A 144,179-nucleotide genomic window follows, 5' to 3' on the forward strand; every position below is an offset into this window, starting at 1 on the left:
ACCACAGCACTTGCCAGCCTCTGTGATTTGGAAAGATTTTCAACACTTCCCCCACCATTTGGCAGGGTTTTAGGGCTTGATCCTTTATATCTCATTGTTCCTTTAAGCCATAACTTTTTTCTGTGCCCCAGGGCAAGTGAATATCCTCACATACTCTCACTATCACTCCCCAGGGCAGTTTTCAACATCAGGGGTGGAGGTTCACTTTGTTATTGTATCTCTATCTCTTTTGCTCTTCCCTATGAGACCTCTCTGGTTGAACAGAAGCTGTTCAGTCAATTCTCAGTTCTTTTAAGGAGAATTTGCTCTATCAATTGCTGTAGATTTGGTGCATCTATGAAGGATATGTTTAGGGTCTTCCTTCCTTATCATCTTACATCAGGCCTTCTCCCAGTAAGTCCTTCTGTTTTGCAGTTATAATGAAAATAAAAATTACTATATGTATTTTAGAATCTGAATATTCACATTTAACTGAGAAAATATCAATAAAAAGAGTGTGAAAACTGCCATTTTTTGGATGTTCTATTTACAAACAATGTCAAGAAAAATGTCACCTAGTGATAAGGCACAGCTTCTTATTTCTGAAATGAAATCTAGCCTGGAAATGGGAATAAGGTATTATCTTTTTGGGTAAAACAAAAAAGAAAAATAATATGCTTAGCATATTTTGTTTCTCTTAGTATTTCTTGGTAGTTGTTTTTAAATGAAAATATGGAAAAGAACAGTTATTATGATATCCTTGTTTTTAATAAATTGATAGTATGAGAATATGTTTTTCTGACTTGGTATGGGAAGTACATATATAAAGTGCTTATTTTCCAACATGAAGCTTTAATGAAGAGACATTATAAAGTAAATTTAAGTGTTAAAACACTAAATAATTCATCAAAATGAAAACAACAACAAAAAGTAAATTGCAACCCAGACAATTGGCAAATATGTAATTATTTACTTTTATTGACTCCCTGAGAATAAATGTCAGAAATAAAATATAAACTTTGTGGTGAGGGCTACAATCTATATAAAGCTCTCTTCCCCATGGCTCAAGCTCTGAATTTAAATAAGCATATATTTTGTTTAGTTACCTGTATAAGAGGAAAATCTCCCTTGTTGGATTAAGTGAGTGTAAGTTTAACTGGGATGAAATTGGGAAATATGGTAATGTTGTTTGACTAAATAGAAGCTGGGTGACTGACTACATGTCTTGGAAACACTTCCTTGAACATCATGTTTGTAGGGAGCACATTTTTTTTTTTTTTTGACAGAAGTGTTTTCAGAGCTACTTTCATGTCCTTGTTCCTTAAAGTGTAGATAATAGGATTTAAGGTTGGGGTCACCATGGTATAGAAGAGGGAGATAAACTTGCCTTGGTCCTGAGTATAGCTGTTACTTGGTTGAAGGTACATGTAGATTATGGTGCCATAGAAAATAATTACCACTGTAAGGTGGGAGGAGCAAGTGCTAAAGGCTTTGTGCCTTGCTTCCACTGACTTTATCTTCAGCACAGCTTGACTAATGAAGCCATAGGAGATAAGAATGAGTGCTGGGGGAACTAGAAGAAACAGGACACTAACCACAAAAAGTACCAACTCATTGACAGTGGTGTCCACACAAGCCAATTTGAGAAGAGCTGGTACTTCACAAATAAAATGATCAAGTCTATGGTTGCCACAAAGAGGCAATTGTAAGGTAAAAGTAGCATGGATCAGGGAATTAGCCAAACCACTGAGCCAGGAGATGGATGCTAGCTGTTGGCATAGCCGTGGGTTCATGATAGACACATAGTGAAGAGGCTTGCAGATAGCAATGTAGCGATCCAAAGCCATTATAGCCAGAAGGATACACTCAGTGGAGCCCAGTGCTAAAGAAATATAGAGTTGCACCACACAACCACCATAAGTGATAGTCTTCTCTGGACCTCGCAGGTTAACTAGGGTCTGAGGTGCGAGGCTAGTGGTGAAGCAGAGGTCCAGCAGTGAGAGGTTGCTGAGGAAAAAGTACATAGGGGTGTGGAGAAGAGGATCCAGGTATGAGATAATGATGATGGCGAAGTTCCCCACAAGCGTCAGGAGGTAGAAAAAAAGGACAAATACAAAGAGTGCAGCCTCCAGGTGAGGGTGGTCTGAGAAGCCTAGAAGGATGAAACCCATCAGGGAACTGTCATTGGCCCTTTCCATTTCTACAGAGGGAACTGTTTCTGCTAAGAGGGAAATGAGAACAGGTACATGTGAAACAATTTATCATAGAATCACAATGTACAAGTTGAAGGGGTGAAGGAAACAAACTTGTGCAACTTAATTTTTTACCCTCAATATGTAGTTGATTCAGAATATCAATCAAGTCCAATGACTCTCCAAGATTTTTGAGACTTTTGAGTGTTTTCAATTTTGGAGTTGTCTGGACACTAATTGCTAAAACCAATCAAGTGTAAATGTGTACATATATCAAAAAAAATGAGATCATTTCTACTGAAATTAACTATCTCTCAAAATAAAGAAGCAAGTGTCATCTCCCTGGTTTTAACTGTCAATAAAAATATGCATGCAAAACACAATATTCAGTTCTTAACATAGGGAGAAAAGGGGATGGGAAATTTCTCCTCATCTTTCCTCTTTATAACACATTCTTACACAGTCTTCTGTGTACACTATATCAACGGAGAAAAGTAAGGTGTTCATGGTTTTAAAACTTTATCTAGAGATTATAAAACAAAGTTGAATAATTAAATATTTAATAATTTTTATTTTAAACTAAATTTTTGGTTTTGTGGCTGCCACCATGTGCCATGCCCAGCTACCAGGTGCACAGCTGTCACTATGCATTCCATGCAGCTGCCACACCACACTCAGCTGGTACATCATTTCCAACCTCCATGCTGCCACCAGGATGTGGCAAGCCAGGTGCTCCCAGCCAACATTGCACACCAGACCCAGCTATGGCCAGCCATTCTGACATGCACACCCAGCCTCACATCACCAGCCAGCCTAGCAGGCTGTCACTGCAGTGCTTCAGGGGACCTGGGATATGACTAGAGGTCCATCATGAACCACTGCACTTCCAAGATTCCCAGTGAGCACAACCCTTCAAGCTAGCTTGCCTGTGTCCTACTAACACCACAGAGAGCAAGTATAGCCCACAAAAGGCATAGAGGAAGTGCAAACAATTGCACTGTAAGGGAAAGTGACTCAGACAGAACAGCAGGGGATAAGCAACACACAAAGAAGACTCTCCTGAAATGTCAGGTTCTAGGGAACAGCAGACACTGTGCTGCAGGGCACTCCAGAACCTCTTCTGCATAGTCACTACTTTGAAGAAGAGAAGACAGAGATGACTTTCTTAACACAGAGAAACAGACACACAGAGACAGAAAAATGAGGAGACATGGGAACTTATCCAAAATGAAAGAACAGAACAAGGCCACAGCCAGTGATCTAAGTGAAATAGATACAGGTAACATATCTGACAGAGAATTTTAAGCAGTGATCATAAAAACACTGGACTTGAGAAAAGTGGAAGACATGAGGAGATAAGGAATAATGTCACAGAGATAAAGGGTTCAATAAACAAAATGAAAACATACTTGATAGAATGAAGAGTAAGCTGGAAGAAGCAGAGGAATGTAGCAATCTAGAAAACAGAGTAATGGAAAGTAATTAAGCTGAACAAAAGAGAGGAGAATACGAAATGAGAATAGATTTAGGGAACTCAGTGAGTCTATCAAACATAATGTTCATACCAAAGGAGTGCCAGGAGAAGAAGAGAGAAAAAGAGCAGAAAATTTATTTAAAGACATAATAGCTGAAAACTTTCCATGTCTTGGGAAGGACACAGATACTGAGATTCAGGGGGAGCAGAGAAACCCATCCTATGCAACAAAACCAGAGACATACAAAGATATGCTGTAATTAAATTGGCAAAATACAGACAAAAGAAAAATTTAAAGCAGCAGGAAAAAAGGAATCATTAACTTACAATGGAAACCCACTGGCTAACATGAGATTTTCAACATAAATTTGGCAAACCAGAAGGGAGTAGTATGCTACATTCAAAGAGTGGGATGGGAAAATCTGTAGCCAAAAACACTCTATCTAGTGAAGTTATCATTTAGAATAGAAGGAAAGATAGTTTTCCAGACAAACAAAAACTAAAGAAGTTTGTGACCACTCAACCAAACTCGCAAGAAATATTAAAGTGGATTATTTGAGTGAAAGGGACTGATCAAAAGTGACAATGTAAAAGTAGGAAGCACAAAAGCAGTAAAAATGAATATTTCTGTAAAAAATCAGTCATTGAACTCACAAAAAATAGAATATGAAATGAATTAACATATACCTAAGATGTTAAAGGAGAGAGGAAAAAATGTTCAACTTTAAATGACCATGAACTTAATATAGACTGCTCCTATGAAGAAGTTTTATATACAAACCTTATAGTAACCATAAATCAATAACTACTAATCAATACACAAGGAATAAAGAAAATTAATTTCAAAAATATCACTGAAGAAAATCAGCAAACCATGAAAGACAAGACAACATCAGAGAAGGTCTTCGGAATAAACCACAAAACAAGTAATAAGATGGTAATAAATACATATCTATCAATTACTTTGAATGTAAATGGAATAAATGTTCCAATCAAAAGACATACCATAACAAAATGGATTAAAAAAAAAAAACAATCTGTATGCTGCCTAACAGTGACCCATTTTAGATATAAAGAAACCTGCAGATTAAAAGTGAGAAGATGGAGAATCATCTATCATTCAAATAGATGTCAAGAAAAAAAAAAAGGCTGGGATAGCAATATTTATATTCGACAAAATAGACTTTAAAACAAAGACTGTAACAAGAGACAAAGAAGGACACTACATAATCACAAGGGAGACAGTTCAACAAGAATATATACCAATTACAAATATATATGCACCCTATACGAAAGCAGCCAAATACATAAAATGTTTAATAACAAACATTAAGGAAATAATTGAAAAATACAATAAAACTATGGGACTTCAACACATCACTTTAATCAATGGACAAATATCTAAATAGAAAATAAACAAGAAAATAATGGCTTTGAATGAAACACTGGGCCAGATGGATTTAATTGAGATATTCAAAATATCCCATCCTTCAACATCAGGATACACATATTTTTCAAGTACACACTCAAAATTCTTCAGAATGGATCACATAGTAGCCCACAAAACAAACCTCAGGAAATTCAAGAAAATCAAAGGCACACGATGCAACCTTTATGACCACAATTCTGTAAAACTGCAAGTCAAACACACACACACACACACACACCTGTAAAGAAAACAAACTCATGCAGGTTAAATAACATTCTTCTAACAATGAATGGGTTAACCAGGGAAATAAAAGAAGAACCAAACACTGTGTAGAAAAAAATAAATACACAATGATCCAAAGCTTTAGGGATGCAACAAAAATTGTTCTAATAGGGAAGTTTATAGTAATCAGGCCTACTTCAATAAGCAAGAAAAAATTTCTGATGGAAAAACAAGCATCACACTAAAGAAATTATAAAAAGAACAACCAAAGCCCGAAACCAAAAGAAGGAGATAAATAAAGATTATAACAGAAATAAATTTTATGGAAACTAAAAAGGCAAAAAAAAAAAAATTAATGAACCCCGAAGCTGATTCTTTGGGAAAAAAAAAATCAATAAAACTGATAAACATTTAGCCAGACATATTAAGGAACAAAGGAAGGAAGGAAGGAAGGGAGGAAGGAAGGAAGGAAAAAGAAAAAGAGAAAAAGAAGTGAAATAGATAAAACGATAAAGGAGAAAGGAGAAATAACTATGCACACCACAGAAATGCAATTATAAAAGAATACTATGAAAAATTAGATGACAACAAACCAGACAACCTAGAAGATGGATAAATTCTCAGAAACATAAAGCTTGTCAAAATTGAAACAAGAAGAAATAGAAAACTTGAGTACATCAAAAACTGGCAAATAAATTGAATCAGTAATCTAAAATCTCCAAACAAAAGTCCAGGGCCAGAAGGCTTCATAGGTGAATTCTACCAAACATTTAAAGACTTAATACCAAATTCTTCTCAAACTATTCCAAAATATAGAAAAGGAAAAAAAAAAGTTTCCAAATATATTCTATGACACCAGCATTACCCTGATACCAAAATTAGTTAAGTACTTCATTAAAAAGGAGAACTATAGACCAACACCCTGATGAACATGGATGTAAAAGTTCTCAATAAAATATTTAGCAAACATGGTGAGTGCTGTGAAGTGTGTAAACCTGGCGATTCACAGACCTGTACCCCTGGGGATAAAAACACATGTTTATAATAAATAAATAAATAAATAAATAAACAAATAAGTAAATAAATAAAATATTTAGCAAACACCACTTAAAAATATATTAAAAACATATTCACCACAACTACATGAGATTTATTCCTGGGTCATAAGAGTGGTTCAATATTCCCAAATCAATTAACCTGATATATCACATCAATAAGAGAAAAGATAAGAACCATATAAGCATTTTAATAAATGCAAGAAAACCATTTGTCAAAGTACAACATCCATTTTTTTTATAATTTTTTTAAAGATTTTATTTATTTGGGGCACCTGGGTGGCTCAGTGGTTTAAGCCTCTGCCTTCGGCTCAGGTCATGATCTCAGGGTCCTGGGATCGAGCCCCACATCGGGCTCTCTGCTCAGCGGGGAGCCTGCTTCTCCCTCTCTCTCTCTCTGCCTGCTTCTCTGCCTACTTGTGATCTCTCTCTATCAAATAAATAAATAAAAATCTTTAAAAAAAAAAAGATTTTATTTATTTATTTGACACTCAGAGGTCACAAGTAGGCAGAGAGGCAGGCAGAGAGAGAGGAGGAAGCAGGCTCCCTGCTGAGTAGAGTGTGCGATGCAGGGCTCAATCTCAGGACCCTGGGATCATGACCCAAGCTGAAGGCAGAGGCTTTAATCCACTCAGCCACTCAGGCACCCCACAATATCCATTTTTTTTTTAAAGATTTTATTTGTTTATTTGACAGAGAGAGTGAGAGAACACAAGCAGAGCAGAGAGTGGGGAGAGAGAGGGTGAAGCAGACTCCCTGATGAGCAGGGAGACTGATGTGGGGCTCAATTCCAGGACCCTGGGATCATGACCTGAGCCGAAGGCAGATGCCTAACCATCTGAGCCACCCAGGTGTCCCACAACATCCATTCTTTTTTTTTTTCTTTAAGATTTTATTTATTTATTTGATAGAGATCACAAGTAGACAGAGAGGCAGGCAGAGAGAGAGAGGAAGAAGCAGGCTCCCCACTGAGCTTAAAGCCTGATGCAAGGCTCAATCTCAGGACCCTAAGACCATGACCTGAGCTGAAGGCAGAGGCTTTAACCCACTGAGCCACGCAGGTGCCCCCACAACATACATTCTTGATAAAAACCCTCAACAAAGTAAAATTAGAGGGGAACATACCTCAACATAATAAAGGCCATACATGAAATTCCCACAGCTGATGTTATCCCTAATTAGAAAAAACTAAGAGCTTCTCCTCTATGGTCATGAACAAGACATGGACATCCACTACAGAACTGTTATTTAACATAGTAATGGAAGTCCTAGCCTCAGCAATTGAATAAATGAATAGATGAATGAATGACATTGAAATCAGCAAGGAAGAAGTAAAGCTAACACAATTTTCAAATGATATGATACTCTATATAGAAAACCTGAAAGTCTCCACCCAAAAACTGCTAGAACTGATACATGAATTCAGTGAAGTCACAGGATACAAAGTCAATGTGCAGAAATCTGTTGCAATTCTGGTACACCAATTATGAACCAGCAGAAAGAGAAATTAAGAAAATAATCCCATTTACAATTGCACTGAAAACATCAAATTATATTATAAAGCGGTAGTAATCATGACAACATGGTACTGGCACAAAAATGGACACATGGATCAATGGAACAAAATGGAAAACCCCAAAATGAATCCACAACTATATGGTCAACTGATCTTTGACAAAGCAGGAAAGAATACTCAATGAGAAAAAGGCAGTCCCTTCAAGAAATGGTGTTGGGAAAACTGGGCAGCCAAATGCAGAAGAATGAAATTAGACTACTTGCTTACATTATACACAAAAATAAATTCAAAATGAATGAAAGACCTCAGTGTGAGACTTGAAACCATCAAAATCCTAGAGAAGAACACAGGCAATAACTTCTTTAACATCTGCTATAGTAACTTCCCTTCTGACTTATCTAGGCAATATATTAAATATAATATATTTATATTTATATTTATTTAAATAAAATATATTTAAATATATTAAATATGTATATTATATATATACTTTTATATATATATATATACACATACACACATGGAATACTATTTAGTGATTAAAAAAGAGTGGAATCTTGCCATTTACTCCTGAGGCAAGGGAAATAAATGCAAAATAAACTAATGGGACTTCATCAAAATAAAAAGCTTCTGCGCAGTGAAGAAAGCAGTCAACAAAACTGAAAGATAACCTACTGAATGGAAGATGTTTGCAAAGGATGTATCTGTAAAGAGCTAGTACCCAAAATATATAAAGATTTATAAAACTCAAGTCCCAATAATAATTCAATTAAATGAGCAGAACACATGGGCATTTCTTCAAGAGACATCCAGATGGTTAACATACACATGCAACGCTGTTCAACAGCACTCATCATCAGGGAAGTACAAATCAAATCCATAATGAGATACCACCTCACACCTGTCAGAATGGCTAAAATTAACAAACCAAGAAACAACAGGCATTGGTGAGGATGCGGGTAAAAAGAAACACTCATGCACTGTTGGGGGGAAAGTAAACTGGTACAGCCACTCTGGAAACATTATGGAGGTTCCTCAAAAAGTTAGCAATAGAATCACCTTGTGATCCAACCACCACAGTCTTGGATATTTACCCAAAGTATACAAAAACACTAATCCACATGGATACATGCACCCCTATATTTATAACAGCATTATTTATAATAACCAAGACATGGAAGCAGGCCAAGTGACTATCAATTGATGAAAAGATAAAAAGGATGTGATGAGATTTTATATATATATTATATATGGGTATTATATATTGATATATATTATATATGTTATATAAATATTTAACATATTTAACTATTTATGACATATATATGTGTCATATATCTTGCCACTTGCAATTATATGGATGGAACTGGAGAATATTATGCTAAGTGAAATAAATCAGTCAGAGAAAAGAAAGGCAAATACCAAATGATTTCACTATATATGGAATTTAAGAAACAAAACAAATGAGCAAATGGGGGGGAATGAAAGCAAGAGTGAGAGAATGAGAGAGACAAACCAAGATACAGAATATCTATAGAGAATAAATCGATGGTTATAAGAAGGGAGGTAGGTGAGGGAATGGGTGAAATAAGTAAAGGCAATTAAGGAGTGTCCCTGTAATGGGTACTGGGTATTGTATTAAAGTGTTAAATCAGTGTATTGTACACTTTAAATTAATATTTCATTGTGTGTTAACTAACTATAATTTAATTAAAATATTTAAAATATTTTAAAAAGAAAATAGTGTATATATTATATTATATTATATTATATATATTGTTATATATATATACACTATGTATGTTATATATATATACTAGTTTCTTTTTTAAATGTGTATATGTATACATGGAATACTATTCAGTGATTAAAAAAGGTGGAATCTTGCCATTTACAGTGACATGAATGGAAATAAAGAGTATAACACTAGGCGAACTAAGTTAGTCAGAGAAAAACAAATACCACATGATTTCACTCACATGTGGATTTAATAAATAAAATAATGAATAAAGAAAAGGAGGGGACAAAACAGAAACAGACTATCTATAAGAACACACTGATGTTTACCAGAGGGGAGTTGGTGAGGGATGGGTTAAATGGCTGATGGAGATTAAAGGGTGCACTTCTATGATGAGTACTGGGTGTTGTATTAAGTTTTGAATCACTATATTGAAACTAATATAGCACTGTATGTTAACTAACCCAAATTAATATAAAAACAACAAAAATGATAAAAAGATGTTTCCATTCTCCTCACAAAGTAGGATTATATAATGTGAGTAGACAGCATTACTGAAAATGATAATATTACCTAAATAAAAATTAATTCGAGGAAAATATATTAAATTAAAAAGACAAAATTGAACACTAAGTTTTTAATTAAAAGAGGGATAAAATGAGTACTATAAGACAATCACATGTATTCCTTTCAGAATGAGAAAACTATGAAATGTAAAATGTCAAAATATATTTCCCATTCTCAAACAGTTTGCCTGATTTACCAAGAGTCCAATTCAAAATATGTTCCACTTCCTCACTGGATAAAGTTATTCTTTCTGATTGTGAAATAATAGTAATAGAATTAAAATAAGGTGATTATATCTAGTGGACATATTTTATACACAGAGCAAGATATGAGTCAAATGTAATCTTTCCCTTTCTATAGGTAGTAAGGAGAATGTCTGTCCATGCTGATATCAAATGACTTTTCTATGTTTAGAAAATTCTGTTAAATTTGCCCCTATAATTGAGAATTAGTACACTAAATATTACAAAAGGAATAAAAATGAATAAAATATAAATATTAATATCAGTTAAATGAAAGGAAATATTACAACCACATTTTAAAAAGCAGGCAGACAGCAAGCTGACTTTCAATACAGATATAAATAAGTAAGTAACAAGTAGTAAAGATGTTTGAAATAAGGCTAAATTGTGTGAGAAATCTTAAAATGAGGATTCTCTTGGGCGCCTAGGTGGCTCAGTGGGTTAAGCCACTGCCTTCAGCTCAGGTCATGATCTCAGGGTCCTGGGATCGAGTCCCGCATTGGACTCTCTGCTCAGCAGGGAGCCTGCTTCCCTCTCTCTCTCTCTGCCTGCCTCTCTGCCTACTTGTGATTTCTCTCTGCCAAGTAAATAAATAAAATCTTTAAAAAAATGAGGATTTTCTTTGTGTTTTCCTAAAATAACAAGTACTAAGTTACTGTGTGTGTATAATGGGAGAAATAATAAATGATTACAAAGAACTCTGTATGTTAGTTTGTTAAGGACTTTGAAATGGTTTTGAATAATACTGTTTTAAAATATCTGTAGAACTGATTGGGTAAGCAATAAGGAAGAAAGATATAGCAAATGATGTGTTTCAGTTGAAAGAAGCAATAGTGAATATTATCTTTTCATCTCTAATTCTAATTCAAACTAAGCCCCAACCACTGGGCAGAGTGACAGGCACTATGAACAAGTTCTAAAGGCCCTACTTGTGCTGACCCATGCCCCCTCATCATCTGTCTCCACCCTTTCATACCTAATTTATCACCCCGCCATACTGAGCAATTTGCAATATCCTAACTTTTGTCACTCAGCTGTACCTCTTTCCGTGCTGTTCCTGTGGCAAAAATATTTTCTCCTCCAGTCCCTACCACTCTGAAAATTATCTAAACACTTTTTAAGACTCTGCACTAGTCACTTATGTACAAATCTTTTTTGGACTCTGAAAGACATTGGCCTTTTATACCCTATGTCACTTTGTGCTGCAATATTAAGTGTCCATCCCACATCCTGAACCTCCTTCTATTATAGAAACTATAAGATACTACTGACCTAATTTTTACATCTGTATATTCTACCAAGCTATAAGCTACTTCTTAAACTGAAGCCATGTTTTACTGATATTATATGTAATTTTTATGGTGCCTGGTGCATTGATCAATAACTGCCTTATGAAAGAAAGGATGCATTTTTGAGGTGTCCTTTTCCCACAGTCAGTCTCTGTTTTGGTTGTCCCTGGATAGCAGTTAATGAGGAAACAAAAGTGGTTATGGTGAGGTCAGCTGAGCTTGCATGGAGAACTGAACTGCCTCTGTTGGAGCAGACAATTAAGCAAGCAGCCAACACAAAAGTTAGAATAAAACATTTGGCCATGTACTCTGAAGGCATGGGAAAAGTCTAAAACTGTAGAAAGCATCAACAATCTCTGTTCATTTATCCTCCATGGAATGTGCACTGGGGAAGGTGAAGTAAATTAGAATGGGTGGGGAAATCGTATCTCTGTTGAGGCTACCTTAAAAAAATAGCTTCTGGTCCTGGAACGAAGGGGAGGGAGAGAAATGGACAACTAAATGTGGGGATATACTGCATACTGTATCAGAGTGGGGAAACTTGCCTTTAAGATTTTCATCTCCTCCCCTCTACAAGGGGCACTGGGCAGAAACATCTGAGGAAAAGAACTGGGAATGATGATGCCTAGGATAGAAATACCAAAATATATAAGAACATGAGGAAGGACTGGTATTTGAATCCTTGACCTCAACACCCTTCACAGACTTCAATGCCCTGGCTGTAGGACAAGTCCATTGCAGGGAAGCCAGCTCTCAAGGTAAAGCTTTGTGCAATTCCTTGTCATCAAGACTGAAGAAACACGCACATAGGTTTTCAAGCAGCCAACTCCTCAGTTACTTATGCTTTTGTGTCACACAACCCTGTTCATTATACCAATGACCTGACTGTACAAATCTTTGGAACAGGTGGAAACATCATTATTTTGTCCTCTCTCAATTAAAAAAGAAATGTAAGACAGATGTTTTTATGTTCTAGTATATTACCCATATGCTTTGGTCCTCCATAACTTCTGTGTCTATTGGTGAAAATATAAGACCAATGATTATAGATTACCCATTATCTGTTCAACTGTTTTAAGTCTAGATTAGAAGTTGCCCACCTGAGTCATGAAGTGCCTAATGTGACTTGTAAGCAAGTGTTCTCCACCCATACATATTATGATTCTTGCTAATCCTCAAATTTTCGGTAAAATACAATCATGTCCTTAAAAAAAAAAATGAGACCATAATATCAGTTCAGTCAAGAAAAAAAAATGGTCTTCTAGAGAACATTTTATTCCTTCTGAACAAAATCTAACCCCCAAATTCAAATATTTAATCATTTCAGTTAAATTGTACTACTCCTCTGTTTGAACTTCAGAGTTCAAGGGCTTGCAATTATACACGAGTTAATTAAGATTCATTTATGGCATTTCTCAAGTATTTTTTATAGTAAGTTGAAATCACCTTGAACTGAAGTGCTCTAGATGAGTTGTAGAATTGTGTCAATGTGGAAACGAGTGTGTGTATAGCTATCTATTTATCTATCTTTCTATCATCTATCTGTCTATATATCATCTATCATCTATCTATCTGTCATCTATCTATTTACCTATCATCTATCTACCATCTATCATTTATCTATCATCTTCATCATCATCATCACAATCATCTATGGTGTTCTTTTTTTTTTTAAATATGAATTTTTTTCAGTGTTCCAAGAGTCATTGTTTATGCACCTCACCCAGTGTTCCATGCAATACGTGACCTCCTTAATACCCACCACCAGGCTCACCCAACCTCCCACCCCCTCTCCTTCAAAACCCTCAGTTCGTTTCTCAGTGTTCACAGTCTATGGTGTTCTTATAAAAAATTAATTCAAAAAGTTAGTTATCCTAAACATTTGCATAGCACCAACTTGGACTTATGAAGAATAACAAAATTTCTCTATGCTCTTATTTAATAGGCAGAATCTGAAGTTTAGATAGTTTATCTGTCTCATCAAATGTCATTATTTTAATGATAGAACAAGCCCAACTGTGATAGAAATTGTAAAGTTGCTACCTCATTAATTTGTGAAAAACCCTTCAAAGTACAAATGCACTCAATTAACACCAACAGACTAAATTTTTACTTACTATCAGAGCTATATAAATGTGTCAAGTTTCTCACATCTTCAAGGAAGCACTTTATATAACATTTTCTTAAATTGTGTTTACAGGTCTAACCAACGTCTGACACATACGATGACTGATTTCTAAATTATGTCTTATTAAATATTCTCATTTCTAAAACAAGCAAATCCTGAAGAAATTATTTTAGCAATAATGAGAATTGTGATATAGGGAGATCTTAGAATGGGGAAGTTGGCAATGTCTTGAAAAGGCCATGGCTTGTTTACAGTTACTAAGTCATCTGGGGAAAACATGTGTCCCCAGCAGGCAATTAGCCAGGGGACTAACTTCTGGAGATCATCCAAGAAAAATGGATACACATATTTCCCTAGTGTGAAGTATTCCATTATTTCCTGAATATTGCTTTGGGGCCATCTACGTCATAAAGGAAATAGAAGCCATTAGACTTGCACAAAATAAAAACAAGTTATTTCATTAATTGATTTTACTAATTGATTAAAATTATTTGTATTGGATTCTTTCAACTCCACTCCAGTTATAAGAAAGAAAATTAGTCTTATCTTTTTGAAGTTAATCCTTCCTTCTGTATTTTGAATTTCCTGCATCATATTACTCTCTGTAACTTCAAGCATCTTTCCCTATTAGACAAAGTAACATAATAAAAGTTTGTTCCCTATTAGAACAAAGTAACATTATAAAAAAGGGATCTGGAAAATGTATAGATTTACTAACTTATTGCAATCTCAGCTTTCTCAAAGTTTTAATGTTGGATTTCTCAAACCCAGTCCAATGTCCTCTTCTCTTATCACATTTAATGTCTCCCTAATTGAGCCCATCTGCTAATGACTATATTAATTATTCATATATACCTCTATGAAGACCAGATCCATTTACACAAATTACTTCTTATTTTTCAATTTTTATTTAAATTCCAGTTAGTTAACATACAGTAAATATTAATTTCAGGTGTACGATTTAATGACTTAACACTTACACAAATACCTGGTGTTCATCAAACAAGTACCTTCCTTAATCCCCATCCAAATTAACCCATCCCCCCAACCTACATCCCCTCTGTTAGACTTCACTTTTTTTTCTGTTAAAAATCTGTTTCTTGGTTTCTCTCTCTCTTTTTCCCACTATGATCTCTTTCTTTGTTACTTAAATTCCATATATGAGTGAAATCGTATGGCATTTATCTTTCTCTGACTGAATGACTTCTCAACATAATACCCTCCAGCTCTGCACACTTCATTGTGAATGGAAAGATTTCATTCTTTTTTGATGCTGAGCATTAGTCCAATATATATATATATATATATATATATATATATATATATATATATATATATATCACATCTTTATTTTTTTTTTAATTTCTGGTTTTTATTTAAATTCCAGTTAGTTCTTATATGGAATTTAAAATACAAACCAGATGAATATATAGGAAGGGAAAAAAGAGAGAGAAACAAACCATAAAAAACTCTTTACTATAGAGAAAAAAGTGAGGGTTATGGAGGGGCATAGGTAAGGGATGGGCTAGGTGGGTGATGGATATTAAGGAGGGCATTTGTTGTGATGAGCACTGGGTTTTGTATGGAAGTGCTGAATCACTGAATGTTGAATACTAGAATTAAAATAAGATTTGAAAAAAAAATTAATATTAATTTCAGGAGTAGAGTTTAGTGGTTCATTTCCATACAATACCCATTGATCATCACAACTATACTCCTTAATCTCTAATACTTATTTAACCCATCCTCTACCCACTTCCCCTCTGGTAGCCATTTGTTCATTCTCTATAGTTAAGAGTCTCTCTTATGGATTGCCTCCCTCTCTTTTTTTCCCCCCATTCCCTAGGTTCATCTGTTTTGTTCTTTAAATTCCACAGATGAGTGAAATCATATATATTTGTTTTTCTCTGATGGACTTATTTCACTTAGGGTTCTACTCTCTAGTTACATCCACACCATAGTAAATGGCAAGATTTCATTCTTTCTCGTGGCTGAGCAATATTCCACATATATAATCTCACACCTGTCAGAATGGCTAAAATTAACAAAACAGGAAACAAAAGGTGTTGGTGAGGATGTGGAGAAAGGGGAATCCTCTTACACTACTAGTAGGAAAACATATATTCATACTGAATGACTGATTCAATATCTTTGCTGGTTATCAGTCTGTTCAAGTTTTCTACTTCTTATTGTATCTGACTTGGTAATTTATGTTTCTCGGAATTTATCCATTTCTTTCAGGTTGTCCAATTTTTTGCATACAGGTTTTCTTAATATTCTCTTAAAATTGTTTGTATTTCTGTGGTGGTGGTTGTTATTTCTCCTTTCTCATTTGTGATTTTCTTTATTTAGGTCTTTTCTTTTTTTGATAAGTCTGGTTAAGGGTTTGTCAATTTTATTGATTTTTTTTTCAAAGTACCAGCTCCTGGTTTTACTGTTTTGTATCAATGTCATTTATTTCTGCTCTAATCTTCATTAAAACCCTCTTTATGTTGGCTTTAGGATTTGTTTATTATTCCTTTTCTAGTTCATTTAGGTATAAGATTAAGCTGTCCATTTGAGATTTTTCTTCCTTCTAGAGGTAGGTTCAAATTGCTACATACTTCTCTCTTAGAATGACTTTTGCTCCATCCCACAGGTTTTGAACCATTTTTTTTAATTTTCATTTTTTTACATGTATTTTTTTAATTTTTTCTTTAATTTCCTATTTGACCCATTCATTGTTTAGTAGCATGTGATTTAACCTTCATATATTTGTGGTCTTTTCTTTTTTTTTTTTCTTCTGGTTGATTTCAAGTTTCACAGTATTATGGTCTGAAAATGTGCATAGTATGTTCTCAATCTTTTTATAATTTTGAGGCCTGGGTTATAAAATATTATGTGATGTGTTCTGGAGAATATCCCATGTGCACTTGAAAAGAATGTGTATTCTGCTGTTTCAGGATGAAATTGTCCTGAATATATTGTTTATCTGGTCCAACATGTCATTCAAAAGTATTGTTTCCTTGTTGATTTTCTGCTTAAATGATCTGTACATTTCTGTTAGTGTTAACACTAACACTTAACTATTATTATAATACAATAACACAACATATAATGCAATAAAAACACAATACAATAATGCAATATTATTACTGTATTATTATCAGTGAGTACTTTTAAGTTTGTTATTAATTGTTTTATATATTTGGGTGTTCCCAAGTTAGGTGCATAAATATTTATTACCATTAGATCTTCTCTTTGGATTGTCCCATTTATTATGATATAGTGTTTTTCTTCATCTCTTGTTAAAGTCTTTGTTTTAAAGTCTAGTTTGTCCAATATAAATATTGCTATGCTGACTTTCCTCTGACAACAATGTGCATAATAAATATTTCTTCCCCTCACTTTCAGTCTACAGATGCCTTTTCATCTAAAATGAGTCTCACGTAGGTAACACAAAAGTTTTTGTTTGTTTGTTTTTATCCATTCTGACACCCTATAATTTTTTTTTAAAGATTATTTATTTATTTATTTGACAAACAGAGATCACAAGTAGACAGAGAGGCTGAGAGATAGAGAGAGAAGGAAGCTAGCTCCCTGCTAAGCAGAGATCCTAATGTGGGGCTTGATCCCACGACCCTGCAGTCATGACATGAGCCGGAGGCAGAGGTTTTAAACCACTGAGCCAACCAGGCATCCCAATCCCATGTATTTTGATTGGAATATTTAGTACATTTACATTCAGGGTAATTACAGATGGATAGGTATTTAATGCCATACATTTTTATCATTGTTTCTGGAGATTTTCCTCTGTTCTTTCCTCGTCCTTGCCACCGTGCCCTTTCATTTACATTCAGAGAATATTAAAATATTTCTAGCAGGGCTGGTTTAGTGGCCATGAACTCCTTTGGTTTTTGTGTCCGGGAAACTCTTTTTTATCTTTCCTGTTTTGAATGACACTCTTATTGGATGTAGTATTCTTGGTTGCAGATATTTCCCAGGTAGCAATTTGAATATATCATTCCTCTCACTTCTTTTCAAGTTTCTGTTAAGAGATCTGCAGCTAGCTTTATGGGTCTTCACTTATAAGGTATGGACTTCCTTTCTGCTTTTAAGACATTTTTTACTTTATCATTATTTTACATCCCAACTGGAAGAACAAGAAAATGTCCCAGAAGGATCTAGTCAAAACAGATATAAGTAATATGCCTGGTCCAGAATTTAAAGCAACAATCACGAGTATGCTATCTGGGCTTGAGAAAAGCATAAAAAACATCAGAGAGACTCTTACTACAGGGATAAAAGTGTTTACAACCAATCAGGCCAAAATGAAAAATGCAATAACCAAAATTCAAAACCAACTGGATGTAATGACTACAAGAATGGAAGAAGAAGAGGAATGACTAAGTGATATAGAAGATAGAATTATGGAAAATAATGAAGTTACACAAAAGAGGGAAAGAAAAATCTTGGATCATGGAAGTAGAATTATGGAACTCAATGACTCCATGAGACATTATGGCATTTATATCACAGGAGTTCCAGAAGAAGAGAGTGAAAAGGGGCAGGAGTTTTATTTGAGGAAATTGTAACTGAAAGCTTCCTTAACCTGGGCAAGGAAACAGACATCCTATTGCAAATTTATTAACAATATGTCTTGTTGGTCTGCTTTTGTTGATTTCAATGGAAGTACTCTGTGTCTTCTGGATCTGGAAGTCTCTTTTTTTCCCTCATATTAGGGAAGTTTTCATCTATTCTTCCATCAAATAATTTTTCTGCCTGCTTTCAGTCTTTATCTTCTGGGACTTCTATAATGTATATATTACATTTGATAGCATCTCTGAGTTCCCTAAGACTATTTTCATGTTCCATAATTCTTTCTTGCTTTTGTTAAGTTTCATTGTATTTCATTATTTTTATACCACTTATTTGTTCCTCGACTTCTTCCAGCCTACACTTTATTGCATCAAGCCTGTTTCCAATCTCAGTTATTGCATTCTCTATTTCTGAGTGACTCACTTATAATTACTTTATCTCTGCAGTAATGGTTTTCTTGAAGCCTTCCATTCTGTTTTTCAAACCCAGCAAGTATTAATTATTTCTTTAAATTCTCCATAAGTCATATTACTTATATATATATATGTCCTGCAGATCTCTAGTCATGTCCGTTCCTTGCTTTTTTATTTTGAATGAATTCCTCCAAATTGACATTTCATCTAAGTCTCTACCTTCTTCTTTGTGTTAGAAAAGTCCATTATGTTTTCTGCTCCTGAGAGAAACGGTTTTTTGAAGAATTCATGCAGTGTCCAGGGCCTGACACTTCAGGGAGTATCAGGGAGTGGTGTGTGCTGCAAGCACTCTGCTGTTGTGTTTTGACTGTTCTATCATTTAAGCCTGTCATGTGCAGAGGCTCTCCTTGACTGTTGTGGACAGTGTTTGATCTTGGTCAGACTGTTTCAAGTTTTAACAAGGTGTGCTCTTGTTTGCTTTTTAAATGAGAACTGACTCTACTTACACTAGACCTGAAGCCTTGCAGAACTCTATGATTAGTAAACATGGTATGCACAGGTGTTTCTGATGGCCTTCTGGGGGAGGAGGCTCCAGCACTGGGACTGAAGCAAGCTTGACTGAGAATGGTAGGTCTACCAGAGCACAGTGCTTTGGGACTTACTGTAAAACAATGAGGCAGTGAGTGTTTCCACTGCTTTATACAGTTTTTGTTTAAAGTCTACTTTGCCTAATATGTATATTAGTACTCCAGTTCTTTTTTGACATCGATTTTTGTGAAAAATATTTTCTCTTACTTTTGAACTGCAGGTGTAAAATCTTTAGGTCTAAAATAGGTCTCTTGTAGACAGCATATATTGATGGGTCTTGTTTTTTAATACATTCTGTTATTCTATATCTTGATTGGAGAATTAGTTTATATTTAAAATAATAATGATGGGGGCACCTGGGTGGCTCAGTGGGTTAAAGCCTCTGCCTTCGGCTCAGATCATGATCCCAGCATCCTAGGATCAAGCCCCACATTGGGCCCTCTGCTCAGTGGAAAGCCTGCTTCCCCCTCTCTCTCTGTCTGCCTACTTGTGATCTCTGTCTGTCAAATAAATATATGAAATATTTTTTAAAAAATAAAATGAAGGGGACAAGATGATGGGGGATTAGGAGGAGGCGCCTTTTTCAGCCTGTACCCCAAAATGAGCTGATTACCTACCAAAGAACTCCATTAACCCATAAAATCAGCGTGAGATCAGAATTATACATGTCTGGATCTCTACAGGGGCAGAAGACGCCAGAGGGCAGGTAAAGCAGAGTGGGAAGGTGGACTGATATCAGAAGATAAACAAAACGGGGAGGGATCCACCAGAGGCCACCAGTTGGAAAGTAATACCCCAATAGGAGGGAGAGTGCCCTTCGTCTGGGGACCAGCATTAACTTGGAGACTGGTTGAAAGCACTCCAAAAGAGCAAAGTATCGCAGGGGGAAATTGTGGGAATCAGGGTGGCTAGGGACAGGGGCTTAAGTCCCTGGTCCCAGAGAGCCTCCCCGGCACTGAGGCAGAGAGAGTGCGGCAGAGAAACCAGCTCTTGGTCCCTAAGCCACCAGCGCGCCTGAGAATGTGTGGGTTCTAGCTCCTGTGAGGGGATGGGAGCCACACCAGTAGCAAAACGCGGGAACCCTACTACAAAGCCTGAGATACCCAAACACATCCCTCATGCTCCCCTGAGAGAGTCACAAAGGCCTGGCCTGTGCTCTTTGACCCGCGCCATTGTTTCAGAGCCTAAGCCATGCGCTCCAAACTCCCTCCCCTGACAGAGGTACAAAAAAGCCCAGCCTGGTGCTTTCAGACCTGCGCCTGGTTCTCAGTGCCTGAGACGCACCCACGACCCATAGCAGCCCCTGAAAGAGGTGCGCGCAAGCCAGGCACTCTTAGACCCAGGAAGACCAGGCACGCCCAGACCGGCCAGCATCAAAATTTCAGTGTGCAATTGCTGCTTGGAACCTCCCTGGCGGTCGGGAGCTCCCAGAGAGCCGCCACGCCTTGGCATTGGGTATAAGCAAAAGATCATGCGTTCCCAGGGTCTACAACTTGGAACCTGTTCTGCCAGCGGCCAAAGGGGAAATTATTTAGGCTCTGCACCCAGACTGAGGCTTCTCTCTGAGAGGGAGATCAGGGTGTGGTTTGTTTAACTCTAAAACTACAAAAACCATCAAAAGCGGTCAAGGTGAGAGGAAAAAAAAGTGAACAAACATAAAAACCGCCAGAGAACAAAAGCCTGAAAAAAACAGTTTCCTCAGAGCCAACCCCCTTGAGGGGTGTAGGAGGACTTAACTAAGAAAACATCATTGACTGACAACCCACGTGGCAGGCCCCTCCCCCAGAAAACAAACCAAGAAAGAAAAAAAAAATAAAAAAGGACTACAAGAGAACAACCACTACTTCATAGGAAAACTTTTATGGTTCACTTATTCCCACTATTCTGTTTTTTTTTTCTTTTTTTTTTACACATAGGTAATTTTTTTTAACCAATTTACCATCACAGTGAGCTGTAGAGTACATCAAATTCCATAATAACCTCCTAACCTGAACTTTTTGATACATACACCTATGTTTTTCTTTTGCATTTTTATTTACTTAATTCTTTTTTTAATTTTAGTTTAGTTTAGTCTAGTTTATTCCTTTTTATTTTTATTCTCTAATATTCATATAGCGTTAAACTTCAAAGTAATCCCCTTTCCCCAATCAATACTACCCATATAGGTAAAACAATTTTTAATCCCTTGATCTTAGGAAAGTTGAGTCCTTTAAAAAAGATATCAAGATACATCCAGGAAGAATCAAAATAAACTTCCTCGTACACACTGAGAATTTATAAGAACTCTCCCATCTTCTTCTTTCACCAGTGTTTCTGTGTTTTAGTATTTGTCCTGATAGCATATAAATCTGGCACTTGAGGATCTTTTTGACGAGATTCTTCCTTTATTTGCATATATATATATTTTTTTCTCTTGTCAAATACTTGAAACAGTCTTTTTGTTTATCTCTTTTTGTTTGTCTACTTTATAAATCTTACCTTGGGGCCCATCTGGGCTGAACCTTCTCTTTCATCTTCCCTTTCTTTCCTATCTCTCTCTCTGTCTCTATCTCTCTCTCTCTTTTTTTTTTTTTTTTTCATTTCTTTTTCTTTTCTTTTGTCTCTCATTTGGGTGCGGAATCTTGATTGCTCAGAAGTGTTCCAGGGTGCACCTTGACTGCACCACAGTTGATACATCCAGCTACATCTCCCACCAAATGACTAGGAGGAGCTAATGGCTATCAACATAGACAATATGTCAGAAAGAGAATTCAGGCTAACAATTATCCAGGCAATAGCTAGGTTGGAGAAAGCCATGGATGACCAAATGGAATTGATTAGGGCCAAACTGAAAGTGACCAGACAGGATGTTCACAGTGTTAGGGCAGAGCTTAAAGCTACCAGGGAGGAGGTTCACAATGCTCTCAATGAGTTCCAATCTAATCTAAACTCTCTCAAAGCTAAGGTAACTGAGACAGAAGATAGAATTAGTGATCTAGAAGACAAACAGATAAGAGAGAAAGGATCAGGAGGAAGCCTGGAACAAACAGCTTAGAAACCAGGAAAACAGAATCAGGGAAATAAATGATGCCATGAAGCATTCCAACGTCAGAATTATTGGAATCCCTGAAGGGAAGGAGAAAGAAAGAAGTCTAGAAGATATAGTGGAACAAGTCCTTCATGAAAATTTTCCCAATCTCGTGAATGGAAAAAGCGTTCATGTACTAGAGTTTGAACGGTCTCCACCCAAGATTATACATTCCAAAAAAAAAAAAAAAATCACGACACCTGATAGTCAAATTGAGGAATTATAATTGTAGATGTAATCTCTTCAAAACCACCAGGGCAAGAGGCTCCTTACTTAGAGGGAAGCCCATCAGAATAATGTCAGACCTGTCCACAAACACCTGGCAACCCAGAAAGGGCTGGCAAGATATATTCAGGGCACTAAATGAGAAGTATGTGTAGCCAAGAATACTTTATCCAGCAAGACTGTCATTCAAAAGGGATGGGGAGATAAAGAGTTTCCAAGACCAGCAAGGCTTAAAAGACTATGCGACCACCAAGCTGACACTGCAGGAAATATTAAGGGGGGTTCTATAAAAGAGGAAAAATCCTAAGAATAGCATTGATCAGATATATAGAGACAGTCAACACAAAGAAAGACTTCAAAGGTAACTCGATATCAATAAAAACGTATCTATCAATAATCACCCTCAATGTGAATGGCCTAAATGCACCCATAAAATGGTACAGGGTTGCAGATTGGATAAAATGACAGGACCCATTCATATGTTGTCTACAAGAGACCCATTTTGAACCTAAAGATACACCCTGACTGAAAGTGAAGAGATGGAGAAGCATCTTTCATGCCAATGGGCCTCAAAAGAAGGCTGGGGTAGCAATTCTTATATCAGATAAATTAGACTTTAAACTAAAGACTGTAGTCATAGATACAGAAAGACACTACATAATCCTTAAAGGGACTATCCACCAAGATGATCTAACAATTGTAAATATCTATGCTCCCAATATAGGAGCAGCCAATTACTTAAGAAAACTGTTAATCAAGATAAAGAGTCACATTGATATGAATTCACTAATCATAGGAGTTCTTAACATGCCTCTCTCAGGAATAGACAGATCATAGAAGCAGAAAATCAATAAAGAAACAAGAGCATTGAATGACACATTGAAACAGACAGACCTCATAGATATATATAGAACATTCCACCCTAAAACAACAGAATACTCATTCTTCTCAAGTGCACATGGAACATTCTCCAGAATAGACCACATACTGGGTCACAAATCAGGACTCAACCAATACCAAAAGACTGCGATTATTCCCTGCATATTCTCAGATCACAATGCTTTGAAACTGGAGCTCAATCACAAGGAAAAGTTCAGAAGGAACTCAAACACCTGGAAGCTAAAGACCACCTTGCTTAAGAATGCTTCGATCAACCAGGAGATCAAAGAATAATTGAAACAATTCATGGAAACCAGTGAGAATGAAGACACTTCTGTCCAAAACCTAAGGGATACAGCAAAGGCAGTCCTAAGAGGGAAATATATAGCCATCCAAGCCTCCCTCAAAAACATGGAAAAATCCAGAATACACGAGCTTCTCTACACCTTAAAGAACTGGAGAATCAACAACAAATCAAACCAACTCCACACATAAAAAAAGAAATCATCAAGATTAGAGCTCAGATCAATGATGTAGAAACCAGTGTTACAGTAGAACGTATCAATGAAACTAGAAGCTGTTTTTTTGAAAGAATCAATAAGATCTATAAACCATTGGCCACACTAATCCAAAAGAAAAGAGCAAAAGCCCAAGTTCATAAAATTATGAATGAAAAGGGAGAGATCGCAATGAACACCAAGGAAGTAGAAACAATCATCTGAAGTTGTTATCAACAGTTATATGCCAATAAGCTTAGCAACCTGGATGAAATGGATGCATTCCTGCAATACTATAAACTTCCAAAATTGAACCAGGAGGAAATCGACAACCTGAATAGACCAATATCTAGTAATGAGATTGAGGTGGTGATTAAAAACCTCCCAAAAACAAGAGGCCAGGACCGGACGGATTCCCTGGGGAATTCTTCCAAACTTTCAAAGAAGAAATAACACCTCTTCTCCTGAAGCTGTTTCAAAAAAAAAATGAAGCAGAAGGAAAACTTTCTGACTCTTTCTATGAAGCCAGCATTATCCTGATCCCCATACCAGTCAAAGACCCTACCAAAAAAGAGAATTTCAGACCAATATCACTGAAGAATATGGATGCTAAGATTCTTAACAAGATCCTAGCCAACAGGATCCAACAACACATTAAAAAGATTATCCACCATGATCAGGTGGGATTCATCCCTGGGCTACAAGTATGGTTCAACATTCACAAATCAATCAATGTGATAGAACAAATTAATATGAGAAGAGAGAAGAACCACATGGTCCTCTCAATTGATGCAGAAAAAGCATTTGACAAAATCCAGCATCCGTTCCTGATTAAAATGCTTCAAAGTATAGGGATAGAGGGAACATTCCTGAACCTCATGAAATCTATCTATGAAAGACCCACAGCAAATATCATCCTCAATGGGAAAAAGCTTGCAGCCTCCCATTGAGATCAGGAACAAGACAAGGATGCCCACTGTCACTGCTCTTGTTCAACTAGCAATAGCAATCAGACAACAAAGAGAAATAAAACATATCCAAATTGGCAATGAAGAAGTCAATCTCTCTCTCTTCGCAGATGGCATGATTCTTTATATGGAAAACCCAAAAGACTCCACCCCCAAACTACTAGAACTCATAGAGCAATTCAGCAATGTGGCAGATTACAAAGTCAATATGCAGTAATCAGTGGCTTTCTTATACACTAACAATGAAAATAAAGATAGTGAAATTAGAGAATCGATTCCATTTACTATAGCACCAAGAACCATAAGATACCTGGGAATAAACCTAACCAAAGAGGTAAAGGATCTGTACTTGAGGAACTACAGAACAGTCATGAAGGAAATTGAAGAAGACACAAAAAGATGGAAGACCATTTCATGCTCTTGGATAAGAAGAATAAACATTGTTAAAATATCTATACTGCCTACAGCAATCTATATTTTTAATGACATTCTGATCAAAATTCCACCGGTATTCTTCAAAGAGCTGGAGCAAATAATCCAAAAATTTGTATGGAATCAGAAGAGACCTCAAATCCCTAAGGAAATGTTGAAAAACAAAAATAAAGCTGGGGGCATCACGTTACCTGATTTCAAGCTTTATTACAAAGCTGTGATCACCAAGACATCATGGTACTGGCATCAAAACAGACACATAGACTAGTGGAAGAGAGTAGAGAGCCCAGATATGGACCCTCAACTCAATGGTCAATTAATCTTCGACAAAACAGGAAAAAAATATGCAGTGGAAAAAAGACAGTCTCTTCAATAAATGGTGCTGGGAAAACTGGACAGCTGTAGAAGAATGAATCTCAACCATTCTCTTACACCGTACAGAAAGATAAACTCAACATGGATAAAAGACCTCAACATGAGACAGGAATCCATCAGAATCCTAGAGGAGAACATAGGCAGTAATCTCTTCGATATCAGCCACAGCAACCTCTTTTAAGATATGTCTCCAAAGGCAAAGGAAACAAAAGCAAAAATAAACTTTTGGGACTTCATCAAAATCAAAAGCTTCTGCACAGCAAAGGGAACAGTCAACAAAACAAAGAGGCAACCCACGGAATGGGAGAAGATATTTGCAAATGACAGTACAGACAAAAGGTTGATATCCAGGATCTATAAAGAACTCCTCAAACTCAACACACATGAAACAGGCAAACATATCAAACAATGGGCAGAAGATGTGAACAGACACTTCTCCAATCAAGACATACAAATGGCTATCAGATACATGAAAAAATGTTCATCATCACTAGCCCTCAGGGAGATTAAAATTAAAACCACGTTGAGATATCACCTTACACCAGTTAGAATGGCCAAAATTAACAAAAAAGTAAACAACATGTGTGGGGAGGATGTGGAGAAAGGGGAACCCTCTTACACTGTTGGTGGGAATGCAAGTTGGTGCAGCCTCTTTGGAGTACAGTGTGGAGATTCCTCAAGAAATTAAAAATAGAATGTCGGAGGCAGGCCCCTGGCCAGGGCAGCCTCCGCCATTAAAAGATGGCACCTGGCTAGTTGCCAGGTTAAGATTGCCTCATGAGACTAAGTGGAATGCCCAAAAAGGAGGTAAACAGCCTTGGTTGCTAGCAAAGGTGTTCGTATAGGTGTGTAGCCTGATTCGCTCCCTCCTGTACCCTGCTCGCTGATTGGCCATGTAAGCATATATAAGTGTGCAGTCTTGCAGAAATAAAGAGAGAGAAGATACATCTGAACTGGGGCTTCTTGTCGTCCTTGTGGGTCGAGGGCGATAATAGAACTTCCCTATGATCCTGCCATTGCACTCCTGGGTATTTACCCCAAAGATACAGATGTCATGAAAAGAAGGGCCATCTGTACCCCAATGTTTATAGCAGCAAAGGCCACAGTCTCCAAACTATGGAAAGAACCAAGATGCCCTTCAACGGACAAATAGATAAGGAAGATGTGGTCCATATACACTATGGAGTATATGCCTCCCTCAGAAAGGATGAATACCCAACTTTTGTAGCAACATGGACCGGACTGGAAGAGATTATGCTGAGTGAAATAAGTGGAGCAGAGAGAGTCAATTATCATATGGTTTCAGTTATTTGTGAGGCATAACAAATATCATGGAGGACAAGGGGTCTTAGAGAGGAGAAGGGAGTTGGGGCAAGTTGGAAGGGGAGGTGAATCATGAGAGACTATGGACTCTGAAAAACAATCTGAGGGATTTGAAATGGCGGGGGTTGGGAGGTTGGGGTAGCAGGTGTTGGGTACTATAGAGGGCACGGATTGCATGGAGCACTGCGTGTGGTGAAAAAATAATGAGTGCTGTTTTTCTGAAAATAAATTAATTAATAATAAAAAATAAATATAATAAAATAAAATCATAATGATAGCTATGCATTTATTGTCAAATTGTTATTTATTTTGGGGTTTTTTTGAAGTTTCCCCTGATTTTCTTGTTTTCCTGTTATGATTTGATGAATTTCTTTAGTAATATATTTGGATTTTTTTCTTCTTTTCATATTAATTAGTGGGGTTTTATTGATATGTAGATACCATTAGGTTTGTATATAACCTCTTCTTCATATAGTTATCTATATTAACTTAATGGTCATTAAGTTTGGACCCATTCTTTCCTCTCCTCCCCCACGTTTTAAATATATGCTATTATATTTTATATTATTTGCTTGTGAGTTTCCTTTTTTTAAAGTTTTTTTTGTTTTTTTTGTTTTTTTTTTTTTTTTAGAGAGAGAATGTATGTGCACACACAAAAAAAGAGCAGGATCTGGGAGGATAGGCAGAGGGAGCGGGAGAAACAGACTCCCAAATGAGCAGGGAGCTCTATTTGGGGCTCAATCACAAGACCCTGGGACCATGACCTGAGCTGAAGGCAGACACTTAACCGACTGAATCATTCAGGCAGTCCATTTTCATGTGAGTTTCTTGACTCATATTTATAGAAATATTCATTTTTACTACTTTTATGATTCCTACCCACACAATATCATTTTTGTTCTCTCCTTTCCACTTGAAGTGTCCCTTTTGATATTTCTGACAAAGCTGGTTTAGTGTTCATGAATTTTTTCAGTTTTATTTGTCTGAGAAATTCTTTATCTCTTTTGCATTCTGAATGATAGCCTTGTTGGATAAAGTATTCTTGTCTGTAGATTTTCCCATTTAGTGCTTTGAATATATTCTGTCACTCCCTCTCGTTTGTTTTCTTTGAAAAATATTCTGTTAGCCTTATCAGTTTTCCCTTATAAATTCCTTTATGTCTTGGTTCCCCTTAAAATTTTTTTCTTGAGCACCGTATTTTGCCAATTTAATTATGTCTCAGTGTGGGTCTGTATTTGTTGAATTTGATGGGTTTCTCTGTGCCCCCTGGATCTAGATATCTGTTTCCTTCCCCAGACAGAGGAAGTTTTCAGCTATTATTTTTCCAAATGAAGTTTATGTCCCCCTTTCTCGCTTCTTCTTCTTTTCAAGGACTTCTATAATTTGAATTTTATTATGTTTGATGGTGTTGCTGAGTTCCCTAAGTCTGTGATCATAATTATTTTTCTGTCTTTTGTTCAGCTTAATTTATTTCCATTACTCTGTCTTCTAGGTCATTAATCATTTCCTCTGTTTCTTCCATCCTGCTATTCATTCCATCAAATGTGTGTGGAGCATAACAAATATCATGGAGGACAAGGGGTATTAGAGAGGAGAAGGGAGTTGGGGTAAATTGGAAGGGGAGGTGAATCACGAGAGACTATGGACTCTGAAAAACAATCTGAGGGGTTTGAAGTGGCGGGGGGGTGAGAGGTTGGGGTACCAGGTAGTGGGTACTATAGAGGGCACGAATTGCATGAAGCACTGCATGTGGTGAAAAAATAATGAATACTGTTTTTCTGAAAATAAATGAATTGAAAAAATTTTTTAAAATGTGTTTCATTTTGTCCAGTGTACCTTTTATATATGCTATGATATTCCTTATATCTGTGTTAAGGATCTCATGTCCCCCATTCTTTCCTCAAGTCCTGGTGGGTAATCTTACAATAATTGCAAATTCTCCAACATGCATGTTACTCATATCTATTTCACTTAGTTATCTGGCTGTAGCCTTGTCCTAATCTTTCATTTGGGATAAATTTCTCTGTCTCCTTATCTGCTTCCCTTTCTATGTCTGTTTTTCTGTGTTAAGAAAGTCACCTGTGTCTTCTGCTGTTGAAAATAATCACTTCATGAAGAAGAGTTCCTGGAGTGTCCTGCAGTGCAATATCTCCTGCTCACCAGGACCTGTCACTTCAGGAGAGTATCTTATGTGTTGCTTATGCACTGTTGTTTTGTCTGAGTCACTTTTCCTTTCAGCGCAGTTGTCTGCACTGACTTTCTGCCCTTTGTGGGCTATCCTTGTTCTCTGTAGTGTTAATGGGATTAAAGCAGAGGTGGCATCCCACCAGGGACTTGGGAGTGGAGTGCTTTATTAGCAAAATAAGTGCTGAGACAGTAGTCTTATGCCTTATCCCTCAAAGTACTGCAGTGGCTGGGGGTTGTGTGCAGGGTGCAGGGTGTGAGAGGCATGTGCAGCTGGGCCCTGTGCAATGGTGGCTGGGGGCACATGACTGGACATGGTGTGGTATGACTGCTGGGGTTCATGAATGGGCAAAGCATGCAATAGCTCCTGGAGGTGTGTGGCTGTATTATGCATCTTTTCCAACCACAATACTATAAAACTAGAAATCAATCACAAGAAAAAAGTCTGGGAAAAAACACAGATACAAAAGGCTAAGTAAATGCTGCTAAACAATGAATAGGTCAACCAAGAAATTAAGCAGAAAATCAAAAATGCATGATAATGAGTGAAAATAATACAAAAAACAATGAATTTGGAACACTACATCAAAAACTAATGATGTGTAGTGACTGACATAACACAAGAAAAATTTTTAAAAAGAAGACATAACAGGACATTGGGGAGGGTATGTGATTTGGTGAGTGCTGTGAAGTGTGTAAACCTGGTGATTCACAGACCTGTACCCCTGGGGATAAAAATATATGTTTATAAAAAATAAAAAATTTAAAAAAAAATCATTGTGATGCAGCAAAACCTGTTCTCAGAGAGAAGATTATAGTAATATAGGTCTACCTCAAGTAATAAGGAAAATCTCTAAAAAACTACCTAAAGTTACATCTAAAGGTGGTATGAACAAGCCCAAAATTAGTGGAAAGAAGAAAATAATAAAGTTTAGAGCAGAAATAAATGAAATAGAAACCAAAATCACAAATAAGACAGACCAATGAAACCAACATCATATTTATTTAAACAAAAATGAAATTCATAAACATTTTGATAAGCCAAACTCATCAAAAAAATGATAGTGACAAGTCAAGTAAATAAAATCATAAATGGAGGGAAAATAACACCTAGCATTACAGAAAACAATGGATTATAAAATACTACTAAGAAAAATTATATGCCAACAAATTGGACAAGCTAGAAGAAATTGATAAATTCTTAGAACCATATAACTTTCCAAAACTGAATCAAGAAGAAATAAAAAATTTGAACAGACTGGTTATTAGTAATAAAGTTGAATCAGTATCAAAAAGCTCCAAACAAACACAAGTCCAGAACCAGATGGCTTCAAATGTGAATTCTAATAAACATTTTAAAAAGAGATAATATTTTTTCTGCATGTGGCTGTCCAATTTTTCCAGCACCATTTATTGAAAAGGCTGTCTTTTTTTCCATTGGACATTCTTTCCTGCTTTGTCGAAGATTAGTTGACCATAGAGTTAAGGGTCTATTTCTGGGATCTCTATTCTGTTCCATTGATATATGTGTCTGTTTTTGTGCCAGTACCATGCTGTCTTGATGACAACAGCTTTGTAATAGAGCTTGAAATCTGGAATTTTGATGCCACCAACTTTGGCTTTATTTTTCAATATCCCTTTGGCTATTCGAGGCCTTTCCTGGTTCCATATAAATTTTAGGATTATTTGTTCAATTTCTTTGAAAAAAAATGAATGGTATTTTGATAGGAATTGCATTAAATGTGTTGATTGCTTTAGGTAGCATAGACATTTTCACAATATTTGTTCTTCCAATCCAGGGGCATGGGACATTTTTCCATTTCTTTGTGTCTTCCTCAGTTTCTTTCATGAGTACTTCATAGTTTTCTGAGTATAGATTCTTAGCCTCTTTGGTTAGGTTTATTCCTAGGTATCTTACTCTTCTCAAACTATTCCAAGAAATTATCCTAAAACCAAAATGAAATAAAGACTAATGAACATAGATGCAAAATTCCTCAACAAAATGTTACCAAACCAAATCCAACAATGGATTACAAAAAATAATTCACTACTGTTATGTTGAAAAGAAAAAAAAAAAAAGTGTGGAATGAGAACTAAACCAGAGCATTTTAACCATCAGTGGGAGACTACCTCCTAACACAAAGGGGGAATTTTCCTTGTAAGTTGTGTAGCGAATTATCCTTGATTCATGTTCTCCAGATGAGTGAAAAAAGAGACATATTTTGAGGCCCCAGAAGCTGGACCATATGGCCTATGTCTCTGTTATGTATAATGTTTTCATTAAGATGATATGACGGTAATGAAATAATTTTGATAATCCTTTAGAAATTATCACATATCTGAATATATTAAGAAAGCTAAATAAAAAGAGGTGAAATAACAACAACAACAACAAAAATTCACCATAATCAAGTAGATTTTTTTCCAAGGATACAAGTGTAGTTCAATATTCACAAATTCACAAATCAAAGAGAGAAGATAAAAACCACATGACCATTTCAATAGATGCAGAAAAAAGCATTTGTCAAAGTGCAACATCTTTTCATGATAACAACTCTTCACAAAGTAGGATTAGCGGGAACATAACTCAACATAATAAAGGGCATATATGAAAACCCCACAGCAACTTCATATTTAATGGTACAAAACTGAGAGCTTTGCCTCTAAGATTAAGAATAATACACAACTACCATATGTTTTCACAGATATGTGGAATTTAAGAAACAAAACATAAACATAGGGGAAAGGAGAAAAAAAGAGAGAGAAAGTCAAGCCATAAGAGATTCTTTTTTTTTTTTTTTTAAGATTATGTTTACTTATTTGTCAGAGCGATACCACAAGCAGGGGGAGCATCAAGCAGAGGAATAAGCAGTCTCCCCACTGAGCAAGGAGACTCACACAGGACTCAATACCAGGACTCTGGCTTCATGACCTGAGCCAAAGGTAGTGATGGGTATTAAGGAGGGCATGTATTGCACGGAGGGCCAGATGTTATACATAAACAATGAATTCTGGAAGACTACATCAAAAACTAATGATGTATTGTATGATGACTAACATAACAGAATAATAAATAAATACATAAATAAAAAAAAAAGATGGACCCTGAACCAACTGAGCTACCCAGGTTTCCAATATTCTTAACTATAGAGAACAAACTGAGGGTTGATGGAGGGAGATGGTGGGGGGAGGGTGGGCTAAATGGATGATAGAGACTTGTTGGAATGAGCACTAGGTGTTATATGCAACTGATGAATCTCTAAATTCTACCCCTGAAACTAATAATGCAGTATATGTTAACTAAATTGGATTTAAATAAAGACAATTTTAAAAAAAACATAGCTTGAAATTAAAAAAAAAAACACAAATATCCGTTCTCATCACTTATTTATTTATTTATTTATTTATTTATTTTATTATGTTCAGTTAGCCAGTACGTAATACATCATTAGGGCACAAACTAAGGGCTTTTTACTACTTGCATATGACATGACACTACATGTAGAAAACCCTAAAGACCACCAATAAATTTCTAGAACTAAAAAAGAAATTCAGTAAAATCACAGGATACAAAATTAATATAAAACAATGTGTTGCATTTATATACATTAATAATGAAGTAGCAGAAAAAGAAATTAAGAAAGAAATTCCATTACAACTGCATTAAGAAGAATAAAATACCCAGGAATAAACTTAATCAAACAGATGAAAAACCTGTACTCAGAAAACTATAAAATATAAAATATTGGTGAAATTGAAGATGAAACAAACAAATGGAAAGATATTCCATGCTTATGTACAGAAAGAATCATTATTTTTAAAATGTTCATACTATCTAAAGCAATCTATAGATTGAATACAATGGCTATGAAAATATCAAAAACAATTATTATAGAGCTATAAATAAACCAAAATTTATATGAAACCATAAAAGACCTCATTTAGCCAAAGCATTCTTGAAAAAATAAATAAATGATAAGAAAACTGGAGATATTATCATCCCAGATTTCAAGTATAGCAATAAAAACAGTATGATACTGGTACAAAATAGACACACAGATAAGTAGAACAGAATAGAGGGCCCAGAAATAAACCCACACTTAAGTGGCCAATTAACCACAAGGGATGCAAGAATGTATAATGGTGAGAAAACAGTCTTTTCAACAAGTCATGTTGGGGAAAATGGACAGCTACATGCAGAAGAATGAAACTGGACCACTTTCTTACATCATACACAAAAATAAACTCAAAATGTATTAGAGACTTAGATATGACACCTGAAATCAAAAACTCCTAGAAGAATACATTAGGCAATAGTTCCTTTGACATCAGCTATAGAAACAGTTTTCTAGATAGGTCTCCTGAGGCAAGGGAAATAAAACCAAAAGCTACTCAGACTTCATCAAAATTAAAGCTTTTGCACAGTGAAGGAAACTATAAATGAAACAAAATGACATTGCACACCTGGGTGGCTCAGCAGGTCGAGTCCTGACTTCAGCTCAGGTCTTGATCCCAGGGTCTTGTCATCAAGTCTGGCATCAGGCTCCTTGCTCAGCAGGGAGACTGCTTCTCACTCTGTCTGGCACTTCCTTTGCTTGTGTTCTCTCTTTATAGATAGATAATAGATAGATCAAAATAAAATCATACTTATGAGAAGGATATAAAAGGATTAAAAAAAATGGCAACCTACCAAATGGGAGAAGATATTTGCAAATGATATATACAATAAAGGGTTAGTATCCAAAAATATATAAAGAACTTACACAAGTCAACATCAACAATAATAATCAATAATAATAATCTGAATAGGAAATTGGCAGGAGACATGAATATACATTTTTGAGGAAGACATACAAATGACCAAAAGACATGAAAAGATGGCCAACATCAGCAATCATCAAGAAATGCAAATGAAAACTACAGTGAGATATCACCTTACACTTGTCAGAATGCCTAAAATCAAAAGAAAGAACATTTTGATGAATATGAGAAGACATAGGAACACTCCTGCACTGCTGGTGGAGATTCAAATTGGTGCAGTGGAAGACTGTAAAGAGGTTTTTCAAAATGTTAAAAGTAGAAGGGCGCCTGGGTGGCTCAGTCACTTAAGTGTCTGATTCTTGATTTTTGCCTCAGATCATTATCTCAGGGTCCTGAGATGAAGCCCCCTGTTGAGCCCTGGAATGAGTCAGGCTCTGGGCTCAGTGGGACATCTGCTTGAGATTCTCTCTCTCCCTCTCCTTCTGCATCTCACCCCACTTGTGTTATAATAAAGAAATAATCAATCAATCAATCAACAAAATCTTCAAAAAAATAGAGTTTTCATATGACCCAGTAATGTCATTGTTGGATATTCACCCAAAGAAAACAAAAACACTAATTTGAAAAGATACATCTATTCCTATGTTTATTGCAACATTGTTAACAATAGCCCCAATATAGAAGCAGCTCCTGTTTCCATTGACAGGTGAATGGAGAAAGACATGGTGTATGTGTGTGTGTGTGTGTGTGTGTGTGTGTGTGTGTGTGTGTGTTTTCCTGTGTGTGTGATGGAATATTATACAGTCATACATAATAGTGAGATTTTGCCATTTATGACATGAATGGACATTGAGGGTATCATTTGAGTGAAATAAATCACTCAGAGAAAGATAAATACCATGCAATTGTGCACATATGTGGAATTTAAGAAATAAAACAAATGAAGAAGCAGAAAGAAAGGAGTTAAAGACCGAGACTCTTAAATATAGTGAAGAAACTGGTGATTGCCAGAGGGAAGATGGATGGGATGATGGGTGAGATAGACAAAGAAGATTAAGAGTATAATTGTCTTAAAGAGCTTTGAATAATCTATAGAATGTTTGAATATTGTACACCCAAAATAATATAATACTGTATGTTAATTGTATTTAAATTAAACACACACACACACACAGAATCTAAGAAGAGCATTATCATTCTAATTATACCTCTGTATTAGAACAGTTAGGAGTGATAATTCATTCCATGACTTCTTATTCTTTATTTGAAATTATTATCACATCTGGACCTGCATGATACTATCACAAAATTCTTCCTCATTTCATTGAATTTATATATTTATTTTGATGCATGTTTAAACACACAGCATTTTTGGAAGCTAAACACCATACAATCAATGTCTGCTACAATTCAGTGAAATAGCGTCTACAAAAAACTCAGTGAAATGGAATGTTTACAAACAAATCCCCAAGAATCAAGATGCAAAAGTCACTCATTTCCAGAAAGGAATTTTTTTTTTAAATTCAAATCGATTAGCCAACATACAGTACATCACTAGCTTTACATGTAGTGTTTAATGATTCATTAGTTGTGTATAACACCCAGAAAATAAGTGTTCTAAGCAAAGGCCATTTAGAGTGAAGTCCTGGGAAACAAATCATCAGTGCTATAGCATAAACAAAAAGACTAGTTTGACTAAACTCTCATCTGGAATATAAATCTCCAAGTTAAGAAAATGTGTTTAAATATAGAAATGTCGAGTTACCTAACAATAGTGAATGTTTTTTTATTTATATTTATTTGCAAGCCCTAGAATATTATATAGATAAGCTTTTTCTTATGAATCAGATGTCACTGTTAGTCATTTCCAGAAACGAAATGTGGTTTGTCATAGTGATTCAAAGGGGCACGTGCACCCGAATGTTTATAACAGCAATGTCAACAATAGCCAAACTATGGAAAGAACCTAGATGTCCATCAACAGATGAATGGATAAAGAAGATGTGGTATATATATACAACGGAATACTATGCAGCCATTAAAAGAAATGAAATCCTGCCATTTGTGATGACGTGGATGGAACTCGAGGGTATTATGCTTAGTGAAATAAGTCAACTGGAGAAATACAACTATATTATGATCTCCCTGATATGAGGAAGAGGAGATACAATGTGGGGGGGAGTGGCTTGGGGGTAGCAAAAGAATAAATGAAACAAGATGGTATTGGGAGGGAGACAAACCACAAGAGACTCTTAATCTCACAAAACAAACTGAGGGTTGCTGGGGGGAGGGGGGTCAGGAGAGAGGGGTGAGTTTATGGACATTGGTGAGGGTATGTGCTATGGTGAGTTCTGTGAAGTGTGTAAACCTGGTGATTCATAGACCTGTACTCCTGGGGCTAATGATACATTATATGTTTATAAAAAATTAAAACATTAAAAAAGCAAAGAAATGTGGTTTGTCAATCACTTAGTCAGTCATTTAGTCAGAACTGGTTTATTGGCTCAACTACTTTTGTCAGTCACCTAGAACTGCTTTTATTGGCTCAATTACAAAATAAGAGAACCAGGTTGATTCTTTCTACTTTATCCTCTACCTGAATGTATGGCTTTTGTTCCATATGGATTATGCTCTTCTACACATTGATATCACATTCTAAGAGGATAGAGTGTTGGAGGAAATAAAATTTCTGCCTCATAATAGTTTGCCTCAATTTCTTCCATCTTTGGTGCAACTTTGGAAAAAGGGAAGACACGGGTCCAACTAGAAATACAGGAAAGCTGAGAGACTAAATATGTTTTTCACAAATAAAGAAAAAAGAAATGACTAGTTTAAAATATTTCTCATTTTTTTTTCTCAACATGGGAAAACAACAATTTCAGAGGGGTTTAATAGATGATATATTTCAGGAGAAAAGATACTTAAGAATAGATTGAAGTATTGACTTTTTTTTTTGCTATTTTTTGTTGCTATTGGTAAAAGGCAAAGTTGGTACTAGACACATATATTCCACAGTATATTGTAGAATGTTGTATAAATAATTAACCAAAAGAAAATGGGAGAAAATGACATGAATAGGCTTTTATTAAAAAGTTTAATGTTTTGGGCACCTGGGTGGCTCAGTGGGTTAAGCCGCTGCCTTCGGCTCAGGTCATGATCCCAGGGTCCTGGGATGGAGTCCCGCATCAGGCTCTCTGCTCAGCAGGGAGCCTGCTTCCCTCTCTCTCTCTCTCTGCCTGCCTCTCTGTCTACTTGTAATCTCTGTCTGTCAAATAAACAAATAAAATCTTAAAAAAAAAAAGTTTAATGTTTAAAAAAAGTTTAATTTTTTTTTTTTACCACACAAAAAGAGATGTTCATCACAGTAGTGCTTTTTAAAAAACCTTTTTTTTTTTAATAATCATGTAAACGTTATTCCCAGAATCTTTCCTAGAACTTTCCTTAGTGCCCACTTAACCTCTTTATTTCTCAAAGTATAGATAAGTGGGTTGAGCATGGGGGTCACCACGGTGTAAAAGAGGGAAACAAACTTTCCCTGGCCCTTGGATCTACTCTTGGCTGGCTGCAGATACATGAAGATTATATCATAATCTTCATGTTCCATAGAAGATTATGACAACCATCAGATGGGAGGAACAGGTCCCAAATGCTTTCTTTCTTCCAGAACTTGACTTAATCTTCAAAACTGCTTGGGCAACATAGCCATAGGAAACCAGGATGATGGAAACAGGTACTGTAGGGAAGATAATGCTAGCTACAAAGAGCTCAACCTCATTGAAAGTGGTGTCCACACAAGCCAACTTGATGAGTACAGGGACCTCACAGATGAAATGATCCACTTGATGATGCCCACAGAAAGGTAGCTTCAAGGTGAGAGTGGACTGTACTAGAGTAGTGACCACCCCACTGAGCAATGCCAAAGATGCTGAAGTCATACAAAGATGAGGATGCATTATGACAGTGTAGTGGAGGGGACGGCAGGTGGCAATGTAGCGATCATAGGACATCACAGCTAGGAGGACACATTCTGTAGATGCCAGGGCAAAAGAGACATATGGATGAACCACACAGCCACCATAGGTGATGTTTTTCATAGGATCCCACAAGTTTACCAAGAGCTGAGGAATAACACTGCTGGTAAAGCATATATCCAAAAAGGAGGGATGACAAAGGAAAAAATACATTGACGTATGACGCTTGGATTCAAGACGAGATAACAGAATGATGGTGGTATTCCCCAAAATGGTTAATAAATACAAGATCAAAATGATCACAAATAGAACCTTTTGTAACTGAGGATAATCAGAAAACCCCAAGAGGACGAAACCTATCAGTCTGGTCTCATTGGTACTCCTCATCATACCCATATGCAAAGTGTGTTCCCAAAGACTGTTACAGTTGAGAAAAATGACATATTATATAAGGACAAATGAGACAGTACACTTCCCCCAAAAGTATTCTATATTAAGTTCTTAGAACCTATGTCCATACATCTAGTAGCTTAGATCTTTTTTCCTACTATGTGCATTGTAAATAAATACACATCTGCTCCTCTGATGCTCTCTAAAATAGAGAAGAGCAGACATATATAAAAACATCATAATCGAGCTACAATAATTAGAACCTATGGTACTGGCATAAATGTAGATGTATATATTGGTGGAGTAAAATGAAGGGCTCAGATAGAACCCATTTATATACAACCACTGGATCGTCAACAAAGTTACCAGGGATACATAATGGGAAAAAAAAAGATAGTCTTTTCAATAAATTGTGCTGGGAAAGCTAAATATTCACATGCAAAAGAATGAAGTTAGACATCTAGCTTACACTATATGCACCATTAATCAACTCCAAATGTGTTGAAAACTTAAATGTAAGATCTAAAACATAAACTTTTAGGAGAAACATAAAGGAAAAGCTTCATGATATTGGTCTGGACAATATTTTTATATATGACACCAAAACCACAGACAATAAAAGGAAAATCTAGGAAATGAAAGAAAATATTTGCAAAACAAATATCCAATAAGAAGTTAATATCCAGGGCGCCTGGGTGGCTCAGTGGGTTAAGCTGCTGCCTTCAGCTCAGGTCATGATCTCAGGGTCCTGGGATCGAGTCCCGCATCGGGTTCTCTGCTCAGCAGGGAGCCTGTTTCCTCCTCCCTCTCTCTCTGCCTGCCTCTCTGCCTACTTGTGATCTCTCTCTGTCAAATAAATAAATAAAATCTTAAAAAAAAAGTTAATATGCAAAATATATAAGAATCACAAATGAAACAATAGCAAAATAAATAAATAGATAGAGAGATAGATAGATAAATAAAACATTAATTAAAAATTAGGCAAAGTCTTGAATGGACATTTCTCCAAATGAGACCTACAGTTGTTGAATAGGTATAGGAAAAAGTGTTTGGCATTGTCATCATCAAGATAATGCAATGAAAAATACAATATCACATCATACCTGTAAATATGGATGTTATCAAAAAATATACGGAATGTTGACAAGGTTGTGGAGAAATTAGAATCTTTATATGATGTTGGTGGGGTATAAAATGGTACAGTCAAAGCTGTGATCACCAAGACATCATGGTACTGGCATCAAAACAGACACATAGACTAGTGGAAGAGAGTAGAGAGCCTAGATATGGACCCTCAACTCGATGGTCAATTAATCTTCGACAAAACAGGAAAAAAATATGCAGTGGAAAAAAGACAGTCTCTTCAATAAATGGTGCTGGGAAAACTGGACAGCTGTAGAAGAATGAATCTCAACCATTCTCTTACACCGTACAGAAAGATAAACTCAACATGGATAAAAGACCTCAACATGAGACAGGAATCCATCAGAATCCTAGAGGAGAACATAGGCAGTAATCTCTTCGATATCAGCCACAGCAACCTCTTTTAAGATATGTCTCCAAAGGCAAAGGAAACAAAAGCAAAAATAAACTTTTGGGACTTCATCAAAATCAAAAGCTTCTGCACAGCAAAGGGAACAGTCAACAAAACAAAGAGGCAACCCACGGAATGGGAGAAGATATTTGCAAATGACAGTACAGACAAAAGGTTGATATCCAGGATCTATAAAGAACTCCTCAAACTCAACACACATGAAACAGGCAAACATATCAAACAATGGGCAGAAGATGTGAACAGACACTTCTCCAATCAAGACATACAAATGGCTATCAGATACATGAAAAAATGTTCATCATCACTAGCCCTCAGGGAGATTAAAATTAAAACCACGTTGAGATATCACCTTACACCAGTTAGAATGGCCAAAATTAACAAAAAAGTAAACAACATGTGTGGAGAGGATGTGGAGAAAGGGGAACCCTCTTACACTGTTGGTGGGAATGCAAGTTGGTGCAGCCACTTTGGAGAACAGTATGGAGATTGCTCAAAAAATTAAAAATAGAGCTTCCCTATGACCCTGCCATTGCACTACTGGGTATTTACCCCACAGATACAGATGTAGTGAAAAGAAGTGCCATCTGTACCCCAATGTTTATAGCAGCAATGGCCACGGTTGTCAAACTGTGGAAAGAACCAAGATGCCCTTCAACGGACAAATGGATAAGGAAGATGTGGTCCATATACACTATGGATTATTATGCCTCCATCAGAAAGGACGAATACCCAACTTTTGTAGCAACATGGACTGGACTGGAAGAGTTTATGCTGAGTGAAATAAGTCAAGCAGAGAGATTCAATTATCATATGGTTTCATGTATTTGTGGAACATAACAAATAGCATGGAGGACAAGGGGAGTTAGAGAGGAGAAGGAAGTTGAGGGAAATTGGAAGGGGAGGTGAACCATGAGAGACTATGGACTCTGAAAAATAATCTGGGGGTTTTGAAGGGGTGGGGGATGGGAGGTTGGGGGAACCAGGTGGTGGGTATTGGAGAAGGCATGAATTGCATGAAGCACTGTGTGTGGTGCAAAAAGTATGAATATTTTTACACTGAAAATAAATTTTGAAAAAATGGTACAGTCATTATGAAAAACAGAATCAACATTCCTCAAAAATTAAAAACAAAACTTTCATATGACCTAACAATCCCATTTCTGGTATATATCCAAAAGAACTGAGATCAGGATCTCAATGAAATGTCTTTATTTTTGTGTTCATTACAGCATTATTTACAACAGCCAACTTAAGTGTCCATCTATGGGTGAATAGATATGGTATTTATTACTCACTCTTAATGAATATTATATCATTTGATATTAATGTAATGTTATTCAGTTTTAAAAAAGAAATCCTGCAATGCACAACATGGATAAACTTTGAGGGCATTATGCTAAGTCAAATAAGCCAGACACAGAAGGAAAAATACTCCTCTTACATGAGGTATATAAAACAGAAATAAAACCTACAGAAAATAAAAAATTAAACCTACAGAAATAAAAAATAAAATGGTGTGCTGGCCAGAGGATGGAAGGAGAGAAAAATAAGAAGTTGTTTAATGGTTATAAAATTACAGTCATACAAATGAATAAATTCTAGAAAACTACTGTCCAACATATTGCTTGAATTTAACAATACAATTATGCAATTAAATTTAATTATGCAATTAAAATGTGTTAAGTGGGCTAATTATGTTAAGTATTTTTACCACACCACACACACACACACTCACACACACACACACACGAGGACACAAGTAAACTAGAAAACTTTTGCAGGTAATTTATTACCTTGATTGTGGGAATAGTTCATATATATTTACAGATTCATCAACTCTATACTTCAAATATGTGAAGATTTTTGTGTATCAGTTATATGTCAATAAAACTGTGTGTGTGTTGAGGGAAGTAATATTATCTACTGCAGGAAATAAATTAGACCATCATTTCCATCCAATCAAATTTACCTCTTTATATTAACATCTTTCTAGTTACAGAAAGATGGGAAATACAACTAATTTCAATAGAAGGAAAGAAACAGGTTTGTTTTAAGCAATTTTCAATCAAGAGGAAATAAAACCATTTTCATTACCCAAAATAGTGGAAGCCATTTATAAATTTATATTTTTAAAAATATAGCAGATGTAATGGTCATTACATTTTTTTAAATGGCATTTCTTTAAAAATCAAGTCCTGAGAGCTCATGTGACCCAGTCAAAAGCATACATATACTTAACAAATGTATTATATACACTATATAGTGTATATAATATATAGTATATTATGTATTATATATGTATATATTATGTATTATATATGTATTATATAATGTATTAATATGTTATATAGTGTACATAATATAGTATTATATAATACTATAGTGTATTTTATATATAGTGTATTATATATAGTGTATTATATATATATAGAGAGAGAGAGAGAGCGAGCATTATATACATTTAACAAGTCTATTTCTTCCTCCAGTTAATTCTCTACACTACTTTTCTTCTTCCTTCTCATTATGTTCATTTCTTAGGGGTTTTTTGTTGTTGGTGGTGGTCGTGGTGTTTGTTTTTTTGTTTGTTTGTTTGTTTGTTTTGCCTACTCCTTTTTTCAGAGACTCAGGATACTCCAGGCTCCATAATCTATTTTTAGGAAGTGAAATCCTATCCATATGTTTTAGATTTCTTTTTCCTGGAATCATGTGTACTTTAGTCATCAACTCAAAGTATGAATGCAAAATGTGACTCTTGTCTTGGAAACAATTAATTAAGGGGCTATTTTATTTCCAATGATGGCACTGTACACAGGAAGCTTTTCAGAGCAGTGGCTTATAGGAGTGGTAGACTTCTGGGAGAGAGATGAGATTTTGCCATTCACTGTTTTATTATTTTGACTTGTGTAATACAAATAGTAATTGTTCCAATATGAATAAATATTTTTCCTATTTTAAAAAGATGGAGTGAAAAAAGATCATGTTTAGCAAGTAGTCTAATAAAACATGGCTCAGTTTTAAAGTATATAAAAGTGTATCTAATATATATTAAGCAACGTTCACTACAAATAAATGTGCTTAATGAGGAAAACTCAAAAAAGCATCCAGGGGAAGAAAAGAAGAAGAAAGGAAGAAAGAAAGAAAGAAAGAAAGAAAGAAAGAAAGAAAGAAAGAAAGAAAGAAAGGAAGGAAGGGAAGGAAAGGAAGAAAGAAAGAAAGAGGATGTTTATTCAGGAAACAATAAGCCTAGGTCAGTATGTGCATCCAAAGGTGGGTATTTAAAAAATATAAAAACACTGTACCTAGGTTTTGAACTTCTCAAAAAACAACTAAAATACAAAACAAGACCAAGGACAAAGACAAAAAGGAGAATGTGTGACCTTCAAGAAACAAAAGTTCAATGAAGAGCATACACTTGCAGAAGAATTTTTCTAAAAACCAGTATAAATATTTGGGAAGCAAACAGTAGTTCTTCACACTCAAGAAATTTAAGACACGGGTGGTACTAAAACAAATGATTCAAGACAACAGTTGATTTTAAAAGGTAAACTGGCTGTAGAAAACGATTTAGGACATACAGAGCAATTACATCCTAATTTGTACTAAGGAAGTGAAAACAAAGCTGAGTAAAAGATATGCCTGAGTAACTTGCCCAGAATGAAATAAAGGAGAAAGAGGGAGTTACAATAAAAGGTGACATGAAAGAGTTAAAAACATAATATATCATAAGATTTTCAATGTTAGTAAATTTTGACATCAAACACTTACAGTTTAACATTATGAAAGCGAACATGCAAGCTAAGGTTCTAATTCTCACAGTTACTTTATAACTCTATGTTAATCTACAATGAGACATAGCCCTACTAAATTCCCATAAAACAAACATAAAATACACAACACACTGGTCATACAATAAAGCTTGTGTTATTGACCAGGTGTTAAGTTTTAATGAAAAACTCAATTATGTGGAGAATAGAAATTTCTCTCATTATATTCTCTAACTCATTGCTGTGAAACTTAAATATATAATAGAAATTTAAGTGAAAGAGGGTGCCAAAATTTCAATTGGGGATTATTAAATGAATTTTTTTTAATTTGAATATTAAAATGTAAACAGAATGTTTAATAATTCCTTTAAATAAGATAAAATGAGAAAAAATAAATAAGAAAAATGTCAGAAAATAAAATCTAGTAAAAATAAAGATAATATTTTGCATAGCATAATAAACAAAAGTAATCATGAATATTAATATAACATCCCCCAAAAGTATGAATGAATAAATGATAGCATATTATAGTAACACAAAAGTAAAAAGATAATTTTTAAAAATATTTCAGAAACAGTTTAATAAGTTAATAATTTTCATATAAAATGCAAATTAAGAGGCTATATTGTAAACTAATTGTATATATTTTTTACAAAACTGTAAAACACCTTCATTATAAAATACTATCGCTGTTTTCTTAATTAAAGCAGAAAATATCTATAAAGAAAGACACATTTCCTTAAATATGCAGGGATACATTGGAAACAATGAGATTGTCTATTTGGAAACCAAATAAATCATGCTAGTCATTGCCTCTTTTACCAATATTGAAGAAGTTTCTTTTAAAGTCCAACCAACTTCCCTTCCAGTCCCTCCAGATGCTGACCATGCCCCATTATGCTTCTGTTTCTCCTTTCTGTGCAGACTAGTCTTCCTTGCCATTCAAACACACTATAGCCTAGCCCCTAAACTATAATATAAAGCTGAATTTTGCATTTGACAACTGAAAAGACTTTTAACATGAGCATTTTTATTTCCTTTGTCTAGACCCTACCCATAGTGACATGCAGCATCCCATGGGACAGGGTTCTCTACACCTTTGCAGATAATGCTTTCTGTGTCTCCACAGTCACTCACCACTTTTAAAGACCACTAATAGTACCAACCTCAGAACATAAAATGATCCTAACTAATGCTATTTTGGATATACCACTCATCTATCTGCCTTAGAATATAGTAAACTTCTGGGTATTTCCATATCACACAGGGTCCAGCCTGATGATCGTATCTGATTATCATTGATAAAGCCCATGCCCTCTGCTTGTGCCAGACACCTCCATAGCCGCTCACCCCCACTTGGAGCTTTTTCTCCTTTAAAAACCTATTCACCAGATTCCAGCTCTAGAGTCACTTTCCCAGTCTGCTATTCTAAGCTGACCCTATCAGAAATGCTACATGGATCTCTGGATTTTGTGAATTCCTACATCTTACCTCCTTCTCTAAGTGGAATTATTTTCACTTTGAGGATACTGTGCCCTCCATTATTTCATTGTGTGAGTGTAGGGCATGAGTTGAAAATACTATTGTAATGATGAGCCCATGTATTCTAAATGTTGCTATGAACTATTTAACCTGCTATTCTGTTCTAGAAGACCCCACCCCAACCCCTTTTATTCCTTTTTTAGACCCAACTACAAAACACAAAACAAGAACTTACTTTAAACATACTAAAAGCAACTTTCTCATCCAAATAGAATAAATCTAGGCCAAAGGACACAAATATTGTCAGCTAACTAGATGTACTTTTTAATATAGGAAAAGTTGCACTCAAAAGCAATTTTTTAAAAAATTGAGTTCAGGGTGCCTGGGTGGCTCAGTGAGTTAAGCCTCTGCCTTCAGCTCAGGTCATGATCTCAGGGTTCTGGGATCAAGTCCCACATTGGGCTATCTGCTCAGTGTGCAGCCTGCTTCCCCTCTCTCTCTCTCTGCCTGTCTCTCTACCTACTTGGGATCTCTCTCCCTCTCAATTAAAAAAAAAATTGAGTTCAGAGGCACCTGGGTGGCTCAGCTGGTTAAGCAACCAGCTCTTGGTTTGGCCTCAGGCTGTATTCTTGGGGTCATGGGATTGCCCTGGCATCATGCTCCCCACTCAGCAGGCAGTTGGTCTTCTTCTCTTCTTCTACCCCTCCCCCACTCTCTCTAAAATTATTTATTAATTTAAAACTCTTTTAAAAAATTGAATTCAAATGTTCTCTCAAAACAAGATAATTATGACATGTGCCATGAAAGGAGGGAGTGTGCTGATATAAAATACAAGCATCTTCATTGTCTATAGAATCAAAGATAGCCCCAGAGCAGTTCAGGAGACTGTGGCTGCAAGTAGACAAAGCAGCAAAGAGGGTGGTAAATGGACATACATGCCATATATCGATCTCCTTTCAGAGCCAATTTTTTCGATAATTTGTTTGTAGTCAGAATTAAGATGAATTTGTTGAGCAAATAATGTATATCCTCAATCAATTCCCTTTTAATTCAATGAGATTGTCACCATACCCTGGTAAGATGTTTCATAAATGTTTATTAAATGCAAAAGTATTTGAGTGGGAATTACTATTTTTTTCAGTTTGAAGAATATAGAAGAATCAGGAATGAACAATTTAAACCCAGTCTTTGCTGCCTTTGAGCAGAAGGAATATTGGGTATAAAAAAGAGAGAACAAAATAAAAAGAATTTTATGAGATATTTCCTGTCTGGTTGTGAATAGTCAAAGGCAACATGAAAAGACTAGTCTGAAATTCAGACTTCACGATTCTGAGTTGCTTTAATTTCAGTTTGATTTACATGCCATAAAACATAGAACATAACCATAAATGCAAATATACCTATTTCAGGCCAAGAATATTCATTCTGGCCTCAGGAGTTACTTTCTTGTCTGCAGTATCTTCAGCTGCCTGTGTCTTGAGAGGAAATAAAAAAGGTGTCCTCTGGTTAAGAACCCAGAAAGGACTAGCTGGGAACCACATGTAAGATTCTAAGGAAAGAGGAGTCTGAGTTGTTGTAGACTCCAGTCACTGACTGCCCCATAAACCAGAGAGTAGTATGCCCACAAAGATGATACCTAGCTCTTATCACTGTCTGGAAAGGTATGCAAAAATGTTGAAGCTATGGCTGAGAGTTAGGACCACAGGTGAAGTCTGACCCTCAGTTATGCTTGCAAAGTAAAACAATGGCTTGAAAGCTACCTCTCTGGTCCCTGAATCTCTCTGCAACAGCTCCAAAAGTGGTTAATCCTGATCCATGCCTTATGTGGTACAACATGGAAATGTTCATGCCAAATAAGGTAAAAAAATTAAACGGTTTCTAGACTAGATGTCAGGACTTGCCTGGGAACATGTCAGAAGAAAGTGAGCTAACCTCAGTGACTCCACTTCTAAGAAAAAGAACTTGGAATTTAGAAACCCAGTGACTTACCTCTACGATGAGGAAGTGGCTTAAGCTAGGAAAGAGGAAAAAAAAAAAAAAAAAGTCCTGTTGATGTGACCTAATCATGTCCCCAGAAGGGTTAGAGATTTACCATCTTCCCTCTATGGAAAATGTGTAGCACGTTAAAATGTCTTTAGGAGAGGATGCTGGGACATGGTGAACGCACAAGAGCCCTGCGGTCATAATTTTCCCCTATCATGTAAGCATTCACTAAGACATCAGGAGCTTACCTTGACACTTTCCAAAACATTACCAATTAAATTCATCCTGATTATCCCATTGTAATGCAAGAGGCAGTAGAAAAATGCTATGTTTCAGTAATCACAGAATTCAGAGAAATTACCTCAAGAGTAAGTCCCTTGAGTAACCAGCTCACAATATCATGGTGTCTATGGACTGAGCTCCAATGGGACACCAAATGCCAGACATTATTGCACTGTTCTATTCTCACTCTAGTAAACTGTCCCTTTACAATTTTGAGAAGAAAAGTTAATAATTCTATTCTTACTTATTGCATCTATACTCAAACACTTTAATTGCCCTATAGAAATAAAAAAGAACTGTTGCTCTATTGTTACTCAAAATAGGAGAGTCCCCATTTTTCCTTTGTTATCTAAGTCTCTGATCATGCTTATCCAACAATTCCCAAACTCTGCCTAAGAAATCTTTTCATTTACCATATGTTTTTCTAGATCATTAAGCCCCAGTTTATTTGGAGTTCAGAGATGTTCATGCACTCCTGATCACAAAGAAAAACATTCTATTTCCAACCATATCTTTGTATTCTATATATCCTCTGGCTCTTCTAATAATTTTAAATAAAATGGCCTCTTGGTTATCTAAAGTTTATTGTATCATTTGAAGACTATTTGATTTCTGTTATAAGCTGTCAGTCCTTTAAAATTCACCCATGGATTCTTTTCTTTCTTTCCTTTTTTTTTTTAAAGATTATTTATTTATTTATTTGACAGAGAGAAATCACAAGTAGATGGAGAGGCAGGCAGAGAGAGAGAGAGGGAAGCAGGCTCCCTGCTGAGCAGAGAGCCCGATGCGGGCCTTGATCCCAGGACCCCGAGATCATGACCAAGCTGAAGGCAGCGGCTCAACCCACTGAGCCACCCAGGCGCCCGATTCTTTTCTTTCTTATACACATATTAACTTATTTGTAACTTAGCAAAAAACAATATAAACTCTTTCTTCCTTTTTCAAGTTGATGTGCCACTGTTTAGATAAAGTTGATTTGCAACCACATCAATTTAGTAACAAATATCCAAGTAAAATAAAATCACATAGCCATTAAGCTTATAGCTTGAGATAGATTTGATTTTTTGCAACCAACTTGATGAAAGTGACTTTTCCCCCCGTTAATTACTTATTTTGTTAATAGATACTATCAGATAGTGAAAATCTACCAATTAACTGAATTGAACCACTAGCATATACTGTTTCCTTCACATCTGTTTTCTCAATTTCTCAAAAATTATTGGACAAATAATTGCATTTTTTTAAAGCAGATAGGACAAGCATATGTTCCACAGTGCATTTAAAATTGTGTGCACCTAGTAATGTAAGATAGAGGGTATAATGGAAGATGTGAGCAATAAAATAAATCTCCCTTCATCTAGTAAAGAATCCATTTCAGCAGTATGCAAGTAGCAGGAAATTAAAATGGAAAGAAGTGGGTAAACTAGGGAGATAATTAAAAGGTAAAATCTACAGAATTGTGTATAGGTTACATACAGTTGGTGAAAGAAAGGGCAGGATTTAGGGTGGTGCATGCTTCATTTCATGATATTGAGAATAGTGAGAAAGGGCCAAAAGCAGAGAAAGTTTTGACTTAGTTATCATGTGCTCATTTTGAAATTGTTTTAATACACTCAGGTGGAGAAGTAAAGCACATAGCTGAACATGAGAATATAGATAGAAAATACAAATCCAGGAGTCACCTGTAAATATATTCTACTTTAATCATGATTAAGTCAAAATGTAGTTGCCATTCTCAAAAACTTACTAAGGAGAGAAATACAAAAAATCAGAAACTTGTCAAACAGGAGGGAAAATACTGGAATAGAAATGAGCTCAGTGTGTGATGGAGACTTGACCCCAACTTCAGGGTCCAATAATCCACAGTTTGTTGAAAGAGCAATACCACTGGAGTTTAACATTTCTTCTTTCTGTTTTGAGCAAATAGTTAAAATATCTTGATCTCTGCAAAATAAGGCATAATAATACCCATCTGTCTATTAAATACAACAGACTTTATGAATAAACCTTATTTAAAGTCAGATGCTTAGGATACTGCTCTAATTTTAATTTGGGTTGTTCAATATTACACTTTCCAGTTCATAGATGGTATAAATTTTATGCAAATTGTTCAAGTCAACAGCTATTATGTCATGAAATGAGCATTCAAACTCAGGTTTGTCCAACTCAGAAATTCAAGTACTATTAATTTTTTTCTAACGAAACCCATTATAGGTTTATGAACATAACCAAATAATTTACTGAGTCATCATCCATTAAATTAATCAGTCATAATAATTGCCTCCTAAAAAATTCTTGAAAATCACGTTTCACTAAGTCAAAATTCTCCCAAGAATTTTTTTCAGTGCTGCCTTCACTTCCTTGTTTCTCAGGGTGTAGATGAGGGGGTTAAGTATGGGGGTCACCACAGTGTAAAAGAGGGAAACAAACTTTCCCTGGTCCTTTGATCTACTCTTGGCTGGCTGCAGATACATGAAGATGATGGTTCCATAGAAGATTATGACAACCATCAGGTGGGAGGAGCAGGTCCCAAATGCTTTGTGCCGTCCGATGGCTGACTTGATCTTTAGAACTGCTAGGGCAATGCGCCAATAGGAGATCAGGATGAGTGACAAAGGCACCACCAGGAATAAAACACTAGCTACGAAGAGCTCTGCCTGGTTGAAAGTGGTGTCCACACAAGCCAACTTGATGAGCACAGGGACCTCACAGAAAAAATGATCCACTTGGCGATGCCCACAGAAAGGCAGCTGCAGGGTGAGAGTGGACTGTATGAGGGTGGTGGCCACCCCACTGAGCCACGCCACAGATGCCAGGATGTGACAGAGTCCAGGGCGCATGGAAAAGGCATAATGTAGAGGATGGCAGATGGCAATGTAGCGATCATAGGACATCACAGCCAGGAGGACACACTCTGTGGATCCCAGGGCAAGAGAGACATAGAGCTGAACCACACAGCCACCATAAGTGATGGACTTATCTGAACCACTCAGGTTGACTAGAAGCTGAGGAATAATGCTGCTGGTGAAGCAGAGGTCGAGGAAGGAGAGATGGGAAAGAAAAAAGTACATGGGAGTGTGCAGTTTAGAGTCCAAGAGGGATATTAGGATGATAGTGGTATTGCCTAGGAGTGTCATCAGGTAAAGAAAAAAAATTATCCCAAAGAGAACCAGCTCTAACTGAGGCCGGTCAGAGAAGCCTACCAAAATGAACCCAGGGAGTGTGCTATCATTAGTCCACCACATTACTCTTTGATTATTAACTCCAGAGTGATAAAGTCACATTAAACAGAAACTGCAAGGATTTTATGTAAATTCCTTTATAATTAAGATCTAAGATTGAAAAATAAGACTTTGGATGTAGGTAAAGAGAATATCAAATGAGATGCCATTGATTATCCCACGAAGTGGCATACTTGGTGTGTTGATCATAGGTTTTCCATCTACCTTGAGGGCAAAACAAGTTAAAATAAATCAAAAATCAGGTTTACCCCACTGTTTTGTCAATACCTTTTTTTTTCCATTATAAAGGTAATGGAATTGTGTAGGAAATATGGGAATTGCAAATACCATACTTCATTCTCAGAATCTATCATATAGGTGGACAAATTAGGGAGGAACATAATGAACATGTCAGAATGAACAAGACATCACCAGGGTCAGCAATGTGGTATGAGAGTACAGAGCAGGGAGAATAATCTATAGAGGGAATGTTGAGATTAAGTTCAAGGATTAGGTTACATCTTATTCTTAAAAATGAGAGGAATCAAAAATGATAGAATTGCACAATGTTAAGAAATAAGTATAGAAATGGAGAGTACACTATAGAGTGTCATTAAAAAGAAAGGAACTAAATTTATGGTGTGATTATTGCATACACCGGCTATGGTATATAATAGAATATGATATTTACAAGGTAAATTTGAGTCACTTTTTCTTTTCTTTGAAATTTTATTTATTTGACAGACAGAGATCAGAAGTAGGCAGAGAGAGGAAGGGAAGCAGGCTCCTTGCTGAGCAGAGAGCCTGATGTGGGGCTCAAAGCAGGACCCTGGGATCATGACCTGAGCCAAAGGCAGAGGTTTTAACCCACTGAGCTATGCAGGCACCCCACACTTTTTCAATGACATCAGTAAGCCTTATTTGGATAGCAGAGGTTCTTGTTAGGAGGGTTTTTGTATTATTTGAATTGTTATTTTCAGATAAATATGGCTACACAATATAGATTTGGGAGCGGTAGCTAAAGAGATGGAGGGAAGCGGGATGGGTAAAATAGGTGATGGGGATTAAGGAGTGCGCCTTTCATGATGAGCACTGAGTGTTGTATGGAAGTGTTGAATTACTAAATCCTAAACCTGAAGCTAATATTACACTATCTGTTAACTAGCCAGAATTTAAATAAAAACTTGGGAGAAAAAAAGAAACAATATAGAAGATTTTGAAAAAGAAGACCCTCTAGTCCAGAAACTATGTAGGCAGCCAATGTAACAGTGAATAACACCATGCTACAAATTTAGAATAGAATAAAGGTAATGTAAATAGAATGCAAGAAATGCTGCACAGTTAAATGACAATCAAGATTTAACTACTAATGGGATATAAGACAAATGAATAGGAAGAAGTTAAATTATTAAAGTTTTACATATGATGAAAAAGGGAGATCTAGTAATTAAGAACAGCCTGCATTTATTCAGTCCCAACTCACTTGGTGATGCCAGGAAGAATCAGACTGATAATTTCTACAGAGTCCTAGAATTGGATTGATGACCATTGTTTTGATGTTCTCTTTGGTATAAAGACTTGGACCTAGAGTCTCACTTAAGCTGTGACGCATTGGTAGCAGCTACTCATTTGATACCCCTCACAATTTAGACTCTATAAAAACACATAAGTCATATATATCTTATATAACCACAAAAATTGCATAAAAACATAATTAGGGAAGCTCAATTAACATAAGGACTATTCCCAGTCAAATAATCGCAATCTAGGGTGGTTGGGTTATGGACATTGGGGAGGGTATGCGATATGGTGAGTGCTGTGAAGTGTGTAAGCCTGACAATTCACAGACCTGTACCCCTGGGGCAAACAATACATTGCATGTTAATAAAAATCATGATTTTTTAAAAAGCAAATACAGTTGAAAGGAGTTCTTTAAGTTCATTAAGGTCCTAAGTCTTTACTCTGAAGTTAGGTTTCAACATCCTATTGAGATTTTAAATTTTTACTGATTATATTTCTTTATACCACCAAGTTTGCCAGCTCAGTTCAGGTTTTAAAAATTTTGTCTTTTATGGTATGAAATGAACTTAAAACTAGTATCCTTCCACCAGAACACAACTGAAGCCGTATTTATTGTGTTTAGATACACATGCAATCATTGCCACTCCCCATGCTGATGGAATTCTATAGAGCATTATGAAAAATCAAGGACTTTGGTAACAGAAAAAGCTTAGGTTTAATTCCTGGCCCTCCACCTTTTGATTGTGCACCTGGAGTAAATAAGTAGATACTGCTGAGCTTTGGTTTGTCTGTCTGTGACATGGAGATGATAAATAGTTACAATTTATAGGGATAGTGTTAGGACTGTAGGAGATGGCAGCTCTACAATACCTGGGCGAGAGTTGAGCATGAAGATGCATAAATAAACAGTGTATTCAGTGTGTGGATCAGGATATTAAATGTAAGTCCTTTCTATAGCTTATAAGCCCCTCAATATTTGCCTAAACCTACCTTCCCAGGTTTTGATGCCTCCTTCCAAGCCACAGAAGGAAATATTTCCAGTTCTCCAAACACAGAGTATGGTCTTCCATTATCAGGTTCTGTCATTGGCTGTGATTTTCATAGTATTCACTCATGGAATCTGCTCAGACATTTTTCTGCATCCTTTAAGACTTGGTTCAAATAACAAAGATTCTGGGAATCTTTATAGAAAAGTCACCTTTTACAGTTCATTTCCACATCACTCTGTAGGTATTTCTATATACATTGTAGAATTAAAAGAAATTGAATGCTATATCTCACTTATCTTGATGACCTTTAATTCAGCATAGTCCCCAAAAAATGACTGTGAAATAATATGTGTGTATTGTATAAATAAATGAAAATTAAAATGAAGATTTTATCACTTATTTCATTATATATGTCTTTTATCTTCCAACACGAATACTGATCTTTTATCTTTATCATAGATTTTATTAAAATTACAATATACAATTAATAATATAATATATAAAATATATTATAATATAATATATAGTAAATCCATGATAAAAATAAAATATCTATAAAAATATATGATATACAGTCGTGCACATATTTTACTTGAACACATATTAATATATAGCCATATGTACATTATATTACATTAAAATAAATGTAATGAATACATAATACATATTTTATATATAGAAAAATAAATGATAAAAATAACAGATAATAGATGTAGAGAAATAAAACTTTGGAAATAGCTAAAGAAAAAGGGTTAAAATAGAGAATATAAGGATAAAATAAAATAATACATTTAGGTTAAGGACTTCCTTACTTTTTCATCACTGTCAAATGTATTTATATATAATTTATATATTCATATATATGTATGCAAAATTATATGTGATTGTCCTACACTGCTCTATTCAGCCATACACACAAAGAGTACATTTTTTTTTTCATTTTTTCAACAAAAAGTTTTAAGGTACATTATAGATATTAGATGGATCATTATAACTTAACTATTTGTCATTGGACATTTTGTCAATTAAGGTATCCATCAGTATTTACTGGATGCATACAGTGTTCCAGGACCTATGCTGGGTATCAGACATATGAAATTAGAAGGGCATGAATTTTGGGATGCCTGGATAGCTCAGTCAGTTAAACATTCAGACTTGATTTCAGCTCAGGTCATGGGACTGAAGCCCTACATGAGGTTCCACACCCAGTGTGGAGCCTGCTTGGGTTTCTCCCTCTCCCTCTGCCCCTCCCCCTGCTCATGCACACTCTCTAAAAACAAAATAAAAAGGCATTAATTTTGCTATCAAGAACCTTCTTGACTATCCAAAACAGAAGGAAACTAAAAAAATATAAGCACAATAGTAAGTTTTAAGTGCAACTAAATGGCAAATCTTATTCCATTCTATAATGACTAATAGAAGAGAGAAAGAAGGAGATGAAAGAAAGGCCTCAGAAAGCAGATAAAAGATTATAAAGTGTTCTTGAGTTGGACAAGGTTGTCCCAGGAGGAAAAAGCAGTCTTACTGATGATGCAAAGTCTTAAAATAATTGGGCATCATCTTCCATCACTCATGGAGGTTGTGTGTGCTGCTGGAACTGAGATTTTAAGGGATGGAAAGGAAAAAGGGAAGACTAACATCAACTAAGATTGATCTTAGGCCATGTTCTTTAGAACTAGAAATCCAAACAACATTTTACAGTGAAAACTATATGGAAAACTTTACCAAAAGGAATGTTATGAAATGAGTTTAAAGACATCAGTGGCTGAGTGAGACTAAAGGGATCTGAAATAGCAAGATGGGAAGGATAAGGGTATAGGGACTACTGACTTCCAGTTTCATTTCCCACTATCTCTGACCCAGTGTATGTCTTTTTCTAAAAATAAATGCATCTCATTGCTGCTTTTGAACAGGACATTCTGATACGAGAATTCTGAGTGGGTTTTCTGTTTATCTACCAATATGAACGTCTAGCTCTTCCAACCACATGTAAATAAAATATTAGCCAAGGATGTCACTCTTCAGACGTTCTAGTAGGAAAGTCATTAGGTGTAAAACAGCCTCAGGTCATCTCTATGAATGCTCCCTGCACCATAGTCACACACGACCAGTAAAGAAGTATGCAGGAAGGAGAGTAAAATTAGGGGGGGAAAGGTACTAGACATAAGGCAAACAATAAAAATGTAACAATGGTTTAACAGGTATCATCAATAGCAGTACAGAGAGAATATATGATGCATTTCTGAGAAATTAAACCATAATTTATGCAGTTCTTAAACTTTTTAGGGTTCTTCAAGATATCATAACTTGAAAGCTCACATTAATAGTTTTTACCAGCTGTGTACATCAATGTTTGTCTGCATTCCCTACCTAACTCAAATACCCTGTTACATTTTTCTCCTTGCTGGAAGAACATGTGAGTTTATCCTGGGGAGTGCTACCAATTGGGTACAACCCATAACCATTTGGAAAGTGACCTAAAGGCGAAAGGACAGCCTGGTCTGTGTCTGAGGGAAGCAGTCAGTAGCATATCCCTCTGAAGTCTGAGGCATAGAGAGAACCTCCAGAGCAAACATTCAAGTCTGACTGCAAATCAGGCACTCAGAAATAAAGCCAGCACTGCATGTTATATGCCTAATGAGTCAATGACTTCATCAAAAATTAGTGATGTACCAAATGTTTGCTAATTGAATTTAAATTTAAAAGAAGCAACCCATTGGTGCACCTCACAGTGCTGAACACTTTCCCTCTGCATAACAATGCAGTTTCCATGCTTTGCTGCAGGAAGTTTCCATCAGTTTTTACATTTCTTTTGGAACAGAAGAAAGGTGTTCTGGACTGTTAATGCTGTATTTATCCTGAGAGAATGCTGGGACTACAATCTGTGCTGCTTCCCAGGGATTCACTAGATGGATGATGAGCCATGAATCTATGCTAAGGTTGATTACACCCTCACTAACCATGGGAAAGGATTTCATATCCCTAAAACTAAGTATCTCCCTATGTAAAGCAATGATAGTAACATTGGTTTCTGCAAGCACTTAAGACATGTTGTCATGAAGAATGATAAATATCTGAGCATCTGCATTGAGAGTCAACAGTCTGGCCCTGAACTCCTGGTGATCGTGGTATTAGGCACACTTACAGAGGGCTCACTCTTCACCTCAGATTCTTCTCCAAGGACCTATCTTCTATGAAGCCACTGAATCTCTCCACAATGAAAGTGGGGGTATTACTATTATTCCTATCAACACAGATAATGAAACTATGACTCTGAGAGACTCTGAGTGAAGTTGACTTTATACGCAAAGCCAGAATCTGAGCCCAGGTGATTGCATTCCCAAGCCCCTTGCACTGTTCTGGCCTCTTGGATTCCTGCTGAGATGGAAGAAATGGACATGCTTATAAATGCTGGGCAAGAACCAGTAACTTCTAAATCATCTCTTTGTCATGCTATTCAGAGTGTTTTGCTTCCTTGTAAGCTATTTATTTTAGTGAATGATAGTTCTGATTTGAATTACAGCTTTGAGCTTCCAAGGTTGTGCTGGTCACTTAGAGAACTCTCAGATATTTCATGTTTAAACACTTTTCATTTATTCCACAAGATTGCAGACAGGACACAATGTCTCCTTGGTAATGTAGCAATTCTCATTTTAAATATGCATACCCAGATGTGCTGCTTTGGGTTACACAGAGAAAGAAAGATTATAAAAGAATATATGGAAAAGGCCAGTGACGGTAGAAAAGGAATTAAGGGCATAAGAAATATAATCTTGAGATAACTGGCAGATATGATACTTTGCATCTTCTGGAGCTGAAGATACTTGCCTAATCAGCTGAAGAATTCTGGCATGAATAAGGCCTATGTTTAGGGTTTAATCTCAAGGTGGTGTCTTTAGGTTCAGAAGTGTGCATCATAGGACAATGCTTGGAGAGGGGTGGCAGTCCAGAAAATATTTCTGTTGTTCCACACAATGGACCCTAAATCACAATATTTAAGCATATTTTACTTAAATAAATATATAATGGGTTAATCTGGTTAGATTTTGCAAAACACTTAAACATTACTTATGGGAGAAAGTGGTATTGGAAAAAATCAGCAAAGTCACTCTTGAAACTTAATGATAAAAGACTTCATGTCTAATTGTTTCTCTGAGCTTCCCAGTGTGAAGCTCATAGCTGCTGTGATAGGAGACTCTCATCATTCCTGCAAGAAACATTTGGTCTAATCTTAGTAACTAGTTTTCTTTTTCTTTTCTTTTTTTTTTTTTTTGGACCACCACCCCCTTTCTTTTCTGAAGTAGAAAAAAAGAATAGGGAATACAATTGAACTGTGCAAGGACTGAGTTATAAAAATTTAATTCTTCAAGCTGATGGTCATCAGAACAGAGGTGCGTGGGGAGATGGGTTAAATGGGTAATCGGCATTAGGGAGGGCACTTGTTGTGATGAGCACTGTGTGCTGTACATAAGTGTAGAATGACTAAATTCTACACCTGAAACTAATATTACAGTGTACATTAACTAACTGGAACTTAATTAAAAACTAAAAACATAAACAAAATCAAAAACCTCAAAAAAAAAATTTAATTCCTATCAGAACCCAAATCAAAGCATTCCCCAGGGCAGAGGGAATCTTTGCTACTATCTCATCTAAATGGTATACATTACTAAAAAGGACATGCATTTTAAAATACAGTGTTTTGGAGCACCTGGGTGGCTCAGTCAGTTGAGTGTCTGCCTTAGGCTAAGGTCATGATCCTACAGTCCTGGGATGGAGCCCTGCATCAGGCTCTCTGTCACTATCTCTCTCTCTCAAATAAAATCTAAATTAATCAATCAATAAAATACAGTGTTTTAAGCCCACAAAACATAAGAAGAGGACTTTATATTTTCATAAGTTTACCAAGGGAATGGGACTTTGGAAGCCAGGCAGTAGGCAGTCTCTCACAAACCTGCTGGCATTTTTCCATTGGAAATGCATTACCCAGTTACCTTTTCTCTGCTCCATGGCAACATGAGTCCAAACAATCTGCCACCAACTCACTGTAGATTCTTAGACTCCTAGTTTCAACTCTATATGCTTCTGTTTTCAACTCTGGAAAAAGAAAATGAAAATGAAAATGAAAATAATTTCTGCATATGCTTTAAAGAAAAACTAAAATCATTTCATTTTTAAAACTGCAAAGTTATTGTAACTCAATGAACTACCCATTATATATAAATTTATGGGTCACAAATGGAGATTCTGCAAATGCTTTAGGAAGATGTCTCTGAAGCAATAAAGTAATGATCATAATTTGGTTGTGATTTAATGAACTCCCTCACGTTTTCCAACTCTAAAAACATGAACATTTCCCTTTAGTCAGCACAGTAGTCCAACCAGAAAAATTCTAAAAACCATACTTAAAAGCTATCCTTTTAGATGACATAATACCTAATTTTGAAGAATTTCCAAAAAAAAAAATGCTACTTTTAGAATAATCCATCTTCAGAGCAGTACAACACTTGTAGTAGGTAATGGCATTCTTCATCCTTGGTGTTCAGAGGATAGATGTAATTTATTCTGAAAATTCTAATTTCCCTGAAGTGTGGATTCTTGCATACTCTAGAGAGAGGTCATGGGTTGGTCTTCTGGGTACCAGCTACCATTACAGCCTAGGAAATTTCAATAGTATTTCTGGAAGTGCTCAAAACAATTTGAACACAGGCAGTCTTGCATGCACCCAGCCAGCCAGCTAGCCAATGAGCCCTCTGTCCTTCTTGCCATGTTAACATTTCATTTAATGATTTCTCATTAGATTATAAAATATCCCAAAGGGATTTTTGTTTGTTTGTTGCTTTTTGTTTTTGTTTTTTACTTTTGTTGTTGTTGTTTCAACTTTTTATTTAAATTCTAGTTAGGTGTAGTGCCTGGATGGCTCAGCCAGTTAGGCATATGCCTTTAGTTTAGGTCATGACCTTGAGGTCCAGGGATTGACCCCCACATCAGACTCTCTGCTTAGTGGGGAGTCTGTTTCTCTCTCTCCCTCTGTGCTTGTATGCTCTCTTTCACTCTCTCACCTAAAGAAATAAAATCTTCTTCTTCTTCTTTTTTTTTTTTTTGTTTAACTTCTAGTTAGTTAACATATAGGAGACTATTGGTTTCAGGTGTAGAATTTAGTGATTCACCATTTCTATACAACTCCTATTGCTCAACATAATAGGAGATTACTTTAATACCTATCACCTATTTAACCTACCACCCCACCTGCCACCTACTTCTCTTCCAGGAGACCTCAGTTTGTTCTCTATTGTCAAAAGTCTCTTATGGTTTGCCTTCCCAAAGCAACATTAATAAACATACTAATGGGAAACAATGCAAATAACCAATAAGACTTCATATTTCTATAGAAAAAAAAATCATTTAACAAATAAAAAGGGGACAATTATGGATACATCTGAACACAATACATGGCCCAGCATGATTTGTCTTAGCTTGCTTATTCAACTCCATTTGTCTGTGATTTGTATTTCTTTGTTTTGTTTTACATTTCTCACATTTTAATTTGTTCCTTATTTTGGAACATTTTTAACTGCCCTTAACACAAAAATGTTTTTCTCAGTCTACCTATTCCTCACACTTTATTCCTTACATACTTTTTCCATAGTACCAATCTGAAACAAATCTCTTTTTTGTCATGCTCTTAATTTTTTTAAGAGCATCTAAAACATTAGAAAATTGTCCAACCTGTTTTGTTTTTTGTTTTTTTTTTATTCTGGCTATGATCCTAGATTCCGAACTTTGAGATGGTGTCTTAACAATTGTAAAAAAAATGCACTAGCATTTAATTGACTGTCTGACACATAGCAGTTGTGCAAAAAATACTCTTAAATGGGATAATCATTTTAATTTACCTTTCTGTACTTGCATAATTTCTATCAAAATTTACTTCACATTTGAAATAATTTTATGTAAGCATATGATACTTAATAATCATATATACCTTATGTCATTAAAGACAGGTATCATGTCTTACTAATCTTTTAAATTTTCTATAGTAATAAATGCATACTGAATTAAATTGAGTAGTAAATGAATGAAACTGATTCAGGAGTTATTAAGCAAGATTTCATTCCATGGTTATTTCTTGAGTATCTACATTTTAGCCTCTGTACCAAAAAATGAATATGTAGCAATGAACATGCTCTCAGGCTTATCATGGGATAGCAGAAGAAAGATTATATCTATTGTAGAAAGTCAATACAATGTCATATTATCATGTAAAAAAAAAGAACACAAATTTAATCTAGACTCTAAAAAGACAAAAGAGTTATCTGAAATAGGAATTTTCACTCTGAGTTTGAAAAAAGCAGCAATTGAAAGATGCGAGGAAACAAAGTAAGGAACCATGCAAGAAAAATATAAAGAATAGAGAAAATCTCAGAAAAAATATATTAGTGTTCTGTAAGTAGCTTTGCAAGATCAGGGATAGGGGGGCCAGAAAGATAGTGTATGTACAGAAATGTAGATAAATACACAGGACTATAGGAAAACATGACAGATTAAGATAATAAATTTATCAGCCACTTTCCATGACAGTAATTAAGGCATTTTAAAATTTTAATCTAAAAGCTCAAGGAGAAGGGAAAAAAAATTTAGATTTAATATAAAATAAGCAAGTTTTATTGACACATGACAAGGTAATTTTATTTTATTTATTTTTTTTTAAGATTTTATTTATTTATTTGACAGAGAGAGATCACAAGTAGGCAGAGAGGAAGGCAGAGAGAGAGGAGGAAGCAGGCTCCCTGCTGAGCAGAGAGCCCGATACAGGACTCGATCCCAGGACCCTGAGATCATGACCTGAGCCGAAGGCAGCGGCTTAACCCACTGAGCCACCCAGGTGCCCTGACAAGGTAATTTTAAAAGTTATATGGGAATTTAGTAAGATGGAAAAAGTCAAGAAATTTTTGGAAAACACAAAACAGTTCATTCACAAAAAATTCATTCTACCATATTACTAAGGCCTCTTAAAATAGTAATCAAGAGTTTGCAATAGGGGCACCTGGGTGGCTCAGTGGGTTAAAGCCTCTGCCTTCGGCTCAGGTCATGATCTCAGGGTCCTGGGATCGAGCCCTGCATCGGGCTCTCTGCTCAGCAGGGAGCCTGCTTCCTCCTCTCTCTCTCTGTCTACTTGAGATCTCTGCCTATCAAATAAATAAATAAAATCTTTTAAAAAAAAAAAAAAGAGTTTGCAATATAAGAGCACTGATAACTAAATAGATCAACAGAAGGAAGAAAAAACTTAGATACAACAACATGCATCTATGATATGTTACAAGTGCACAGTGGAGATCAGTAAGTGATTTTTTTTTTCTCCTTTGAATAAATAGTTCTAGTCCCATTGGATATATAAATAAAAATAAAGTTGCTAAAAAGTTTGTTTGGAATGATGAAAAAGTCTGGAAATGGATGGAGATAATGGTTGAACTACATTGTAATTGTTTTTAGTATCACTAAATTATACACTTATAAATGCACATTTCTTATTTATATATACTTTATCTCAAAAATTTTATTTTGTATATTTTACCTCCATAAAAATAAAATTGCACGGCTATCAATAGAATGCCTAAAATATCCTATATAGCTATAAATCTGAGAAAAAATGTAATAAATACAACAAATGCTAGAATTTATTATTACATTTTATTTATTAAGTAAGATTTTTAAAAAATAAATAAAATGAGATTGAGACATTTAATGACAGAATAATCAAGAAATTCTGCTCATTAAAAAAGTTAAAGGAACGCTATTTGACTTGATATTTATAAAATAAATATACAACAAATGACTTGTATCCAGCATACAAAAACACATCCTAGAAATCAATACAAACATAAAATCCATGGAAATATGTTCCAAATAATTAAATGTGTACTTTGGAAAAGAAACCAATCAATAAAATAAAGGTCTTCAAGGGAAATATAATTTAAAATAAGAACATGGTTTCATTGCACATCTATCTATAATATTTACAAAAATTTAAAAGATTGACAACAGGAGGGGCAGAGAACAATGTGGAGCATCCATCAAAAATGTGATATAATGATGTTGAGACTTACTATGACCATTTAGGAATTTTTTAGGCATTTTCTAGTATAGTTGAACATTGGTAAACATGATTGCCTAGGAATTCTATATCTTAGAGTCCTAGAAAAATATGGCCACATATGCATAAGAATACACATGGACACATTTGTAGCAGGATTGTTCAAAACTATTAAAAATTGGAAAAGCCAGTTGTCTATCAAAAGTTGAAGGGATAGGAGCTCTGATTCAAGATGAAAATTAAGAAGGTCCTGAACTCACCTCCTCCCACAGACATACCAAATCTGTCACTACATATGAAACAATACCCTCTAATAAAAATCTAAGAACTAGTTAAGTGATGCTTATACATTGGGCAAAAGAAAGAAAACTCACATCGAAGATGGTAGGAAAGGATGAAACAAAGTCATAAATCTCACCCTTGCCCTGGTGACCCACAGTTGGGGTGAAATTCAAACATCTAGGTTTTTCCTGATGAATGAAGTGTTTTTACCCCACATCAGACACCCCAAATTTTAAGACCTGCATCCAAAAGATGGACTTCTAAATCATCTACCTTTGAAAGCCAACAGGCTTTGCATCCATGAGATCCACAAGGTTTTAGTAAACAGAGAAGCATTTCTTAAAGGATTGTAGCCAACTCACCCTGGCCAACCTCTCAGGACACAGCACAGAGGCAGCTGCATGTAGTTTTCCTATGAAAGGGACTCTGCTTTTCTCAAAAGTATTGGCATAACAGACAAGCATCTAATTTAACACATATCTAGAGACCAACTGAAATATTTTCTAAAGACTGCAAAGCCCATTAGACAGCCTGTTCATACTTTCTCTCTGTCTTGCTCCAGGTCACATGTGGTTCATAGTTGTGGCCAGAGAGACAGGTTTCTAATTAAGTACACATCTAAGGGCCAAGGGTAATCCTCTCCAGAGACTTTGGAGGACAGGTACCATCTTCACATTCTTCTTCTGCCTCACTACAGGGTACCAGTATCTCGCAGAAAGAAGCTTATAAACATTCCAGAGTCCTAGTGTCTGCAGCTGACACCCAAGGAGTACCCATTGGTTGCCTGACTCTAGTGGCCAATGAGGCTTTTGTTTATGGTCCCTCAAGACTGAAACAAATAGAATAGCACATCTTAACCAGCTACTACCTCAGAGCACAGCACAGAGGCAGCAGACAGAAATGGGGTCTTCCTAAGAAAGAGGCCTATTAACTTACCTTCATAGCTGTAGTTTAAGCAGGAGGCTTCTAATTAAACACACATCTAGGGATTAAACATACATTAATTAAACACACATCCAGAAACTGGGTAGGCCAGCAGAAACCATCTTCATGTTCTCTTTCTGCTCTGCCTCAGGTTACCAGTGTCTTCAAGAAAGGAGTTTGTGTGGACAGTGGGTGACACAATTTTTGTGGTTGCCTCCCAGAGAACACATTCCTTAATAGCCTGCTATAGATGGTCAGTGGGGCCTGTGTTCACATGTTTAACAAGATCGTAGCAAACAAATAAACAGTTCATAACTGGCTAACACCTCGGGAATTAGTGCAGAAGAGAGAGGAAAACATCCCTCTTAAGTCTTTCTTAGAAAGAATATTTGCATACCTTAAAAGGTAATGCATGAGGGTGCAGTTTTCAGTTAACCTGAAGCAAGGTTCTCACTGAGATTCTCTCCTTTGGCACACTGAGTAGTCTTGGCATATCCCCAGCTACTGAGAGCCAGTAAATCAAAGTAAACTGCTTGGACAATTACAGTGGTTTGAGAGACAACCAAAGTTAGGGCAAGGTTGAATAATAAGATTCACCTTCTACATGGGGCCATTCCTCATAAGACTACAGAAAAGGGCTGCTTTATCTAGCACACAGAAACAGACACAGATATTAAATAAAAATGAAAAACAATATTAAAAAATAGTTTCCCCAAAAATGACCTTAAAAACCTCAGAAAATACCTTAATGAAATGGAGATAACTAATTAACGTGATAAGGGAGTTCATAAAGATGCTTAGAGGCCAGATGAACAATCCCTTTGATTCAATGAACTGAAAAATTCGATTCAAGACAAAGTGAGAATTTCAATAAAGAGATAGAGAATATGAAGAAGTACCAAACAGAAATCATAAAGTTGAAGAATAGAATAACTGCACTGAAAGAATACAATAAAGCATTTCAAGAGCAGTCTAGATGAAGCAGAAGAAAAGAGTAATGAGTTTGAAAACATGGCAGTGGAACTCATTCAATCAGAGCAGAAAGAGAAAATAAAATTAAGAAAGAGTTAAAATAGCTTAAAGGATTTATGGAACAACATGAAGCAAGCCAACATTTACTTTATAGGATTCCAAAAAGGAAAGAGAAAGACAAAATCAGCAGAAAACTTATTTGAAGAAATAATATCTTAAACTTCCCAATGTGAGGAAGGAAACTAACATCCAGATTCAGGAAGTTCAGAGTTCTAAATAATATAAACCCAAAAAGGCTCTCACAAAGCCATTGTGCTTAAATTGCCAAGAGTTAAAGGCCGAGAATCTTAAAAACAGCAAGAGAAAAATAATTTGTGGTAAGAAAAACCCCAGAAGACTATAGGTTGACTTATAAGCAGAAACTTGACATGCTCCCCAAAGAGTAGCATAATATTTTCAAAGTGCAAGGAAAAAAAGAAAAAATTCCAACAAAAAATACTCTATCCAGAAATGTTGTCCTTCAGAATTGAAGGAGATATAAAAAGTATCTTCAGGCAAAAGTGGAAAAAATTATCACCATTAGACTGGTCTTACAATAAATCATATACAGACTATTTAAGCTGAAAGAAGGATGATAATTTGTAACAAAAAATTAATCACTTGTAAGTCTAGAATAAAGTTTAAATGAAAAATGTAGCAAGAATAACTAGAACTACATACTTTGTCAAGAAATATGCAAGGTAAAAAGATGTAAAGTGTAACATAAAAAAACAAAAAAAATATGGAGGAATAAACCAAATATAGATTCAGAATATATTCAAATTTTTGTTGTTATTAACTTATGTAGTCTGTTATACATACAAGTTGTTATAGGTAAGACTTGTAACATCGAAGCAAAATCCTAAAAGATAGAAAGGACTCTAAATATACCACTAAATAAAAATATCAAATCACAAAGAGAGAGCAGAAGAATAAAACAAGAGTTAGAAACTAAAAAAAACAAACAAACAAACAAACAAACAAACAGAAAACAATTAACAAAAAGGCAGTAAGTACGGACTTATTAGTGATTTAAATGTAAATGGAGTAAATTGGACTTTAGAAAGACAAATAGTGGCTAAATGGGATTAAAAAAAAAAAGATGCTGTTTATAAGAGCCTTAGAGTGGAAGATACTCCATACAAATGGAAAACAAATGAAAGTTGGGAAATGTTTATAGCAGACAAACAGATTTTGAAACAAGGGCTGAAAAACAGATTTGCCTCTCTGCTAGTGCCTGAACTGTGGTGCTCTCTTAGCAGCCCCATGGTTGGGGAGGAGGTGTATTGGGTTGGTCATGGATGTCGCCCCTCCCTTCTCTCCCTGCTGAGCTATTGGAGCTATGATGAAGTTCTAGAATATAGGTTAGGTTCAGTGGGGGGAGGTCCAAAGCCGATGACAAAGAAAGAATACTTGAGACATCTTTGGTGCAAAATGGTGGTTTATTAAAGCAGGGGGACAAAGAGCTGCTGCCCTGTGTTGTGAGAGGTAGCAGGTCATGTACCATGGGGGTGGGGAAGTAAGGAAAAGGGAGGTTTCAACTTTCATATGCTAAAGAGGACCTGCAAGATACTGGATACCAGAGGTCTTGCCTTTACCAAGGTTGTATTGTCCTCTAGCAAGGTATTAACATTAAGATGGGTGGGAGATTCCTAAAGAATGTCACAAATGTCCCACCCAAGAATGGTGGGTTGGGGCATGGGGGGTTGGAGGGGTTGCAAGGTGTCAGCTTTTGCTTTGTTCTCCATCAGCCTTCTGTCCCCTCATCACTAGGACTGTCATCTCTGTCCCCCAGCACAGTGGGAGCCTCTTGTTTGGGTGGCCACCTGGTGTCCCTGGCCTTTCCCACCCACAGTTACCCATGGTTACTTTGGGGCCCTCCCGATAGTGGCCACAGCCCTGCGACCTGGACCCTGAATCCTGGACCTCTGAGCACTGCCCGACACCCTTTACCTCTCTCACTTCCTAGGGTGAGATGGTCCCGGGCTGACTGCACAGTCTCATTCCCCTGCAGCTCTGTCCAGCTGTAGTCTTGCTCTGGTGGGAGGCATCCCTTGGGCAGTGCAAAAGAAGTGGTGAAAGAAGAGAGTGCGGGCCAGCACGGCTGGACAATTGCCCAGCTGCTTCCATCAGTACCATGGGCACCGGCCAGTCCTGGAGGGCTGGCAGAGCCCCTCAACTGGCCTAGTGCAGCACAGGAAGTCCCACACCAGCTGGCCAATTTATCCCCTGGTCCAGTCCTGCAGTTGCAACCCAAATTGAGGAAGTGAGCCCTTTCCCTGGGCAGCTGCTGCTGGCCACGCCCAGCCAACTCTTGTTCAGAAGAGAAGTTTTACATTCAAAAATGGGAAAATTGGAGAAAATTGCCATTCCCTGTGTCTAGTTTGTTCATGGTATACACTTGTGTGAACAACCAAAGATAAGCAGACAGTAAAGCAAATATAACTTACCACTAACCAAAATCATTATTCAAAAAGAAATGAAAATAACTTTCGGCAGGATTCTGCTTCATCTGACAACTCCAGAAGAAGGAAAAAAAGAAAGCCTTTTTAAAAATACTGAGAATATTAAAAATACACATTTGAAGAAATCAGCATTTCTAACTGAAGTGAACCAAAAGGAAAATTATGCTGGGGCAAAATTTAGTGATCAGCCTTCTCCTAGTGTTCTTCCAAAGGCTCCCAGTCACTGTATAGGAAACACTTTTGGAAATTGCAACAAAAATAGGGAGTTGATGGCTGTACATGATGAGGGAGCAGGAGGCTGGCTGAGGACAAAGCAAAAGCAAAAGCTTTGCACCCCCTCTCCACCCACTCCCCACGGTAATGTGTGTGACATTCCTCAGGCACCCCTGACTGACTGCCTTAATCGAGAAACAAATAGTTAAATTGCAGAGATCACAAACCTGCATGACAGGAATCTCCAAACTATCTTGATGTTAATGGCTTGCCAAAAGACAACATTTATCAAGCCTCTGGTATCCAGGCATCTGGCAGAAAGCTACTTTGAAACCTCCCTTTCCCTCACCTTCCCCCAACCACAGGGTACATAACCTGCCATCCACACAACCCAGGGCAGCAGCTCTTTCTGCCCAATGGTCCAATTCCTGTGCTTTAATAAACCACCACTTTGCACCAAGGATGTCTCAAGAATTCTTCCTTGGTCATCAGCTCTGGACCTCAGCTCACCGAACCTCACCTAGGTTCTAGAACTTCATCAGTACACTTAAAAATGCTTCTGAAGGGGTGCCTGGATGGCTCAGTGGGTTAAACCTCTGCCTTTGGCTCAGGTCATGATCTCAGGGTCCTGGGATCTAGCCCCGCATGGGGCTCTCTGATCAGCAGGGGGACTGCTTCGCCCCCCTCTCTCTGCCTGCCTCTCTGCATACTTGTGATCTCTGTTTTTCAAATAAATAAATAAAATCTTTTAAAAATGCTCCTAAGAGTTCACACTTAGCTCTCAGATCACAGTATGTCTTGTAAAACAGTTTTTTCAAAATCTCTAGACTCCTGAAAATTGGTACGGAAATGGAAATTTGCCTTAACATACAAGTGCAAAAGATGAGTTTAAAAAATTGTAAACAAACTGTATTATATTTTATATATTTTAAATACTGTACACCATATATTATGGTTATATTGTTCATACTTGAGAAAGAGAGTTTTGTTGTGAAGGTATGTATTTTGTTCTACCAATTAGTAAGTGTTTTGTATATATACAATGAAGAAATTTTTGTTATGCCCACGTTTTCACATCCCAGAGACCACCATGAACAAGCACAAATGCAATCAATCACATGAGGGCTTATTTGACAAGCTTAAGCTTGGGCATAAGTATACCCGACACAGCAGAGTAGGGACTTGGACCCGGAGGTGACATGCTTAAGCTTGGGTCCAAGTATACCCGATGCAGTGGAGTAGGGACTTGGACCCTGAACCAGATTACAGTCAGAGTTTTTAAAGGCAGAGTAAGGGTGGACTCAGCGGTGGGTGAGGACAAAGGGAATTATGGATGAAGTAAGTCTCCAAGGATTTCTGGAAGCAAGGTCTCCAGGACCTTGAGGGGCTAGCTATTGTTGGGAGAAAGGTTATTTATTACCAATAATAAAAATCTTCTCGTGATAACCTTTAGATGTATATCAGTGGGCCATATGCTTGGGAATGATTCTCGACACTATCTTGGAGGTTTAGAAATAAAGTTTCCTGAAATAATTTTTAAAGTATCCTGTAAGATCCTGGTTGGACCTGTTGGAGTAGGGGGTCAGTCAGGCTAGGATTGTCCTTAGCAAAACCTCAAGGTGAGGGCAGTTAAGTCCCCAGGGGAGAGCCACTCTGTTTCAAGGGCTTGTCAGTAGGCAAGAAATTTAAATGATTTTCTTCTGCCTCTGTTTCCCACATCAACTAAACTTGAAGTGAGATGGCCTTAATTTTCTTGGCCTCCACATTTTAAGTGTGCTGAGGTACATGGAAAATTGATTTATTTGCACAAGGTACTGAGTTTGGGGTTTTTTGTTTGTTTGTTTGTTTTTTTAAGAAACAGCTATCTAATTGATGTGGGAAACAGAGGCAGAAGAAAAGTTATTAAATTTCCTTACTATCTAGAGCCCACTGAGAAGTCCTTGAAACAGGCAGAGTGACATTCTTTTGGGGACTCACCTGCCTCTACCTTAATACTTTGCTAAGGGCAGGGGCGCCTGGGTGGCTCAGTGGGTTAAGCCGCTGCCTTCGGCTCAGGTCCTGATCTCAGGGTCCTGGGATCGAGCCCCGCGTCGGGCTCTCTGCTCGGTGGGGAGCCTGCTTCCCTCTCTCTCTCTCTCTGCCTGCCTCTCTATCTACTTGTGATTTCTCTCTGTAAAATAAATAAATAAAATCTTTAAAAAAAAAATACTTTGCTAAGGGCAAAAGGCAATCCTAACCTGACTGATGAGGGAGCAGGAGGCTGACTGAATACATAGCAAAAGCTGGCACTCTGCACCCTCTCCCCCTCAATCATATATGTAGTATCCCTCAGGCAGCCCTGATTGCTATGAACAATAAGCAAATAGTTCACCTGCAGAGCTCACAATCCTGCAAGACAGGAGTCTCCCTTGGCTTACAAATGTCCTAAATCTTACTAACAAAGACAATTAATAGCAGTATTATGACACCCCACCAAAAAGTCTCCCAAATCTCTTAATGTTAATGGATGGTCTAAAGACAACATTGATCCAGCTACAAAGGCAAGGCCTCCAGTAGGCCTGGGACATCCTGGCACCTTGTAGGCCCTCTTTAGCATATGAAAACTCCATTGAAACCTCCCTTCCCCTCACCTTCCCCCAACCACAGGGTACATAACCTGCCATTCCTCACAACCCTGGACGGCAGCTCTTCCTGTCCATGGGTCCTGTCCCCGTGCTTTAATAAACCATCATTTTGCACCAAAGATGTCTCAAGAAGTCTTTCTTGGTCATGGGCTCCGGAACTCAACCCACCGAACCTCACCTAGGTTCTAGAACTTCATCACTGACCACCCTTCACACCCAACCAGGATCCTGTTAAGTCTACTTTAACATATAAAAATTCATTTGGAAACTTCCTTTATCTCTAACCCTCCAAGATACATGCTGGCAATCATCCTCAAGCATATGGCCCACCGATATATATCTGAATGGTCTCATGACTAAAGTTTTATTAGATAGCAGTAAAAAATGGTATTCCAAACAACAGCTAGCCCATCAAGGTTCTGGAAACCTCGCTTCCAAAATTACTTAGAGATCTATGCTATTCCTAACCCCCTCCCAACTTGCAAGTATATAATGGATCACTTTTCACAAACCTGGGATGGCAGCAGCAGCAGCAGCAGCTGCTGCTGCTGCTATCTCTGCCCATAGGTCCTGTCCCTGTGCTTTAATAAACCACCATTTTGTACCAAAGATGTCTCAAGAATTCTTTCCTGGTCATGGGCTCTGGAACTAACCCCACTGAATCTCACCTATATTCTAAAACTTCACCATAATCTCAAGATGAAGATCTAAATGTGAAAAGTTTACTAATACACTACTGAATTTTAAATCTGTGGCACAATCATTATAAACATGGGGTTTGTCTGTGTTTCTCTAAATTGATTTCTGCCTTCTAATCTGTAATTACTGGAAAACTAGTGATGAAGTTCTAGAACCTAGGTTAGGTTCGGTGGGCTGAGGTCCGGAGCCCATGACCAAGAAAGACTTAATGAGACATCTTTGGTGCAAAATGGTGGTTTATTAAAGCACGGGGACAGGACCCGTGTGCAGGAAGAGCTGCAGCCCCAGGTTGTGAGGAATGGCAGGTTATGTACCCTGTGGTTGGGGGAAGGTGAGGGGAAGGAAGGGTTCAATGGAGTTTTCATATGCTAAAGAGAGCCTACAAGGTGCCAGGATGTCCCAGGCCTACCTGAGGCCTTGCCCTTGTGGCTTGATCAATGTTGTCTTTAGACCAGCCATTAACATTAAGAGAGTTGGGAGACTTTTTGGTGGGGTGTCACAATCCTGCTATCAATCGTCTTTGTTAGTGAGATTTAGAACATTTGTAAGCCAAGGGAGACTCCTCTGTCTAGCAGGATTGTGAGCTCTGCAAGTTAACTATTTGCTTATTGTTCATGGCAGTCAGGGCTGCCTGAGGGATGCTACACATATGATTGAGGGGGAGCGGATGGAGAGAGGGTGCAGGGTGACAGCTTTTGCTATGTCTTCAGCCAGCCCCGTGCTCCCTCGTCATTCCCCCCTGAACAATTTTGACCCTTAAATCTTTAAAGTGGTTGAAGGCGGAAGGTTTTATCTTCTGTAACTTCTTCCTGCTGAATAGGGGTGTAGAGCTGTCCCTACCTACTTGGATCAACACTGATCAGAGGAGGGATGTCTAAGGGAGTTACAAAAGGAGGAGGCAGCTGAATCCAGTGCTGACCATGAAGTGTCTCTGTGTGTGGTCATGATCATCTGTTACTGTGACATCACTGCAGCAATGGAGTCTGGGCACCAAGTAGAGAAACAATGAACAAAGCAACATATTAAGATTAATAAGGTAATAAAAATGAGAAGCCCGAAAAGGAGATTTTTAATTGTTGGCCATTGACGCGAGCAAAACCCCTGCATTCCATCCCGTCAGGAGGTCATGTGTGTAAAGAAGAGATAGAGAGATGGATATGATGTAACTCACTTGATCTTTATTGGGACAAGGTCCGCACCACTATTGTGGTCTGGTCACGGTCCGCTGAAGTTGTCATGGAGAAGGAGACGTTGCCTCACAATCTAGACAGAGAGGTAACCCCAGAAGTTGAGACTGAGAGCCAGCGAGTGGTCGGCAATGAAGCTGTCGGGGCGTCGGTAACATCAGCGATGATGTCCTCCCGACAGGGAACTCGCTTCACCTCAGTCCAACCTGATGCCTCTTTTATATACTGTGCTAAGTCTCCTTCAAAAACACATTACATCACTTATTTTTCTCATGCTTGCACATCAAAAACACACACGTCGAAAACATTTTTTGGTCTTTACGATATTTCGCATAAGTTAAAAATATTTACAACTTTTTACTTCACGCTAATCTTATCACTACACACATATGGTCTAGGCTTACTAGCTATGTGGTATTTGCTATGAGGTTAGTTTGTTATCACTACACGCATATGGTCTAGGCTTACTTGCTATGTGGTTAGTTTGCAATTTGTTTCTGTTTTTCATTTAGTAGGAGTTTGCACTTACTATATATTATTTATTTATTCATTTATTTATTACATTTTATTTATTAAAGGTTCATACTCACTACAGTCATAGTCTTCCTCCAAACCAGGAACTTAACCATTCATTGAGAGAGAGAGAAGGATCTTGTAGAGCATTAGTCCTATGACATTTTTGTGGTAGTCTGGGATGTACACACAACATTCTGCTTTGATAATTGCGCATGTACACACAACATTCTGCTTTGATAATTGTGTATGTGCCACCCTGTGCTGTTGTCAGGACATCTAAGTCCATCCTATTTTGTAGGACTGCCTTGCGTATCTGAGACTTTGGTATTAAGTAGGGAGAGGCTATTTAGTGAATCACTGAGTCCCTTTGTAGTGTATTTACTAAGGGCTTCTACATGCCACATGACATCCTCTAGTCCTGCAGATGGAACAAAAATGGATGTTAAGTGATCATACCATTTAAAACCCAGTTGTGTCCATCTTTGCTTTAAATAAGGAAGATTAACTGGAGTGGTAATGGTTTTAGTAATGCGCCCATAAATCCAGGCAAATCCTAAAGTCCAGTGACCTATCCAACCTGGAGGAAGCCAGGGCCACCGGTTATTTCCACATATCCAGTGGGTTCCATTTGGAGCTGACCATCTAATGCCACGTCACCTTACCCAGTCAGTAGCAAACCAGTCAGTAGCCTGGAGTACTATTTGGGAACACATTTCTAGTGATAGCCATCCTAGATGTCATGTGTTATTTGTCCAAGTATCTTATGTATGTTTTTTTTTGTTCCCAGCATAAAACTGCCTTTTGACTGAGCTGTCCAGTAGGTGTGGGTATGAAACACAAATATGTATCCCAGATTTGATATACGCCATCCTTAGTATAGCCATAAGGAGTGTCTTGTAACTTAGGCCCATATTTGATTGGGGAGTTATGGCTTGATAGCAGTCCCCTTTCCTTCCAAATAGCTCCATGGGCATGTAGTACCAGCAAGGCATATTTGGCGTCAATGTTAATGTTTATTTTTAAGGCTTTGACAATTGAAAAGTGCTAGTGAGCACTACAGTATACCTAGATTTTTTTATTCTTTCTATGAAAACTACTGTCATCAGTAAACTGACATTCATATTTTTAACAGGGGCATCTTAAATCTGGCCAAATAGAGTAAGCAAGATCAATAACCTCTGAACAGTTTTGCTCTATAAAGAAGTACAGTTGTCAGGTTCAGGAATACAGGTAACTAGGTTTAAAGTCTGACAAGTTTTTAAGCATTATTTCTGGCATATCTGTAAGTATCACCCAATATTTAATTAGTTAGCCTCCATCATCCATTGATGGCCTTTGAATTCTAAGACAAATCTGGACCTGATATGAACTCATTATATAGGGGCTGCCCCATAGTGAGCTTTGAGGCTCCTTTTATGAGGGCTGTTCTATGTTTAGCTAAAGCATCTGTTTGCAATTGCAACCCAACAGAGGTGGCTTCTAGGATAAATATGACTAAGGGATGAAACCATTAAGTAGCCCTTTGAGTGGTCCAGCCTTAACAATACCCTGATTACAGAGGATCACTGGCAAGTAGGAGAAAACTTGTCAAGAGATAAGGGGAGTTCCTCAAGCATCATCCGATCCAATCATAAAGAAAGTGGGGTCATCCATTATCTCCACAAGTCCATAGTTAATCCTATGGAGTGTGATAGGCTGGCTTTTAGGCAATTTCATTATCCCAGTCACACACAAGGTGTTGAGTTATACAATTGTGGTGGAATCAATCCCATTTTATAGTTGTTTAACCATGTTCCAGGGGGTTCTGTTACTATCCCCACAAAATAATAAGATCGACTAAAGAAGCTATTGTGTAACTTCTCTGAAGTTTACCTCAAATTGTTTAGCTTAGGTAAACATGTAAAGACAATCAAATCTAGAATTTAACATCCATAAAGGTGTGTTATTAAAACAGAATTTTTCTCTCTAAAATAACCCTCATTTACAGAGATAGCCAAATCAGGATTAATTCACTTGTGAAACAAGTCCAGTTTTAACAAACTTGGCCCATTATTTACATAAGCTCAGCAAGAACAGTGAGTGTGATCATATAGATCTTTTAGAATCTGCTTTGCTGGAAATTCTTATAAGGAATCTCTAGGTTGAACTTTTTCTAGTAGCCTCTCCAGGTCAGAAGCCAAGCCACGTACTTGCCACCAGGCATGCCTGCAATACCCGTCAATTTGGCCCAATTCCTCTTCTGAGACTCTGCACCTACCAAGGAATGACATTCTTTACTCACCTGGTGAAGCTGCTGGGAATTCTGTAAGCAAGGTATCAAGGCCAACAGTTCCAAAGGGCTTTATGGCTCCAGGTTTCATAAAGTCAACCTTGGTTCCTTAAAGCTGTCTGGTCATATCTGAGTCTATGCATGTCTTTCTCAAATATGACATTCCAGTCAAAGCCTTGGTAAAATAACCAGTTTCCAATGCTGTCCTGTTACAAGGAGAACAGATTATTATTGAACTTATGCAAATGACTGATTGCAATGGAAGAAAGAATACTTACTGAGACCTTTTGGTTTCAGAGGGTTCAGATAGAGAGAAAAGTTGAATGCCTTGATTTGTTTACAAATCAGCACTTTTACATCTCTGTAAGTTACACATAACTTAAGAAAAAGTATTCCTAGTCTGGAAGAGCAAATATTAGAGAGAACCAGCAATGTTTAAAGTAAGACAAAACATTAAGAGACACAACACTATAATCTTTTAGTTCATTTAGTCCCATGTTACTAAATCTGGTGAATGCAGCTTTTAGTTAGTTCTGGAAATTCTTACCCATTTCAGTTTTAGGATTTTCAAATACATCAAGTATCTGTATTTGTCCTGAAAGTCCTTTGTATGAATCTCCTTGAAGATAAAACTCTTTTTATAAGAGAATTAAAACAATTATAAATGACAAAAACTCAGAATGGATATGGTTAGAGTTGACCAGGAGAGTTTTACAGTTTAGCTGGCAAGGAAATCAGGTTATTTCTGTGACACATAACATTTCCATAATTACGATATCAAGCAATGATCTCTCAAAACATTAAAACTTTAGGAAGTGTATAGAATCTCTAGAATAGTTACAGCATTTTCCCAAATGTAACCCAAGGTTTGGTTCAGTAGTACTTCCTGAGCAACTTTGCATACCAAGGAAAAGCCTGAGTTAAAGAGATTTACAACTTAAATCTTGTCAACATTTGCTAAAATCTTATCAAGTTTTAAAGCACATGCCTAAATATAATTAGGGATGTTAAACACCTGATAAAACAAAACATAGAAACTGCTTTTTCTGGGCAGGCAAAGAGAAAAACCATTTATATTTTCTTAACAGCAGATCAATTAATCTAAGAAGACTTTGTCCTTTTGAACAGAGACAATTTCAGTCTTATACCAATGAACCTTTAAAACCCTTTCATTTAGTCCATCTTGACCAAAGCTAAAATTTCTTTTCTGAAGATTTCCCTTCACAAACCTTCTACAACTTTCCTTTGCATCTAGGTTTTGTCCCCAGCCATTTCTTTCCAAACTGATGAAGTCCCAGAACTTAAGTCAGGTTCGGTGGGGTGAGGAGGTTCGGAGCCAACGACTAAAGAAAGAATTCTTAAGACGTCATTAGTGCAAAATGGTGGTTTATTAAAGCATGGGGACAGGACCCGTGGGCAGGAAGAGCTGCTGCCCCGGATTGTGAGGATCGGCATGTTATATACCTTGTGGTTGGGGGAAAGTGAGGGCAAGGGATGGGAGGTTTCAACAGAGTTTTCACATGTTAAGGAGGGCCTAAAAGGTGCCGGGGGAGGCCTTGCCCTTATGGCCTGATCAATGTCGTCTTTAGGTCAGGCATTAACATCAAGATAGTTGGGAGATTCTTGGTGGGGTATTATGATCCGGCTATCATTTACATTCCCTTCTACCTCAGCTCCTCCAGTTTATGGTGGGAGGGATACATTAGGGCTTCAGTAACCGAGAGTTATTTGCCTCTGGAAATTTGCGCTATTGATAAGGTAACCTCCCTGTTTAGGTCTCTAGGACATCTGTAGAGCAAGGGAGATTCCTGTTCTGCGGGTTTGCGATCCCTGCAAGTTAACTATTTATCGTCTTATGGCAGTCAGTGGTGCCTGAGGAATGCTACACATATGGAGGGGGGCAGGTGGAGAGGGGGTGCAAGGCGCCAGCTCTTGCTCTGTCCTCAGCCAGCTTCCTGCTCCCTCATCACAAACCACCATCTCATTTTGGACAAAATTACCTTTTATCTTTAATAAAATGCATTTCCATTCTTTAAATCTTTCTTACATATCATCTACTTTCCTACAGAATTTCCCTTATTTCCATCAGTCTTAGTTACACTAAGCAGAATTTTGTACTCTTAGAAATACCTTAATCTCTAGTGAAGACTAAGTATTAACCAATTGTGAACTGTTACAACAGAATTCTTTAGATGACAAATTTATGAAATAGTTAAGTGCAAAACACGTTTACCAACAGATTTAAATACTCTTAGTTTCCTTGCAGTAAGAAATCATAAGCACAAACCTACATCCAGTAATTAACGACTTAGCATTTTATCCTTTAAGACCTAAATTTCCAAAATTTAATTCCATTTTTTATCCAACCAAAACTTTAAATTTTTCAGGTTACCAAAGACTTTGAAAGTTACTTCAGCAATTACCCATTAAAACTTTGAGACAGACAATTAACCATCAGTTTAGTCATTTATTTGCTAACAGATTTTAACAAATAACATGAGCTTATTTGACCTTCAGTAAGCTTCACAAAGTTTCACATTTACTACTGATAACTTAAGACAGGTCTATCTTAATTAAACCAACAAACTTAACTTAGTTCCAATACTGATTTACATTTCACCTGGGTCCATTCCACTTTGAATGTTTACCTGAGACACAAATGGGAAGATCTGGAGTAGGGGGTGTTAGGTCCAGGGGGTGCTCTTCTTGCTCCTTGACAGTGAAGAGAGAAGGAGCTGTGGTGCATGATCTAGAGGCTAGTCATTCAGGCTGCACGCATGTTGGTGCAGAAACAGGAGAAGGGGGAAACAGAAGAAACAAAGTGCTACCAGGAGGCAGAGAAAGGATTCCCGGTTTTGGAGCTCATAAGCCCCAACAGAGGAGCAGAAGCCATGCTTTCCCACCAACAAGCGGGGAGGGCTTAAACAGTCCAAGTTAAGCCAGAGAAGACAGGGAAACTTCCCCGAAACAAAGAGAGTTTCAGCAGCTGCTTGGGGATGTTCCTTACGGTCTCTGTCTCAAGTTAGACTAACTCCAGTTGGCTCCAGTTATAGCCATTAACACAGGAAGTGAGTGAGGGAGAAGACCCCACAACTATCAGGAGAAACAGAAATAAGGTCAGAGCCCCCTTTGCTAGGGATGGCCCAACAACCTGGGTTTACTAACTTACTCATTTGGACAACACATTCCACAAAAGCCCCTTAGTTCAGGGTCCTGGTGCAGAGCAATAAAGGCCTAGGTATGAGCAATAAAAGTATCCTAGGTCCAGTTGCCTGGTTTCCTGCAGAGGAGGTCTAACTGATAGATCCCACTGAGGCCATGCAGTGTTACAGGAGCTCAGTCCTTTCCTAAGTTTTGCAATCCAAATTATTTCCAGTGGGTTAAAAGGCACCCCAAGATAGAGGCCATGCTCCCAGAAATGTAAAGGTCCATTACCAAATCCCCTGAGTCCTGGGTGGCATCCCATGCAGGGTATGTCAGAGGTTTCTGTGTGTCAAAAGCGACCAGAGGCGTCCCTCAAGATATCGCTATTGATCACCATCCTGCCTTCCCCGGGAAGGCATTTCTGCCATGAAAGGCCCTGGAGGGGTGCTGGCGTCCCTCCACTTCCCCATCGCATCCTAGGCTGCTGATGGGTGTCTGGTGAATGGACCAAAATACTTGTGCCATGCCATGCCATCGTCTCTCCTGAAGACTGCATACTATTTAGCCATTTTAACCCATGGAAATACTAGAAAGGTTTGGCAAGGGGAAATTACCCAATTTCATAGCTATAAGTAGTCTGTAGAAGACACTGACAAGAAACAGTAAAGACTGAAATCCATCATGGTCTATGCGACATTCCAACACATGTGGCCCTTACAGCCAACTTCGGTCCCCGGTTGTGTTTTAATTCAATTGGGTACTGGTTTCAGCTGGATCCCAGTGGAGGTCTCTCGGCCAGAAGTGGCTAGACCAGGGAGGTGGAGGGGATTACATTAGATCACTCAGGAGGAAACTCACACGGGAGTCTTAAGATTGGCAGTCATCCTGGTGACATAGGTGGTTGTCCCGTGCCGAAGAGAGACAACTTTATATAAGAACAGGAATAAAGAGAGGCCATCAAGTTTCTGAGTCTTATTGCCATTCTGGCTAGGGTACTAACTTAGAGCCAAAAGGCAGACGCTCTCCTCCCCATAGAGTAGCCACGGGCTACAGGATTACAGCCTAAGCAACTGACATGCAAGTGTTCCAATAAGACCATACTCCTTGAAAAGCCCTGAAATAAGAGTAAAGTAAAAGGAGAGAAAGTACTCACCAATTTTGCACCAAAGCTCAGAGTACAAATGTAAAGGCTCACAGCCCCACGTTTGGGCACCATGTGATGAAGTTCTAGAACCTAGGTGAGGTTCAGTGGGCTGAGGTCTGGAGCCCATGACCAAGAAAGACTTCTTGAGACATCTTTGGTGCAAAATGATGGTTTATTAAAGCATGGGGACAGGACCCATGGGCAGGAAGAGCTGCCGCCCTGGGTTGTGAGGGATGGCAGGTTATGTACCCTGTGGTTGGGGGAAGGTGAGGGGAAGGGAGGTTTCAATGGAGTTTTCATATGCTAAAGAGGGCCTACAAGGTGCCAGGATGTCCCAGGCCTACTGGAGGCCTTGCCTTTGTAGCTGGATCAATGTTGTCTTTAGACCAGCCATTAACATTAAGAGATTTGGGAGACTTTTTAGTGGGGTGTCACAATCCTGCTATCAATTGTCTTTGTTAGTAAGATTTAGGACATTTGTAAGCCAAGGGAGACTCCTGTCTTGCAGGATTGTGAGCTCTGCAAGTGAACTATTTGCTTATTTTTTATGGCAGTCAGGGCTGCCTGAGGGATACTACATATATGATTGAGGGGGAGAGGGTGCAGGGCGCCAGCTTTTGCTATGTATTCAGTCAGCCTAGTGCTCCCTCATCACTAGTCTCATTTTTACCAAACATAATTTCTGGTTTTTGATTTATTCATTCAAATCTAAAACAACCTCTAATTTTAATGTCAACAAAATTGGTTGTAACCAAATTTTTAAATAATAATATAATAATCTGCCTCCTTTACAAAAAAAAAAAACAAAAAACAAAAAAAAAAAACCACAACATATAGAGAAGGACATTGTATAATGTTAAACAGGTCAATCCAATAAGAAGATACAACAAATGTGTGTGTGTATATATACACACACACACACACATATGTATATGTGTATATATATATATATATATATATATATATATGCACCAAACATAGGAAATCTTAAATATAGAAAGCAAATCCTTACAGACCTAAAAAAAGAAATAGATATCAATACAATGATAGTAGGAGACTTCAATATCATACTTAAATTATGAATAGATGGTCAAGAGAGAAAATCAATAAAGAAACATGGCAGGGAAGGAGCTTGGGAAGATGGCAGATGATCTCACCTGCTCTTAGGTTCACAATGAGCTATCATCCACATCCAAGTCAATAAGCCAGAGAGTGACCCAAAGATTGGCTGAAAAAAAAAAAAAACAAAAAAACCCTTCTCTAAATAAATGAAGCTACTTCTGGAAGGCAAGGAATGCCAGAAAGGCAGAGGAAGCTGCATGCATGCAGAGGGCAAAGAAAGCATCTCTTGCACCAGACAGCCCACACAACGAAGACTGATCCCCATATTTGGCTTTAAAAGCCAGAGGGGCTGAATTTCGTGAGTTCATAAAACCAGTGGGACTTGGAACCTGGAGCATTAAAAATAACTTGACTTAGCACAGGGTCACCCAGGAGGGTCAGTGATAGCTGGGTCACTGCCCTTAAAGAGATAGTAGTGTTATACCCCAATAATGGGTCCATGATTAAAGGAGCAAGACTGATACAAAGCGAAGGTCAAGCAAAGCTTTATTTCATGCCAAGCATCAAGAATCTAACCAAACGTTCAGGGACGCACCTCTTACAAGAGAGGGCAACCCTTCTCTGTTTCACAGACTAGTTTTTAAAGGCAAAGACCATACAGTCTTGTCTGGCCACACACAGGTGGCCAATGAGATTGTAACACACATGGGAAACTCCACAGTGATGCTGGGTGACCAACTGAGTTACAATTTACCCTAGTAGACATTTGAACCAGTTTATTACACCTTGATTAGGATTGGTGCCAAAAAGGCTCCCAAAGGGCGGGGACTCCTACTCCTTGGTAGCTAGGGAGACAGTATGCAACCCCCCACTGATCAGATGTCTCCACCTGGCCTGACCCACCCTTGTATCTGGGCTTTGTTACCTGGAGCTGGTTTCCAGGACTTCTTTTTAAGTAAATCCCCTGGGGGAAGGGAAGCAGGGGCAGTTTAACTTTAATGAAAGCCTCTTGCTAAATAGGTCCTTACATTAGCCTGCCCAAAGAGAAATATAAAAGTGACAGTTTACAAAACATCAAGGGTAAACAGGAAATGGATCTCATACTGATTTTAGAGGATGTTGGGGGAGTTCTTTGAAAATGAGGAAGCTGAAAGACTCCATTTTCTTTCCTTGTCAACAACACAAACACACAGACACCTTCTAGAGATGAGACTGTACAGTCACTTACTACATACCTGCTAGAAGTGTACAACACCCATGAATTCTCCTGATTACTTTCCCACTACAAACCTGCTAGCCTGGGACTTGGGTTCAGTACAAATTTTGTTAAAACTGTGTGTGCACACCATGCAGACGCTGAATCCATAGCTGTCCCTGTGTGCTGTGCACATCTGCTGTGCAGGGCTCACAAGTGTGTCCCCAGCCATCACTGCACAATGCACACAGCTGCTGGTGCACAGCTGCTGGTGTGTGCAATGCCCAGCTGAACTGCCAGACCAACCCACCACATAGAGCTCAGTCATGGGCCATTAAACAATGTCGTGCAACAGGTGCAACAATAGCCAGCCATCATTTTATGATGTGCCAAGCTTCATGCCCTCATCTACCCCAACATGCAGTCCCCAGTTGACAGAGATTCAGGGGATCCTGCATAGGACTAGTGGCCCCACGCAAATTTTGTTAACACCACTGCCCTGCATCCAGCTTCCACAGAAGTCTTGCCTTGTCTGCCTCCTACAGAGAACAAAAATATCCCACAACAAGCAAAAAGTCAGTGCAAAAAAACAAACTGAAAGTAAAAGGGAATAAAAAAAAAATAGCACAACATTCACAGCACTTTTGGATATTCTCCAAAAGTGTCGGGTTCTGCCGAAGGGGGGGACTGTACTTCATGGAAATCCAGTACCTCTTCTTCATAAAATTACTAAGTTCAGGAAAATAAGACAAAGCTCACTTTCTTTTTTGCTTTCTTTTTATTTTTTAATTTGAAATATTAGAGTATTTTATTTTCTTTTTTTAACTTTTTTCAATTTATTTATTTTCAGAAAAACAGTATTCATTATTTTTTCACCACACCCAGTGCTCCATGCAATCTGTGCCCTCTATAATACCCACCACCTGGTACCCCAACCTCCCACCCCCCCCCCGTCACTTCAAACTGCTTTCTTTTTCAAATTTTTATTTAAATTTTGTTTAAATTCTACTCAGTTAACATACAAGTAACAGTTAACATAAAAGTCAGTTAACATACAAGTAGCATTTAGCAATGCTTCACTTGTATATAAAACCCAGAGTTCAACACAAGTGCCCTCCTTAATACCCATTCCCCACTTAGCCCATCCCTCACTAAGCCCATCACCCACCTGCCTTCCTTCCATCAACACTCAGTTTGGTCACTATAGTTAAGAGAATGTTTCTTGGTTTACTTTCTCCTCCACCCCCCCTTTCCTTATATTCATCTGTTTTGTTTCTTAAATTCCACATTATGAGTGGATTGTATGGTATTTTTCTTTCTCTGATTTATTTCACTTATTTATTTTAATATCCACTAGCTCTATCTATGTCCTCACAAACGACAAGATTTCATTCCTTTTGATGGCTGAAATTATATATTATGTATATATGTACATATACAGATGTATACATATGATTATATATATACACACATATATGTATATGTATATATATGTATATATATGTATATATATATGTATATGTGTGTATATATAATCACATGGATATGTATATATATATATAATCATATATACGTATATGTGTGTGTATGTATATGTGAGTACTAATGAGTATGTGTGTATGACACAAACTCATTAGACGTGGTGTACATCATAGTACATCACACCTTCTTTATCCATTCAACAGTCAATGAACATCTGACTGTAAAGTTTTTCCCGGCGAGATAAACACAACACCAGGCAAAGTGGGTGTAAGGCAAGGTTTATTAAAGGTTCTCTCAGGTGAAGTTTCAGGGCCCAGAAAGGGGAGCCGAGAAAGTTGCACCAGGAGGAGGTGGGCACCCTCGGGCGAGGTTCCGCAACTCTGGAAAGCAGAGTGGGGGAAGTTGCACCCAAGGCAGGGAGGAGGGGGCTTTTAAAGCGTCTTGGGGAAAGCTCAGGGGTCTTTTGGCAAGTTTCCCTTATTTGGATATCCCGCTGCTCATCGGGATCCCATTGGTCCACAGGAGCCCGGGGCGGGGGTCTCAGATTCCTACTTGGGCCTTTGTTCTCCTGTCCAAGTGGGAACTTTCGCCATCTTTAGTAGCCCTTCCTGCCAGCCCAACATTCCAACCTTTTGCTTAATATAATGTTGTCAGGGGCGTTGACTCGGTTCTGGCTACTTCCTGCTGACAGGGGGTGTCGTCATGGGGGTAGTCGGAAGTGGGCAGGCGAGAGTAGGGCTGGAGGAGGAGTTGATTGACAGATACTCAGGCAAGTTCTTGTAGGTGACCCTGCAAGTACCGGAAAAGACAGGGAGCAACTGAGATTGGGAGGAGGATTATGCATACAGGTCCCGCCAGAGGGAGCAGCCAGGTTACCCAGTTGTAGGGGTCCAGGCCCCAGGAGGATGTGTCTCGCCACTGTGCTTGGATCCGATCCCTGAGTTCTTTGATCCTGGAGGTAACTATATGATTGGTTAACAAAGTAACAACATTCTTCATTTAAAAATAGGCAGGTCCCCCTTTTTTCGGCGGTCAGAAGGTCTAAGGCCCGTCGGTTCTGTAGAGCTAAGGCTGCCAGGCTGGTGACTTGCGTCTGTAGGGCTGTGAGGGAGTCAGCAACCCGTTCCATGTCATCATTCAGGGCTTGGGAGAGTTTGTAAGAAAAAAGTCTATGGAGGTTCCTATCCCCGCTGTTCCAGTTGCCACTCCTGTGGCTATTCCTGCCACTGTTATGAATGGGAGGAGGGCAGCCCTTCCGCCATGATGTTGGGGAAATAGGATGGACAGCAGCTGGGATTCAGAGTAGATGGTGGGAGAAGGAGATAGTAGAATGAATATACAGCCAGAGAGTCGTTAGTGGTCAGGCAGCGATAGATTCCCTGAGGGCACAAGAGAAATATTCCCGAGGGAGTACAGTACAGGAGGGAGGAATTAGTGATATGACAGCTGCGGTGGTAAGGGAGGACACATTAATAGTAGTATGTTTCCCCCGATATGGACCGTATTATTTGTGGCCCTGAAGTTGGGGAGTGGCCAGTCAATAGGGAGGGGTATCCCCAGGACACAGAGTGAGGTAAGGTAGATAGGATAAAAGAGGCGGGGAAATGGCTGGAGGGCTATGATTTCTAAGAAAGGGCCGGCCGTATAGTAATTCAAATGGGCTTAAGCCTGAAGACCCGCGGGGCGTAGCCAGGAGTCTGGTGAGAGCCATAGGCAAAAGTGTAGGCCAGGAAAGATGGGTTTCTAGGGTAGGTTTGGTGAGTTGGGCTTTGAGCAGCCAGTTGGCCTTTTCTACCTTACCGATGACTGTGGGTGGTATGGGATGGGAAGTTTCCAGGTTATGTTGAGGCTCTCAGCTACCTGTTGGGTTACACTGGAGATGAAGGCAGGTCCGTTGTCTGACTGGAGGGTCCGGGGCAATCCAAACCTCGGGATGATGTGCTTGATGAGTATTGTAGCCACTACGTCTGCTGTTTCTCGAGCCGTAGGGTATGCCTCGATCCAACCTGTGAACGTATCAACCAAGGTTAATAGGTAGCGAAAGGTTTTATGGCGAGGCATATGAGTGAAGTCCAGTTGCCAGTCTTCCCCCAGCTGATGCCCTCGGAGCTGATGGTTAGGCCCCGGTCTGCAGATTCCTCCTTGTGAATTCACAGCAGAACAGGTTTTGCAAGTCCTGTGGATAACTTCAATTACTTTAGATAAGGAAGGATAATAGAACAATGGCTTAAGAAATTGGTGGAGAGCCTTTGGGCCAATATGGAGGGATCGGTGGATGTCAGTAATCAGGGTGTGCACCAGATTGGCTGGCAGGGCAATCCTGTCCTGAATGTAGATCCACCCCTTATCTCCAATTTTTCCTCCCCGTGCCTGGAGGGCTTGTGTTTCCTCTGTAGAGTAGGAAGGCTGGTGAGGGGTGTTAAGAAAGAGGATAGGAGACACAGGGGTACTTAGGGCCGTTTGTCTGGCCACTGAGTCTGCCCTGTTGTTGCCTAGGGAGACCAGATCCCTGGATGTTTGGTGGCCTCGACAGTGGACAATTGCTACCTCAGTGGGCAGACTAAGGGCCTCAAGCAACTTGGCAATGAGGGGTCCACTAGCTATAGGGGTGCCCTTGGTAGTTAGGAACCCCCGTTCTTGCCAAAGAGCAGAGTGTGTGTGAGTTATGAGGTAGGCATATTTAGAGTCAGTGTAAATGGTGACTCATTGTCCCTTCGACAGGTGTAATGTCCTGGTGAAAGCTACGAGTTCAACATTCTGGGAAGTGGTTCCGATTGGGATGGGAGCTGTCTCTAATACCGCGTCCATAGTGACTACAGCATAAGCAGCGTGCCTCTGGCCATCTGAGGCCAGGAGGGAGCTGCCATCTACAAAGAGCACACGGTCAGGGTTGGATAGTGGTTGATCAGAGAGACCGGGATGGGGAGGAGTGAGGTCTTCTATAAGTTGTAGGCAGGAGTGAACAGGTTCCGGGGTGGGTGAGGGTATAGGCAGTAAAGTCACGGGGTTTAAGCGGGGGGAAGTAGAGAGAGAGATATGAGAGTTTTCTAGAAATAGCAGATGGAATAGTTGGAGACGAGAAGGAGTCAGATGGGCCAGAGATCGGTGGCTAAGGAGGTCTGTGAGTTGGTGGTGAGAGTAGACCGTGATAGGCTGCCCTAAGGTAAGTTTAAGGGCCTCCTTTGTAAGAGAAGCGGCTGCCGCTAGGGCCCTGAGGCAAGGTTGCCATCCCTGGGCGGTGGCATCCAGTTGCTTGGATAGGTAGGCTATAGCCCTATGCGTACTCCCCACCTGTTGTGTTAGGCCGGTGGCGGAGCCAAAGCGCTCATCGGTGTAGAGATGGAACGGTTTAGAGAGATCAGGTAGGGCTAAAATTGGCCTGGTGGTAAGGCGGTCTCTCAGCTTAAGGAATGACTGGCTGATTGAAGTGGGATCAGTCAGGGGACCCTGGGGGGTCTCTTTAGCTGCCTGGTAGAGAGGACGGGCCAGGATAGAGAAATTTGGAATCCAATGTCTAAAGAACCCGACCAACCCAAGGAAAGATAGTATTTCATCTGCCGTTTGGGGATGTTGGAGTTCTTGGAGGAGTCTTATGCGGTCCCCAGTAAGGGACTTAGAAGTAGGAGTCAGAAGTATGCCCAGATAGGTAACCGAAGGGGCACACAATTGGGCCTTAGAGGGGGTGACTCGATATCCCTTGGCCCCCAGGAAATTAAGTAGGGTGGAAGTGTCGTCTTGGGAGACCGAGAGGGAGGGGCTACAGAGGAGGCAGTCATCCACATATTGTAGTAGAGTGCTGGCCTTAAGGGCGCACTGCTGTAAATCTGTAGTCAAGGCCTGGCCAAAAATGTGGGGGCTATCCCTGATCCCCTGGGGTAGGACAGTCCAAGTTAGTTGTCCAGAAGCATGCGTGTCAGGATCCTCCCAGGTGAAGGCAAAAAGAAAATAGGAATCAGGGTGCAAGGGGACGGTGAAAAAAGCGTCCTTTAGCTCCAGTACAGTAAAGTGAGAGGTGTTTGGGGGAACGTGAGACAATAGGGTGTAGGGGTTAGGAACAACTGGGTGGAGGGTGACCACGGCCTCATTAATAAGTGTAAGGTCTTGCACCAGTCGATAAGCCCCTGAGGGCTTGTGTACTGGGAGGATAGGGGTGTTACAGGGAGAACTGATGGGGATCAGGAGTCCCTGACGTTTAAGCCATTCTATGATAGGTTTCAGGCCCCAGCGGTGGGCTAAGGAAATAGGAAACTGAGCTCGAGAGGGAAACTTAGAGTTATCCTTAAGCTGTACTTTAACCGGGGTAAGGTGGGAAGCAATGATGGGCTCTGAGATGTCCCACACCTGAGGGTCTACAGTAGGTAGGTCATCTGGAGCGGGGGTCGAGGGAGTGGAGAGATGTAAGATGAGACGTGTTGAGGTGGAGGGAGGAGAAGAAGGAGAGAGACAGATAGTTGCCCTCAGTTTCTGGAGAATGTCCCTACCCAGTAGAGGGACCGGGCAGGAAGGAATGATTAGGAACGAGTGGGAGAAGGGGAACCCATCCAGGCTACAGGTAAGGGGAAGGGTCACCCTAGGGTTGGAGGAGGTCCCATCGATCCCCATAACAGTAATTGGTGAGGTTCGAGTAAGTCCCGAGTAGGAAGGCAGAACAGAGTAGGTAGCCCCCGTGTCCAGCAAAAAAGAGATGGACTTACCCACTACCTGGAGCGTAACCCTGGGCTTGGCCTGGGTGAGAGGGGTGGCCGAGTCTGGGCTTCGTCAGTCGTCCTCCAATCCAAGCAGTTGAAAGGCTGGACTTACTGTCTCGGGGGGTCTCCCATGTTGAGGCGCCGAAGATACCCCGAGGTTAAGGCAGTCGGATTTCCAGTGGCCCATCAAATGGCATTGAGGGCAAGGCCGAGTTGGCAGCTTTGGATTGGGGCACTGGCGAGCCCAGTGTCCCTCGGTCCCGCATTTGAAACAGGCCCCCGGGGGGGTGCGGTTGGTTGCCCCTCTCTGCTGGCTCCCGGAGCCGGCTGGCCGCAGGGCTGCTACCAAGGCTTGGGTCTGAAACTGAACCTTTTGCTGGAGTCTGGCTTGTCGTTTAAGCTCAGCCGCCTCCTCACAGGAATTAAAAACCTTAAATGCCATTTTCACCAAGTCAGAAATGGGGGTCTGAGGGCCCTCCTCAGCCTTCTTTAACTTTCTCTGTATATCTGGCGCCGATTGAGAGATAAAATGAGTAGCCAGTACCGTGGCCCCCGCAGGAGAGGCAGGGTCCAAGCCAGTGTACTGGGTTAAGGCCTCGGTCAATCGGTTAAGAAACATAGCAGGGTTCTCATCAGGGGCCTGGACAATCTCCCTAATCTTGTCATAATTAACAGCCTTATTAGAAGCTGCCCGCATGCCGGCTATGAGACATTGGACCATGCGGTCGCGGCGCCAGTGGCCATCTTGGCCATCCTGATGATCCCAACCTGGTTCTACAGCTGGGACCACCCGGGCCCCAACTGGCATGGCAGCATCAGTGAGATGGACCTGATCTGCGTGCTCCCGGGCAGCAGCCTGGATGCATTCCCTCTCTTCTGTGGTGAGGGTGGTGGTCTGGACCACATGTAAATCATGCCAGGTGAGGTCATAGGCTTGGGCTAGATATTGGAATTCTTTAATATAGCTATCGGGACTGGCCGAAAAGGAGCCCAAACGCTTCTCAATTTGGGAAAGGTCCTGTAGAGAGAAGGGCGCATGGACTCGAACAACTCCCTCAGCTCCAGCAACCTCCCTTGGGGGGCAGACTAACTCAGGGGAGGGTTTTCGAGCCCTAGTGCGGGTGGAGATGGGAGGGGAGGCTGGAGGGGATGTAGGGGAAGGTTATGGGGGGGCCGCATCAGGAGCAGACTCAGGTTTTGGGGGTTGACAGGATGAGATGGGAGTCCAGGTGGAAGGGGTGGAAGGGGTGGAAGGGACCGAAAGGGGGGTGGTTGGAGCGGCGGGAGGATTAGGGGGCATAGGGAGAGAGGGGCCCTGGGGTGGGGGATCGCGATAAGGAGGAGGAGGAAGAGGAGCCGGGGCCCCTCTCGTCGGCGGGTGGGTGAAGCTCTCCGGAGGTTCAGAGAGGGGAGAATCAGAGAGGAGAGATGGGGAGGAGAGTTCCGGGTCTTTGGGAGCAGTGGGTGGCAGGGTAGGGGGAGGGGAGCGGGCCAAGAGGACCTGAGAGGTGGAGCAGTGAGAGCAGAGGGAGGGGCGAGAGCGCAGGGTCCAGAAAGCCTGACATAAGGGACCTCGACCCATTTGCCCTGGTGTTTGCAGAAATTGCCTAGGTCCATGAGAATCTGATAGTCAAATGTGCCTTCCGGAGGCCACTGGGACCGATTGTCTAATTGGTATTGCGGCCAAGCAACGGTACAATAATGTATGAGACATAGCCTACGCAAGTCCTGGTCCAGTTCCAGGGTCTTAAGATTGGCCAGCAGGCACCCTAGGGGTGTATTAGAATCGAATTTGGATTGGGAGGTCCCCATGATTCGTTGCCAGGCAACCCGAGGGCTGGAGGAAGGCGTCCCCTCGTCCACCACTGGGTTGAGGAAAAACTATGTCGACTGCCGTAGAGGTTGGGACGTCTCCCAGCCTCTCAGAGTCACGGAGGTCACCTGGTGACCAGCGGGGTCCGCCCTGAGGCAGCCGCGATTAGGGCAGGGCTTTCCGGAAGGGGGCGCGGAATCGGGGAAACTCACCACGGCTTCAGAAGTGGCGTTCAAAAGGCAGGTCCAGTCCGGCTAGGGAAAGGAGAGAGTCTCCCCACTGGGGTGGGAGCTCAATCTCCTTCCCAGGTTTCGGCACCAAATGTAAGGTTTTCTGACGAAATAAACACACCAGGCGAAGTGGGTGTAAGGCAAGGTTTATTAAAGGTTCTCTCAGGTGAAGTTTCAGGGCCCAAGGGAAGGGGAGCCGAGAAAGTTGCACCGGGAGGAGGTGGGCACCCTCGGGTGAGGTTCCGCAACTCTGGAAAGCAGAGAGGGAGAAGTCGTGCCCAAGGCAGGGAGGAGGGGCTTTTAAGCGGTCTTGGGGAAAGCTCAGGGGTCTTTTGGCAAGTTTCCCTTATTTGGATATCCCGCCTGCTGATCGGGATCCCATTGGTCCACAGGAGCCTGGGGCGGGGGTCTCAGATTCCTGCTTGGGCCTTTGTTCTCCTGTCCAAGCTCAGGTCTTGTGGCGGGAACTTTCGCCATCTTTTGTAGCCCTTCCTGCCAGCCCAACAGTAACAAGGTTTTCTGGAAAAAAAAAAAAAAAGTGGACTGGAAAACCCCTGTTAAGTTATAATACCAGGTCTCTAGGGAACAATGAGGAATGTGGTCAAACTGGTGCACCACTGAATTATTTGACCAAATCAATATTGGCATTGGATTTAATGTAACTTTCCATATATAAGTTGGAAAGCAAGAGAGAAGGGAAAGTACTCTCTCTGAAATACTGACCCAGGGGAGGAAGTAAGCATTCAGCTTAATTATAAGTTTAGTTACGGGGGGGATGAAACTGCCACCCCAGAAAAAGTCATCCCTCTCCTTGCTGCCCAGAGAGAGGAAACAACACTGGTCTCCCACCACTATCCCAGCATTCATCTCACACACTAAACTGTAGGGACTTTTAAAGCTTTTCAAGTGGTTAGAAAATTAGCATAAGCCCCTGTAGATTTCTTAGAATGAGCTTAATTTGTTTATGCTATTAGGTTGTCTGAGTTCTTAGGGCTTCCATCCTCTAGAGATATAAGATCCTAAAGGGAAACAACTCTCAAGAGATTTCTCTGGAGGCTGTAGAAGAAGGCAAATCATATAAACAATAATTTTACATCAGAACAATCACTAAGATGACTCAAATTTAGAGAGGAGAAAAGTAGTCCTCCTAAATATTAATTGGTAAATTGCAAAAGACAGATTGAGTTCTTGTGTGCCTGGAGTCACAAAATAATTTGATTAAAATTTCTACTATATTTGAAAATGTTACATTGCATTTAAAAGGGAAATATTAAAAACATAAGCTTTTATATGAGCAAGTTGTGATTCTGACCTTGTTTGATACTTCAGTTGCAAAAGTTCAGAAGGCAGAGTTGCTGTCCTGTATATTCACACACATAATTCCTGAGCATTAGCATAAATTACAAAGAAGACTGCCATCATTAGCAGACTAGGTTTTAGAAACTTGGTCCATACTGCTGAAAAAATAGAGAGAATACAATCATTACCTTACTAGAACAATGGTGAGAGGACATAATTCTTCAGATGGATCTTGAGAATGTTATTGACATTGAAGAGGGTGGCATTAAATAGGAGAGGCAGGGATGTGCCTTTAAAAAAATACTAATTAGCAAGCAATGTAAACACACTCAACTTTCTGCTTCCAGTGAGAAAACAATGCAGTTTGTGTTTTTGTTTGTTTGTTTGTTTGTTTGTTTTTTTGTTTTGTTTTGTTTTCTGTTTTATGTGCTGGCAATAGTTTAAGCAATTTAAAGACTCTTTACTCAACTCAGTTCTCATCCAATGATAGAACAGGGAAAGGCCAGGCAAGATTCCTGCAGGTTTTGATTCATTTCCAGACTGTACCTGTGTGACTATGGACAAACTAAGTTTCCTCCCGTCCTTCAATTTCTGCTCCCACCTTCTTTTGGGGTTCACAGTTGCATCACATCTCAGAATCAGGCCTCTCTTACAGCTCTCCTCATTCACAATTTCTTTTGCAGACAATAAAATCATTTATTTAGATCAAAGCTCTTATTTTGTTTTTGCTTAATGACAATGAATTCATGAAGTTTTTAAGTTAAATACTCAAAAGAAATATTTCTTTTTTTGTTTGTTTGGTTTATGTTTTGTTTGTTTGTTTAATTTTATTTTAGTTACATTCAATTAATTAACATAGTGTATTATTAGTTCCAAGAGTAGAATTGAGTGATTCATCAGCTACATAGAACACCCAGTGCTCATTCCATCACATGCCCTCCTTAATGCCCATCACCTAGTTATCCCATCCTCCCCCCCACTCCCCTCCAGTAACCCTCAGTTTGTTTCCTACAGTTAAGAGTCTCTTACGATTTGCCTCCCTCAATAATCTTTGATTTTACTTTTCCTTCCCTTCCTTTATGTTACTCTGTTTTGTTTCTTAAATTTCACATGTAAGTGAAATCCATAATTTTCTCTTTTTTTGATTGATGTATTTCCAAAGAAATATTCCTTTTTCATTTTTTTTTAGATTTTATTTTTTTTTTATTTGACAGAGATCACAAGCAGGCAGAGAGGCAGGCAGAGAGAGAGGGGGAAGCAGCCTCCCCCTGAGCAGAGAGCCCGATGCAGGCCTCAATCCCAGGACCCTGAGATCACAACCTGAGATGAAGGCAGAGGTGTAAACCACTGAGCCACCCAGGCACCCCCCAAATAAATATTTCTATTACAGAATCTAGGATATGGCAAAAAGGATCTGTATGCTAAAAACTGAAAAAGCTGCTGAAACCATAAAAGAAAACAACTTTATGTTAAAGGATAAGAAGTCTCAAAACAGTAGAGATGATAATCCACTTCAATTTGATCCATTGATTTAATGCAATTCCAATAAAAATTTCAGCAACATTTTTGGTGACACAGGCAAGTTAATTCTGATTTGTATGGAAAGGAAAAGGATAATCTAGATCGAATTTTAAAATTAAGATTAAACTTGAAGAAATCACAGTACCTGCTCTTAAGATTTACTGTGAAGCTGAAATAATCAATATAGCATTATTAAGTGATAAACGCATAGGTCAACAGAACAGAGCAGGAGCTGAGAAATGGACCGACAGAAATGTAGCTAACTGACTTTTGACAAATAAACACAAGCAATTCTTCAAGCATTTTCAGCAAATTGTTGGAACTGGACATTCAAAAACAAAAAATTGTGGTCATCTGATTAAATTCCACATCTTCCATAAAAATAATTCAGATGGATTACAGATCCAAATGTAAAATGTAAAATCATAAAACTTTTAGTAGAAAACAATAGAGAAAAATCTTTTTGGGCTGGAGTTAGACAAAAAGTTCATGACACCATAAAGTCAAATATGTTAGAAAAAATGATACATTGGATTCAATCCAAATGGAAATTTGCTTTCAGAAAGACACTGTTGAGAAAATAAAAGGCAAAGCTAGAGGCTGTGATAAAATATTTACAAATTATATATCCATCAAGTGACTTCCTTCCATGATTGTTGAAGAACACTCAGAACTTGGGACACTTGAGTGGCTTAGTCACTTAAGTGTGACTCTTGATGTCAGCTCAGACCATGATCTCAGGGTTGTGAGGTGAGCCCCAGATTAGGCTCTGTATTGAGCATGAAGCCTGCCTAGGATTTTCTCTCCCTCCCTTTTCCTCTGCGCCTCCCCTCCCTACCCACACATGCACATACATTCACGCTCTTTCTAAAAAATTATAAATTTAAATAAGTTTTAAAATTAAAAAAAAAACACTCAAAACTCTTCAGAAAGAAAAAGTAATTAACCCAATTCTGAAAAATGAGCAAAACACAAGACTGATTTAATGAAAAGGATATATGGGTGAACCTAAGTATAGAAGTCACTTTTAGGCAAACAAGCTTAAGCAATGGAATACAAATGGGACCATTGGGTGACCTCACAATATTCATACACCCTAGCTGACCAACAGCTTACTACAACAGAGCACAGATACCAAAAAAGGGAAGATTTCATACATCCCCAGTCCTCCTCACCTTCCGCCTTGGCTCCAACCCCCACCACTGCCTCATTGCAAACAACTTCTCTCTGCTGTCCTGTCCAACACTCCCTTGCAATGTATTCAGTAAACTTCTATCTCCTTTGTTTTTTCTCAGGTAAATTCTTTTATTGCATACACAAGCTTCCACCTGATCATCACCCCACATTTGGGGGCCCCTTTCTGATGAAGAGATGCCCCATTTAGGTACCCAATAAACACATGAAAGGATGTTCAATCTCAGTAGACATTAGGAAAATTAAAGCCATGATGAAATGTCATTGCACACCTATTAGTCTAACTCAAACAACACTACCAAGTGCTGATGAAGTTTACACCTGGAATTCTTATAGATTTATTTTGAAAATGCAAAACGCCATACCTTTCTGGAAAATGGTTTTGTACTTTTTAAAGCAAATATATCCTTACCCTATGACCCTGTAGTCCCATTCCTGAGTACTTAACCCAGGGAAATGAAATATTATGTTCCTTTGGAAACCTGAATTCAAAAGTTCATAGCAGCTCTATTTATAATTACCCAACACTGGAAACATCCCAAATATCCTTCAACAAGTGAGTGAATAAACAAACTGATGTCACCCCCACAATGCAATTCTACTCAATAAAATGTAGAATGTATTACTGACAAACAATTTATTTAAATCTCAAAGACCTTCTTCTCATTGAAAAAAGTCAATCTTTTTTCTCTCTTTCTTTGTTTTCTTCTTTTTTTTTTTTTCATTTATTTAAATTCAGAGGTGCCTGAGTGGCTCCAGAGTCCCAAGATTGAGTCCAAAATCAGGCTCCCTGCTCAGCAGGGAGTGTGATTCTCCTTCTAACCTTCCCACCACTCATTCTCTTTCTATCAAATAATTAAATAAAATCTTTAAAAGTATATTTAAATTCAATTAATTAACAGAGTGTATTATTAGTTTCAGAGGTAGAATTCAGTGATTCAACAGTGCTCATTACAGCAAATGCCCTGCTTAATGCCCATAACACAGTTACCTCATCTCCCCACCCACCTCCCCTCCAACAACCCTCAGTTTGTTCACCACAGTTAAGATATTCTCATGGTTTGTCTCCCTCTCTGTTTCCAACTTACTTTATTTTTTTCTCCCTTCCCTTATGCTTGTCTATTTTGTTTATTCAATTCCACATATGAGTGAAATGATATAATTGTCTTTCACTGATTGACTTATTTCACTTAGAATAATATCCTCTAGTTCCATCCATGTCATTGCAAGTGGCAGGATTTCATTTCTTTTTGATGGCTGAGTAATAGTCTATTGTGTGTGTGTGTGTATATATATATATATACATATATGTGTGTATATATATATATATATATATATATATATATCACATCTTTATTCATAAAAGAAGCCAATCTTAAAACTAACCAAGGTACAGTATCATTTCATGTGTAGATTGCTCAAGACTCAAAATGACAAAAATATGGTGGTTGCCAAAATTTAGATTTGGGAAGACTGTCAATGATGGCATAAGACAAGAAAGTTTTTCAGTGGTGATATATTAAGATCTTGATGGTAGTTACATATATCTAAATATGTATACAAAATCATAGAACTATTCACCAAGAATTACAACTTGACTTTATGAAAAATTAAAAAATAAAATTTAAGATAATTCCAAAATAAGGTATTTTTTTTTAATTTAACAGGGACTCTTATTTGAAAAGCTGTCGATGTGGAATTGTTGGTTTTGGAGCAAATGGTCAAGAAAGAATTCTTTAGGTGTCTTTGGTGCAAAAAAAGTGTTTTTATTAAAGCACAGGGATGGGACCCGTGGGCAGAAAGATCTGCACTGGGGTCATGAGGAGTGGCCCATTATATACTTTCAAGTTGGGAGGGGGTTAGGGATAGAATAAGTCTCAAGGAATCTGGAAGCAAGGTTTCCAGGACCTTGAGGGGTTAGATGTTGTTAGGAAAAGTCCCTTTATTACTATCTATTCTCTATTACTATCTAATAAAATCTTAGTCATGAGAACCATCAATGGGTCATATGTTTGGAGGATGATTGTTAACACATATGTTAGGGGATAGAGGTAAAGGGAGTTTCTAAAGGAATTTCTATATGTTACAGACTCACAGGATCCTGGAGGGCAGGATGTTAAGCCAAGATTGTCTTTTGTTCTTAGTGAAGTATTAACATTGAGGCAGCTGAGTTCCAGAAGAAGGTCACTCTGCCTGTCTAAAGGACTTATCAATGGTCTATAAGTAGTAAGGAGATTTAATTTGTTTTTCTTTTGCATTTGTTCTCCACATCAGCTATCAAGTAGAAATGATTATCGAATTTTAGATTCATTCTTCTCTCTGGAATATAATATTTCCAAGGCCATTAAGATAAGAAAAACAGAAATAATGACTGAGAAAATTTATATTTCAGAGAAACATTTGTTAACCTAGATGGTCTTAATCCTACTATTTCCTTTGCCTGAATGGACTGGCAAAACCAGTACTTGATTGATATGTGTAATTATGCCTCCAATGACAAGTAGAGGAATAGAATAATTAATACAAACAAAGTGAGTAACTTACAAGAATAAGTTTAAGCAGACAGTTTACTGAATTAATTCATCGGCTCTTAACCCTCTGACCCATCAGGTAGTTTCCTGCTCTCAGACAGAATTAAATCAGACAGATGAGGCAGGACATGAGGGATTAAAGTGTCTCCAACTTTCCACAGTGCAATAAGATTTCAAACAGTTTGATCTGTGATGCAGATCTCTCATTGGGTTATCATCACTTCTACCCAGGCCTGTGGCTCATTCTGATGGAGATGACAAGGAAACCCCACTAACCACTGTCAGGTCAGGGGCATGACTCAGACATAATCACACCAAACTTAATGACTCACTTCCACAGCTGGGGGTCTGTGAGCAAAAACCTGATGAGAATGAAACCTTCTGTGCCAGGAGCTCCTTCCTCAAAATGAAGGATGAGTCTGATATAGATATTTTTATGGGATGTTTTTTTCTCCTGGTCTTAAATAAATTTCTGAGATCCTTCTGATTTGGGAGAAAACTATGCTGTCAGTTGATGTGACTTAAATTGTGCTCTTCAGCCATCAGCTCCAACATGTTCCAGCCACCAGCTCCAACATGTTCCTTCTACATCCAGAAGAGCAAAGCAAACACCAGGGATTGGGTCTAGGGTATTTTCTGTCGCTTGCTACTTATTTCGAGTCAGATCCCTGGTCCTGAGTCCATCCCTCTAACAACTCCAAAATCCAATTTCTATGCTTCATCTTCACTCATTTCCTTCCTCAAATTCTCAAAACTTCTCAGTCGGATTACTGAAATATTTTCCTCCTTTTATTTTCTATGTCATCCATTAAATTAAGCAAATGATCTGCTTAAAATGTACCCTATCAGTGTCACTATCTTTCCTAAGTATATTAATTTCCTTTCCATTGGAGGAAAAATAAAACCCAAGTTTCCCAACTGAGTATTAGTTGGGAATGTTTAAAGATCTGGCTCTTGTGCACACTTCCACATTTACCCACAACCATTACCCTTAGGGATCTTTTATCCAAATACCTCAACCTACTAGGTCAGGATATGTTCCATCCTCTCCTTGCCTTGACACATACATTTTGTTCTTTACTACAGCACCTTATTTCTACTCTTTTACTTTCAAAGTTACTCATCTTTCAAACACAGAACAGCCATCACATCCTGCAGAAAACCAAACTTCAACAATCAAGTGAAGTGCCCACCCAATTCATCTCATATCACATTATCAATGAGAGACTGCACTTTCCTTTTCTTTGTGTTTCGTATTTGTACCTCCATCATCCCAGCATCATGTGTGACATGTCATAGATCCTCAGTAAATACTTGCTGGCTGAATAATAAAAAGTGAGCAAAATCCCAAATCACTGAATAAATGATTATTTGTCATTATTAATACCCCTAATTGTTTTCTCAAAACAAGAGTTTTGGTATATCAGATATAGTATCACAAATACTGGCAATGAATAGTAATTTCAAATTACAAAATGATAGATTATAATAAAGCTTATTTGTGCTTTATATACCATTCTTTATTCTTATTATAAATTAACATATTTTACAAAAGATTTATTATATATTTATCACTGTGCCAAATATCCTCTTGGGAGAAATAGTATAAAAATACATTGCTCCTACTTGCAAAGACACTATAATATATTTACATTTCTAAGTATTCTTAATAGTATCCAAGTTAATCTCTGCAGCTCTATATGCGGCTAAGAGTCTGCTCCATATGCAAATCCTCCTGGAATCTGATGTTTTTCTTCTTCTAAAGGTGACATAAGGTCAAATCCATAAGCCCTGTGCTCCATGACCACACTCTACACTTGGAATCTATTTTCCTCACCCTCCCAAAACAAATTCACATCAAGAGGGCAGAGAGATACACTTAGAGATGTAAAAGATTCATATTTTCTTGTGAGAGGATCCCACAATTGCAGGAAAAATAGCAGCTTCAATGAAAATATGGTTCAAGCTAGTAAGCATTGATTAAATATCTTTGATTTGAGAAGAAAGACCTGGATGTTGTCAGTGTGGAAAAGTTTACTCTAAACCTTTGAGGAATTTTCAAATTCGTCTAAGTTATAAGCTGCAGTGATGGCTTAGTATTGGTAATGGAATCCCAAGTTTGATTGCATACCTACATTAGAAACACCAACAAATATTTTGCTATTAAAAATTAAATATTAGAGATAAGTTTCTGGGGATTCTTACTGATAAGACTGAAGGACAAAATTGATATGGGTTTTGCATTATCTGGAAAAGAGTTGTGAAGGCAACAAACCTATATCAGGCCTGGTAAAATAGATTTCCAAAGAAGAAGGCAAAGACAGCACAGTGGCCCACTCCCCTAGTCCACAAGGCCCCTCTCCTTCCCTTACACACTCTGGCCCCAACCCTCACGCCCAGAAGAGCACAATGCAGCCTCAGCCAACATCACTGGGTCTTAGCCTCCAGACCATCATTGGGTGTCATCCAGTTTCCTCTGGCTTTGTTGCACAGGAGCTGGTGATAAGTGTCCTTAATGGAGTTATTTCAGAAGAGATAAATAAAATAAAGCTGTCTGGTTATTTTAGTATGAGACATGGAGGAGTGTATCAATGGATGTCCTTTCCCTCACTAACCTACTTCTATACTTTTCATGTCTCATGCTCTTGGACTTGAGTCATTGGGGTCTGACAGAGTCATTTGACAATGTCAGTACCAATCCAGGAAACAGGAATTCAATCCCAAATTAAGCCTCTTATAATAAACCCTCTTATACTCATCTTTCTCATATAGAGAATATTAATAGTGTTTATCTATCAGTGTTATTATAAATATTAGCTCAGATAAAATAGGAAAAGGGCTAACCATAGTGTCATAGACAATGTTCAATAAATTCCACTTGTAATGAAACAAGATGGGATCAGGAGGGAGAAAAACCATAAGAGACTCAATCTCAGGAAACAAACCGAGGGTTGCTGGAGGGAGACATTGGGGAGGGTATGTGCTATGGTGAGTGCTATGAATAGCATAAGACTGATGGTTCACAGACCTGTATTCCGGAAACAAATAATACATTATATGTTAATAGGAAAAAAATAAAGAGAAAAGTTGTGTCTTAAAAAAATAAAAATTCTACTTGCTACTGTCTTGTAAACATTAAACTATGAAAGAATAAATAAAGAGAAGTGGTTAAAAAAAAATCATCATAGAGTGAGGTGCTTGGGTGGCCCAATTGGTTAAGTGTTCAACTGTCGACTTTAGCTCAGGTCATGATCTCAGGGTCATGAGATCAAGCCCCGTGTCAATCCTCCTTGGGATTCTCTTTCTCTCTCTCTCTCTCTCTCTGTCCCTCCTCAAACCCCCACCCCACCCAAACTTTCTCAATCAATCAATAAACAAAAATAAGTAAGAACTAAATATCATTATAGAAGGACAGGTGCCAAAGAAATACTTTGTTAACTTGACTGATAGGATTTGAATATCTAAAGAAAATACTAATGTGTCAAAAGGAATAAAGGAGAATTATTTGTGGCAAGAGTTGATCTTACTATTCAAGCTCTAAGTAGAGAAGGTTGTTTGAATCTTTTTGTTTTTACTAAAAGCAGTTCAGACAGAGAAAGGCAAATAACATATGATTTCTTTATATGTGGAATCTAAAAATCAAAATAAATGAGCAAACAAAACAGAAATAGACTCGGTGGTTGCTAGAGGAGAAGTTGGTGGGGGATGTGTGAAATAGGTGAAGGGGATTAGGAGATACAAATCTCTGGTTATAAAATAAGCAAATCATGGGGATGAAAAGCAGGAAGTAAACTCGTTACATGTGTGTGGATGCATTGCTAGTGATTCTCATGTAACAGAGACTCAACAAAGAATAAGGATTTTAAAAAAGGACTGGAATTTGGGAAAATAGATAAAATTTCTTCCATCTTTGGGGCATTTGGGAGGCTCACTGGGTTAAGCTTCTGCCTATAGCACAGGTCATGATCTCATGGTCTTTGAAGTGAGCCCCACATTGGGCTCTCTGCTCAGCAGGGAACCTCCTTCCCCCCCTTCCTCTGCCAGCTTCTCTGACTACTCGTGATCTCTCTGTCAAATAAATAGATGAAATCTTTTTAAAATTTTTTTCTTCCATCCTTTATTTTCAAGATGATGTCACCTGGGTGATTTCTTGAGCTTAAAATGGAAACTTAAGTGTTCTATTAAAGAAAAGAAAAAAATATATATATACACATATATATGTGTATATATACATATACACATATATACATACACTCTCTCTAAAACAAGCAAGTAAATATATATGTACATATATATTTACTTGTATATATTTACTATATATATATTTACTTATTTGTTTATAAAACAAGTACTTGTTTGTTTACAAACAAGTAAATATATATATTTACTTGTTTGTTTTAGATAGAGAGAGAGTATGAGTGTGGATGGGGCAGATAGGGACAGATGGAGAGAATCTCAAGCAGATTCCCCACTGAGTGTCGAGCCCAGTGCAGGGCTCATAACCCTGAGATCATGACCTAAGCCAAAATCACGAATTAGAAGCTTAACCAACTGGCCTACCCAAACTCCCCTAAATGTTCTTTTTTAATTATAAAGAAAGGTCACATGTAGTTACTAAAAAGTTCAAAATTTAATTGTATGGAAACTAAAATCACAAGAGCTATCTGGTTCTCTACTCAGCAGGGAGTATTCCTCTCCCTCTACTCCCCTTCCTTCTCATGCTTTCTCTCTCCCTCAAATATACAAATAAAATATTTTATTTTTAAGAAAGAAACAAGCAAACAAACAGGACAAATGAGCAAAGGGAGAAAGAGAAAGAAAAAAGGGACAGAGAGAGGGTGTACAAGCCAAGAAATAGACTCTTAACTATGGAGAACAAACTGATGGTCACCAGAGGGGAGTTGGGAGGATGTTTCAAGTAGGGGATGGGGATTAAGGGGTGTACCTGTTGTGATGAGCACTGGATGTTGTATGGAATTGTTGAATCACTATATTGTACACAAGAAACAAACATTATACCATATGTTAACTAACTAGAACTAAAATAAAACCTTAAAGCCAAATAACAAAAAAACAAAAACAGGAAACTCCTCACTTAAGAAGAAACAACCTACTGCTAGACGGAGTCCTATGATTTGACTGATGTTGTTTTGCCCACCTCTGAAAAATCACTGTAGTCATAAAAAAAAAAAAAAGGAGCTTCAAGAGGAGGCCACTGGTGTTGTCTCATTTTTTTGACATCGCATCACTTAATCTACAGACTGTGTGCTTTGAGTTAGTGTTACTAGTCCCCTGTAATTGTGGATGAAGCCCAAAGATGTGTAAAAGGCAAGTATAGGAGATATTTCCTAAGGTAGATGCCTTTAAACTGAAGAAAAACAGTTCACATCCAGAGACCAAGGGATGAGGTCACACTTGAAATCATCATGTCCAGCTGTGTTCACTCTACTCTGAAAGTTTGCTCTCCACATCGTCACATACATATCTAAGAGACAGACTCCAGAACTTCATGTATTACCCCAGCATTCCTCTCATTCAGGTTTCCTTGGCCCCCTTCTCTCCCTTCAGGATACTCTTCATTGCCCCCTTTACATCCTTGTTCCTCAGAGTGTAGATCAGGGGGTTGACACTGGGAGTGACAATGGTGTAGAAGAGGGTGAGGAACTTGCCTTGGTCTTGGGAGTAGCTTTTGGCTGGCTGCAGGTACATGTAGATGATGGTCCCATAGAAAAGGGAGACCACCATTAGGTGGGAAGAGCAGGTATTGAATGCTTTCCTGCGCCCTGCAGCTGACTTGATCCTCACCACAGCAGCAGCAATCATCCCATAGGAGATGAGGATCAAGGAGAGGGGCACCAGTAGAAGGGCGACACCTAGGGCAAAGGCAAATGCTTCCACCAACATGGTGTCTTCACAGGACATGGCAATCAGAGCAGGCATCTCACAAAGAAAGTGGTCAACTGTGTGGCGGCCACATCGAGAGAGTTGCATTGTCTGGGGACACATGACAAAGGAGTTTAAAAAGCCACAGAACCAGGACACAGTCACCAACTGCAGGCAGAGACGTGGGTGCATGACTACAGTGTAATGCAGAGGCCGGCAGACAGCCACGTAGCGGTCATAGGACATGACAGCCAGTAGAACACACTCGGTTGAGCCCAACACCATGTAGATATAGAGCTGGGCCACACAGCCATGGTAGGAGATGGTCTTCTCTGGACCCCAAAGGTTCCACAGCAGCTGGGGAACAATGCTCGTTGTAAAGCAGAGATCCAAGAAAGAAAGGTTCCCAAGAAAGAAGTACATGGGCGTGTGGAGTCTAGCATCCATGATTGACAACAAGATGATAGCAGTGTTGCCAGCAAGGGTCAGGATGTAGAAGACCAAGATAAAAGCAAAGAGAATAATCTCCAGTCGAGGGCGATCAGAAAAGCCCAGCAAGATGAATGCTTGTTGGTAGCTATCATTGTCTCTTCCCATAGTCTTTGCCAGCTGTTATGGAAACACACAAGCAAGTATTGGATAAGACAGCCAGTGAAGATTCACCCAGCACTCTCCAATTTCCATGTGTGGATCTATAAAGTTAGCAGAGTCATCTGCTCTTTCATACTTTCCTAGCATACACTTATTGATACCTATTGTATGTAAAGCAGTGTGTCTGATTCTCCTGGAGGGGAGAGGATGAATTAACTCAGAAGCTACCCTGTTTGGTGAGTAATTACAAATAATTAGAAAGAAGAGAGGAAGTAAAAGTTCTCTAAAAGATTTGTTAAAAAGCTGAGTGTGTTGCAAATTATTCCCAGTTGATCAAAGAACCCCCTATAGAAGAGTTTATGTTCAGGGATACTGCTGTACCTGAGGGAGGTTTTGTTTGGTTTGGTTTGTTTTTTGGGGGTTTTGTTATTGTTGTTGTTTTCCAAAACACTGGTGACAATTTTACATGTGGCAGATTAAGCAAAATATATTTCCAGAAGAGAAAGTAGTACTTGCACAGACACAAATAATCAAATTCATGGATGATATTCAGGGAGTTCACAAATATGAATGTCACACAATTCCTTAACAACACATAATTTTATTGAAATTAAATCCAATAAGATTTGACACTCACTATCAGAAAGAGTCTAGATTATAAACTGTACTCTGCCTCTGTAAAAGGCACTTCTACACATGTATATCCTGATACTCAGTTTCTCTCTCTATGCTTTAGCTTTTCCTGGTGCGTGCTGTAAAGGAAGCTAAAACCTCTCAAGTCCCCTCACATCTCTACAGGACTGGTGGTATCAGCACAGGCCCTGAACATTTTCAGCTGTACATGTTTCCCACTTTACTGGTGTTCACCCTGTAGCTCTAGAGTTCACCGGGCTTGTCTCAGCCATGGGGATGGCAAATGCCAGTAGCCATTAAGAAATAGCTTTGTACAACATGCAAGAAGGAAGCTGTGGAAATAAGAGTACAGAAACCTTCTGAGGTGTGTGTCTCTGTGTGGCTGATGTAAGCTCCTGTCTAGCCTGACTGTGAAGAATTTATGAACTCTACCCAGCTGGGACTGCACACAGGAATTACACAAGTTCCCAATTATTACTCTAGGCATAGAACCCCCAATAAAGCCCCTTGAAGACACAGAAGGGGGCAGAAAATGATGAGAAGCAGCCACCCAAGAACCAGATTGTGTGACCTCACTGTATGAACAGAGTACTCAAAGAGACATTCCCACACACATTCTACTGGTGTTGGCTGGGAAGAATCACTTGCATGTCTGTATCCACATACCTGCCATGGCTTTTTTCTAAGCTCAAGAGGTTCCAAGGAGTGGCAAAGAGAAGCTCAACACCAATTGCTTAGCAACATGCATCACTGAGAGCCTGACTTAGCAAAATTGCTGAAAAAATAGGTGACATTTCTCATTTTGCTATTCCTTCATTGCAAGGTGAACCAATGCTCAATTTCATGTCCAGTATCCAGAGGCTGTCCTCTATGTCATCCTACAGGTATTTCTCCCCTAAAAGGTATTTTAAGCATAAAGTACCATATTTTTTTATATGCTTTAGCTCACCTCTCTAGTCTAAACTATGAAATTGAAAGGAATGGAGCTGCTGAAAATGAAAACTGAAACAGGATAGAGCTAAACCTGTAGTCACATGACATTACAAGTCTACACCAGTTTTGATGGCTCTGGCCGGAAGGTCTGAAGCTGGGTTGATGCATTGGGCTTGATTCTCTGACTCTTCACCAATGCTCAGAGGAGAATTTCCTTAATGATATTCTGTGAGCGCTGAGTGGGACTTCATTCCAAGCAGTAGAGCTATTTTTTGTCTGCTTCAGATACACAGCACATCCTAAAAGCCATCATTCTTTCCACATTTACAATAGGTCAGATGTTACCCAGATCTTCTCCACTTACAGTTCTGAGCCATTGTCACAGCATCCCTGCAATTTGGGTAGGCCAACTATTAGGATTTCAGTATTAGGGAGGTCCATAATGCCAGTCCTACCCATTAACTCAAAGTTCCCACTACGCATCTCTCGCCTGTTCTTATCATTTTAAACTTGTTTAAAGGTGGTCATTTCCTCCTGCTTCTTCTGCTAACCTGCACATAGGCTTAATAACAAAGGCCTAACACTAAAGTCCATCATTATGGAGAAAAGTTTGTATCATTCTCAGCATTGCTGGGGAAATTTGCCATGATTGTTTGGTCACTGTGCCAAAACAGAATGACACTTAGGTGTTCTGTTCATTGGGAAATCAGAAAGAATGATATGATGTGTGTGTATCAAGTCAGGGGATGGCTTAAGATTGGCCCAGCTAGGAATGGGGAAGCAAGTAGAATACACTCTCTCCTTTCTACTTGTCATAGATCAACTTTGTTCAATTTTGGTGCATTCAATCATTTCTGAATTGATGCAGTAACTCTATTCCAAACTGGAGTTAATGTGCCAAGTGGCAATGAGAAAATGTATTTAATTTCTCCAACAGACACAAACATTAATAGAACTAACACACAAGACAATCATATATCCTCACACAAGGGACCAAATATACAGAAATGAAACTCATTGCTACCACAAAGCTCCTATCCACATCTTCACTCTTGTTTTTCCCAATTTTGTCAGCCCTCCTTACTTCAATTCCAAAGATCCATCAGGAGTTTTCTTGGGGAGGAGGCAACTAATTCTGCTCCCATTTAGTTTCTGGGTCTTCCAGAAGAAATTCCAACAAAAACTCTGATGAAGGATTGAGCACAGAAGTAAGGTCTACCCCATAAAAATGGTAATGAATCTTTAAGTGGCACAGCATGATGAATATCTAACAATGGTCTGAAGTTCTCTTGACCAGCCTGAGTTAGCGTTTCCTCTGTAGCTCAGGAGGGAAGTGGCAGAGTGCCACATTTCAAATCAGCATGCTTTATGTCACACACATATATACAGGTACCCTAGGGCTAAGAAAACGATTGGTGACACCCAGGGAGAAAGGAAAGCATATATTCTAAGGGCTTTAAGAATTTACATAAGCAAAAATAATGAATACTGTTATGCTGAAAATAAATAAAAAATAAATTAAAAAAAATTTACCTAAGTGTCATTTTATTGGTACTCAAGGGGATGAAAAGGCAATGTAATATCCTGTCCCCTTGGGAATTTGGAATAGTCTGGGGCCTTGGGACAGATAAGAGTTTGTTTACGGAGCTAGGACATTAGGGACTGGTGTTCTCATCCAGAGGTTGACCCACTCCCTCATGTAGAAAGGCCCCAGGGAAGCATCATGGAAAGTTACCAAACAAGGGACTCAGGTTTCCATGAAAAGAGAATGGGTTTCTGGGTTTCATGTAAAAATAAAAGCAGATCAATTTCTTCATTTGGTCCTGGATTCACAAAATTAAAACCATGAAACTCTAGGGAGACAAGGAACCCCAAATAGTTGAATCTGTACCCTCCATCATGGGAAAGAATGGAATAAGGGAAAACATGTAGGAAAGTCTGAGGTCAGTCATTGCCATATTGAGATGCCAAGGGAAACTTCACTTTTCCTTCTTCAACACCCAGTGTATACTAAAGCTTCTACGTGCATGGTGCCATATAGTGAGGCTGTTGTTTAGCCAGTCCAGTCTAGCAAGTGATGCAACAATGTCTACCCCTCTCCTGGCCATAGTCTACAATGTCTACCCATCTCCTGGCCATAGTCACTGTGCTTAATGTCTTTCCAGGGATAAATTGCCTTTTCTTGCCTCCTGCAGACCTCCCAAACATTCTAGAAGAATCCACAACTCTTAGCATATGTTAGTATCTTTTATCTACTTAGAAATAGATTGAGATTCATTAAAAATAACTTAAATTTGGACACCAACAATTTTGATATAGTATTATAATTGCTAATGCATCTTCTTAATATTATGAAGTCTGCATCTTGGTGTTTGGATACATGCATTTGTGACTGCTTCCATTTGTGTCAGTTTGGGTATATATGTGAGATCTTGGCAATTAAGTACTTAGGATTCCATTAAAGAATATAAAATTCTTAAAAGCACAACCCTATACATATTTAGAACTTACAGGAATTTTAGAAATTATCTGATCCTTGAGCAGTAATAACAATACTGAGACAAAGAAAAAATCAGAGAGCTGACTGATATGTGGCCCCTACGTTTGACCCTGACTCTCCTTGTAGGAAAACACAGAACATGTCCAAATGGTTATAATCTGCAGGCCAGCAATTCCTGAAATGTAGTCCTAGGATCAACATCATCTGCTAACCTGATAATTTGTTAGAATTCCAAATTCTTTTTCTTTTCCCCCTATTACCTGGATCTTCGTTTCTTCCAGCTTTATTGAGATACAACTGAGATATAGCATTGACTAAGTTTAAGGTGCACATCATGATGATTTAACATACATTGTGAAATGATGAACACAATGGGGTTGACTAGTCCCTCCATCATCCCATATAATTAACTTTTTGTACATATGTGTGGTAAGAACATTTAGCATCTTTAAAGTATAATACAGTTTTGTAAACTATAGTCATTGTGGTTTATATTAAAGCCCAGAACTTACTCATCTTTTAACTGAAAGTTTGGACCCTTTGGCCAATATCCTTTTCCCCCACCTCACCCCCAGCCCCTTGCTTTTTCTCTGTCTCTATGAGTATGGCTTTTGTTGTTGTTGCTTTTTAGATTCCACATATAAATGAGAGCATACATTGTTTGTCTTTCCTTGCCTAATTTATTTCATGTTCTCAAGGGTCCATCCATGTTGTCACATTGGCAGGATTTCCTTCTTTCTAATGGCTGTGTAATAATGGAATATTGTGTATACATTACATAATGGAATATTATTGAATAGAATATATATTGTGTTCCATATATATATGCCATTCATCTGCTGATGGACACTTAGGTTGTTTTCATGTATTGTATATTTTGAATAAAGCTAAAATAACCATGACCATGCAGATTTCTCTTCAAGTTAGTAATTTAATTTCCTTCAGATATACACACAAATATGGGATTAATGGACAACATGGTAATTCTATTCTTTTTAATTTTTTTTAAACTGTACACTATTTTCCATAGCAACTGAACCAGTTGGCATTCCTACAACAGAGTATGAGGGAGGGTTCCCTTTTCTCCACGTCCTTGCCAATACTTTTTATCTCTTATCTCTGTGATTTTGGCCATTTTTACAGGTGTGAGATGGTATCTCATTTTGTTTTTGATTTGCATTTCCCTGATAATCAGTGATGTTGAACACCTTTTAATGTACCTGTTGGTCATCTGAATGTCTTCTTTGGAAAAATGTCTATTCAGGCCCTCTGTGCATATTTTAAACAGGTTATTTGGCTTTTTGTTTATTTTTTGGTTTTTGTTTTTGGGTTGGGGGGAGTGTTTTTAGGGGGTTTGTTGTTGTTTAGTTGTATGAAATCCTTATACATTTTGGATATTAACCCCTTATCAAATATATGGTTTGCAAATATTTTTCCCCATTCTATAGATTCCCTTTTCATTTTGTCAATTGTTTCATTTGCTGTGAAGAGGCTTTTTAGTTTCAGGTAGTCCCACTTGTTGATTTTGCCTTTGTTACTTATGCTTTCTTTTTTTTTTTTTTTAAGATTTTATTTGTTTATTTGTGAGAAAGACAGAGACAGAGCACAAGCAGAAGGAGGGGCAGAGGGAGAGAGAGAAGCAGACTCCTCACTGAGCAGGGAGCCTGGTGTTGGACTCCATCGGAGGACCCTGAGATCATGCTCTGAGCTGAAGACAGGTACTTAACAAACTGAATTACCCAGGAACCCCAGTCCTTTCAAGTGACATATCCAAAAATTTTATTGTCAAGAACAATATCAAAGAGCATTTTTCCTATGTTTTCTCATAGAAGTTTTAAAACGTCAAGTCTTACATTTTATGTCTTTAATCCATGTTAAGCTGTTTCTTTCTTTCTTTTTTTTAAGATTTTATCTATTTATTTGACAGACAGAGATCACTAGTAGTCAGAGAGGCAGGCAGAGAGAGAGGAAGAAGCAGGATCCCGATGCAGGGCTCGATCCCAGGATCCCAAGATAATGACCTGAGCCAAAGGCAGAGGCTTTAACCCACTGAGCCACCCAGGTGCCCCTCAAGCTGTTTTTTCTAAATGGTGTAAGTTAGGGATCAAAACTCATTGTTTTGTATATGATTACCCACTTTTCCCAACACCATTATTGAAGAAATTATTTTGAGCCCCTACTGAATATTCTTTACTCTTTTTTCAACCATCAGTTAAATGTATATGCAAACATTTATTTCTGGGCTCTTGTTTATATTCAACTGCCTTTGTTTCTATTTTTATGAAAGTGCCAGACCATTTTTATTAATATAGTCTACAGTCAGCAACTGTGATGGCTCCACCTTTGTTCCTATTTCTTAAGATTGTTTTGGCTAATCAAAAGAAATGAAATCTTTCCATTTGCGACAACGTGGATGGAACTAGAGCATATCATGCTTAGCGAAATAAGTCAAGCAGAGAAAGACAACTATTATATGATCTCCCTGATATGAGGAAGTGGTGATGCAACATGGGGGCTTAAGTGGGTAGAAGAAGAATCAATGAAACAAGATGGGATTGGGAGGGAGACAAACCATAAGTGACTCTTAATCTCACAAAACAAACTGAGGGTTGCTGGGGGGGTGGTGGGAAAAGGGGGGTGGGGTTATGGACATTGGGGAGGGTATGTGCTTTGGTGAGTGCTGTGAAGTGTGTAACCTGGCGATTCACAGACCTGTACCCCTGGGGATAAAAATATGTTTATAAAAAATAAAAAAAAAAGATTGTTTTGGCTATTCACGGTCTTTTGTGCTCCCATTTAAATTTTAGGATTGCTTGTTCTCTTCATATAAAATCCCATTGGAATTCCAATTGATTGGGATTGCATTAAATCTATGGATGGTTTTGGATAGTATGAACATTTGAACAGTATTAATTGTTCTAATCCATGAACCATGAAAGATACCATGGAGTATCTTTTCATTTATATGTAACTTTTCAATTTCTTTTATTAAAGTCTTATAGTTTTGGTATACAGATCTTTCACTTTCTTGGTTAAATTTATTCTTCTGTATTTTATTATAGTTAGTGCTATTGTAAATGGGGTTGTTTTATTTATTTTTGAAGTATTTTATTGTTGGTATGTAGAACTGCAACTGACTTCTATAGGTTGATTTTGTATCCTGCAACTTGACTGATAAAATTCCAAATTTGTGAGCTGCATTTTAGAGTTGCTGAAACAGAAATTCTGAGTGGGGCTCAACAATCTGTGTTTTCATAGACCCTCCAGGTGATGTCCATACATGGCTAGTCTGAGAACCATTGCTCTATGCCTATATATCTTTATCCTTAAAGTCCCCTTTAAATGAGTTTATGTTTGAGTAATAATCTAAAGATATTATACCATAAAGAAAGATTTTACTTGGATCAATTAATCAGATTGTCTTGGGAAATTTTATTATCCATGTGAGATTTCTGTGTGGTTTGAAGTACAGAGTGTATTTTTATCAACTCTAAGTTCAAAGTTTCCTATCAATGTCTCAGGGAAGATTTTAATGATATCAATTAATACAATGAACTATAAATGCTTCTACTGACTTCCTTTTCTTGAGATGCTTCTGAAAAGAGGAAGATTTTGAAGGAACTCACAAAGAGAATAATCAAAATTACCTCATGCCTCTACCTGGAAAACTTGGTTAGTTGAGAGGGAAGGTAATCAGGAAAATGTCACAGAAGATCGCTCACTCAGAATAGAATATCTTTAAGTGAAAAATATGTGAAACAGCTAAATTAGCCAACAATTTTTATTTGCTTTGCAATAAAAGCTTCAGGAAAGACCAGATGGGGTTTCAATTCCAACTTTACTTTTCAATAGCTTCATAATTTTGACAAGCTGTCTCACTTCCTCAAGCTTCTTTATTTAACAGTAAAATGGAAAAATTAATAAAATACAATTCAAGTGATTGCTGTGATGATGAAATGAATGATGATAATAATTCCATGTAAAATGTTTCTCATAGGGACACTTGGGTTATTCAGTCAATTAGCATCCAACTCTTGGTTTCAGCTCAGGTCGTGATCTCAGGGTTGTGAGATCCAGCCCCATGCTGGATTCCACAGTCAATGGGGAGGCTGCTTAAGGTTCTTTCTCTCCCTCTTCCTCCATCTCTCCCTCTGATATCTCAAATATATAAATAAATCTTAAAGAAAAGTGAAATAATAAAATATTTCTCCCAATGCTCACATATAGGGACAAACCCATAGACATCAGTTGTAAATCACTACTAAACTATTTTGTGCTCTAGTCTTCACATTTCTTCAGAAACAAAAAGGTAGTAAAAGTGGACGGGGCTACACATTCTGTCATATGGTGTTCACTGAGGAGGCCCCAAGTTCAAAGCTGGACTTGGAAAATGACATCCAAGATGGTGTCTAGAAATTAGAATGGAGTATGATTTTCTTTGATGACTCATCAGTAGTTCATAAACATTGACTTTTTAGTTATTGGCAATCATACTCTTTTGCATCTTATTTGTCTCTGTAATACCATTCTGACTCAATTCACCCCCCAAATTACATCTGCCTCTCACCTCTCTATTTTATGTTTCATTCAATGTTCCTAGGTTCTCTTGGGAGAGTGGATAAGGAAATAGAGGTGGCATGTATTTGAAAGCCTGTATTTATAGTTTTCATTAGAATGTATCATATATAGAGAAATATGCTTATATTAGAAAGTAGATGGGGTGCCTGGGTAGCTCAGTGGGTTAAAGCCTCTGCCTACAGCTCAGATCATGATCCCAGGGTCCTGGGATTGAGCCCTGCATCAGGCTTTCTGCTCAGCAGGGAGCCTGTTTCCTCCTCTCTCTCTCTGCCTGCCTCTCTGCCTATATGTGATGTCTGACAAATCAATCAATCAATCAATCAATAAATCTTAAAAGAATATATAAAGAAAGTAGACACACCTATGTAACCATCCAAAGGAAGGAAGGAAGAAAAAGAAATTTCCAGCACCCCAAAGCCCCCATGAACTGTTCCCTTCCACCTCTTCAAAGATAAAGCTTATCTGCTCTGACTCTATAGACTAGTTTTTTTTTATTTAATATGTGTAATCATACATTAAATATATATTTTGTTTCTATATTAGTTTGCTCAATTTTGCTTTTATCCATTTTCATTGCATACAGTGTCCATTTTATGAATACATCACACTTCATTTGTTCACTTATGGATAGTTATCAGATTGCTTTCTGTCTGAGACTGTTATGGGTTTAGATATGAAGGCTATGGGTGTTATTGTACATCTTTTGGTATAGATGTGCACTTACACTTGATAAATATACACCTAAGAGAAAACTATGATCTTAGAAAATGTGTATGTTTGAATTTAATGAGAAAAATGTCCAAAAGTTTTTCAGAAATATTTTCCAAAATATCAATCATATTCCCATCAGTGGTGAGTGGAGTTACTGTGCTCAATGTCTCCCCTAGTGTGTAATTTATCAAGGCTTAAATTTTAGATCTCAGACATGTTAGTGATACCTCACTGTATTTTAAGGTGCATATTACTGATTACTAATGAGTAGGACACCTCGTATACTCACTATTTGTACATCCTCTTTTACCAAGTGTCCCTTTAAGTACACTCGTACTGGTCCAGTCTTCTGTTGAATTGTTACTTTTCTGTTTCCTTATCCATTTGTAGAATATTGTTTTAGAGAGAGAGTGTGGGAGTCAGAGGGAAAGGAATAGAGAGTCTCAAGCAGAGTCCATGCTAAAGCATGGAGCCTGATGCAGGGGCTCAGTCCTATGACCCTGAGATCGTGACCTGAGCCAAAATGAAGAATCAGATTGAGCCACCCACTCAACCCATTTGTAGAAGTTTTTAATGTGTTCTGCCTATTGGCTCTTTGCCAGTTATGTGTAATACAAATATTTTTATCTAATTTGTGGCATTCCTCTTCACTCTTTCAGTGTTGTCTTTGGATGTAGTCCTTAAACTAGAAAGATAAAACACCAAAACAATTTTGAAAAAAAATGAAAAATAAAAAGGGAAGAATCATTCTACATCATATCAAGATTTATTAAAGGTATAGTAACCAAATGTAGGAATTATTAGAGAAGGGATAAACACAGAGATCAATAGGACACATTAGAAAACCTAGAAATAAGCTGACATAAAACATGCCTGACTGATTTTTCACAAAAATGCAAAAACAGATCAATGGAGAAAAATTAGCATTTTCCACAATAGTTGCTGTAAGAACTGGACATCAATTGCCAAAAAAAAAAAAAAAAAAGAAAGAAAGAAAGAAATCCATTTAAGTCACACAAAGCTTATGCAAAAGTAATGGGTCAAAAACTCAAAATAAAAATAGATCACATATTATACAGAAAGTTCCTACACTTGATATCAAAAGTACAGTCTATAAAAATCTTAACAAATTGTGCTTTATCCACATTAAAACTTTCATTCAGTAAAAGATCCCATTAAGAGAATGAAAGTACAAGCCAGTCATTGGGGAGAATATTTGCAATATATTAGGTATCTTGTATCCAGTATACATAAATAACTCTTACATAATAGCACTAAAAACAACTAATTAATCCAAATGAGCAAGGCAAAGCCAAGTGGTATCCCAGGACTGCTGCATAGGAGAACCAAACGCGGTCCTTCCACAAATATCAACAATCAGCTAACCACAAATACAACTCCAAGAGAGCTGAGTAGTCCATTTAAGAAGTTTAGGGTTTTTTGGGGGCGCCCGGGTGGCTCAGTGGGTTAAAGCCTCTGCCTTTGGCTCAGGTCATGATCCCAGGGTCCTGGGATCCAGCCCCATATCGGGCTCTCTGCTCAGCAGAGAGTCTGCTTCCTCCTCTCTCTCCCTTTCTGATTCTCTGACTACTTGTGATCTCTGTCTGTCAAATAAATAAATAAAATATTAAAAAAATAGGATCTTTAAAAATATATTTTATTTATTTATTTGAAAGACAGAGATCACAAGTAGGCAGAGAGGCAGAAAGGGAGAGGGGGAAGCAGGCTCCCTACTGAGCAGAGAGCCTGACACAGGGCTCTATCCCAGGACCCTGAGATCATGACTAAGCTTAAGGCAGAGGCTTAACCCACCGAGCCACCCAGGTGCTCCTTGCTTAAGAAATTTGAGCAACACAGGGGAACAAAAATATTTTAAAATAACTGAAAACCCCCAAATTCCCACCTCCTACTGTAATCACATTGGGCATTAGCCTTCAACATTAGATTTTTTTTTTTCTTTTGGAGGGAAGAAACACAAAACAAACAGACCATAACATTGTTTTCATTTTCATTTGTCTGAAGGTATTTTTTTTAATTCTCTTTTGATTTCTCTTTATCTGATATGTCATTTGTAAATATCTTCTTCTATTCTACAGGTTGCCTTTTGGTTTTGTTGACTGTTTCCTTTGCTGTGCAGAAGCTTTTTATCTTGATGAAGTCCCAATAGTTCATTTCTGCTTCATTTCCCTTGCCTCCAGTGACATGTCCAGTAAGAAGTTATTGGTGGAGAACAGAGGTTGCTGTCTGTGCTCACCTCCAGGATTTTGATGGTTTCCTATCTCACATTTAGGAATTTCATCCATTTTGAGTTTATTTTCCAGTTTAGCCAGTGTGTTCCTCCACAATTCATATGTTGAATTCCTGTCCCCACAACATGATGATATTAGGAGGTGTAGATGTTGGGAGATGTTAGCTCATGATAGTGGAATCTCCACAAACAGGAGACCTCATAGAGCTCCCCAGTCCTTTCTGCCATGTGAGGACACAATGAGAAGTCTGCAGCCAGAAGAGTGCCCTCAATCAACCCATGCTGGCACGCTGACCTCAGACTTCCAACAGTCAGACGTGTGAGAAGTAAATGTGTGTCTTATAAGTTACCCCATCTCTGGTATTTTGTTATAGCAGCCCAGTTGTCTGACTGATACAGACAACATGCCAAAACTTACCAGATGAACAAAGGCAGTTCTAAGAGGAAAGTTCATTGCAATTATATATAAAAAATAAATAAATGTATTTAAAAAATACATATATATATATACAAAATATATATATATATATGTATTTTTTAAAAAGATCTCGAATAAACAAAAACTTCATAGTTAAAACTTCATGGGTAATGATACTAGAAAAAGAAGAACTAAACCCAGAGTTACTAGAAAGAAAGGAAATAATAAATATTATAGAAGGAATATATCAAATAGAAAATAAAAATAATATATTAACAAAGGAAAAAAAACAAAAGGTGCAAATAAATAAAATCAGAAATGAAAGAGGATACGTTATTATGAAAGGTTCAGAATTTTTTAAAAAGATTATAACACATAATTATGAACAACTATAAGCCCCAAAAATCAATGGCCTAGAAGAAAATAATAAATTATTAGAAGCACACACTCCACTAAGACTGAATCAAGAAGAAATGGAAAGCTTGAATAGATCAGTAATGAAGGCAATAGATTCAGTAATCAAAAACCTTCCAAAAAGAAAATCCAAGGACCAGATGAGTTCCCAGATGAATACTTGCAAACATTCAAAGGTTTATTTGCACCAAGTTTTCTTAAAATTTTCCCCAAAACAAAATAGGGAGCACTTCTAAACTAATATTTTTTAATTAATTTTTTAATTTATTTTCAGCATAACAGTATTCTAAACTAATTTTTATGAGGCCAGCATTGCCCTCATACCAAAAGAAGACATACAAATGGCAAACAGGCACACAAAAAGATATTAAACATCACTAATCATCAAAATACATATAAAAAGCACAATGAAATATTACCTCACAACTATTTGGATGGATACTATAGAGATTATAAGGGATAACATGCATTAACTAGGCTGTGGAGAAAAGACAATCCTTGCACAGTTGGTGGGTTGCTAAATTGGTACAGTCATTATGGAAAACACTAAAAAGTTTAGAAACAGCTTCTGAACTATAGAGGACAAACTCAAAGTCACAAAGAGGGGAGGTTGGTGGAGGGATGGGTTAAATTGGTGATGAGGATTAAGGAGTGCACCGGTTGTGATGAGAATTCAGTGTTGTATGAAAGTATTCAATCACTAAATTCTACACCTGAAACTAATATTACACTGAACATTAACTAACTAGAAATTTAAATAAAAACTTAGAAAAATAGAAAACAATATGAAGCTTCCTCAAAAAACTAAAAATATACTATCATATGATTCATCAAGTTAACTGAATTGAGTACATATCTAAAGAAAATAAGATCATTACCTGGAAGAAATATCTTCAATCTTATGATCATTGTAGGATTACTCATGGTAACTAAGGTATAGAAACCACCCAGTGAAAAAATTAAGAAAGGAAATGTGATTAATGTACACAGTGGAACTAAGTATTTACCCCCAAAATACAGATGCATTGAAAAGAAGGGCAACCTGGACCCCAGCGTTCATAGCAACAATGGCCACCGTCTCCAAACTGTGAAAAGAGACAAGACGCCCTTCAACAGATGAATGAATAAAAATATGGTCCAAATATACAATGGAATATTATGCCTCCATCAGAAAGGATGAATACTCAAATTTTGTATCAACGTGGATGGGACTGGAAGAGATTATGCTACGTGAAATGAGTCGAGCAGAGAGTTGATTATCACATGGTTTCACTTACTGGTGGAGCATAAGGAATGACACAGAGGACATTGGGTGAAGGAGAGGATAAGTGAGTTGTGGGAAATCAGAGGGGAAGAGGAACCATGAGAGACTGTGGACTCTGAGAAACAAACTGAGGGTTTGGGGGGTGGGGATTGGGGATTAGGAGAGCCTGGTGGTGGGTATTAAGGAGGGCCTGTATTGCATGGAGCACTGGGTATGATGCATAAACAATGAATCTTGGAATACTGAAAAAATTACATTAAATTCAAAAAAATTAAATTAAAAAAAACATACACAGTGGAATATTATATGGCCTTAAAATAAAGGGAAATCCTGCCAATTGTAACAACATGGATGTTACAACATAGAACATGTCATGCTAAGTGAAATAATCCAGACACAGTAAAACATATATTGCATTATCTCACTTATATGTGGAATCTAAAATAATACAATATATAGAAGCAGAGGATAAAATGATATTTGACAGGGGGGAGGAAGAAATAGTGAAATGTTGGTCAAAAGGTACAGTTTTAATTACAAGATGAATAAGTTCTGGAGATCAAATATTCAGCATGATGACTACAATTAATATTGTCTTGTAGGATCATGTTGGTATAAGATGTTCCTTGTTTTGTCCACCATTAACATCAAAAGTTGGGTATTTATGAACAAAAATGCCTGTGTGGAAGTTGTGGGATCTAGCCTCATAGGCCAGGGACCCAGGAGGAGTCTCATCCCTTGTGCATCAGGTAAAAGGGAGACAGATCTGGGAGTAGACTGTGTAACTGCAAACCTACCCAACATTTTCAGCCACGTCACCTGTGATACACTGAATTGGACAGATAACCATGTATGAGTGCGAATTTATAGAATTTCAGGTTTCTAGAGAAGTTCCAATACTCCAAGAGAGCAAAAGCCATGAGAACTTGAATTTAGAGTTGGTAAGAGGAACTTTGCAAGTATTACTCCACAAACCCAACCTTGGTTGTATAGTGTGAAAAAAGAAGAGACCAGGAACCCTTCCACAGTGGGGAAGGGATAACAATGAGCAAGTACCCACTTGAACAGCTATGTGGAACAATGCTGAAGAAAGGCATCTGTCCCCCACAGTAACCAGTGTGTAAAAATGAGGGCTGGGAATAGACAGATCAGGAACCAGGCAGATAAGAGTATCAGAACATTAAGAGGGCATTAAACTGACGTGGGTCCTGCTGGCTGCATTCTAGGCTTCAGCAGGAAGCCTATCCATAAGCTGATAGAAAAACCTCACCCAAGGATTCTTCCCAATTTTTCGAAAACACCCCTAATGTCCTGAGCACCAGACCCACACCTCTGCCCACTCTGCAACCAGCTTCTGAGAATGGCAATAAGAGTAAGGTTGGCTAGACAGAAGTTCATGCAGGAAACAAGCCAGGGTTGTGAGCAAGGGACAAGCCACAATATTGACCTATAGCACCACCTTTGGGAAAACCAAAAAGAACGTTCCAGCAGCCATCCTGCTGAGATAGAAGATTGAGAAAAGACATAAAAGCTTAAGAATCATGCCACAAAAGGAAATAGGAAGTATGGAGCAGATGACTCTGCACAAAGTTACAGAAAATCCCAAATATCAGTAGGACCAACAAAATATTTCTCACATGAAGACAGCTAATAAAAATTAGAGGAGATGACTGCTAAGTCAAGTATACAAGGAACAATACAAATCTCCAAAGAACTTCTCTGAGAAAACACCAAATGGCATATGACGCTGGTGTTGCCAGACTGCGGAGTCAGAGGGCCCTGGAATGTGAGGCCATGGAGGCTTTCAAGGAGGCTTTTGCAGTGGCATCCAGGGTCAGGGGCCAAGACAGCAGAGTTTGTGGAAACAAGGCCAAGAATGAGGAGTGGATCCCCCTCACCAAGGTCACCTGGTCAAGGACATGAAGAACAAGTCCTGGAGGAGATATATTTTATCTCCCTGCCCATCAAGGAATCTGAGATCATTGACTTCTCTCTGGGAGCATCCCTCAAGGATGAGGTTTTGAAGATTCTGCTGGTGCAAAAGCAGACCCATGGTGGCCAGTGGACCAGGTTCAAGGCATTTGTTGCCATCAAAGATGACAATGGACACATCAGTCTGGGTGTCAAGTCTCCAAGGAGTTAGCCACTGCCATCCGTGGGGCCATCTCCTGGCCAAGGTTTCCATTGTCCTGTGTGGCTGAGCTACTGGGGGAACAAGATCTGCAAGCCCCACAGTGTTGTGTACAAGGTAACTGGCTGTTGTGGGTCTGTGTTACTGTATCTCATCCCTGCTCCCAGAGGCACTGGCATTGTCTCAGCCCCTATGCCCAAGAAGCTAATGATGATGGCTGAAATTTATGACTGCTACACCTGGCCAGAGGCTGAACTGGCACTCTGGGCAACTTTGCCAATTCTACTTTGGATACGATCTTCAAGACCTGCAGTTATCCCACTCTTGACTTCTGCAAGGATAGTGTTTACCAAGTATCTCTATCAGGATATCATTGACCATCTTCTGAAGACCTACAGCAGAATATCTCTACAGAGAACCTAAGCTTCAGCTGTGGCCACCACGTCATTTTACACAAGAAAAATAAAGTGATCTAAAGCTTGTTAAAAACAAAACAAAACAAAACAAAAGCCAACAATGAATCTTGGAATACTACAACAAAAACTAATGACCTGTGGTTTCACGTATTAATGGAGCATAAGAAATAACACAAAGGATATGGGGATATGGAGAGGGAAAGGGAGTTGAGGTAAATTGGAGGGGGAGATGAACCATGAGAGACTATAGACTCTCAAAAACAATCTGAGGGTTTTGAAGGGGCAGGGGGCGGGAAGTTGGGTGAGCATGGTGGTGGGTATTATGGAAGGTATGTATTGTATGGAGCACTGGGTGTGGTGCATAAACAATGAATTCTGGTACATTGAAAATAAATTAAAAAAATTAAAAATTAAAAAAAAAACTAATGACCTACTGTATGGTGACTAACATAATATAATAAAAAAATTTAAAAAAATATACAAATAAAAACAAAACCAAAAACCATATGTAATTTAAGGGAAAAGAAACACTCCAAAAACATGAAGAATCAAGAAAATATAACATCACCAAAAATTGATAATAATAATGCAATAATCAAACACAAAAAATAAAGTCCTGCTGGGGAACCTGACTGGCTCAGTTAGTAGAGCATGTAACTCTTGATCTCGGGGCATGAGTTCAAGCTCTGCATTGGGCAGAAAAATAAATAAATTATGTAAATGTATAAACTATGTGTATAGTTTATATCTAAATAATAAAGAATTCAAAATTGTTGTATAGTTGTTCAGAGGAAACTGTGAGCTACAAGAGAACACTAACATATAAGTCAACAAAATCAGCAAAACAATACACAAGCTAAAAGAGAAACATAATGAAGAGAAAGAAATAATTAAAACAAACAAACAAACAAACAGAAATCCTGGAACTAAAGAATTCAGTGAATAAAATGAAGAATGGAATAGAAAGCATCAACAACAGACAACATCAGGTAGAAGACAGAATCAGTGAGTTAGAGGATAAAACTTAGAAATAACCCAGTCATAAGAGAATGAGAAAAAAATAATGAAAAAGAGCAAAGTGTATGTAATCTATGAGATACCATCAAAAGAACCAATACCAGAATCACTGGAGTTCCAAAAGGAGGAGTGAGAGAAGGGAGCAAAAATTTTGTATCAACATTGGCAGGACTGGAGATTATGTTGAGTGAAAGAAGTCAAGCAGAGAGAGTCCATGATCATATGGTTTCACTTACTTGTGCAGCATAAGGAATAACATGGAGGACATTAGGAGAAGGGAAGGAAAACTGAATTGGGGGATATTGGAAGGGGAAATGAACCACGAGAGACTGTGGACTCAGAAACAAACTGAGGGTTTTGTAGGGGAGAAGAGTGGGGAGTTAGGGGAGCCTGGTGGTGGGTATTAAGGAGTGCATGTATTGCATGAAGCACTGGATATAGTGCATAAACAATGAATCTTGGAACACTGAAAAAATAAAACAAAATTTAAAAAAAAATTAAAAATTGTTTAAACAAATAGTGGTTGGGTGCCTGGGTGGCTCAGTTAATTAAGATCTGCCTTTAGCTCAGGTCATGATCCTGGAGTCCTGGGATCAATTCCCGCATTGGGCTCCCTGCTCATACAGGAACCTGCTTCTCTCTCCATCTGCCTCTCTCTCTCTCTGCCTCTCATGAATAAATAAATAAAATTGTTAAAAAATAAAGAAAGAAGACATAATTGCCTGTGTTCTCCCCTAGGATTCCATTGGATTCCTGCCTCATGTTGAGGTCTTTTTCCAATTTCAAGTTTATCTTTGTGTACAGTGTAAGAGAATGGTTGAGTTTCATTCTTCTACACATAACTGTCCAAATTTTCTGAGCACCATTGATTGAAGAGACTGTCTTTTTTCCACTGGATATTTTTTCCTGCTCTGTCGAAGATTATTTGACCATAGAGTTGAGGGTCCATATCTTGGTGCTCTACTCTGTTCCACTGGTCTATGTGTCTGTTTTTGTGCCAGTACCATGCTGTCTTGGTGATCACAGCTTTGTAGAAAATCTTGAAATCAGGCAATGTGATGCCACCAGTTTTGCTTTTCTTTTTCAGCATTTCCTTATCAATTCAGGGTCTCTTCAGATTCCATACGAATTTTAGAATCCTAAAATTGTTTGCTCCAGCTCTTTGAAAAATGCCTATGGAATTTTGATTGGAATGGCATTGAAATTATAGATTGCTCTAGGCAGTATAGACATTTTAACAATGTTTATTCTTCCAGTCCATGAGCATGGAATGGTCTTCCATCTTTTTGTGTCTTCTTCAATTTCTTTCATGAGTGTACTGTAGTTCCTCGAGTACAGATCTGTACCTCTTTGGTTAGGTTTATTCCCAGGTATCTTATAGCTCTTGCTGTTATAATAAATTGAATTGACTCTCTAATTTCCCTTTCTGCATTTTCATTTTTATTGTATAATAAACGACTGATTTCTGAAATTGATTTTGTATCCTGCCATGTTACTGAATTGCTGTATGAGTTGTAGTAGTTTGGGGGTGGAGTCTTTTTGGTTTTCCAGATAAAGTATCATGTCATCTGTGAAGAGAGAGTTTGACTTCTTCATTACCAATTTGAATACCTTTTATTTCTCCTTCTTGTCTGATTGCTGTTGCTAGGACTTCTAATAGGACATTGGCCACAGCAACTTCTTTCAAGATATGTCTTCAAAGGCAAAGGAAACAAAAGTGAAAATGAATTTTGGGGACTTCATCAAGATCAAAAGCTTCTTCACAGCAAAGAAAACAGTCAACAAAACAAAGAGGCAACGCACAGAATGGAAGAATAGTCACAAATAACAATACAGACAAAGGGCTGATATCCAGGATCTATAGAGAACTCCTTAAACTCATCACACACAAAACAGATAACCATGTCAAAAAATGGGCAGAAATCATGAACAAACATTTCTCCAATGAAGACATATAAATGGCTATCAGACACATGAAAAAATGTTCATCATCACTGGCCATCAGGGAGATTCAAATCATAACCATATTGAAATATCACCTTACACCAGTTAGAATGGCCAAAATTAGCAAGTCAGGAAACAATGTGTGTTGGAGAGGATGTGGAGAAAGGGAACCCTCTTACACTGTTGGTGGGAGTGCAAGTTGATGCAGCCACTTTGGAAAACAGTGTGGATATTCCTCAAGAAATTAAAAATAGAGCTTCCCTATGACCCTGCAATTGTACTACTGGGTATTTACCCCAAAGATACAGATGTAGTGAAAAGAAGGGCCATCTGTACTCCAATGTTCATAGCAGCAATGGCCATGGTCACCAAACTATGGAAAGAACCAAGATGCCCTTCAATGGATAAATGAATAAGGAAGATGTGGTCCATATATACTATGGAATATATCTCCATCAGAAAAGATAAATACCCAACTTTTGTACCAATATGGGTAGGACTGGAAGCGATTATGTTGAGTGAAATAATTCAAGCAGAGAGAGTCAATTATCATATGGATTCACTTATTTGTGGAGCATAAGGAATAACATGGAGGATATGGGGAGATGGAGAGAAGAAGGGAGTTGGGGGAAATTGGAGGGGGAGATAAACCATGAGAGACTGTGGACTCTGAGAAACAATCTGAGGGTTTTGGAGGGGAGAGGGGTAGGAGGTTTGGTAAGCCTGGTGGTGGGTATTATGGAGGGTACATATTGCATGGAGCACTGGGTGTGGTACATAAACAATGAATTATGGAACACTGAAAAAAAGTTCAAAAAATTCAAATAAATAAATAAATAAATAAAGATAGAAATAGTGACTGAAAACTTCCCAAGCCTGGAGACAAATTGGACCTATAAGCTCATAAAATTATAGATCACTAATTATTTTATATCAAAACAATCTTATCATCTTCAGCACACAGCATAAGACATATAAATGGCTAACAGACACATCAAAAATGTTCATCATCACTGGCCATCAGGGAGATTCAAATCAATACCACATTGAAATATCACCTTACACCAGTTAGAATCGCCAAAATTAGCAAGTCAGGAAACAATGTGTGTTAGAGAGGATGTGGAGAAAGGGGAACTGTCAAAAATCAAAGACAAGGAGAGAATGTTATAACAGACCTCGACTTACCATCAGAGTTCTCAGCAGGTTTCCTACAAGGCAGAGAATGAGGCAACACATTCAAATTGTTAGAAGGAAGAAAAAAAAAACTAGCATAGAATACCCTGACAATTTATCTTTCAGAAAGGAAAACAAAACAAAACAAAACAAACAAACAAACAAACAAAAAACTAGCATAGAATACCCTGACAATTTATCTTTCCGAAAGGGAAAAAAAAAAAAAAACCCACAAACAATAAAGGCATTCCCAGAAAGCAAAGGTGGAAAAGAATTCATTATCATTAGACTTTTCTTATAAGAAATGCTGAAAGGAGTTCTACAAGCTAAAATGAAAAGAAGTGAATTAGTAACATTAGTAACTGACTTTACTCTTTATGGAACTGAAAAAAGAAGAAGAAACTAAGCTCAAATTTAGCAGAATAAAGGAAATAACATAGATCAGAGCAGAAAAAGAAAAAAATAGCAGAAAAACAATATAAAACACAAATGAATAACACTAAGGCCTGCTTTTGCAAAAGATAAAACAAAATTGTAGACCCTGGGTGGCTTAGTAAGTTAAGCCTTTGCCTTTGGCTCAGGCTTTCTGCTTTGCAGGGAGCCTGCTTCCGCCTCTCTCTCTGCCTGCCTCTCTGCCTACTTGTGATCTCTGTCTGTCAAATAAATAAATAATATCTTAAAAAAATAGATAAAACAAAGTTGACAAACATTTACCTTGAGTAAGATAAAAAAGGAAGGCTCAGTACCAAAAGAGAATAATCCTAAAATTTTTATGAAACCATATAAGACCCCAAATAGCCAAAATGATCTTGAGATAAAGAATGAAGTTGGAGGTTTCATGCTTGCTAATTTAAAACTATATTACAAACTATAGTAATAATTAAAAACTATAGATTTGGGTTAAAAATAAACACATAAATCAATGGGAGAGAACATAGAGCCCAGAATAAACCCAAATTTATACAGTCAATTTTGAAAAAAAAAAAAAGCCAATAATATCCAATGGGAAAAGGACAATCTCTTCAACAAATGGTGCTGGGAAAATTGGACAGCCACATGCAGAAGAATGAAACTGGACCACAATCTTACACCATACATAAAAATTAACACAGAGTGGATCAAAAATTTTAACATAAGACCTGAAATCATAAAACTTCCAGAAGAATCACCAGATAATCTGCTTGACATCAGTCTTGGCCATGATTTTTTTGATTTTTTTGGGATTTGACACCAAAGCAAAAAGTGAGACTACATCAAACTAAACGTTTCTGCGAAGCAAGAGAAATCATTAACGATGAAAAGAGAGCCTATTCAGCTCTTTTCACAGTTTGGTTATTGAGGATGTTGCTGCTATGAACATTGGGGTGTGTATGCCCCTTCTTTTCACTACCTCTGTATCTCTGTGGCAAATATCCAGTAGTGCAATTGATGAGTATTAGGGTAGTCCAATTTTAACTTTTTGAGGAACCTCCAAACTGTTTTCCAAAGTGACTGTACCAACTTGCATTCCCATCAACAGTGTAAGAGGGTTCCCCTTTCTTCACATCCTCTCCAACATTTCTTGTTTCCTGCTTTGTTAAATTTTGTATTCTAACTGGTGTAAGGTAGTCTCTCAATGTGGTTTTGGTTTGAATTCCCCTGATGGATAATGATATTGAATATTTTTTCATGTGACAGTTAGTCACAGAATGGCTAAAACTAACAGTGCAGGACAAAACGGATGTTGGAAAAGAGGCAGAGAAAAAACTCTTAAACTGTTGGTGAGAATGCAAGCTGGTGAAGCCACTCTGGAAAACAGTTTGGAAGTTTCTCAAAAAATTGAAAAATAAAACTATCTTTTTTTTTTTTTTTTTTTTTTTAAATCCTTAATTTTTATTTTTTATAAACATATATTTTTATCCCCAGGGGTACAGGTCTGTGAATCACCAGGTTTACACACTTCACAGCACTCACCAAAGCACATACCCTCCCCAATGTCCATAATCCCACCCCCTTCTCCCAAACCTCCTCCCCCCGGCAACCCTCAGTTTGTTTTGTGAGATTAAGAGTCACTTATGGTTTGTCTCCCTCCCAATCCCATCTTCTTTCATTTATTCTTCTTCTACCCACTTAAACCTCCATGTTGCATCACCACTTCCTCATATCAGGGAGATCATATGATAGTTGTCTTTCTCTGCTTGACTTATTTCGCTAAGCATGATACGCTCTAGTTCCATCCATGTTGTTGCAAATGGCAAGATTTCATTTCTTTTCATGGCTGCATAGTATTCCATTGTGTATATATACCACATCTTCTTGATCCATTCATCTGTTGATGGACATCTAGGTTCTTTCCATAGTTTGGCTATTGTGGACATTGCTGCTATAAACATTCGGGTGCATGTGTCCCTTTGGATCACTACATTTGTATCTTTAGGGTAAATACCCAATAGTGCAATTGCTGGGTCATAGGGCAGTTCTATTTTCAACATTTTGAGGAACCTCCATGCTGTTTTCCAGAGTGGCTGCACCAGCTTGCATTCCCACCAACAGTGTAGGAGGGTTCCCCTTTCTCCGCATCCTCGACAGCATCTGTCATTTCCTGACTTGTTGATTTTAGCCATTCTGACTGGTGTGAGGTGATATCTCATTGTGGTTTTGATTTGTATTTCCCTGATGCCGAGTGATATGGAGCACTTTTTCATGTGTCTGTTCGCCATCTGGATGTCTTCTTTGCAGAAATGTCTGTTCATGTCTTCTGCCCATTTCTTGATTGGATTATTTGTTCTTTGGGTGTTGAGTTTGCTAAGTTCTTTATAGATTCTGGACACTAGTCCTTTATCTGATATGTCGTTTGCAAATATCTTCTCCCATTCTGTCAGTTGTCTTTTGATTTTCTTAACTGTTTCCTTTGCTGTGCAAAAGCTTTTGATCTTGATGAAATCCCAGTAGTTCATTTTTTCCCTTGCTTCCCTTGCCTTTTGCGTTGTTCCTAGGAAGATATTGCTGCGGCAGAGGTCGAAGAGGTTGCTGCCCGTGTTCTCCTCAAGGATTTTGATGGATTCCTTTCGTACATTGAGGTCCTTCATCCATTTTGAGTCTATTTTCGTGTGTGGTGTAAGGAAATGGTCCAATTTCATTTTTCTGCATGTGGCTGTCCAATTTTCCCAGCACCATTTATTGAAAAGGCTGTCTTTTTTCCATTGGACATTCTTTCCTGCTTTGTCGAAGATTAGTTGACCATAGATTTGAGGGTCTATTTCTGGGCTCTCTATTCTGTTCCATTGATCTATGTGTCTGTTTTTGTGCCAGTACCATGTTGTCTTGATGATGACAGCTTTGTAATAGAGCTTGAAGTCCGGAATTGTGATGCCACCAACGTTGGCTTTCTTTTTCAATATCCCTTTGGCTATTCGAGGTCTTTTCTGGTTCCATATAAATTTTAGCATTATTTGTTCCATTTCTTTGAAAAAGATGGATGGTACTTTGATAGGAATTGCATTAAATGTGTAGATTGCTTTAGGTAGCATAGACATTTTCACAATATTTATTCTTCCAATCCAGGAGCATGGAACATTTTTCCATTTCTTTGTGTCTTCCTCAATTTCTTTCATGAGTACTTTATAGTTTTCTGAGTATAGATTCTGTGTCTCTTTGGTTAGGTTTATTCCTAGGTATCTTATGGTTTTGGATGCAATTGTAAATGGGATTGACTCCTTAATATCTCTTTCTTCTGTCTTGCTGTTGGTGTAGAGAAATGCAACTGATTTCTGTGCATTGATTTTATATCCTGACACTTTACTGAATTCCTGTATAAGTTCTAGCAGTTTTGGAGTGGAGTCTTTTGGATTTTCCACATATAGTATCATATCATCTGCGAAGAGTGATAATTTGACTTCTTCTTTGCCGATTTGGATGCCTTTAATTTCCTTTTGTTGTCTGATTGCTGAGGCTAGGACCTCTAGTACGATGTTGAATAGCAGTGGTGATAATGGACATCCCTGCCGTGTTCCTGACCTTAGCGGAAAAGCTTTCAGTTTTTCTCCATTGAGAATGATATTTGCGGTGGGTTTTTCATAGATGGCTTTGATGATATTGAGGTATGTGCCCTCTATCCCTACCCTTTGAAGAGTTTTGATCAGGAAGGGATGTTGTACTTTGTCAAATGCTTTTTCAGCATCTATTGAGAGTATCATATGGTTCTTGTTCTTTCTTTTATTGATGTGTTGTATCACATTGACTGATTTGCGGATGTTGAACCAACCTTGCAGCCCTGGAATAAATCCCACTTGGTCGTGGTGAATAATCTTTTTAATGTACTGTTGAATCCTATTGGCTAGTATTTTGTTGAGTATTTTCGCATCTGTGTTCATCAAGGATATCGGTCTATAGCTCTCTTTTTTGGTGGGATCCTTGTCTGTTTTTGGTATCAAGGTGATGCTGGCCTCATAAAATGAGTTTGGAAGTTTTCCTTCCATTTCTATTTTTTGGAACAGTTTCAGGAGAATAGGAATCAGTTCTTCTTTAAATGTTTGGTAGAATTCCCCCGGGAAGCCGTCTGGCCCTGGGCTTTTGTTTGTTTGGAGATTTTTAATGACTGTTTCAATCTCCTTACTGGTTATGGGTCTGTTCAGGCTTTCTATTTCTTCCTGGTTCAGTTGTGGTAGTTTATATGTTTCTAGGAATGCATCCATTTCTTCCAGATTGTCAAATTTATTGCCGTAGAGTTGCTCATAGTATTTTCTTATAATAGTTTGTATTTCTTTGGTGTTAGTTGTGATCTCTCCTCTTTCATTCATGATTTTATTTATTTGGGTCCTTTCTCTTTTCTTTTTGATAAGTCGGGCCAGGGGTTTATCAATTTTATTAATTCTTTCAAAGAACCAGCTCCTAGTTTCGTTGATTTGTTCTATTGTTTTTTTGGTTTCTATTTCATTGATTTCTGCTCTGATCTTTATGATTTCTCTTCTTCTGCTGGGCTTAGGGTTTCTTTTTTGTTCTTTCTCCAGCTCCTTTAGGTGTAGGGTTAGGTTGTGTACCTGAGACCTTTCTTGTTTCTTGAGAAAGGCTTGTACCGCTATATATTTTCCTCTCAGGACTGCCTTTGTTGTGTCCCACAGATTTTGAACCGTTGTATTTTCATTATCATTTGTTTCCATGATTTTTTTCAATTCTTCTTTAATTTCCCGGTTGACCCATTCATTCTTTAGAAGGATACTGTTTAGTCTCCATGTATTTGGGTTCTTTCCAAACTTCCTTTTGTGGTTGAGTTCTAGCTTTAGAGCATTGTGGTCTGAAAATATGCAGGGAATGATCCCAATCTTTTGATACCGGTTGAGTCCTGATTTATGACCGAGGATGTGATCTATTCTGGAGAATGTTCCATGTGCACTAGAGAAGAATGTGTATTCTGTTGCTTTGGGATGAAATATTCTGAATATATCTGTGATGTCCATCTGGTCCAGTGTGTCATTTAAGGCCTTTATTTCCTTGCTGATCTTTTGCTTGGATGACCTGTCCATTTCAGTGAGGGGAGTGTTAAAGTCCCCTACTATCATTGTATTATTGTTGATGTGTTTCTTTGATTTTGTTATTAATTGGTTTATATAGTTGGCTGCTCCCACATTGGGGGCATAGATATTTAAAATTGTTAAATCTTCTTGTTGGACAGACGCTTTGAGTATGATATAGTGTCCTTCCTCATCTCTTATTATAGTCTTTGGCTTAAAATCTAATTGATCTGATATAAGGATTGCCACTCCTGCTTTCTTCTGATGTCCATTAGCATGGTAAATTCTTTTCCACCCCCTCACTTTAAATCTGGAGGTGTCTTCGGGCTTAAAATGTGTTTCTTGGAGGCAACATATAGATGGGTTTTTTGTTTTTTTATCCATTCTGATACCCTGTGTCTTTTGACAGGGGCATTTAGCCCATTCACATTCAGGGTAACTATTGAGAGATATGAATTTAGTGCCATTGTATTGCCTGTAAGGTGACTGTTACTGTATATGGTCTCTGTTCCTTTCTGATCTACCACTTGTAGGCTCTCTCTTTGCTTAGAGGACCCCTTTCAATATTTCCTGTAGAGCTGGTTTGGTATTTGCAAATTCTTTCAGTTGTTGTTTGTCCTGGAAGCTTTTAATCTCTCCTTCTATTTTCAATGATATCCTAGCTGGATATAGTATTCTTGGCTGCATGTTTTTCTCGTTTAGTGCTCTGAAAATATCATGCCAGCTCTTTCTGGCCTGCCAGGTCTCTGTGGATAAGTCAGCTGCCAATCTAATATTTTTACCATTGTATGTTACAGACTTCTTTTCCCGGGCTGCTTTCAGGATTTTCTCTTTGTCATTGAGACTTGTAAATTTTACTATTAGGTGACGGGGTGTGGGCCTATTCTAATTGATTTTGAGGGGCATTCTCTGAACCTCCTGAATTTTGATGCTCGTTCCCTTTGCCATATTGGGGAAATTCTCCCCAATAATTCTCTCCAGTATACCTTCTGCTCCCCTCTCACTTTCTTCTTCTTCTGGAATCCCAATTATTCTAATGTTGTTTCGTCTTATGGTGTCACTTATCTCTCGAATTCTCCCCTCGTGGTCCAGTAGCTGTTTGTCCCTCTTTTGCTCAGCTTCTTTATTCTCTGTCATTTGGTCTTCTATATCACTAATTCTTTCTTCTGCCTCATTTATCCTAGCAGTTAGAGCCTCCATTTTTGATTTGCACCTCATTAATAGCTTTTTTGATTTCACCTTGGTTAGATTTTAGTTCTTTTATTTCTCCAGAAAGGGCTTTTATATCTCTCGAGAGGTTTTCTCTAATATCTTCCATGCCTTTTTCGAGCCCGGCTAGAACCTTGAGAATTGTCATTCTGAACTCTAGATCTGACATATTACCGATGTCTGTATTGATTAGGTCCCTAGCCTTCGGTACTGCCTCTTGTTCTTTTTTTTGTGTTGAATTTTTACGTCTTGTCATTTTGTCCAGATAAGAGTAAATGAAGGGTCAAGTAAAATATTAAAAGGGTGGCAACAACCCCAGGAAAATATGCTTTAACCAAATTAGAAGAGATCCAAAATCGTGAGTGGGGAGAAAGGGGATAAAAAGAGGTTCAAAAAGGAAGAAAGAAAGAAAAAAGCAAAAAGAAAAGAAAAAGAAAAAAAAAGAAAAGAAAAGAAAAGAATTTTTAAAAAAAGAAAACACCTAAGAAAAATGTAAAATATATATATATATATATATATTAGATAAACTAGTAAAAAATCGTTAAAAAAGAAAAAGGTAACAGTTAAAAAAAAAATTTTACCCGAAGGCGAGAAAAAAAAAAAGAAAAAATGAAAAAGAAAAAATTAAATTAACTGCAAGACTAAAAAAAAAAATCACAGGAAAAAAGCCATGAGTTCCGTGCTTGGCTTTCTCCTCCTCTGGAATTCTGCTGCTCTCCTTGGTATTGAAACCGCACTCCTTGGTAGGTGAACTTGGTCTCGGCTGGATTTCTTGTTGATCTTCTGGGGGAGGGGCCTGTTGTAGTGATTCTCAAGTGTCTTTGCCCCAGGCGGAATTACACCGCCCTTACCCGGGGCCGGGGTGAGTAATCCGCTCGGGTTTGCTTTCAGGAGCTTCTGTTCCCTGAGCGCTTTCCGTAGAGTTCCAGAGGACGGGAATACAAATGGCGGCCTCCTGTTCTCCGGCCCGGAGGAGCCGAGAGCCCAGGGCCCCACTCCTCAGTGCGCCCTCAGAGAACAGCGCCCAGTTACTCCCGTCTGCCTGACCTCCGGCCGCGCTCCGAGCTCACCGAGCCTGCGACCGGTTCAAGGTAACACGGAGCTGCGAGCTTACTGTCGGCTCTGTCTCTGTAGCCGGCTTTCCCGTTCCAATACCCGCAAGCTCTGCGACACTCAGACACCCCCGATCCTTCTGTGACCCTGCGGGACCTGAGGCCACGCTGACCCCGCGTGGGCTTCGCCCCGGTTTAGCCTCTGGAGCGATGTCCCTCAGCGGAACAGACTTTTAAAAGTCCTGATTTTGTGCGCGGTTGCTCCGCCGCTTGCCGGGAGCCGGCCCCTCCCCCCGGGGTCTATCTTCCCGTCGCTTTGGATTCACTTCTCCGCCGGTCCTACCTTTCAGAAAGTGGTTGATTTTCTGTTTCCAGAATTGCTGTTCTTCTCTTCGATCTGCCGATGGATTTTCAGGTGTTTGCAATCTTTAGATAAGCTATCTAGCTGATCTCCGGCTAGCTGAAGCAGTCTCAGCTTGCTACTTCTCCGCCATCTTGACTCCTCCTCCTAAAACTATCTTTTGATCTAGCAGTTCTACTTCTTGTTATTTATTTGGAGAAAGTGAGAACACTAACTGAAAAAATGTAAATTCATATCTATGATCAAAGCAGTATAATTTATAATAACCAAGATATGCTAACAGCCTAAGTGTCCATCAATGGATTAATGGATAAAGAAAATGTGGCATATATACACAATGGAATACCATTTAGTCATTATAAAGAATATAATATTGCCATTCACAACAACAATATTGCCTCATGGACCTTGAGGACATTATGCTAAGTGAAATAAGTTAGACAGAGAAAGATAAATACCTTATGGTCTTACTTGTTTGTGGAATCTAAAACAAAACAAAATAAAATGACAGAGAACAGATTGCTGGTTTTCAGAGGCAAGAGGGGATGATATGTAAAATAGGTGAAAAAGTATAAACTTTACTTATAAAATAAGTTAGTCATAGAGATACAGTGGATAGCATGATGAATCTAGGTAATAATACTGTACTGTGTATTTGGATATTACTAAAAGAGTAAATCTTAAAAGTTTTCATTCACAAGAAAAAAATATATAACTGTGGTGATGGATGTTAACTAGATTTATTCCAGTTATCATTTCACAATACATGCACTATGGAGTATTATGCCTCCATCAGAAAAGATGAATACCAAACATTTGTAGCAACATGGACGGGACACAATACATGCAAATAACAAATTATTGTGTTATATACCTGAAAATGATATTATATATCAATAATATCTAAATTTTAATGAAGAGAGAAGAATCATAAAACCAGAAATGAAAGTGGGTATATTACAACTGATATCACAGAAATACATAGGATCATAAGAAACGATTTTGAACAACTGTATATACCAGCTAATGGGATAAACAAGAAGAAATGTCTAAATTCCTAGTAGAATACAACTTGACAAAACATTCTGTTCCCTGACTATTTAAAAATTCTAAATAAAATAATGCATGTGTATAATATGCAACCTACAGCAGAGCAGAAAAATGTTTGTCCTTTATAATTCTGGAAACAAGCTTGCATCTCTTTCTGAAATGGGAAAACATTACCTTCAGTAGTATTAATGTTTTCAGGATACAGAGGAGCTTTGATTCTACAAAAGCTTAATAGTAGAACTAAGGAATCGAGGGAGGAGTCAAGATGGCGGAGAAGTAGCTGGCTGAGACTGCTTCAGCTATCCGGAGATCAGCTAGATAGCTTATCTAAAGATTGCAAACACCTGAAAATCCATCGGCAGATCGAAGAGAAGAAGAACAGCAATTCTGTAAACAGAAAAACAACCACTTTCTGAAAGGTGTTTTCTTTTTTTAATTCTTTTCTTTTCTTTTTTTTTCTTCTTTTCTTTTTTTTTTCATTCTTCCTTTTTGAACCTCTTTTTATACCTTTCTCCCCCCTCATGATTTTGGATCTCATCTAATTTGGTTAAAGCATATTTTCCTGGGGTTGTTGCCACCCTTTTAGTATTTTACTTGCCCCTTCATACACTCTTATCTGGACAAAATGACAAGACGGAAAAATTCAACACAAAAAAAAGAACAAGAGGCAGTACCGAAGGCTAGGGACCTAATCAATACAGACATTGGTAATATGTCAGATCTAGAGTTCAGAATGACAATTCTCAAGGTTCTAGCCGGGCTTGAAAAAGGCATGGAAGATATCAGAGAAACCCTCTCGAGAGATAAAAGAGCCCTTTCTGGAGAAATAAAAGAACTAAAATCTAACCAAGTTGAAATCAAAAAAGCTATTAATGAGGTGCAATAAAAAATGGAGGCTCTCACTGCTAGGATAAATGAGGCAGAAGAAAGAATTAGTGATATAGAAGACCAAAAGACAGAGAATAAAGAAGCTGAGCAAAAGAGGGACAAATACCTACTGGACCACGAGGGGAGAATTCGAGAGATAAGTGACACCATAAGACGAAACAACATTAGAATAATTGGGATTCCAGAAGAAGAAGAAAGAGAGACGGGAGCAGAAGGTATACTGGAGAGAATTATTGGGGAGAATTTCCCCAATATGGCAAAGGGAACGAGCATCAAAATTCAGGAGGTTCAGAGAATGCCCCTCAAAATCAATTAGAATAACCCCACACCCCATCACCTAATAGTAAAATTTACAAGTCTCAGTGACAAAGAGAAAATCCTGAAAGCAGCCCGGGAAAAGAAGTCTGTAACATAAAGTGGTAAAAATATTAGATTGGCAGCTGACTTATCCACAGAGACCTGGCAGGCCATAAAGAGCTGGCATGATATTTTCAGAGCACTAAATGAGAAAAACATGCAGCCAAGAATACTATATCCAGCTAGGCTATCATTGAAAATAGAAGGAGAGATTAAAAGCTTCCAGGACAAACAAAAACTGAAAGAATTTGCAAATACCAAACCAGCTCTACATGAAATCTTGAAAGGGGTCCTCTAAGCAAAGAAAGCCTACAAGTGGTATATCAGAAAGGAACAGAGACCATATACAGTAACAGTCACCTTACAGGCAAAACAATGGCCCTAAATTCATATCTCTCAATAGTTACCCTGAATGTTAATGGGCTAAATGCCCCTGTCAAAAGACACAGGGTATCAGAATGGATAAAAAAACAAAACCCATCTATATGTTGCCTCCAAGAAACTCATTTTAAGCCCGAAGACACCTCCAGATTTAAAGTGAGGGGGTGGAAAAGAATTTACTATGCTAATGGACATCAGAAGAAAGCAGGAGTGGCAATCCTTATATCAGATCAATTAGATTTTAAGCCAAAGACTATAATAAGAGATGAGGAAGGACACTATATCATACTCAAAGGGTCTGTCCAAAAAGAAGATCTAACAATTTTAAATATCTATGCCCACAACGTGGGAGCAGCCAACTATATAAACCAATTAATAACAAAATCAAAGAAACTCATCAACAATAATACAATAATAGTAGGGGACTTTAACACTCCCCTCACTGAAATGGACAGATCATCCAAGCAAAAGATCAGCAAGGAAATAAAGGCCTTAAACGACACACTGGACCAGAAGGACATCACAGATATATTCAGAATATTTCATCCCAAAGCAACAGAATACACATTCTTCTCTAGTGCACATGGAACATTCTCCAGAATAGATCACATCCTCGGTCCTAAATCAGGACTCGACTGGTATCAAAAGATTGGGATCATTCCCTGCATATTTTCAGACCACAATGCTCTAAAGCTAGAACTCAACCACAAAAAGAAGTTTGGAAAGAACCCAAATACACGGAAACTAAACAGCATCCTTCTAAAGAATGAATGGGTCAACTGGGAAATTAAAGAAGAATTGAAAAAAATCATGGAAACAAATGATAATGAAAATACAATGGTTCAAAATCTGTGGGACACAACAAAGGCAGTCCTGAGGGGAAAATATATAGCAGTACAAGCCTTTCTCAAGAAACAAGAAAGGTCTCAGGTACACAACCTAACCCTACACCTAAAGGAGCTGGAGAAAGAACAAGAAAGAAACCCTAAGCCCAGCAGGAGAAGAGAAATCATAAAGATCAGAGCAGAAATCAATGAAATAGAAACCAAAAAAACAATAGAACAAATCAACGAAACTAGGAGCTGGTTCTTTGAAAGAATTAATAAAATTGATTAACCCCTGGCCTGACTTATCAAAAAGAAAAGAGAAAGGACCCAAATAAATAAAATCATGAATGAAAGAGGAGAGATCACAACTGACACCAAAGAAATACAAACTATTAGAAGAACATACTATGAGCAACTCTACGGCAATAAATTTGACAATCTGGAAGAAATGGATGCATTCCTAGAAACATATAAACTACCACAACTGAACCAGGAAGAAATAGAAAGCCTGAACAGACCCATAACCAGTAAGGAGATTGAAACAGTCATTAAAAATCTCCAAACAAACAAGAGCCCAGGGCCAGACAGCTTCCCGGGGAATTCTACCAAACATTTAAAGAAGAACTGATTCCTATTCTCCTGAAACTGTTCCAAAAAATAGAAATGGAAGGAAAACTTCCAAACTCATTTTATGAGGCCAGCATCACCTTGATCCCCAAACCAGACAAGGAGCCCATCAAAAAAGAGAGCTATAGACCAATATCCTTGATGAACCCCGATGCGAAAATACTCAACAAAATACTAGCCAATAGGACTCAACAGTACATTAAAAGGATTATTCACCACGACCAAGTGGGATTTATTCCAGGGCTGCAAGGTTGGTTCAACATCCGCAAATCAGTCAATGTGATACAACACATCAATAAAAGAAAGAACAATAACCATATGATACTCTCAATAGATGCTGAAAAAGCATTTGACAAAGTACAGCATCCCTTCCTGATCAAAACTCTTCAAAGTGTAGGGATAGAGGGCACATACCTCAATATCATCAAAGCCATCTATGAAAAACCCACCGCAAATATCATTCTCAATGGAGGAAAACTGAAAGCTTTTCCGCTAAGGTCAGGAACACGGCAGGGATGTCCATTATCACCACTGCTATTCAACATCGTACTAGAGGTCCTAGCCTCAGCAATCAGACAACAAAAGGAAATTAAAGGCATCCAAATCGGCAAAGAAGAAGTCAAATTATCACTCTTCGCAGATGATATGATACTATATGTGGAAAACCCAAAAGACTGCACTCCAAAACTGCTAGAACTTATACAGGAATTCAGTAAAGTGTCAGGATATAAAATCAATGCACAGAAATCAGTTGCATTTCTCTACACCAACAGCAAGACAGAAGAAAGAGATATTAAGGAGTCAATCCCATTTACAATTGCATCCAAAACCATAAGATACCTAGGAATAAACCTAACCAAGAGACACAGAATCTATACTCAGAAAACTATAAAGTACTCATGAAAGAAATTGAGGAAGACACAAAGAAATGGAAAAATGTTCCATGCTCCTGGATTGGAAGAATAAATATTGTGAAAATGTCTATGCTACCTAAAGCAATCTACACATTTAATGCAATTCCTATCAAAGTACCATCCATCTTTTTCAAAGAAATGGAACAAATAATGCTAAAATTTATATGGAACCAGAAAAGACCTCGAATAGCCAAAGGGATATTGAAAAAGACAGCCAACGTTGGTGGCATCACAATTCCGGACTTCAAGCTCTATTACAAAGCTGTCATCATAAAGACAGCATGGTACTGGCACAAAAACAAACACATAGATCAATGGAACAGAATAGAGAGCCCAGAAATAGACCCTCAACTCTATGGTCAACTAATCTTCGACAAAGCAGGAAAGAATGTCCAATGGAAAAAAGACAGCATCTTCAATAAATGGTGCTGGGAAAATTGGACAGCCACATGCAGAAAATGAAATTGGACCATTTCCTTACACCACACACAAAAATAGACTCAAAATGGATGAAGGACCTCAATGTACGAAAGGAATCCATCAAAATCCTTGAGGAGAACACAGGCAGCAACCTCTTTGACCTCTGCCGCAGCAACATCTTCCTAGGAACAACGCAAAAGGCAAGGGAAGCAAGGGCAAAAATGAACTATTGGGATTTCATCAAGATCAAAAGCTTTTGCACAGCAAAGGAAACAGTTAACAAAATCAAAAGACAACTGACAGAATGGGAGAAGATATTTGCAAACGACATATCAGATAAAGGACTAGTGTCCAGAATCTATAAAGAACTTAGCAAACTCAACACCCAAAGAACAAATAATCCAATCAAGAAATGGGCAGAGGACATGAACAGACATTTCTGCAAAGAAGACATCCAGATGGCCAACAGACACATGAAAAAGTGCTCCATATCACTCGGCATCAGGGAAATACAAATCAAAACCACAATGAGATATCACCTCACACCAGTCAGAATGGCTAATATCAACAAGTCAGGAAATGACAGGTGCTGGCGAGGGTGCGGAGAAAGAGGAACCCTCCTACACTGTTGGTGGGAATGCAAGCTGGTGCAGCCACTCTGGAAAACAGCATGGAGGTTCCTCAAAATGTTGAAAATAGAACTGCCCTATGACCCAGCAATTGTACTATTGGGCATTTACCCTAAAGATACAAATGTAGTGATCCAAAGGGGCACGTGCACCCGAATGTTTATAGCAGCAATGTCCACAATAGCCAAACTATGGAAAGAACCTAGATGTCCATCAACAGATGAATGGATCAAGAAGATGTGGTATATATACACAATGGAATACTATGCAGCCATCAAAAGAAATGAAATCTTGCCATTTGCAACAACATGGATGGAACTAGAGCGTATCATGCTTAGCGAAATAAGTCAAGCGGAGAAACACAACTATCATATGATCTCCCTGATATGAGGAAGTGGTGATGCAACATGGAGGCTTATTGGGTAGGAGAAGAATAAATGAAACAAGATGGGATTGGGATGGAGACTAATCTAAGTGACTCTTAATCTCGCAAAACAAACTGAGGGTTGGTCGGGGGAGGGGATTTGGGAGAAGGGGGTGGGATTATGGACACTGGGGAGGGTATGTGCTTTGGTGAGTGCTGTGAAGTGTGTAAACCTGGTGATTCACACATCTGTACCCCTGGGGATAAAAATATATGTTTATAAAAAATAAAAATTAATAAAAACTAAGGAAGATTTTACTGAAAGATAATTGGCAAATCCATGAGACTGTTGAAAAAAATGAAGAATTTACTCTTTTACTCAAAGGTTTCTAACTTCAATATCAAGAGGATACATTTCACTATTTTCTATTGAAGTGATGAGTTTATGTTTAATATATACTGAATCACACATGTAAAGTTTTATAACAGAAAAGTCTCCTATGATTGGCATCAGTTTGCACCTCTGCACATCTTTCCTAAGCAGCCCGGAGAAATAAACTAAGGTGGCCAGAAACTTTATTTCTGTCCTCTTCTAGGACAATTTTATTCTTTCATGGTCTTTCCCTCAATTCACTGAGGCATATTCTCCAGGGGGAAGATATTCTGAAGACAATAAATTAGAAGGAGTAGAAATCCCTCTTGTGTACAAACTTAGCTCTTGAACTAATTACCTATGTGACATAGCCTGGGTCTCAGAGGATCCAAGAGAATAAATCACAGGAAGCTTCCTTCAGTGTCAGCAAATTCTTGCTGTTATGGCTGAATTCAAGTTAATCAGATGCTTCCTCTCTCATCAAGTTACAATATGGGTATAGTAACTGGTGCCTCCATTTACTTGTAATTGATGTATCTTTCACCTGTCATAATAATGTGTTTCTATTTCTTTTCTCAAATTCTACTTATCATTATAGACCTGGTTCAAATTTTTATTTTTTCCTAAGACTTTTGTCTAGGAAAAGTTATCTTATCTATCCCTCTCTCAACTAAATGCCAGGCCCTCTGAAGAGAATCTGCCTCTTTCCAACCCAGTCTCAACATCCAAGTGCCAGCTCCTTGCCTTTCTACACTTCTCCTTCTTCAACTCATGGTAAAATGGGTGGGAGAGACTAAGTTAGGTTTGAGTACTTATGTTAGCATTCATTTCTCTTCTGGTAAATTTCAAAGAAGATTCAAAAGGAGATTATCTTATATACGCAATGAGGGTGGGCTATTCTTGGTGATAAGAACTAATTCATAGGGGCAACTGGGTAACTCAGTCAGTTAAGCATCTGACTCTTGATTTCAGCTCAGGTCATGATCTGAGAGTCACAAGCTGGAGCCACATGTGGGGCTCTTGGCTCACTGAGGAACTTGCTCAGTGAGCCCTCCTCCCACTCACTCTCTCTCTCAAATAGATAACTAAGTGAATGAATAGATTTAAAAAAAAAACATAGTACCCCAAATAATAGTATTGAAGATAGTACACTCAAACCTAATGGTGGCCTCCTTAACACCATCAGTACAATAATTTTCAGAGCCAGGAACACATTAAGACTCAAGAAAATATATATTTCAAGAAGTCCACGACAGAAGGAAAGACAAAAGAAAAAATTCCCCAAAAGGAAAGAGAGAAAAGTATAATCATCCAAGTACATGTCAGGTGTTAAACATTGCATGAGATATTACAGAAAAAACATTAAGAGCATAGGATATAAATGTTTTGTCACCTCATATCTTACATGATGGGAGAGACAAAAGTCTTAGGAAAAAATAAAAATTTCAACCAGGTCTATAATGATAAGTAGAATTTGAGAAAAGAAATAGAAACACATTATTATGACAGGTGAAAGATACATCAATTACAAGTAAATGGAGGCACCAGTTACTATACCCATATTGTACAAATCACCAAGATCAGCTTAACATAAGAATTTATGTGGAACAGGAGTTAACAATGGAATTTAATTTACATTACGGAAGCAGATATCTCATTCTTAGTAAATGCAGAATCTAGCTATTCATTTATACATTTATTAAATGCCTGCTTCAGGCCAAAACCAGTCTATATGGTAGAGAAGCAAGTGACCCAAACATAGGGCAAGCTCCTAAAATGTTCTCAGGCTGAAGGAGAGGCCAGCAAGTTACTGTAGTGGCAGAATAGGAAGATGAATATAGACACAAGGAAGAGGAGATCAGGCATTTCTGGGAAATGATGTTTGATCCTGGTTGTATAGTTAAATAGAACCCCCAGCATGTTAATGTAGGAGGAAGAGAAGTTAGCTCCTGCAAAGGAACAGAAACTAGAGGTGTGCTTTTCAAGCAAGATGAAGGGGGTGAAGTTGATGAGAGAGGAAGCATGTGATTACAGCCCAGAACAGATATAACACTAGGTACACACCTGGTGTTTGGAGGGTTTCTGAAGACTTAAGCAACAGAGAGAAAAAAGTGAGCATTGTAATTTCCAAATATTACTCAAGGATGGTATTACTCCCAGGAATATTACTTGGGTAGAACAGCATGAAGGATGGATTAGGTTGGATATAACAATCTCAGTTATTAATAGAAAGTCTCACACTATAGCAACAAGGTCATCCAGTGGATCATTTTAACTCATTCTTGAATTTTGTGAAGAATTATTTTTCTGGTATTCTCAAAGACCAAGGACCCAAGCAAATTACTTCTAATGGATTTGTTGCATGGAGAAAATATTTTTAAAATACTTTTATTTTTCTTTTCAGTGTTCCAGAATTCATTGTTTATGCACAACACCCAGTGCTCCATGCAATATGTGTCCTCCGTAATACCCACCACCCGGCTCACCAAACCTCCCACCCATCTCCCCTCCAAAACTCTCAGTTTGTTTCTCAGAGTCCACAGTCTCTCATGGTTCATCACCCTCTCCAGTTTCCCCCAACTCACTTCTCTCCATCTTCCCATGCCCTCCATGTTATTCCTTATGCACAAATAAGTGAAACCATATGATAATTGATTCTCTCTGCTCGACTTATTTCACTTAGCATAATCTCTTCCAGTCCCATCTATATTGGTGCAAAAGTTGGATATTCATCTTTTCTGATGGAGGCATAATACTCCATAGTATATATAGACCATATCTTCTTTATCCATTCGTCCATTGAAAGAAATCTTTGTTCTTTCCACAGTTTGGCAACTGTGTCCATTGCTGCTATGAACTTTGGGGTACAGATGGCCCTTCTTTTCACTACATCTCTATCTTTGGGGTGAATATCCAATAGTGCAATTGCAGGATCATATGGAAGCTCTATTTTTAATTCCTTAAGGAATCTCCACATACTTTTTCAAATTTGACCCCTCTGTAACTTTTCCAGGTGTGATACAGTTTTCCTACTGAAACAAACAAACAAACCTCAGTATATATTTCCTTCTCTTCCAAGTGAGAATACATTTAAAGAAAGATATTATCCTATATAATGGTACTTATACTGATAACAGCAAATCCTTCAAATAGATTTTTCAATAGCACATTTCTAGATTCCAGCTCAACCTCCCCCCAAATACCCAGTGTATCAATGACCCAATTTTAAAATGTTGCCTGAACGAAGTAAAAATATAGATGTGGTTTGGCAGCTTCAAACATGGTGCCTCTAGATTTTTACAGTCTGACCCGTATTTCCATTAATGAAGGTTTTTTTTTTTTTTCATAACTTCTCCATTCTTCTCCTCATTTTAAGCATGTTATTAAAGATACCAGAATTTTTTTAAAATATGAAGTTTCTCAACCACGTTCCTTCTGCCTATCTTATAATGGTTACATTGAATTTTTCAGCAAAATTCTATTTAAGCCCTATATTTTTATTTTCAGTGAGCTTCTTGCCTGTTGGGGTACTGTGGATTAGGCATTCCTGCCAGTTTTGCATCACCATAGATTTGCATGCTTTTCATGGAGCAGAGGAGTGAAAAGGTCAGGTTTCTGGCCTCCAGGTGTAGATTCTGGCTTTATGCTGTAGCAGCTTTGATCTTTCCTAACAAGGTTTCATAACCCCCTGAGCCTCAGTTTCTTTCCACTTACTACTTATGCTCACCATTTATTTAGCACCATTTTTTAATGTGCAAATAGTGTGTAAATTAAGTGTAAAGATTATCTATCTGGATATGAGGAAATTGTAGAGGGCTCTCTAGTTGTTAAAATACAGGAAGCAGGAATTGAACCATGAAAACAAACTTCTGCTCTTCCCATACAGTTTCATGGGTACTGTTGTGCTTTTGGTTTTTTGTTCATTATTATTATTATTATTATTATTTAGTAAAATGATCACTTTGAGAATAGACAAGTCATTTATTTCAGTATACCTTCTATTCCCATGCATCCTTTAGGGCACTCAATCTTTCTCCAAACCCTGAAAGCTGAACATTATCTTTTGCATTTTCATGCAAGAAGGCTGAGGTTCAAAGTGATGTTACTCTCCCAAAGTCCTCAGTTCACTCAGTTTCTCATTCTCCCAGAATAGTCATAGGCATAATGCAGATTGAGAAAAATTTCTCCAGTTAAAACACTGTGCTTATCGCCCTACAATGGGTGTTCCAAGCATATACATAGTGCCTACCCCTGAAACAGAATCCTAAGATGCTAAGTCCCGTTTCCTGAATCATGTTTTTTCTTCATTTTTTATTAAAATTAACCTATATTTGCTACTATTGATTACACACTGCCTAAAAATGCTTACAAAATAGCATTTTTAAAGAACGAGAATAATCCCCTCCCAGTATCTTCAGGGTTTCTCATCACACTTAAAGATAATCAATCCCAGAATACTGCTTTCTCTCCTCCTGAAACACAGCATTACATTTGCCTCTCTTATGTGGTGGTACTTTTTCTGATTCAGAATGTGTCCAAAATTGTGAACATTTACAAGTAACGCAATACACTGTGCTGTAATATCCATGAGTCAAAAGAATTAAATATATGTCAAAATGCAAGGTGCTCATTCCTAGTTGCCTGACAATATGGTAAAGAAATAGTTCCTACTTGAACTCATTTTTCCAATTGCACTGACTGTATTTAATAATAATTCCATTACCCCTTTGTCCCTTATCATTTGACACATAAATAGATATAACACTATAATTTCTAACACTTTCCAAAAACTTCAATCAATTTTTCATTTTCCTTCCTTCATTAAAAGCTTTGTTTCACGCTCATAGTGTTTGTTTTTATCAAACCCAGATTGCATAGACTCTTTTTTTTTTAAGGATTTTATTTATTTATTTATTTGACACAAGCAAGCAGAGAGGAAGGCAGAGAGAGAGAGGGAAGCAGGCTCCTCACCGAGTAGAGAGCCCAATTCAGGGCTCAATCTCAGGACCCTGAAATCATGATCCAAGCTGAAGGCAGAGGCTTAACCCACTGAGCCACCCAGGTGCCTCTATACCTAAAAAACTTAAAGCCTCCTATTTCACATGTCTTTCTGTATAAGTAAGTTCTATGAAATTTTTGTGTAATCTTCAAATATAATGTACAAAATTATAAATAAACTCTGCATGGTTTTAAATAGCTTTAATAAATGTCAAATAAAGTACAGATCCAAAATTTTAAAAATAAATTCAAAAGTCACACTTACTCTCTAAACTGTGTCTCTCTCTTTCCAGCCATACATAGGATGGTTGCCATGGAAGGAGAAAATGTGAGTTTCCCCAGAACGATTGTGTTGCTGGGCTTCTCAGATTATCCATGGCTAGAAATGCCCCTCTTTCGAGTTGTCCTGGTCTTTTACATCTTCACCCTGGTGGGGAACAGCTCCATCCTTTCCATGGTGGAGCCCCGAATCCAGACCCCCATGTACTTTTTCCTGGACAATCTCTCTGTGCTGGACCTTTGTGTCATCTGCACCATTGTGCCCCGGCTGCTGGACAACCTGTGGGGGCCAGAGAAGACCATTGCTTTCTGGGGCTGCATCACCCAGGCTTACCTCTTCCACTGGACAGGATGCACTGAATGTGCCCTCCTGGCAGTAATGGCTTTTGCTTGTTATGCGGCTATCTACCAGCCCCTCCAGTACACTCTCATCATGTGGCCAGGGGTGTGTGTGCAACTGGCAGCAGCTGCCTGGTCCAGTGGTCTGGCCAACTCAATACTCCAAGCTATGCTCACTCTTCAGCTCCACCACTGTGGTCACTATACACTTGACCACTTCTTCTGTGAAGTACCTGTTCTGATCAAGCTGGCCTGTGGTGACACCACTGTTAATGACCTGTCCTTGGATGTGGGAGCCATCCTTTTTGCACTGATGGCTCCTCTGCTTGTGTTAATCTCCTACACATTCATGGCCAAGGCTGTGTGGAAGTTATCTTCAGCTAATGGAAGATACAATGCCCTCAGCACCTGCAGCTCCCACTTGGTGGTTGTCATCATGTACTTTGGACCAGCCATGTACATGTACCTCCAATCCCCTACCAATAGCACCCAGGCAAAATTCATGTCCTTCTACTCTGTTATCACCCCACTGCTCAACCCACTCATCTATACCCTGAGAAACAAGGGTGTGAAGAGAGCATGGGAAAGGATCCTACAACCCCAGAGTGAGGTAAAATTCTAAAAAGGATAGAAATCATAAAAAAAAAAAAAAAGCCCAGGTAATCTCTGCCTGTCTTCTGGGCCAATTGCATGCACAACTCAGTAACTATCAACAAGTCTGTTTCCAAATGAGTGTCCATGAGCCCCAAGGAAAGTGTTCCCATCTCTTAACATCAACCACCCTAATGCCTAGAGAAACTCTTTCAACTAGAAAGTACTTGGTTCTGAAATCTCAAGTGAAGCAATCCTGCTCCTTTTGACCTTCCCCAAATGTCTGGATCTCAGTGGAAAGAACGATTCCA

The 144,179-nt window shown here is 38.2% G+C and overlaps 4 protein-coding genes and 3 pseudogenes across 4 annotated transcripts; 3 read left to right on the forward strand and 4 right to left on the reverse strand.

Moving 5' to 3' along the window:
• Window positions 1-1,172: 1,172 nt before the first annotated feature.
• On the reverse strand, window positions 1,173-2,177 carry LOC101684144 (olfactory receptor 2G3). The gene has a single exon (XM_004778435.2). It carries the CDS (start codon window positions 2,175-2,177, stop codon window positions 1,173-1,175), a length of 1,005 nt encoding a protein of 334 aa, XP_004778492.2.
• A 35,344-nt stretch (window positions 2,178-37,521) lies between these two features.
• LOC101684439 lies at window positions 37,522-38,488 on the reverse strand (annotated as a pseudogene).
• Window positions 38,489-44,578: 6,090 nt separating this feature from the next.
• On the reverse strand, window positions 44,579-50,793 carry LOC101684704 (olfactory receptor 2G2-like). The gene is made up of 2 exons (XM_004778436.2): window positions 49,873-50,793; window positions 44,579-44,668 (listed from the first exon to the last, which is right to left on the reverse strand). The coding sequence occupies exons 1-2, from the start codon at window positions 50,791-50,793 to the stop codon at window positions 44,579-44,581; spliced, it is 1,011 nt and encodes a 336-aa protein (XP_004778493.2).
• A 5,542-nt stretch (window positions 50,794-56,335) lies between these two features.
• Window positions 56,336-81,543, forward strand: LOC101684999 (annotated as a pseudogene).
• Window positions 81,544-101,401: 19,858 nt separating this feature from the next.
• Window positions 101,402-102,346, reverse strand: LOC101685297 (putative olfactory receptor 2W6). Its single transcript, XM_004778437.1, has one exon. It carries the CDS (start codon window positions 102,344-102,346, stop codon window positions 101,402-101,404), a length of 945 nt encoding a protein of 314 aa, XP_004778494.1.
• Window positions 102,347-116,887: 14,541 nt separating this feature from the next.
• Window positions 116,888-118,593, forward strand: LOC101685607 (annotated as a pseudogene).
• A 24,370-nt stretch (window positions 118,594-142,963) lies between these two features.
• On the forward strand, window positions 142,964-143,899 carry LOC101685892 (olfactory receptor 15-like). The gene has a single exon (XM_004778438.2). It carries the CDS (start codon window positions 142,964-142,966, stop codon window positions 143,897-143,899), a length of 936 nt encoding a protein of 311 aa, XP_004778495.1.
• Window positions 143,900-144,179: the final 280 nt, after the last annotated feature.

This window comes from Mustela putorius, unplaced genomic scaffold (assembly GCF_011764305.1).
Source record: "Mustela putorius furo isolate JIRA1106 unplaced genomic scaffold, ASM1176430v1.1 tig00003914_pilon_pilon_pilon, whole genome shotgun sequence".
NCBI lineage: Eukaryota > Metazoa > Chordata > Mammalia > Carnivora > Mustelidae > Mustela > Mustela putorius.

Excerpts from the sequence above, each read along its gene's own strand:
- LOC101685892 (XM_004778438.2), top strand. The coding sequence starts at position 142,964 with ATGGTTGCCATGGAAGGAGAAAATGTGAGTTTCCCCAGAACGATTGTG.
- LOC101684144 (XM_004778435.2), bottom strand. The coding sequence starts at position 2,177 with ATGGAAAGGGCCAATGACAGTTCCCTGATGGGTTTCATCCTTCTAGGC.
- LOC101685297 (XM_004778437.1), bottom strand. The coding sequence starts at position 102,346 with ATGGGAAGAGACAATGATAGCTACCAACAAGCATTCATCTTGCTGGGC.
- LOC101684704 (XM_004778436.2), bottom strand. The coding sequence starts at position 50,793 with ATGTGGTGGACTAATGATAGCACACTCCCTGGGTTCATTTTGGTAGGC. Across the intron at positions 44,669-49,872 it reads TGAAAAAAATTCTTGGGAGA|GGAAGGGAAGTTGGTTGGAC; the intron begins ATTTTGACTTAG and ends TCTGGAGGGACT.